This window comes from Cottoperca gobio, chromosome 17 (assembly GCF_900634415.1).
Source record: "Cottoperca gobio chromosome 17, fCotGob3.1, whole genome shotgun sequence".
Taxonomy (NCBI): Eukaryota; Metazoa; Chordata; class Actinopteri; order Perciformes; family Bovichtidae; genus Cottoperca; species Cottoperca gobio.
Genome location: NC_041371.1, coordinates 18,763,624 through 18,869,070, shown reverse-complemented (window position 1 = coordinate 18,869,070; position 105,447 = coordinate 18,763,624). Strand labels below are relative to the sequence as shown.

General features: G+C 40.1%; 6 protein-coding genes across 9 annotated transcripts in view; 3 read left to right on the top strand and 3 right to left on the bottom strand.

Moving 5' to 3' along the window:
• Positions 1-10,841: 10,841 nt before the first annotated feature.
• LOC115022123 (sodium channel protein type 4 subunit alpha-like) lies at positions 10,842-43,175 on the bottom strand. The gene is given in 26 exon segments (XM_029453001.1): positions 10,842-12,191; positions 13,194-13,464; positions 13,626-13,726; positions 14,002-14,143; positions 14,227-14,280; positions 14,980-15,252; positions 16,105-16,227; positions 18,137-18,310; positions 19,111-19,265; positions 19,381-19,498; positions 22,011-22,409; positions 26,768-27,124; positions 27,235-27,408; positions 28,404-28,642; positions 29,354-29,483; positions 29,598-30,020; positions 30,061-30,235; positions 30,310-30,542; positions 31,200-31,341; positions 36,954-37,017; positions 37,149-37,391; positions 37,479-37,570; positions 39,155-39,283; positions 40,062-40,151; positions 41,206-41,324; positions 42,909-43,175. Coding segments are annotated over 26 exon segments (5,919 nt in total). The 3' UTR covers positions 10,842-10,959.
• A 9,697-nt stretch (positions 43,176-52,872) lies between these two features.
• Positions 52,873-61,516, top strand: LOC115022297 (WD repeat-containing protein 48). Of its 2 annotated transcripts, none has more exons than XM_029453267.1 (18): positions 52,873-52,950; positions 53,628-53,768; positions 53,898-53,973; positions 54,096-54,308; positions 54,418-54,506; positions 54,884-54,985; positions 55,066-55,290; positions 56,125-56,199; positions 56,481-56,583; positions 56,666-56,763; positions 57,433-57,540; positions 57,663-57,759; positions 57,867-57,962; positions 58,173-58,278; positions 58,426-58,513; positions 60,220-60,296; positions 60,426-60,618; positions 60,716-61,516. In XM_029453267.1, exons 1-18 carry the CDS (start codon positions 52,903-52,905, stop codon positions 60,809-60,811), a joined length of 2,031 nt encoding a protein of 676 aa, XP_029309127.1. In that variant the 5' UTR covers positions 52,873-52,902; the 3' UTR covers positions 60,812-61,516. The 2 variants fall into 2 exon arrangements, with proteins under 2 accessions (XP_029309127.1, XP_029309126.1); XM_029453266.1 differs by having other exon boundaries at positions 53,895-53,973.
• An 871-nt stretch (positions 61,517-62,387) lies between these two features.
• On the bottom strand, positions 62,388-66,689 carry gorasp1a (golgi reassembly stacking protein 1a). The gene is made up of 9 exons (XM_029453268.1): positions 66,540-66,689; positions 65,619-65,699; positions 65,325-65,528; positions 65,133-65,219; positions 64,879-65,009; positions 64,534-64,666; positions 64,170-64,278; positions 63,947-64,090; positions 62,388-63,841 (listed from the first exon to the last, which is right to left on the bottom strand). Exons 1-9 carry the CDS (start codon positions 66,600-66,602, stop codon positions 63,408-63,410), a joined length of 1,386 nt encoding a protein of 461 aa, XP_029309128.1. The 5' UTR covers positions 66,603-66,689; the 3' UTR covers positions 62,388-63,407.
• Positions 66,690-70,825: 4,136 nt separating this feature from the next.
• On the bottom strand, positions 70,826-82,290 carry LOC115023016 (cysteine/serine-rich nuclear protein 1-like). Of its 2 annotated transcripts, none has more exons than XM_029454156.1 (5): positions 82,152-82,290; positions 76,981-77,213; positions 73,602-73,867; positions 73,220-73,522; positions 70,826-72,271 (listed from the first exon to the last, which is right to left on the bottom strand). In XM_029454156.1, the coding sequence occupies exons 2-5, from the start codon at positions 77,210-77,212 to the stop codon at positions 71,408-71,410; spliced, it is 1,665 nt and encodes a 554-aa protein (XP_029310016.1). In that variant the 5' UTR covers position 77,213; positions 82,152-82,290; the 3' UTR covers positions 70,826-71,407. The 2 variants fall into 2 exon arrangements, with proteins under 2 accessions (XP_029310016.1, XP_029310017.1); XM_029454157.1 differs by having other exon boundaries at positions 73,602-73,864.
• Positions 82,291-94,097: 11,807 nt separating this feature from the next.
• Positions 94,098-104,959, top strand: xirp1 (xin actin binding repeat containing 1). 2 transcript variants are annotated; one of them, XM_029453510.1, is made up of 4 exons: positions 94,098-94,219; positions 96,255-96,406; positions 96,588-96,629; positions 97,778-104,959. In XM_029453510.1, the coding sequence occupies exon 4, from the start codon at positions 97,778-97,780 to the stop codon at positions 104,678-104,680; it is 6,903 nt and encodes a 2,300-aa protein (XP_029309370.1). In that variant the 5' UTR covers positions 94,098-94,219; positions 96,255-96,406; positions 96,588-96,629; the 3' UTR covers positions 104,681-104,959. The 2 variants fall into 2 exon arrangements, with proteins under 2 accessions (XP_029309370.1, XP_029309371.1); XM_029453511.1 differs by lacking the exon at positions 94,098-94,219 and having other exon boundaries at positions 94,245-96,406; positions 97,778-102,232; positions 102,663-102,799.
• Positions 104,960-105,083: 124 nt separating this feature from the next.
• Positions 105,084-105,447, top strand: part of LOC115022512 (uncharacterized) — a 3,936-nt gene continuing 3,572 nt past the window's right edge. The window contains exon 1 of the mRNA XM_029453512.1: positions 105,084-105,432. Coding sequence (XP_029309372.1) covers positions 105,356-105,432 — 77 coding nt within the window. The 5' untranslated portion in view covers positions 105,084-105,355. The remainder of the gene's footprint in view (positions 105,433-105,447) is intronic.

Below are 105,447 nucleotides of genomic sequence, written 5' to 3'. Positions count from 1 at the left end.
TAGACATAGAAGAAGAAGTATCATAACTGTTAAGAAGAAAAGATATTACGAAATTTGTTTGTTGTGTCACATGCAGAGAACTCGAAGAGAGGAGAGTCCAGTGAAACCGGGAGATTGGTCCCCTAAAAGGTGATCAAAAGGAAGATCTGGTATTATCCAAGATGGGATGGACTGTTTTCAAGTCCAATTGACCCACAGCAGTCTGAGGTAAAGAGAGAGCATCCTGAAGACACCCGACACACTGTAAACAGTTAAATATATCACCCACTCCTGTGGGAGACACTGATCCTCCATAAAAGCAGAAACTGGACCTCTTCATGGTGAAGTCTGACTACACAGGGAGGTGGTACCCATAGGGACACTTGTCTCAACATCAGTGAAGAATCAACCGACCCAAAGTGTTAAAAGGGGACTGTGGAAGGAGGTCAGAGTCTCAACAGGAGGGGTGAGTATGACCCTGTACCAGAGACTAAGAAAGAACCTGCATCATCCAATATAATCAGATCATGTTGTGGCACGCGGGGTATGATTAGTTTCCTTGTGATACTTACCATGATGATAGTGTTCCCACTTATCTGGTGAGAGACTTTAAAGAGGACTCTCAGAACATAACAACAACAGACTACTAGACAACTGATATAAGACATAGATCCAAAAGAGCAAGAGAAAGGTTAGGGTTAGGGGATTTCGAATATGCACATACATGACGGAATAGAGGCAAAGAATATCACATTCAGCAGAGACTGCACAATCACATCAAATTTGATTTCTGTGACGTAATAACCTGTCCCTCTTCTCTAACAATATGCAAAACTGATCAGAGGAGAGGAGGACACTCAGTCACCCAGGAGTGGAAGCTGGATATAAATGTAATGTAGCAATGTAAAAGGGACAGAGAGGAGGAAGAACAAGAGGCAGAAAGGGCACTAAAGGAAAACCTGGAGATGGCGAGGAGGCAGGAGTTTGAGCAGAGCCAACTGAAAATAGAACGACTTCAGTGACAACAAACCCCAAGTGTAAAGGTGTGTATCATAATCCTTCCATTCCTCTGCACTGACCTTGTATTTAACAAGTTAGTTTGTATTTAATTGTAAACTTGTATCTTATTTTGTCTCAAGAAAAAAAAAAAGTCAACAAGTCCCTGCAGTGGATTCAGGACCGACTGAAGGTTGGACACTGGGTCGACAAGTACCAGCACTATGCGGACAAGGAGAGGGAAAAGCGCACGAGCAAAGCAGAGCAGCAGTATGAAAACTGGATTGCTTTCCACAGAAACAACAGCCTGAAGGGCACTTTCTTTTACTAATTCACTTCCTTTTTTGTTTGTTTTATTATTTACTGTGGTACTGTGCTTATGGTGTCGCCTGGCGCTATGGCCACAGTCCACCGCCACACTGCGTTTCTTTGTTAGTGTGATGTATAAACCATAATAAAACTGTGTTGAAGTGAAAACCTCAATTTGTACTGATTACTGTCTTACATAAATAGTGCTTAAGATGTGTTGAAATATATTGATACTCATATTACAAATGTTGACATTGTGTGGTGAAGGAAAGGTCATCAAGGACATAACGGGCGTAATAGCTTTAAAAGTGACCTATTTGGAAAATAAACTGATAGATATTTAAAGAAACTTTAAAGTGTTACATTTAAAAAGGGAATATGGTGTCAGTGCCCCTAACACAGAGCCTAGACCCACCTGTGCCCCCCCCCCCCCCTACGAACGAAGATTGTACAATAATAAAAAGTTCTTTTGTTGTGACGATATGGCGCAGACGCGAAAGGCGGAACAGATGTCCCCCAACATTCTAGTCGGACCCTTTAGACTCAAACCTTTAGATCAGGGGTAATCAACTAAAATTCTGAGAGGTCCAGTTAGAGAAAATGTCCACAAGCAAAGGTCCGGAGCATCATAATGTGTAACGTGCGTTATGAATTAGTGTGAGATATATTGAAGCAGCCTAGTAGCTGTATCAACGTCTGCACGTAATGAACAACTGACTGTCAAATCTAATAAAGAAAGTACAATTTAAAAACATTTAGAACAATATTTATTGTCACTTAACATTGAACTATACAGATATATATATTACTGTAGATAGGTATAATGTTCTTCTCGGGCTGCGATTAAAAATACAATTGAGAAAGTAAATAAAATAGCTTTTGAAAAATTGTGCATCTTAAAATAAAGTGCTTAACCTTAGAAAATGTAAATAAAGTGTAGCAGCAGCTTGAGTTTCCCTTTTTCTTTAACTGTTTCACATCTTGATTTAACTCTCAACCAGTGTTAGAATAAATCAGTCTCAACACATCTTAACAATTGAACAGTTTAACCCAGGCTAGCACATCCTGGGTTAAACTGTTCTGATGATGCTGACAGGTGGCCTATTTGCTTATTTGTCACGAATCAAAATCACATTGGGCTCTGAGTGCTTATTTTCTGTGCCCTCAGTTCAGACTTGAGTGGGTTTGTTTGGTCAAAAACGTTGTGCTTTGTCCTCATAGTGGCGTTTCACATCACCACTGTTAATGAGCACCACGGTCTCTGAGCATATGAGACGCTGGTGTTGTGCTCCAGTGGGAAGGATGAACATGAATGAGTCCATTCTGGGTTGAAAGCTATGTTGACTTTTCTCTTCTTGGAGAGCGCCATGAGTAGTTATTGTTCTCTCCCTGTCTGCCGCTCACTCGTCTCTTCGTCAGTGTTTCTCCCCTTTCTCCGTCTTCTCTCCCTGTATCGCTAACTCGTCTTTCCGTCTGTCACGTGCCTCTCGCCTCTCATCTGTCTGTATTCAGAGTCGCAATGTTTGGAATGCACAGATTTGATTGGCTGAGTAGCATCACGTGGGATGGCTTAACTAGCATGTAATTGGTCTGTGAGTTTCCTGAACCGCTAAACCAGTGTCGTAAAAACGAAAAAAGCTGCGCCGGTTAAAATAGAAGCGCCCTGTCAAAATTGAAAATCCCTTAATAATTTATTGATTATAGGTCCGGGTCCGGATCGGTCGGCGTCGGCGTCTGGGCCGGACCTGGACCGCGGTCCGCCTGTTAGTGACCGCTGCTTTAGAGTGTTACACCGCCTATGGCTTGCTGGCTGACACATGGCTGAAGCGCGAACGATTCCAACTTACCAATTACCTGACTAGAGGAAGAAGCAAGAACCACGAAGAATTAAAGGTGAGCAAAACTATTTGATTTGTGTGATTGTTACAAGGTAAGACTTCAGGTCAAGAAATGTTGTTGTTGACTGTTAGTTCACTTAATAGCAGCCAGCCAGACGTTAACGTTAGCCTGAGTTGATGGCTTGCTAGCTAGCTAGCTATATATTATTAGTAAGGATGAGTGTTAGTAATTTATTCCTCGAGTAGTATGAGTATTTTTTTTTTATGTAGGCTACGTTTTTATTTATATATGTATTTTTTAATTTTTTTACCGTTACCTCTAGGCTACATGTCAAGTACATTGTGACCCGCCTTACTTTTTTGGTGAAAAAGTGTTTTGAAGTAGTGAAAAATAAATGGTTAATATCATATGGTAACTGTGACTGTGTTTTGATTGAGAATAAGCATTAAGCGTTTGGTAGGCAATATTGCTGTGCATCCTTATTCATGCAGACAGATTTGTTGCGTTCTAAAAATAGATTTAGAAGGAATTAATGCAGCCCTCGACCTTGGAATGAACTACTTGTGCCCATCCCTAATAACTAGTTTCCATCGGTTTTGCTAGATGTAGTTGTAACGTTTTAGTTTTTAAATAAGTGCAAAGTCTACACCAATACAAATCCACTATCCTCTAGAGCACCAACATGAAGCAATGTTTCATGTTCTGGCAAACTAGACGCATCAGTGGAGTTGACTGTGGTGTAAATGGAAACACTGCCACTGCTTGCATTTGCAGAAATGGTGCTGTTTCCAACAAAAATGACATCTGAAGTATTTATCTCCACATCGTCTGTTGCAGATGTGTCTGCCAGAGAAGATATACATGTCTGGTCCGTCATGTGTCTTTTCACCTTCTTGAGCAGTTGCATCACTATTGTCTTCCACCAGATTTATGTCACAGGCAATGTCTCTCTTCTTGGTTGTAATTTTATCTTTTCATACAGTTCCCTGACTGATATTATCCTCTAATGAATGCTGCTGAAAGTCAGTTAAATCAATGTCAAAATCAGTAAGGTTCCCCTCTGCATTTCTTTCATCTGGAAAAAACAACTGCACAGCCTTTTCAATTGGGTTCTTTTTTTTTACTGTGCATCATTGCACTCTCTTTTCTGGTTCCCCCACCCTTTTTGGTGCGTACCTGGACAAATTCCCCTTCTCTGAAATGCATCCATCCAAGTTAAATTTTTCTTTGATTCTTCTTAGCATTCTTTGGAGGAGTTTGATGCTCTCTTTCAGATACATGATCATGTTTGTTTCTTGAGAGCCTTCCTCTAAGTCGCTCAAAAAACTTTGTCTTGCTGGGTTCTCTTTCCTTCCGTCTGCAGTATCCAAAAACAGCCAATCGATTACCATAGGATGGCAGATACTCTCTCAGCTGGTCATCTGTCATGAGATGTATGACACTGGAATCAATCTAAAATTAAAAAATATTTCAAGAATTTTTAGGTCAAGTGAAAAAATTACAACAATGAAAAACCTGCATATACAGCACCGGATATTATTTACAAAGCTCTTCCAAAGTGTAGGGCTTTTTAATCTGTTTATCTGTAAAATGTGAAAATTAAGCATTTCCTATATAAACTACCTTCTCCTGCTCCATTCGCTGTATGTCTTCCTCAGGCACATGTCGTGACTTTAAATAGTCACATAGCTCATCCATCTTGTGACTGTTCAAAAATCCTCTGTACCTCTGTTGAACAAAATGAAAGCTTAAATATAAACTTAAATAATTCTAATCTAAACAGTTGATTTTTAGAAAATGGTTTATTTATTTGTTTTTATTATTGATCTTCTGATCTATAGCCCTCTGATATGACAAATCCAGTGCTTTAAAGTGGTTGAGGAGAAATGTTCACTTCTTTTGATTTTAGTGTGACACAGTTTATGACAGGAGTATCAAACTCATTTTAGTTCAGGGGCCACATGCAGCAAAATTTGATCTCAAGTGGGCCAGACCAGTAAAATCACAGCATAATAACCTATAAATAACAACAACTCCAAATTTTTCCCTTCGTTTTAGTGCAAAAAAGTACAAGTACATTCTGAAAATGTTCAAATTTAATGAACTATCTTTATACAAAACATTATGAACAACCTGACATTTCTTAAGAAAAGAAGGTGCAATTTCAACAACATTATGCCTCAGTTTATCATTTACCCATATTACAACTTATAGATCTCAGTGTATCTACAAAGGCACAAACCATTTCGTCACAGGTATCTGGAACAGTATTTTACTTTATGATCAAAACAACACATTTTTACACTTTGCAAAGTCATTCCGTGGCCTGGATTGGACCCTCTGGCGGGCCGGTTTTGGCCCCCGGGCCGCATGTTTGACACCCCTGGTCTAGAGATTATTGAAGCAAAAGCTGTTTCTTTTACATTCTTAATAAAAATATCTTACCGTCATGAGAACACCTAATGCAGGCCTATTGTAATGTAACCGTAATATTATGCACATATAAAATCAACCTGTTTCCGAGCCTCTCTGAGCATCATTGAACTAATGCTCATGTAAACAAAGCAAATCAAGTACATTTGACCTGTTGATCTGTGGGACTGATGCAAAGCCTGTGATCAAACAAATCAGTACACAGAGAATAGAGCAGGAAAATCATAAAAACCATAGTAAATCCACAAAGATACATAAATGTTTGTGTGATTCGTTTTTAAATCAATTATGCAGTGGATCTATATCTGTTCTAAAAGTAAACGTACCTAAAGTCTAAATGTCAAAAGCTTATTTTGGCCTCAAAAATCTCCACACATGCTCTCCAGTTAAACATAAGTATGTCATGTTGTTGGCTTCTGTGTTGTCCCTCCCTCCAGATTTACTCATCAGCTCGAGTATCTGGAGCTACAGTAGTTGCATGAATCGCCTGGTGGTGGCAGTGAAGGCTTTCTAACATTAAGTATTCATCAGAAAAAGAGGAACCATGGGAAAAGTAATTAGATAGTGCCTCATCAGACCATCTGGGCAGCGTTAGCTCCCATGACACCTAGTAAATCCCTGCATTGCCTGTTGAGCGACAGAAGGGCCCTCTTGTACTTAAAAAGGCTATTTCCTCTACTCTTCTTTTTTTGGATTCTCAGCCCTTTTTGTGAGGCCAACCTCGATTTTTACTTTGTCACCACCAACAGCCAACCAGCATTACAGCGCTAATACTTTGCAACTATGTTGCTAACAGCTGATACATAGGGCAGGCTAAGTGTAACGTTGAATTTAAATTTGAGTAAAGGTAGCTAATAAACCTTATATATAGTGTCTTAATCACTAGCCATTTTGAATGTATTGCACTTCCATCACAAGAAGATACAAAGCAAGCAAACCATCATGAACTTTAGGCACAGTGGTGAGCAGAGCTTTAGCTACCACTGAGGACAACAAGGTCATTTCCTTTTTATTATTTCGGTATTAATACGACTTACGTAGTCTTGAAACTTGAAACTAGTGGTCTAGTTGTACGGCTTCCAAATAAAACACCAGATGGTTGTGAGTTCAATACCAGGGCTGCCACATTGTGCCGCTGAGCAAGGTACTTAACCCTGAGTTGCTCCAGGGAGACTGTCCCTGTAGTTAGTTCACTGTAAGTCGCTCTGGATAAGAGCGTCTGCTGAATGACCTGTAATGGTCAAAAGCATGACTCCAAATTAACGTCAATGTTGCTCTGCAGGAATGTGCATGGGCTGTTTGCTAACCAGTATCTTAACTTAAAAGATGATAACATCAGTTTTAAGTAACAAATATGAGGAGGTGAGACAAATATTTGACTCACCACAACTTTTACAAAAAAGAAAAATCATATCTAACTTTTTATATCTTTTCGTTCTTTTGGCATAAATAGGCTTCCATGAAAAACACTATAAACCATAAATGGAAGAAAATAAAGTCAGAGATTCATAAAAAACATGGCGATTCCTGCTTCCCCTTAAAACCTCAGAAACTACTTTATTGTTTACTGGAAACGTTTCTTATTAATAAAGTCCTTAAATAATAACAATAATAACAACCAAATCTATTAGGACTTTGAGTAGTTTATACATATTTCACTTGTTAAAATTCACTTCAGTGGTGGACAGATTTAAAGACGATGACATCATCATGTCGAGAAATACATAAAAAAAAAAATTACATTATCATTGACCTTTTTGACTGATGACTCGACACTCATGATCCTCAATTTAAATAAATGTTATTTGAATACATAGAACATGCAATTCATCAAATGTCTTTCGTATTAGAGTTTAGCATGTCTACATTATATGTAGACTATTTGTAATGCATTACATTGACATTGCTGTGTTTTACTGTGCGCTGGTGCATTTTGTAATTAGACATAGTGCCTTTTTAATCTTTTTTTAAATGTTTGCTCTCTCTGATGAAGCTTTAATCTCCGCCACATGTCCAAACGCTTAAAAATCAGATCAATTACCAAGTCACATTTAGTCAAGTCACATTTTTCTGGCACTTCATGCACAAACCCAAATTAAATTCAAAGTAAGCATCTGTCTATTATGAGGATGGATGGCAGAAGTATAGTGTGTGTGTTTGGTAGTTGTGTTAATGCAAGTATGTCCACATGTGTACTGTATTTGTGTGTGTGTGTGTGTGTGTGTGTGTGTGTGTGTGTGTGAAAGAGAGAGAGAGAGAGTGTGCGTGCATTTGTGGTTCTATGAGTGTGTAATTAAAACAAGTGATTTTTTTTACACACAGATTATCCCTCTATCCCAGCTGGTCAGAGTTGGATTTGACCACCCCGACAACCAGAGAGAGGAAATCTCTTTGGGGCTAAATCCAAATTGGCACCCTTGATGATTTTTTTCTAAACTGAAAATGTGGGAGTGTTCAACTTGAATTCGGCACTGAAATCAAAACATGAAAAAACATTTCTTAATTCTACTGACTTTTTTTATGGCTATGCATTATTTATTTTTGTTTTTTGCACAAATGCACTAGATATTATGCTGGTTAACCATGCAGCAGCATTACTGCATCGTATTTCTTTGCGTGTGAGCCTCTACTCGTTAACATATCAATCCGCACAGATCGTCCCGGCTATGTCGTTGTACTGCATTTATGGAGGTATTATAAACAAATTCAAGCTTTAAAGGGCAATACACTCACAGAGACTGACAGCTATTGAGATGCAGAGGTTTGTGCACATCTGTCCTGTTTTTTATACACATGGACTCAGAGAGAGATTTAACAGCGCCTGCCTTGTAATGAGGTCAAATCAGCTAACTGGTTCCTCATGTGAAAATGGAGAGACACCTTTTGAATTTTGCTTTTGTTTTTTTGTCACAGCTAAGTATATTCACAAGCATATATACACATGTTAAATGTTAAAATAAATTAATGGCTAAGTGTTTTGTTTTTTTCAGAATAATCCAAAACACGTGTCATCCAACTATGTGAACTGTAACGAGAGTTGGAAAACCCACAAATATGGAAAAGAGTTTTATTACAATTGTAACAATCCATGAAACGATCAACCTAAATGCAATACAGACAATCAGGTTCTCAAGGAAAGTCTTTTATATAAAAATGAACACAGTAAAATGTATAATTTTATCATATCTTGTTATGGCCGTCATGAGAGTCACTGAAATGGTCTTTCAATATAAATAAATTACAAAAAATAGGTAAAAATCAGCTTTACATACATTACACAGCCTCAAAGTACTTTACATAGTTAATTACAAAATGAGCTTTCAGTGCATTCATGCTCTTCCAATCCACATCCATCAAATCAAATTAAATGGCCAAAAGAGATTCAGAGAAGTGTGCGGGCGACAATCAAAATCAGGCACATAATTCAGGGATTATTAGTACACAGCTCTTCTTTGTAATCGATACAAGTTCAACTTGTAATGTGCTATATTTGAAAAATTAATTAGAAATTGTAGTTTTTCCACATAAAAACAATTTCAGTATGTTTCTTCATATTAATAGTAGTACATACACTGTATAATAATATTATTATTATTAATAATAATAGGAAATTGTGCTTTTCCTAATGAATTTGTAACATGACCTGAATACACTTGATGCTATTTTAACCAGGAGCCATATCTCTATCATCACATACAGTACAAAGCACCTTCATTCATGAAAGTGCATATCAAGGGATTAATTGCATTGACTCATAAATAAATAAATACTGAAATTACTGTAAATTCATAATTCTGACTTACAATTAGTTATAGCCTATGTTTCACGTTAAATAAAAAAATTAAAATTGGAAAATGTTATGGGCCAATGTTAGCTTTGGTTAAAATCATATTAGTAACACCTGAATAAGAGCTTCATAGCAGCTGAATTAATGCAAATTCACTCCTCATGTCAACATTAGTTAACAATATAGCCCACTAGCTACAGTGTATTAACTTACTAGGAAATGTTTGGTAGGAATTGAGTGCTGTTCAATATTGTCAATTTGCTTTTAGCTAGCCGGTTGTAGGTTTAGGAACTGCATGGCTGCAGTAGGCTATGTTGTCTTTCAAAAACTCAGAGCCTCTGCAGTGGAATTTGTATCAATATTAAAACATGTTGAACATGCGTAGGCCTACAAAATATATTGCATTTGTAGAAAATGTGAAAATACATAATTGTCTGTCAACTGCTCAAATCTGTTCTTACAAACTTTCAAATGTTGTTTTCTGTAAGAACTGCTGTTAATGTTATCTGAATTGTGTTGTTTGTTAGCTACTTTAGTTTGTTAGCTACTTTAGATCGTTAGCTACTTTAGATTGTTAGCTACTTTAGATCGTTAGCTACTTTAGATCGTAAGCTACTTTAGATCATTAGCTACTTTAGTTTGTTAGCTATTTTAGATCATTAGCTACTTTAGGTTGTTAGCTACTTTAGGTTGTTAGCTACTTTAGATTGTTAGCTACTTTAGTGTGTTAGCTACTTTAGTTTATTAGCTACTTTAGATAGTCGGCTACTTTAACTTGTTAGCTACTTTTGCCTATGAAAATAATTTCTTTAGAGGCCTCTTTATAACTTTGTTTGTTTGTTTATCTTGTTTTGCAGGGTAGCCTACTGTGTATGTCCGTGTCTCCTTCTGTCTTGGTAAATTAGCTGAACTGCATTTTATTTGTCCCTTTAGTGTCTTGCCCTTCCTTGGCCTTGAGGTGATATTTTATTTCAGATACAAATTTCAAAGGACAACAATTTCAAGGGTTGGCAAAAATGATGAACTTGGACAAATAACACAGGTCCAAAAAAGACGACATGAGCCATTTGGCCTATGAAACATTTAGCAAGTGCTTGTTGCGCATAAAGCATGTATAATGTGTGAAGAAATCTAACATTTTGCTGCAAGTTGTGCTTAATGAAAATGATAAATAAGAATTTAATATTGACAAAGGTTCCTCTGTTGAAGTTGATGTTCTGTGTTTACTGATATGTAAAAAATGAACTGCAGACCATATGGTGTTTTGAGTGAATGTAGCGAACACATGTAAGCCCATGTGTTATTCATATTGAAAGTGGATGATTTCTATCTTTATGTTTTAAACTTAATTTAATCTGCCAAATGTATATTTTTTAGATGGTGTGAGGACAAGTATAACTTCCTCTTATGGAGGTTGTGAATGTGTCACAAAATTGACTTCTGGGTTGTTCAATTTAAACAGAGACTGAGTTACTTAAAAATATTGCATATATCCTCGGCATCTACTAATATATAAAAAAGTTTCATCTCTTTGACCATGAGTTATTTTTAGCTATACTCTCTGCTGTAAACAAAACAGACAAAATCCACACGAACACTCTCCACACAATCGAGTCTCAAAGGAAAGTTTCCTCATAGTTTTCATCAGGCTCCCCGAGTTCAGAGTCTCTGGATATAGATCTGACAACTTCAGAGAGCTCGCTGGCTGCCCGGGTCACACTTTCATAAGATGGTGGTGAGGACATTAGAGTGTCCTCTGTTGTCTGTTCAATCTCCACCCCGATAAGCCCATAGTGCTGCATCATGGAGGCTATCAGCCCCTCCGTTGCTGGAGCATTCTCTACATCCACTACAGTCTCGTAGTTCATTTGTCTGTAGAGGTAGGATGCCTGCTTCATCTGCCGGCGCACCAGATGCCTCCTGTAACACCTCTGGATGATGATCGCGGACACCTCTTCCAGTTTGCGGCGCAGTGTGGAAGTGATGGGCTCGTGGGAAATCTTGGAGGGGTTGGTCATCATAAACTTCTCTTCCATTTGCTGCTTGAGAGCGTCCATCTCACCCGACTCTCCCAGGACACGCTTTGTGAAGGCAAAGAGGATGTCCAGGCAATGGATCCGATCCCCGCTGACCATGGGAAGGTCCATGGATATCAGCTTGATCCTGTTGGGCTTGGCTATGCGCAGTGGCTCCGACAAAGTGTCAGCGAAGATTGACAGCATGGAAAACTCAATGAACTGCGTGGCCTCAGAATCAAACTTCTCCCAAACCTCATAAAACATTTCAAAGTCATCCTCGCTCAGTGGCTCTGTACTCTCCTCTGTGGCAACGCTGAAGTTCTCCAGAATGATAGCTATATACATATTTACCACAATGAGGAAAGAAATGATTATGTAACTGACAAAGAAAGCAATGCCCATGGAGGGGCTGCCACAGTTACCCCGGGTGTTAGTGCCAGTATTCACAAAGTAAAGGTCGCACTCCTCTGGGGAGTTGGCCATTATAGGACTCAGGAGATTGTCCCAGCCTGCCGAGGTGCTGATCTGAAAAAGGCAGATCATACTATTCCCAAAGGTCTCAAAGTTAAACATGTCGTCAATCCCATCTTGTTTTTTCACGTAGGCAAAGTTTGCCATACCGAAGATGGCATAGATGAACATGACGAGGAAAAGCAGGAGGCCAATGTTGAACAGTGCTGGCATGGACATCATTAAGGCAAACAGTAGAGTCCTTATTCCTTTGGCTGCGCGTATAAGTCGAAGTACACGTCCTATCCTTGCCAGTCTGATGACTCGAAACAGGGTCGGAGACACAAAGTACTTCTCAATGATGTCTGCAAGAACAATCCCTGAAACGAGAGAAAGACAAGGCAAGAGCAGGTTGATCTTATTGCACAATGATGCACTTAAATATACTTAAAGCTTCACTTATCAAAATGTTTATATTTACAATGGATCAAATTACTATGTGTTATGTGAAAGGGGTCGGTCATAGTGACAAACCCACAAAAAAACACCCCAAAAAAAAATCTCTGCAGCTCCCCTCAGCTCAAAACGTTACTGTTTCGGGCCACTCTCACCGCTCTCAACAACCTCGTTTCGTAGCCTCAGCAGGAAGCAAACTTCTACTAAACCCACTGTATTCTACCTGTCCAGCACCAAATGTCAGACCAAGCTAGCTTCTACTTGGTTAACATAGTGGAGCACAAAGAGCCATATATTTTCCTCAGAAGTTGATGGAAACCAAAACAGAGCTAAAAGAAGAGTGAATACTGGATTTATATTCACCAGGTGGTCAGAGCACAACAATAAGTAAGTGCTAATGTCTACTGGATGCGTAAATAGAAAACTGTTTGTTAAAATGTTAGCCATAAGAACTCTATAAGGTGATAATACCTCTGTTATATTTATAGCTTGTTCCACTGCCTCCCAATGGTTAAAAAAATAAAATGATTTAGTTTGCTTTAAGACTTTCCTACATATTGTAATTTGTTGAACAGTAGCCAGAAGTCTATCTTTTATGCCAAAAAGTCACATCCCAGAATTAACATTAAAGGAACGACGGACGGAAATAAAGAATAAACTACAAAGCCTTTGTCAAGGCTGCATTTGAATAATAGAAATGTTTAGAGATTTTATTCTGCACCTGGATGTGGATACATCTGCCAGAATTCTGTCATTGAAGGATGTACAGAAGTCCAAGAGAAAATAGCAAAAAATAAAAAATAAAATTTGACAGTGTTAAGATATTCTGCTACCAAACAACAGTTAAACCAATGGTACTGAAAGATATAACGCCCTTGGCGGAGGCAATAGATCAAAGTGTATCTCTTTTTAGTGTCTATACTTACCCACAATGGAGAGAATTATCACCACAAAGTCAAAGATGTTCCATGCAACTGTGAAGAAATAACAACGGAGGGCAAAGATCTTGATCAGGCATTCGGTGGTGAAGATCACAATGAAGACCAGGTTGATCTTGTTGAGGATGGACTCCATGCGCTCTGACTGCTCGTCGGTTTCCACCATCATGGTCACCATGTTGATGATGATGAGCATCATGATCATGATGTCAAAGGCTTGCTTGGACACAAGATCGAAGAAGAAGGCTTGGAGAATGTTCTAGGATTGGGAATTACAAATGGCAATTATTAGTACAATATTACCAAGAATGTTACGGGCAGGCTGATATCAAATCAAAAAATCTGATATGCATATGTTTGGAAGTTATTAATACAACATAAAATGTCAATGTCTGAAAAGTGTGAATTATTTGATTTTACCGTAGGCCTTGGTATTGGCTTTTGAGGCTTTTTAGATCCTAACTTCTTCATAGCGTTGTAGTACTTCTTCTGTTCTTCAGTCATGAAGATATCCTGTCCACCTAAGTATAAGCAAAAACATCTAACATTATTTTTACAGACACATGTTAAAATAATTGTTTAGTGATCAACAGAAGATGGCGAAACAAGATATTTCCTTCTAAACTGGGTCAGTTAGTGTTTGCACACAATTCTTCATATTGGGTTTTGCCTTGATAATGAAATATGTAAGATATTTAAATCTGTATAATTCTTTGTGACTGAGTGGCTAAATTGCATCTATCTTGTACAGAATAATTTGCAAATACCAAGCGATCTGGGCAAGTGTTGCCAATACTCATCTTTCTTTTCTGCTGATTGAAATTGTCAATAATGACACCGATGAAGAGATTGAGGGTGAAGAAGGAGCCGAATATGATGAAGACGACAAAGTAAAGGTACATGTAGAGGTTGATTTCTCTGATGGGTTGTTCCTCCACCTGAAAGCAAACAGTTTTAAATGTCAGCAGGCTATTGTAACATGTTTATGATGAAGGCCCTGGAAGTAGATAGAAATACTTACTCCTCTGGAATCAACAGCTGCATGCATGATTTCCATCCATCCTTTAAATGTAGCCTATAATACAATACAATATTACACAGCATTACTGTCTGGGCCCTGCAATACATTGTGAATCATTGACTTTGTCAATAGAAAAACATTACAAAAATTGCCTCAACTGTTATAATGATCACATTAACTTTTCATGACACAAAAACAACATGATTCTAAGGTTGACCCTAAATGTCGATGAGTCGAATCATCCGTCAGTCAAATTGAAATTCTTCAAGTCGAGCCTTAGTTTTTTTGTTTTATTTATTTTGTCATTGTGCATTACATTATATTTTACTATTCTAGAAGGGCGAGCAGCCTTGCAAAATTCATGTGAACAGTGTTTCCCACAGGTGGTTGTAGGCTATAGACATGAATGGCGATGGCACGGCAAAAGGTCACGCACAAAGAATGGTAAACGAGACGGGGTCTGTGTTTTAAGACAGGTCAGGTGGGTTGCTGACATTGCTGCCAGATTGCGAACAACCTTCACGCCTCTACACATCGGCCTACAGCCAGTTGCGGCGCACCGCTTGGGAGGAAATGCGTCGTTCCTGACCCACCGAGTTGAAAAAAACTAATCTTTCGAATCTTTGTATTGAACAGACAAATCCGAATAAAAAAAAAATAAATCTGATTTGGGTACAGCCCTACATGATTCCTCAAATGAAAGCGTGTTTGAATTTGATAAACTTCCATACATTGCAGCACAAAAAAACATACCACTTGCAGAAGGGAAAGGTAGCCAAGTCCCACGTTGTCGAAGTTAACCTTCACTTTTGTCCAGTAGAACTGGGTGTCATTCAAAGAGAGGCACTCTGACTTGTTGTTGACTACAGAGACACTGTGGATGAAGCCTGTTCTGTTCACGCACTTCCCGAATTTGCCAGCGAACAGGTTGACCCCCATGATGCTGAAGATGAGCCAGAAGATGAGACACACGAGCAGCACATTCATAATTGAAGGGATGGCTCCAATAAGAGCATTCACGACCACCTGATGAGCAACAGGTAAAATACAGGTTAGTCTCACAGTCCTGAGGATCTCTATTAGTTTCTTAATCCCTGCCCACATCTTTAAACCATTCAGCAATATAATCTAGTTATGAAGCTTGTTTCTAATTTATCTCAGTCTGTTACTATTTGCTAATTGGCAGTAAACACAAAGTACAGCTGAGGCTGATGGGAATGTCATTAGTTTTGCAATACTTCTTTTGTAAACCAAGGTATTTAGTTGAGAAATTTCACTCAAAACAACAAATGTGCATCTGTGCGATCGGAAAAGTCAGGGGATCACCAAAGTCATTAGCATTTTTCTTCTAGGCACCATGAAGGTCTGTACAAGATTTCATGGCAATCCGTTGAATAGTTGAAATCAGGTTTAAAATGAACTTTCTTGTCCATCTATTTGTTTTTACCAACCACTCAATAGATTACCATTGTTTTTTTTGGCAGGTTGGTGATTCAAATTTACCAGCATTTGGCTGGTAAATGTAGCTACCCTGGTTTAAATATTTCAGTCTGGACCAAAGTGTTGGACTGACCGATTAACTGACTAACCTTGCCATCACTAGAGCCACCCTGCAAGCATGGCTAACAACTATCTTCATCAAACAGTCCAACACATCCTTAGTCTGAACTTTATGTCACTTGGGAATGCAATGGGAATCTTTTTATAATTTGGAGATGATCCAGTTGTCAGACAGAACAATGGACAAACTAGAGTGAAAACATACCCTCCATGGTGGAGGTAATAATCCAGACATTTATTCATAAAGTACTAAAACAGAAACTCTGTTTTATATATGGATATGTTACATCAGTGTAGTTCAGAAAACACATTTCTCACCCGCATGCCCTCAAATCTGGACAGAGCTCTGAGAGGTCTCAAAGCCCGCAGAGTCCTCAGGGACTTGATCGCAGCAAAGTCGGAATATCCCAGTGAATTAGCTACCAGGCTTATCAAGGACACCTATGTGGAGTACAGAAAGACGTGTATACTGTGAGAATCATAAAATGGATTTAAATATGTATGTCAATACTTGTTCATGTTTAAACCTTTAAACCTGGTGGTAATGTAGTAATATGGTTTTTTATAAGAGGAAAAACAAAAACATTGTAAATAGCACTGAATAAAGCACACACAGTTTTATCAGCACATTAGTCGAAGAACTGCATATATTTGTCGAAACAATTATATAACTTTTGAAATTATATAATAAAAGACCATAAAAGACAAGTAGAAAACATTTCAAGAGCCGTTTAAAAAAAATATTATTATTATTTTGAGTTTTTGTGTATTTTGGGACATTCCACAGTTAGGAACACAATGACTTAATTTTTGAGATTTAGATTTGGTTTGGTTGTTGTGTAATATTTTAGCAAATTTAGACTTCCACTCTATTCTACATCCAAAACGGACAAAACAAAATGGTATTCCGCTGTTGAATGGCCCGTGGATGACGGCTATGAATGAAAATGGCATGATATAAATGAAATAAATTTAATGTCATGATTGATGATGACAAAACACAGACAAGTATGCACATAGGGACAAATGGTGTCCATGAATGCATACTCAGCTATATATGCATATAGAATATGAATATATATCAAATAGAGTGAGTTTTATAAAGAATTTATATCTATCTTTGCCAATTTGTTTTCTCCCAATTTGCATCCAATTCATCCAAAAAGTTAATTAAAAAATAATTTAGGACTAATAAGGTCCCATTGGTCTGAATTTCTTTATAAAAGTCTATTTACACATGTGTTTGTCCAATATATCTAAAGAAGATACTCAAAATTTATTCTCGGGACAAGAGAAGTCTTTGGCTCCAAGAAAGTATGGACGGAAAAATATTATAAACATTGTAAGAGAAAGTAAGGTTGTAGTTTTCATAGAGAGAAAACGAAAGTTAGGTAGTTACTAGGATCAACAGGATTTGTCTTTTCTTCTAAACAGACATAACAAATAACACTCAGCACATAAATTAGAAACAACAGTTTAGACGAGCTCAACCGGTGCATTTCTAAATTGACAAAAATGTCTGTTAAGAAACGTTTTTATAGGTTTAATATGCTGTTTAAAGTACATCTTCTGTAGATAAACCTTAGAGTAAATGGTACTGCGTTTGTTTCTGATATAAAAGCCAAAGTCCTGAAGTAACTGATTCAAAGAATGACTGTTCAGATGTTTTTTTTTACATTTTTAGCGCATTTCATAAGAAGTGCCTCTGGAAACACGACAGTGGCTTTTGATATCACAACAGAAAGCACTTACGAGTGAAGAAACACAGAAGCAATTTGTGAGGCAGATGCAAGTTTCCAATCCCAGAGCCCATACTCACCTGGGACCTGCTAACTACAACTTACCCTAACAATAGAGCGGTCTGTGGCAATCTGTATAACAGCAGGTGAAATCAGAGGAAGTCAAGGGACTGCTCGACTCGGGCACTTTGGATGACCACTACAGAGCCACCTCCATTTTACTTAATAGCATTATTTTAATTTGTCTGGTAAAATCCTGGCGTAAAATCAAATCTAAAATTATACAATGTAGCAACTACTTAGTGTGTGATTTATATGTATGCCTGTAGCTGATTGATCCAGGTCGTAGAACAATTGTATGGAGATTGTTTTATATAGGAGTAGCTGAGGGTGGAGGAAGCACGATTTTAGTCATGAAGGTGGCCAGTTGTTTTAATGCTTATAGGGATTGTCAAGTGCTTTCCTGTAGATCCCACAAAACATGAAAAGCAACATTCAGCGGCAATGAGAGGGGTTAGACTTCAACCTCAATCTCAAAATGTGATTTTTATTTTATATTACCAGCCTCCTTTCATGTAGTGCAATGAAAACACAGCAAAATGTTTGCTTACATCCACGATAAGAAAGTCGAGCCAGCACCAGTAGTTGGTGAAATATTTCTTGAAGCCGTATGCAATCCACTTGAGGAACATCTCCAGCACAAAGATGTAGGAGAAAACCTTGTCGGCGTACTCCAACACCACCTTTACGACTTTTCTCTTCTCAATGTAGATATCTTCAAATGCCTGTTTGAGAAAACACAAGGACATCACACCACCACACCACTACTGTCGGTTGAACATACAAAACAATTTACTTTTTGTATAATAATTGTACCTTCAGTTGAACTTTAAGAAGTTATGGAAACCAGTGGTTTTAGATACGAGAATTATGCATTATAGTTTTTCAACCACATTGAGAAAACATGCTGCTGGAAACCACTGTGGAAAGGTTTTCATTAAACTTCAGCCGTTAAGCTTCAGAACTATGGGGGCAATCTCTAAACCCATCAGCTATTGGTCTGACATATCTTGGCCAAGACATCCGTCATTGACAAGTCAATTGTTTACAGTCTGATTAGCATCTTGAGACGCGAGAATGGAGTTGGGGTTGAGAGGCGATGTTTTCGGCTAGTCTTTATACAAATATATGCATATAAATGAAGGTCGTTTTTAAAAAAGCTAAGAAAAAGTTAAATCGTCGTCAGACAATAGCCGATGTGTTCCTAGATTGTATTTTCGGCCAATGTGTTCCACCTCTTTTGTTCTCCTACTGTTTACCTGCATGCAACCAAAGCCTCAAACATGATTGGTCAATACTACTCGGACTACAAACACACTACAAACAGAAACCACAACACTTCGGATTGTAAGTTGTATATAGTCAGTTGGAAAAAGGAGGATTTATGACTGATCTCATTATTAAAGTTATTTAATATTAAACAATAACAATGACAACAAATCAAACAGGATTGAAAACGTTGGGTTTTTTAATTAATTTCAAAATAAATAGTGTTATAATAAATAATAAATGGAGTTTTCCATACCAGAGCCCCACTGCTGAGCAGGATCATGAAGATGATGAAAGTCTCAAACCAGCTGTGTTCCACAATCTGGTAGCAGGTCTTCCTCAGCCTCCACCAGGCCTGGCCCAGGCCGCGGCTGGTATCGATTTCACAGCAATGACAGTGCCTTAAGCAGACTGGGCGGGAGGGCAAAAACAAACCAGCACAGGTTACACCACATGAAGATAATATGCTATACAAAAAAGCTTTAATTGTATTTTATATTAATCATTTTACACTCTAAATCCTCACAATCTGGGAAGCACTCCTCAGGCTCCATATTCTCTTCAGCCAGCTCTGATAAATTGTCCAATTCTTCTCCAGGCTTCCTCAGATCTACCGTGCTGCCTTCTGATAGGCTGATCATCTCCTGAGTAGTGAGAAGTCTCAGTGTTAATAATACATTTCTAACTTATATTTTCATTAAACAGTGTGTGAACCAATGCTGTTGTTATGCATAGCAGAATATAGACGGATGGATTTTGCAAGTGTTTTCCATCAGCTTTCAAAGGCTAAACACCTACTGTGACATCAAGGGTTGAGGTGTGGCCATATGTGAAACATGCTTACACATTTTAAACCAAACAGGGCAGCGTAGCAGCATTTTCCTGCACGGTATTCAGTGTGGGTTCATCCCATCAAAAAGCTAGCTCACCTAGATGCACTTCCATGCCTTTCAATCTCTTCTGCGCCATAATACAATTTTGATGAGATTTCTGTGTGCAACATATTTAACACGATTTATAGGGCAGAGGTGGGGCTTCAATCCTATAAACTGCTGCAAAATCTGATCCAGCATTAAAGAGCATCCGCAAGACCTGGAGAGACCAGATTACCAGCATAACCAGTGTTCGTGCTCGAAAACAGAGCAGAGAAAATGCGCATATGATGATATTTTAAGACAATTGTTGCCACATGCAGTTGTGATACATGCACATGTAGGCTGATTGCTTTTTGTTCTTTAAAATGAACTATTAAAAAAAGAATGTGTAGAGTGACATTGTATTCATTACCAACTTCTTAATAGCCACAATCTTGCCATTTTTAGTATGTATTCAAAGCTCTACACATGTAAAATGTATTCTTTTTATGGCTAAGCAGCTGCTGATGACCAGTTAAGCTGATAGAGTGTTATTTTTTTTCTCCATTTTCTCTGATGCCTAATTCTAGTGTGGTGTGGAGCGGAGCACGGCAGGGAAATAGGAAGAGAGAGCGCCAGACTGCACCCCGCTCAGCTCAGCCTGGCCCTGCCTGGCTCTGTTCAGCTGTGTCACTTTAATCTGCTCTGCAGGGCCTGGCTCCACATCTGGCCTGCTGCTGTCTGCCTGCCAGAGAGGACAGGAGAGACACACCCTCCGCCTCAACAAGCCCCTGACCCACAGGACACTGACAGATAGACGAATCCAGGAGAAACAGGAAGGGCGATTGAGAGTAAGGCAAGAGGAAGAAACAGGGAGCTTGATAAGGAGAGGCTGAGAGAGAGAGGTTTGCTTGAGAAAACCCATGACATTTAGAGAGAGTTGTGTAGGTCCGCAAATCAGCCAATGATTGATAGATAGATAGATAGATAGATAGATAGATAGATAGATAGATAGATAGATAGATAGATAGATAGATACTTTATTAATCCCGAGGGATTAATCTGTTGGATCTAAACAAAATCCAAACAAAAATGATAATACACATTCTTCCAGTCACATTGCCTCTCAGATTTAAATAGTTGTGCTAATCACAGTAGTGCATGTAACATTTTAAAGTTATACTTGGATATTTTGGGAAATAGGCTCATTCACTTTCTTGCTGTTAGTTCGAAGTTCTAAATGTTAGACTGTAAGTATGAAGCTAACACCACGAGACGGTTAGCTGAGCTTAGCACAAAGACTGGAAACAGGGGGAAACTGTTAGCTTGGCTGTGGCTATCGTTTTCCAACCAATTTAAGATGAAACCACGGCCACTTCGGTATGACAAAATCCTGATACTGCATCGACCGCCGTGTGCTTGTTAAGCAGTAGGCTACCCCATAAGACCATAATGTGTTGATTTTACTCTTCCGTTTTTGAATGGAATCAAGAAACAACATATTACGTGTTAATTAGTGAGCTGCAGCGGTGCTGGTAGGCAGATTGTGTTTCATGTCGACTGAGTCAGGTTAGCGGTTGCCCTCGGTTTCCAGTTTTTGTGCTAAGCAAAGCTAACCCCATGTTTAGTGTACTGACATGAAGGTGGTAGCCTATATATCTTGACAGCAAATAACTGTATTTCCCAAAATAAAAAGCCTTTTAATATTCGTACAGTCCCTAAGATTATAGGCCTTTTTCACAGCAGACATTTCGACTTGTAGTAAGAACACAGGGGTCACGATTGACACTAACGATGGCTCTGCTCTATGTCTAGAACTAGTATCACAGTATTTATTATTTTTTACACCTCTGCTTTTCTGCATGCTTGTTGTCTTACTATCTGATCGAGATTAGGGTTCACAGCGCCTTATTGTGGCAGACAGAAAGGTGGCCAATAACAACATTTGTTAAACATTATACTATGATAATAAGGTCACAATTGCTGAGGTACTGGAATCCACACAACCTGGATATGGTTAATTTAGTTTAAATTAAAGTTTGAAATCCACAGGAACTCAGGTAAAACACAAGGAGGATATACAACACAGAAGTGAATTAACTTGGATTCTTGCTTTACCAATGTTGCTGTGAAATGTCTGACTATGTTGCTTGTGGATTCACCCAAAGCAGTGATGTAACAGCGGTAGCAATGGTGTGGATCATTTCTTTCACAAAAACTATTTTGGTAGAAAATATCATCTACAGTAAACCATGAGGGTTCAGTTCCAGTGTAAACACATATCTGGAGGTGAAAAACTCACCGGTTTGTTGTCTTCATCCTCTGAAGACTCAGAAATCTCCTCCTCCTCCAGAAACTCCACATCGGACTCTCCAGGTGCGATAGGAACAATGACAGTCAAGTTCGGGTTTGTCATGTAGCTGTCCCCATCTGGCAAGATGTACTTCTCTCCATAGCGTCCAAAAATCCCACCGTTGCTTTCGACGTGATTTCCAACCAGCTTGGTGACCTGATCGGCTTCTTTGGCCTTCTGCTTATGCTTTGAGCTGCGGTTGAGGATGCACGAGGTGAGCCACGAGAAACCTGAATGGATGCGGGCGATGGCAATCTGGATGTTGTTCAAATCGCCGTCTTCGTCTGGAGCAGAGAGGTTGTCGGAGCTGAAGGAGCTGAGCAGCAGGGCCAGGAAAAGATTCAACACCTGTTAACAGACAAATGTAACATTACATTACATTCAATTTGGAAAAATATCGGAACATTGTCATCATTTTATAGCCATTTAGCCTGAATATGGCAGAAAATGCTGTATTTACATTGTGCTTATTTCAACGTGTAACTTTCTCTACTAATCAGAGCATAGTTAGCCTGTAAGCTAAAGAATAAGCCATAGAGTGCATGACATGAGCTCCTATATAATTTGTCAACACTGGCAAACCCTGCATTGTATTTTTAGGAGGATCTTCTGATATATGGCTTTGACTGACACTGAACTCAATTTCCCAAGCATCCAACTCCCACATAATCTTTCTACTAGTTTAGAGAGCAGCAGCATCAAGCATAACTCTGCTGTAGAACGAGTGTGTGTGTGTGTGTGTAAGAGAGAGAGAGAGAGAGTGTGTGTGTGTGTGTGCGTGTGTGCGTGTGTGTGTGTGTGTACACAGTTGGTAAGGATCATCTTTAGCCACTGAGCCAGTCAGAGATGGGGAGCATGAGCAGATGATTAGTGATGAATGCCCTCCAGCCTTCTCGCCCCTAAGCATCCTGGATAATCCCTTGGATAAAAAGCTTTCCCACGATTCATGTGCAGGGGAGGTTTCTGTCCATTAAACTCTATAAGACCAGTACTGTTGTGATCTGATCTGGTCTTTGCCCTAACAAGACAACAGGGTCAGTGGAGGTCTCTGTATCATAACAAGAAAAGCTCCTATGTGCTCTTTAAGTCGTCATCTTTTGTCAGTTCTACTGAAAGGGCAGAATAGATTATTCAAAGATATATTGAGTATTAAAGGGGACATACAGTATCATGCTCTTTATCAGGTTCATACTTGTATTTTGGGTTTCTACTAGAACATGCTTTAATGTTATTATTATAATTTTTCTCATACTGTCTGTCTGAATATAACTGTATTCACCCTTAAATGCTCAGTTTTTAGCACCTGTCTGTTTAAGACCCCCTCCTGAAAAAGTCAATACTGACTCTGATTCGCTTGCAATAAAATATGGAGCACCTCTGCAAACGTAGTTCTTAAGTCGTGGGTGGAAATACTCAGATGGGGACGGTATATTTTAATGAGCCTGAGTGTGACATAGGAAGAGGAGCCACATCTGAATGACTTGTTGAAGAGTTTTTTGACCGAGGCATCCCATTAGAAACTGACTGGGGTGTAATTTGTTGGTAGGCCCTCCAGAAACACAAATAAATGTGTGCAAGTGAACTTTTCATAAAATAGCCCATTAAACAGTCAGAAGGTGTAACCTGGTGTGAAACCACCAAGGTAAAGAGGATTTGATGGTACTGGAGGTAGAGAAGTCAGGATATTTTGCAATTGACCATTTGCTAAGCCCTGTCTTAGTTACTGAAGACAGGCTGAAGCTACATGTCCCAGACAAAACAAAGTCAGGAGCTGATGATCCACGTAGAAGACGTGGAAATGAAGGAGCAGTATTGTTAGTGTATTCCAGGGTCGGGCTAGTTAGCCATAGTATTATAGTATAGCATTAAGTCTAAAAATGTAATTAAATAAGCAGCTAAATTAACCCTTGGACAGATGTTAGAGCAGAAAGGAAATTAAACTGTTAAATCCATTCCTGTCACTGTCACTCTTGCATCTTTGGTCTTGGAAAGGTGATAAAAGAACTTCCCTCCAAACTGAGGTGTGTTATATAATAACATAGCAAGTTCAGTTGCTCTTGTTTAACAACTTTTCTATAGTATGATTATGACTTAGTTTGAATAATTGTTTTTGACATTTTGTCGCTGTATATGTTGTCAGGAAATACATAACTATGCTATTTAGTATTCATAGATACTTTAGTTTAAATAGCACTATCTATATTCATCTATATATCTATCATTTATCAGCCATCATCCAGTCAAAATGTAACACATATTTTAGATTTTTAAACGTTTCTGACTGACAGATACATTTCAGAGAATAGGATTAAATGAGAATCAAACTAGCATTTAATGGCAGAGGGAACAGAGGGCATGCTGGGAACAGGTGTTTGAACCATATCCAACAGGCCCTCTGCACTTTAAGCCTGGCTCCAGTTTTAAAAAAGCCTGACAGGGTTTTAAAAGTGTTATGGGACAGAACTGAATTGATTGTAGTGCAGATGATGCTCATATTTCAGTGTATAATACTATTCTAAAATGTGCTTAACATAAGATGAAAAATCCACTAGCTGGTTGTTGTTGTTGTTGTTGTTGTTTGGGCTTGCATTACATCAGGTATTGCTTGCTAATGTTTAATAAGGTGAGGCCAGTAGTCTAAACGTACCCTTAAAAAAATGGAATGAAAAGAAATCCTTAAAATATTACAGTGCAAAACTTCATGATAATAATAATAACATTTAGGGATACACCGATTCATTGTCCAAACATTGGTATCGGCCCATATTTGCTGTGTTGACTGCCATCAGCCTTTTGGCAAAAAAGATGACATTCAGCAATGATAGTGCCAGATGTTTATCTGTTTTGTCACATATATTTTGAGCGGGCTAAATGTTGTGTTGGCTATTTGCGGTCGGACTCGGACAACAGTAGCTAGCATATGCTGCTACTGCAGCTGCTGATTCGGAAAAAGGAGCCACTGGTTGGACACAAATCTTGCATGACCTCTTGCACACGTGTGCACAAAGAAAAGTTAAAGAATATTTCGACTGTGTGGGAGTATTACACCGTCTCGGAGAAAAGTTATCAAAAAGAATGTATGATAAACACAAGAGATTAAAGATACATAAACCAAAAACCTACATTTTACTCTCTCAAGCTTATATTGTTGTAGAGAAACAGACTTCAACACCAGAATGTATGCTTTTTTATATCTCAAATCCTCACATTCCAAGTAAAATTACACTGACCATAAATAAATGCTGCAACTGCTGGCCCTCTGCGCTTCCGGGATTGTTTTCATTAATGTTAGCTTACAGCACACAGTTGGACAAATAAATCACCGTATGGATGGACCAACAACTATACGTATCCTTGCTATGGCTCCATTGGACAGCAGTTGTGTACAAACAGAGCTATCATACAGATGAACTACTTTTGATGTACACACCGCGTTTCATCCTGCATATAACTCAGTACCTGCTGCAAAGGCTGGAACGACAACGAGAACACTCTGTGGCCTTGGCTGATCCTTTGTACAGTACTTAGGTCACAATTTCACCCAAAAGGCTTAGTTCATTAGCAGTGGATAAAATATTCAGCCCTGTTGGACATGAGGCTGCGATAAAGCCGCTCCTAGTGTAGGTTACGTTGTAGGTCTGTTGTGGTTACGGTTCGCACGACAGCATGTGCAGATAAAACATATCTTACTCAGGAGGGCAAACAGATGGTTTATGTGTCGTCCAGACATGATCTGTTTTGCAGCCTGTTAATGCTAATCTGCAAGACAGTTAGCATGAAAATGTGTCACTTTCTCAGTGACTAGTTCACAAGCACTGAAGGGAAAAAAAATTACACAAACCATTGTGGCTACACAGATATCTGAGTTTGGATCATTTATCACGATGAGGCACCAACAACTGTTCAAGGATGTTCTATCCTCATAATATGGAACCACCAACCCTCATCGGTGCAACGTAATCCCTGATTATACTCATGCCATCATCATTTGGATTACAGTTGGTTGTATTAACATTAAATTGAATTTCTATCGAAGCAGTCTTCCTGTTAATACATATACATATACTGTGAAAGTGTGGTGATGTCTGTATTTTTGATATTTTTAACAAATTCAAGAAAAAGACCAAAACCAACAATGTGTTTGTCTGTCTTTCAATACTTCCCAACACCCCCAGTCTGTCTTTGGCTTTCACCCCCAAGCCCCACTGGCTCCTCTTAAAGATGCTATTGGTCACAAACTTACACTTAAAAAACAACAACAGGCTAAATAATCTCCTTAAGGCGAGACACTAATCAACAAAAGTTAGCCTTAGATAATGCCTCAATTGCATATTGAAACATAAAATGTTTGCAGGAGTAAATGGTGCATTTGTTTGGGGTCGATTTACATCCGCAGAATCTGTGAGTTATTGAGTTTTATGTTGTTGTTGCATTGACTCAAGATAAACTACAGTGCCCATGTTCATCATAATGAAGGACCATATCACCCAGTGCAAAGGTGTAGCTCACTGATGTGTATTTAATCGTTTTTTCACAATAATGGAGGTCTAGGACACAGAGGAATGAGACATATCAGGTTTTGGCTGCACAGTCAACACTTGAGAATTTACATAATAATAATAAACTTCACAATTCAATGTTGGTTTTCGTCATGGGATTTGTTGAAAGAGATTTTAATACATAAAAATGGTCAATTTAATACTCACCACCAAGTTCCCTATGACCATGACCAACATGAACACCAGGATACAGAGCGGCTGCCCGGCCACTTCCATACAATCCCACATGGTCTCGATCCATTCGCCGCATAGCACCCGGAACACGATCAGGAAGGAGTGGAAGAAGTCCTTCATGTGCCAACGAGGCAGCTGACAGTCGATGGCGATCTTACACACACAGTCCTGGTAGTTCTTGCCAAACAGTTGCATGCCCACCACAGCGAAGATGAAGACGATGATGGCCAACACCAGCGTCAGGTTTCCCAGGGCGCCCACCGAGTTGCCGATGATCTTGATGAGAGTGTTGAGAGTTGGCCAGGATTTTGCCAGCTTGAAGACTCGTAACTGATGAAAAGATCAAAGTGAAGAAAACAAACGAGGCTGCATCTTTACAAGAAACGGTGTGTTCTAGTAATACTAAATGCACATGAGTGAGAGTAAAAGCTTTCTGTTACCAGTCTGAAAGATCGCAGGACAGACAGCCCCTCTACATTGGAAAGACCCAACTCCATCAGACTGAGGCAAACGATGATGCCGTCAAAGATATTCCAGCCGTGTTGGAAGTAATAGTAGGGGTCCATGGCAATCAGCTTCAGCACCATCTCAGCTGTAAAGATCCCTGTGAAAACCTAGAACAGATACAGAGGGACATAAAAACAGTAAGAGGTGGGAAAAGTAACAAAATATCCTGTTCAAGTGGAGTATTACTGACTGTATTTCTTTACTTAAAGCTGCACTTATTCATAATTGTATATTTACAATGGAGCAAATGGATTAAGTGTAACGTGAAAGGTGTTGCATGTAGTTCCCCTCAGTGTGTGTTTATTTTTAGTTTATTTTGGTCGTTTTCAACTTATACAACTCAAAAATACATATAAAAAATAATAAATACACCATTATAATCATTACTTTTGAAATATTGACAAACCATGGCAAAGTAATACTGACCGAAAAGCTGTAGGCTGAAGCCTGAACTATAACTACCCTTCTTACATTAATACTTTTGTACAATTCTCATTAAATGTATATACTGGAAATGAAAGAGAGAAAAAATGTAATATATGTATATTATATATTCAAGAGTCCAAGAGAAAATATCAAGAATATTTCAAAATGCCCCTTACTTTCTGTTCCTTAGCCCATGGTGTACCAAATGTATATTTAATAGATATTCCACTAACTAAAAACAGAAACAACTTGGTGAAGGTAATAAATAATCAAGTATTACTTCCATTTTTGCATCCTTCTTTTAAGAAGGTTTTCAAACTTGAAGACACGAGCAGAGTCTATAATTTACCAGTAGAGGGAGATGGCAAAATACAAATGAGGGACTCAGTCCCACCTCCTTCTAAAAATACTCCCTCTTACCAAGGATAATCGCAGATAGTCTAAAGCAGAACCCTTGACAAAGGATCAACTCTGTTTGACCTAAAGTCCAGCACAGCACTGGCTATAAAAAACCCAACTCTCTGATACAGAAATACATTATCTGAATGAATGCTTTCCTCTTTACTTTCTTCTCGTTGAAGCTTTCAGTCCTATCCACTGCTGACCCAACAGCACTTAGGAAAAAGTGTGTCAAATGTTGGAAACCTGCCCACCCTTATCATTAAAAGCCCCTTACCAGATTGCCAATTGAAAGCATCGTGTTGAACTCATCAGTCATGGGGTAGTGCTCCAGGGCCATGAAGAGGGTGTTCAGCACAATGCATATGGTGATACCCAGGTCCAAGAAAGGATCCATCACCATGTACTTCACCCACTCCTTCAACGTCAGCCACCAGGGGCAGCAGTCCCATATCAGGTACTTCTTGGCAAATGTGTACCAGCAGGGATGGCACTTTTGCCTCGACACCTCCAGCTCTGCAAAGAGATGTCAAGGTCAACTATTCATATGCTGGCTTTTCCTTTCCTATCCGACACCAGTGGACATAACTTGAAACCGGAGTGAGTACAATTTAGAGTTTTATGATCTGTAATAGTTCTCTGAGGCTCAATGTAGTGTGAGCTATAAGAAAGAAAACGAATAATTTGAATTTATTGGCTATGAGTTAGATGAGAAGATTGATACCACTCTCATGTTTGTGTTGTAAATATGACGATACAGCAAACAGGCACTTAGCTGAGCTTATAATAAGACAGAGAATGGAGGCAAACAGCTAGCATGGCTCCATCCAAAGGTAATTAAATACACCGACCACCTTAAATTCACTAATTTACACGTTAAATCTTGTTTGTTTATTCTGGTCAAAAACATTGTAAAAAAAACGGAGTGCAAACATTTGTTGTATTTTATGGGGTTATGGTGAGGACAAGACTACAGGAAGTTAATGCACCCAGCCAAGTTGTAGTCTGGCACATGACCCCTTGTAAAGAAACAACGTGTCGATTTTTCACCTCGGTTTTTGTGTTTGGATAAACAAACAGGTAAACTAAACTGACCAGCTGCTGCTTAGTTTTATATGAATCGTACAGACATGGCGGTATCGTCCTTCTCATATAACTCTCAGCAACATATGAAGGGAGCATCTCCCCAAATCTCAAACTATTCTTTTAATATGCAAAAGGCCTCACCACCCATGGCATCGCTGAAGAAGCTGACAGAGCTAAGCCCTCTTTTCCTTTGCACTGCAGGAGGCTCAGTCACAGTCGGGGAAGGCTGGAGGAGAAATCTGGGAATTGTGTCCTCCACACTGGTGGGCTTCTGGGAGACAGAAAACACCCAAACATGAAATACAAGGATTTCTTCCCCTTTCAGCTATTAAGATCTTTTTCACTCTTGCAGATTTTCTAATTACACACAGGCTCCTTTACTCACTGTGTCCTCCCTGACCCTCTCCATGCTGTAAGCAGGCATGGAGGTGGGAGTATGTAGGCCCAGAGTGGTGACTCCATTCTGATCTAGGGAGATGTTGAGCCTGCCGTTGATGTTGAGGCTGGGGGTGAAGATTTGGGAGCAGTGGCTCCGCACACTGCCCGTCCGTCTCTTCCAGGGCGTTGCTGTTGAACTGGTGCGACTCCTGAAGGCGTCCCCATGAGTGCTGTACTCGTCGTCCCCGAAGTCAGCCTCCGAGTTGTTGCGCGGTCGGAAAGCGCTGAAGACGCTGATTTGGCTTCCTCTCCTTGTGCTGAGGGGGTGAGAGGAGAGCGTGGCGAGCAGAGAGTGGACCGGAAGGGGAGACAGAGGAGGCTGCAGGAACACAGAGGATACATTAGCTTTATTTCATAAGAACATCAAAGACTGGGTGAAAGACTCAGAGTGTGATTGTTTGGTGATGTACCATTGACTCATCCAGTGGATCAAACTTTTCTTCAGCAGCTTCCTCCTCTGTTTCCTCTGACAATGCCCTGTGCGATCTTCTTCTTCTGCTGCTGCTTCGACGTATGCTGCCCATCTTCAGACAGAATGGAGACAGCTCTGGGGACAACACTGAGTCTGTATCCTGTGCTTGTTGTCTTTTTGCCAACTTCACACAGAAAGGAATCATGTTACAGGAGGTAATTTTTTGTTTGTCCTAAATTGAAAGCACACATGAAAGAAATTGCCTGTTGGCGTTGCACCTACTCTTTGCTCTCTGCGAAGGTGCTCCATCGCCAGCTGAAACTCCCTCTCCTTTTGCCAGGCCTCAGCGATGGTTGCCTGGTTCTGCTCCTCATAGGCCATGGCCACAACAGCCAGAATGAGGTTGACCAGGTAGAAGGAGCCCAGGAAGATTACCAGCACAAAGAAAACCATGTAGGTCTTTCCAGCTGAGCGCAGCGTCTGAGGAAGCACATACATGAGAAAGTTGGCACCAGCCGGTGGGCTATGCTGGGTTTTGACTCGACTGTTTTCAACATGGCAGCCATGCCACAAAATTAATAATTTTACAGATGAACAATACATCAAAATATGTTTCTGAAAACTTTTGAGGTGAGAAATAGGCAGTATCAGAATCTTGATTAATTTTTTATCAGCACCGCCTGGTTTGACAGTTTGAACGGACGGTGATCGACACCACGCCAGAGACTCCTCGCCTCTGATTAACTGTTTTTTTCCTTCGGGCGCGGTGGAATCTTACAAATGTCATTCCAACTAAACCTTTAAAGGAAAACGTTGGTCTTTTTAAAACCTGTGTCATGTTTTGTAGTTTTGCCGTAACGTAGGTTTATGGACAATTTATTATTTAATAATTTCATGGTTTAGGATAGTTTTATCCTTTTTTATCTTAATCCCTTATTTGGTCTAAAAATGAAAGTGACCAAAATAATTTAAACTTTAAACAACAGTATGAGGTTTACTAAAAAAAACTAAGGACAAAACACAAAGGACGCAGGCTGACAAAATAATTACTTATTTGAAAAGAGGGATTATTATTGAAGGGCACAGCAAACCATCACAGAATACTGGTAGATTCTCAATGAGATTAAAAAATTGCACCTGGTGAAACAGTTTTTCCCAGTAGTCTTGCGTCATGAGTCGGAAGAGGGCCAGAAAAGCCCAGCCGAAGGTATCAAAACTGGTGTAGCCATAGTTTGGATTTCTTCCTACTTTTAGGCAGTCAAATCCATCTGGACACTTCCTGTATCGCACAAAAAGTAAAAAGGCAGAAGACGGGAGATTATGGGGCAACACTGATATACAAAGGCTGTGCACAGTTAAATCGAAGGCAGCTGGGGCAGGAGTAGCTGTGGTAGCGTGCAGGCTGCTTCATCAGAGTTAAAAACATCTCCCGTATCTACATGTAGCCCTGTGGCCTTTGAGTCAACAGGCAACAGAAGCGGATGATCCAGTAAGTACATACACTGCTATCAACACCATCATTTCAACTGAAGAGGGCCCTTGAAATTCGTTCACGGCAGGAGCACTAAAATGCACCACAGCACAAGGGATTACGTTGAGCCAGATGGATATCAAATTGCAATTCAAAATGTTTCCATGCCTCCATCTCTGATCTTGATTGTCAGCATAGTGGCATTACAGCAAATATTTAAGTCCAGCAGCTGAGAACAAGCTGGACTGCCATGTCAATCTGAGTGCTGAATAATTTCGTAATGGCCGGGAAACAGCTGGGCAGGCAAAGCGCTGCAGTGAGAACAGCTGTAGATGTCACCAACCAGCCAGCTGAGCAGGAATGCTCACTAATATCCAGCAGTAAGGACAGAGGAGGCTGCGTGAGGCCAGCGACGTCTTCCTGTCAGGCTGTTCCTTCTCTCTGCCGCACTGATCAAACTTTTTAATGTAAAAAGAACGACTACATTTACATGGTTTTTGCACATAGCTTGTGAGTTTAATCCAAATTGTGCACACTGTATTGGATCACCCATTTTAGCGACATTAAGACTGCACATTATATTTTTTAGAACATTCCAGTAATTATTCAAGAAAACAGGTCAAACCTTTTGATACTTTTCTTTACTGTGAATAAAAAATTCTAAAATTTAGGACATTGGGTCAGACATTTTAGAGAGACATTATAAACTATTAACAGATTAATCCATAATGAGAACTCTAATATAATGTGATTAATGGAAATAATAATGGTTGCCTGGAAAGTATGAAATCTGTCTGAATTTAATTTAAAAAACAACAACATTTATTTTCAAAATAAAAGTCAAAGCATTCAAAACCTCTTTTAAACGAATACTTTACGCACAAATTGACCATTTGTATATCAATTACTTGTGACCTTGAATTCGCCTGCCTTCTCTCGGTTTTAGTGGAAAACTCATGTGTTTGAGAAGTAGTGAGCGTACGACTGGATACATGAGACTTGGATTATACTGCAAGAGTTTTGTGAGAGTTTGTAAACGGATGCTTTGATATAGCTTTGTTGTTGTTCGGCCACATTTACTTAAACTTATCAAAACTTTTCTTTGTGAGAAAAAAACAAAGTTTTCATCAAAAACACAAGGTAACACGGGTGAGTAATTAATATACAACTGATCATTTTGTGGGTGAAGTATTCCTTTAAGTAACTTCCTTAACTACTACAACAAGTCATGGCCTTTTGTATGGGACAGTTATTCCTATTCTAATCATTATTCTACCATTTTGTACAGAATGTCATGTTAGATAAAGTTTTCTGAATGTCTAACAACAAAGGTACTCTCAGTGCTTAAGTTTGGTTGCGTAACATGTAATGCACACAAATGTTGTGGTTGCTAATGCCACAGGGTTAGCCAATGCTGTCACTTTAACAGCCATGTTAATGTGAGACTTCTCTTGTGTTTAGATGCTGCTGTAAAAACAAGTCACCTGTCAGGCTAACGTCGCTGAGGTTCCTGTTGTAACTGCTGGAGACTCTCGCATGGTTTCATCCAGAGTTAGTGATCCTCAAGCAGAGCTGCTGTGCCACATGCACTGCGGGATTTTATTTTCCATCTTTGCATAATATATGCATTCAATGCATTCTATTTCATCTAATTAATTTCATTTTATTTTATCAGGTGTGTTTTATTTTCCATTCTAGCCCCTTTTTATGTTTCTTCTATGTCTAATTTTCTTATTGTGAAGCACTTTGTGCTGCATTTCTTGTATGAAAGGTGCTATACAAATAAGTTTTTATATTATTATTATTATTATTATTAATATTATTACCTCATAATTATAATGTAACCCTGAAAATGCAGATTCAGTCTTAACTCTACACTTTACACAACACCAGTAAGTTTCAAGAGTCTGTTAATTGATTTCATACTGTACAGAAATAAATAGAAATCAATGTCTTCCCAGATTGCCAGGGAAACTCTAAGACTGATAGCACATATTTGAAAATGATCAGCATACAATTTAAAGTAAAAATGATTCGTACTTAAAGGGGACATATTGTGCAAATGTGCAGGTTCATACTTGCATTTTGTGTTTCTACTAGAACATGTTTATGTGCTTTAATGTTCAAAAAACATTTTTCTCATGCTGTCAGTCTGAATATACCGGTATTCCCCCTCTGTCTGAAATGCTCGGTTCTAGCGCCTGTCTCTTTAAGACCCCCTCATGAAAAAGCCCAGTCTGCTCTTATTGGCTCATAAGAAAAATATGGTGCAGCATTGTGGGAGGAGATACTCAGTTGTGGGGGTTTTATTCTGATGAGCCGGCATGTGACATAGGAAGGGGAGTCAATTCAGAATGGCTTGTTTAATCCCATGTAAGGCAGCCTATAAAAAACTGACTGGGTTGTTGTATTTCACAGTTTGTGGGTTTGTAGGAACTCTAGATACCCGAGCACTGACAAAAGGAGTTTTTTATGATATGTACCCTTAAAATGCAAAAATGATCAATTACGTATACGGCATGGTCCTTTAAACTTTCATAAACAATTCATCTGATGTCACTAAATCAACATGATTTATAAGAGCTCTATGAAAGCTCTTTGCTTACATGTTTACATTATTTACAGTATTATACGTGTGAGAGTGGACCATCAATGTCCTGCTGTTTGTGTAACAGAACATCTGTCAATCGCAGCAAAGTACATGTTGTATGGTGGGCGGGGCTGAGGCGGTGGGTTTCCATGCCCACGTCCGTTCCGGTCAAGGGCAAAAGTCGAAAGTCATAATCCTTGATGCACAGTGGCTTTAAGATGTGAGAGGATAAGCGTTTGCCTGAACTCTACAGTAGGCGCGATGAGAAACAGCTTGGACCTGTGAGCAAATCATTCAGCACAAACTTGTTAACCATCCAGGCTGAAAATATTATTTGAATATTAGTGTGTGTGTGTGTGTGTGTGTGTGTATGTGTGTGTGTGTGTGTGTGTGTGTGTGTGTTGTCATCATAAAGTATCCAAAGCTTTAATTTGGAAATCTACTCAGGGATTACTTGTTGGAATACACTCAAAAGATTAAGCATCCTCTATGTTTTACGTCCTCCATCCTGACCTGCTTAATATCTTGCCCATCTCCACAGCAAAACCTCAGAAATGTCCATCTAAAATGTCACAGAAGGCAGCAGACATATATGGTTACTTTAACCTTTAACCTGGCAAATGTGTCATGGGCCTGCTGTGTCATTTAACCGCAATCTGACAGCAAACAAAAGAATATCATATTCTTGCTGATGACAGAGCAAAATTCAAATCAAAACAGACAAAACGACTGATCCTCCTGTTTGTCTTATTGTCTGAAGAGACTTTAACACAACTATTAGACACAGAAAAAGATTAAAACTGAAATAGTGTCAATAGTGTGCTATTAGAGCTCCACAAATAGCACAAACACAAACAATGGGCAACAAATAAAAAAAAAAGAAGTCCAATTGCAGTGACCTCAGGTAAACTCTGGGACAGCTGGATAGGTAATATTGGTGCTACTCTGATATTACTAACCTACTATTTATGGAGGTTTAATGACGTCATTTTCCCTGAATGCCCTCAAATGTTTCCTTTTTTTGCTCTGACTTGAACACAAATGAGATCTTACTTTTTGGAAGATTAAACTCCTGTGTTTTTGGAGGAGAGGTTACAGATTAAGATTAAAGCTAAAGGGTTTGCTGGACTCTGATGCCAATAAAACAATGTGTAACTACCTCCACTGTGTCATTAAAATACTGTATAAATATCAATATTAGCTTAATCCAATGCAAAATAAAGTCACCCTCCCATAAAAAGGATCCCTGGGGTCACCTTAATCAAAGAACCTTTTGCCACGAAAATGCTCAGTGATAGATTTATACAGAAGAAAAATAACCTTTTTATTTTGTCTTTGACATGCCCGTTAGTGAAGAGAAGCTACCGGCTGGTTGCAGTCTTTTATATCCAGACTGGTGTCTCTGTTTCTTTTGTATGAGCATTTTGCATGAATCAAATGATGCGCCAACGTGAAACATTTTTGCTTGAAAAATGACTTCAAAGATAAATAAATTTTTATGAATTGCTCTGACAAGTTTTATTCTGTTTTAGATTTGTACACAATACGTATTATTTATATATATATATATATAATATACTATATTATAATATATACTATTACTATACTATATATAGTAATCTATTGTTTTCTTTGTTGCTTTTGTTGATATTTTACTCGCTGTTCACTCCGGTTACCTTTAAACATTCTATATAATAAACTTTCCTTGAAATCAATTATTTATCTATTTTTGTTTGCTCTTTTAATTGTTTGATGTGACTTGGATTACTTACATATCTTTCTTGTTTTATTATTATTTGATTGAATGGGGAAAAGATGTCTGTGCTTTGAACCCTTTAAATGGATGTATACTGAATTGTTTAGGGGTGCCATATGCACCAAGACATAACCTAAAAAGGTCCAATATAGAACTACTTGGTGCAGAATTTAAAAATGTTCTTCTTCTAAGAAACAAAACTTCTTAATGCTCAACATCATGTCCAGTTCTTGTTATTTTCTATCATCCATTATCATGCATCATTAACATGAGCACCTCACGGAAGCCATTTGTTGAAGCTGCAGGATTTCAGATTCCCACAGATGGGTATTTAGTTCATTATAACGCTTGAACTGGGCCTGGCATGGGCAGAGTCATCCTGGTGTGCTTGTTTCAAAAGCATTTGGATTTATAGGATTATTCAGTGCGTAGGCTGAGTAGCAATATTTGGAAGGTTTCACGCTGTGCCTTTGATTGGGAACAAAGTCCACGGATAAAATGTAATCTATTCACATCTAAAATTATACTGATGTTAGAAATAAAAGGTGTCTCTGGTCCGTCACACAAAGACACAAACGTAGGTGCTGCTTAAAGACTTCGGCATCTCCTCTCAACAATAACAGAGTATCACACCGAAGGGATCCGGTCCGCTCCGGTCTCATAGAGCTTTTGAGATGATGAAATCTGCAAAGACCCCCCCTCTCTCCAGCTGGCAACTCCATGTTTCTGAGTAAAGGGTTCCAGTGGAGCCGGGGTGATTATCCACACCACATGTCGTCTTGTGCACAGCCTCTCTCACGCTACATCCCTCCGATGGGATCATTCCTCTATACATTATGTCAATAAATCACAGATTTAAATATGAAGCCTAAAGCCCAACATCTATTGTCACATCTCTCTTTTCTTGTTCTGCGAAAAACTATTTGCACCAAGCTCGATGTAGCTCAAGCTACTGTATCCAATTACACACATGACGTGCATGGGATCAAAAGCCATTAGATGGGAAATATTTGGATATTATGTAATAGCCTGCAGCTGATTAACAAGCAGTAAGCAGGACAAGCATTTACTTACCCTGCATCACTTCCATATCCACATATTAAGGCATCCTTTGCTCCTTCAACTTTGTAAAAATTATCTAAGGAAAGGGGGGGAAAAACATATTTTTACAAACTTCTCTTAATGTTAATGATACTGAACAGTATTCAGAGTATTGTACATGTATGAAATAGCTTCTCAACACCAGTGGCTTTGGTTTTTTTGGCTGACCTTCGCTGCCGAGGAAGTCCGCCCTGGAGCTCCAGGTTCTGTTGTTGCAGATGAAGGTTGCGTTGGGGCTGTAGGAGGAGTTGACGCAGTGTGCGAGACTGCGGATGCACTTTTGACGTAGCAGCCCCATGAAGAGCTGCAAGCCGATGAGGGCGAACACGCTGAGACAGAAGACGGTCAGGATCATCACATCTGCCAGCTTCCTAACAGACTGGATCAGAGCGCCGACGATGGTCTTCAGACCTTGACGGAGGAGAGGAGACATTTATCGATTGTTTGGTGACACACAGCAAATTATGTTTTTGGTGATGAGTGTCGTGGTCATTTTACCTGGGATAACTGAGATGGTTTTCAGTGCTCGCAGTACTCTGAAGGTTCTTAATGCTGAGACGTTTCCGAGGTCTATAAATTCTGTCACATATCTGGAATTTGATATAAAGTGTAAGAAAATTTCTGAAGGAAGATTTAACAAGAGCTGTACCGAATGTATTTTTTTTTTTTTTACATTAGAAGCTTCTACTTAGGTTATTAAATGAAATGTGAATGTTTGTCACCCTAAAAAAATACTTTTTCATGTGATAATATAAATATAATGTATGGTGCTGTTAATAGGCTACAGTTGTGTGCTGAAAGCAGGGTTTTTAACGTAGTGAAAATGTTTTTGAAAGGCTAAACGCCAACAATGGATGAAGCAGAATAGGGTTAGGGAGAGACAGAGAGAAGGTGGAAAATGGATTTATTGCACACGATGTTTCAGTAAGTGATTAATAATAATAATAATTTAAATGTCAACGTTATGAATGAAGCTTCAAACTATTCGGTACAGCCCTAAATTTAACAAAGTATTGATTCTGGTGATCTGCATGATCACCGGGGTTAACAAATGTTTAGATAACACTTTGCACATTATGTTACGTTTATAGATACATTTCAAAACATTAACATTTAGGTTTGTGATCTTCATCTTGGTTTAATTCATTCATTCTTTAAATTCATGTAGACTTGCAGTGAACAAACGTATAAACAAAACATATTCTCCTAGAAAGGGTCAGTGGCTTTACTTGGGGGCAACAGAAAAAGCCAACACTGACATATAAATTGATGTGGCAAAGGTGTCGCTTACTTACACATCCAGCAAGATTAGCATTCATTTGGAGTTTCTGTCTAACTGATGAATCTAATTTGATGGTCATTTTGCTCACGCCAACTCCTGAGGGAAAGATCCACTATGTTCACCTGCTAGTTGCTGACTTTGTCTTTCTGCTGTATGGTGCAGGGGATGTAGCGTACAGGGATTAAAAAAAACAAAAAACAGCCCAAAACTATTCTATAACAACTGTGAGAGTGTACTAAAAGAGTAAAGTTACCTGGAAAACCAAAACAACAAACTGAAAGACTCTATAATGCTACTTAGAGCTGAGTGGAATCCCTTCAAGCAACTCCTTTCACATATAAGTAGTCATGTGATCTATTAACAATATAAAAACACGGATTATAGCCACCTTAAGAGTTAAAACAACAACTACAGCATGTGTTGAGCACTTGTGAGAGGAAATGACAGATGAGTTGGCTAACTGAAGCATAATTAATCAAAAACAAATTAATCCCTGAAGGTGATGACAGCTTTCAGTGCGTCTACACGCAGTAAAAGGGATTTTGTCTCGCTGTTTCCAAACAAAGCAAATGTCCTATCAGGATGATTGGTCTCGGACAATGCTGCACCAACGCATTGACACGTCACCTGCCTAATCTGCCCCCTGCATCATGAGATCTATGACCTAAACAACAGGCTTATCATTCATGATGTTTCAAGTCACCACTCAGGGTAACTGACTGACTACAGTCCCTTTGACAGAAAAACTAAAACTGCCCCACAAGACAGAATGTGAACAATAAATTAAGGTGGACCTTTGTAATAAGTTGTTTCTGCACAATGTAGCCACTGCTCATGTAAAGTGAGGTCAGGTGAGATTGATTAATGAAACACGACTGACATTGTTACTTACGCCATGAGAATGACGCTGAAGTCCAGCCAGTTCCACGGATCTCTCAAGAAGGTGAACGGCATTATACAGAATCCTCTCGCTAATATCTTTATCGCCGACTCGAAAGTGTAAATGCCAGTGAAAGTGTACCTGAAAAATATTCATAGGGAGGGTTGAACAACATTTACAGTTCAGTAACAATAAGGACTGACGGGATGAAAAACAAAAGTAAATGAATTTTGTGTTTACAGTCTCAGACAAAATTGTGTACAAGATATGAAATAACTTCCCAAACTTTACTATTACAAACGTATGAAAAGTAAAGTAAGCATATGTAGTACACACAAGCGGAAAAAAAGGTACGGTCAGCCGCTGGTTTGCTTAGCTTAGCATAAAGACTGGAAACAGCTAGTCTGGCTCCTGTCCGAACAAAACCTGTTCAGCTGTTTCCGCTTGTTTTCTGTCTTTAAATTAAGATAAGCTAATTGGCTACAGGTAATGTAACTTCATATTTAACATATCTGTATTTAAGAGCAATATTGATATTCTCACCTAACTCTGTGTTCATATTTTAAAAAATAAAAACTTTAAAAGTCTAAGTCAATGCAGAAATCATGCTGCATGCTAAAAATGCCTGTGATCCACTGATGATGACAATAACTAGGCCACATCATGCACATCACAATATTTCTGAAGACTTTTGAATGACAGGTGTAATTTTACATCACATGCTTTCTTTTAACATGCCCATGGGCCGTTCTGACTGCAGTAAATATTACATGCATCATGTACTTACATGTAGACTGATTCTTCAATCATCACTGACAAAACAACAAACCCCAGCAAAGCTCCACATTAGAACTCATGTCGCACAGCTCAAATGATGTCCTAGACACAATATTTAATCCTAAATACTGTGTGTACTTACTCCAGGTGCTTGGTCCATGGTGCCGGATCAGACATGGCCATGAAGCAACAGTTGGTCAGTATAGTGAACATTATGAACAAGCTGAACAACGTGGGAAAGAGGTTAAGGAAAGTGTACTGTGAAATAGTACCTTACAGTAAAAAAAGATTTTTGTGAAAAGCCAACAATGTTTCTTGTAATCCTGTGAAATATACCCATTAAGATAAACTACGACATTAAAACTATAGTAGATGTAGAATATGGAAAATGTAAGTCAATTCCATTAAACATTAACTGTGGGGAGCCGTAATATTTTCTCTTTCATGGACTGTAAACAATAACAAAGGATTTGTCAGCTGCTCACTTTGAAATCTTTTTGTCTTTTTTAATTCGGGAAAAAGATCATTAGAAATTATAATCATAATCATCTGAAAAGTAACTTCAGTTTCTTTCAATAATCGAAATAATTTATTGTAAAAAATAAGTCAAAATAACGTGTGTTTTTTTCTCAATAGGGCTTTTTAAATGTAATTCAGAGCATAATGATGTCAGTTACACTTATTCAAGTGATTTATCAGTCTCACAGAATCAATAACAGTTGGTAGATGTTACATAATTTGATCGATAGATGTTTTGTCATCTGTAACATAGAGGAGATCCAGAGGAAACATTCCCTCCTGCATGTAAAGTACGAATCGGCTGTCTGAGAACTAATAGGCAGCCGTCACATGATGTCAAATCTCCTTGCTCTTATTTCATGTCAGAGATTAAAAGAGGGATATGAGCGGATTTGTTTTGCAATGCCAGAGAGGACCATTACAAAGCTGTTTCAAAAATGGGACTATGGGAAAATCCAATCGAAACATTAGGGGGGAAATCAGTAAATATTAGAAATTGGCTTATCTGCCCATATGAGAGAGTGGAATCTAGACTTTTTACAGCATAAAATTATTATTTCACTTTTCACAGATATCACTTCTATTATCTCTATCTTTTTTAAGCCAATAAGGGCGTTCACCCAGTAGTACTTTATCAAAAATTGCAATAATATCAACCTTAAACAAACTAATTAAAGAACTTGGCTCACTTCATCAAACAGTTACATAATTATTTCACATATCGGTGGCAGGAAGAAACACAGGCTCTGCATAAGGAAAAAGGATATGAATGGACTAAAACTTTTATGGCGATTGATCTGATGAAGTGAAATGGACTAAATATGTAAATTGCAGACGTGGCACTGAATCTGAAGATGGCCTTCCCTTTGTTAAGTACTATAAAAGTCTGCAAGAAAACAGAAACAAAAAAGAGATAAATCATTAGTGAGAAAAGAAATCCTATGTTACAAATGTTATTGCTTAAATTCTGTATCATTAAGTCATCAGGCTGTAAATACATTTCACAATGTTTTTGCCATCATGTGCCGGAACAAGTTTCTTCAGTTCTGCATAGAAACAGCAGTTTTCTTCACAGATGATACTGTAGCCGCTGTGTTGAGTCTACCGCTCAGTCTACCAGCTGTGTTAACTTCCACCAGAAGCACTTCTGCCTCAAAGAAAGCAGTGAGTTGCACGTACACGCAGCCACTGAGGCCAGTTGAGATAATGGCGGCAACTCCAAAGCAGGCTGAACATTTCCCCAACAGATGTGGCATTTATTTAAATATTTTTTCGTCTTTGGATAATCCTCCCAGCCAGCCGCGCATTGCATGCCAAAACAAAGAGACCCTGAGAATGACTGCCACGTCCTTTTTTTCATCTCTCCATAAGCGGCCCATTAATGGGCAGCAGCCTGATCTACTGACTCTGCAACTCAAAACTTGCTAATCCTATTTCTGTGTCCACAAAAGACGCAGTCATCTCTCGTGTTGTCTCGGGTCCAGATGAGAGTTTTGTTGACCATGTAAAATGCAGGAACATGATAGTGATCAGTAGAATCGTTGCATCGTTGACACTAATCATATGCCAATGATTAATCATCAGTTAACATTGTTACCACCATTGACCATTTCTTGAGCTACAATCATGTCAGTGAATATATAAAGATGTAGAAACTTAGAAGTGTTGGATCTGTTCAAAGCAAGCTGTTTGCGGGAATAGTAGTAAAGTTCACAATATTTCATTCAGGTGCTCATATGTACATTAAAACAGTTTTTGCTGAATCTTTCCTCCTGTTCATATGGGCCATTACCAGATCCATCGTAATCCTAGTGCCCAATGACCAAAATCTACAGTCCTCGTTCTGTGCAAAAAATGTATTCCAAAGTTTATCACAAGAAACTTTCAGTCTTCATCTGTCAACTGCCCAGAACAACGCTTCACTTCAGATGGAAGCAAGTTAGGAAGGGATCTTTTAATAGCCAATATGAACAGGAGGAGCAAGCGTCACTGTGCAGTACATCTGGCATGTGAGTATCGTTTAAAATCAGACTTGACACAAGGTGAAACTGTTCTTTAAGTCGACTCCTTAAGTGACAATTCTTCTATCTACTGAATATCTTTAGCCATCTTGTTCGGGTGCCAACCTTCAAAGAGGTGGACTTGAAGCTGTTTTCAGTTCTTTGCGGTGTCTGTTGAAATGGTGTAAAATGTGGCTGATCTCGTTACAAAGTCCTTTAAAGTAAATTGCCTGAATCTGAAATGTAAAATAAACCAAAATTAAGGAATTTGTGCTTTCAGATTAGATGGTTCAAAATTCAGTTTGCAGCTTGTCTCTGTCATGTATATTCACAAATATTGAAACCGAGAATATTTAGGGTAATTCTTCACTGTTTTCTGACAGTCTCTAGTCTCACACACACACACACACACACACACACACACACACACACACACACACACACACACACACACACACAGAAGCTCTTACCCTCTTGTTCTTGTAGTAAAACGGATCAATGTCTTCCAGTGGCACCCCGATAAGTTCTGTAGGGATGTCACCGAAGATGCGTGGCAGCTGCTTGCCTGCCTCCAGGTCGATCCTGGGTTTGGGTGGCTCTGCGTTCCTGTGAGCCTCGTGGCAATCCTTGGCGTTCTTGGCCTGCTCCTCCGCAATCCGCTGCTCCAGCGCAGCCAAGGATTCGCGAGTGAACCGCCGCAAGCCATCAGGACCCGTTGGTAACAGCATGGCTGCCATCTTTTCATCCTGATTCTCCTGTACTAGAATTTACTTACAGCTACAGGCGTGGAAGTGGGAAGTGAAGACACAGGACAAGCAGAGATGGAGGAAGGTGAGAGAGAATAAGTCATGTAATTCAATCATAAAGACTTCTGAAACAACAATTTATAAACAACATGGCTTCATGGATGAACAAGAACAACACATTAGGCGACCAAAATGTTAAAATGAACTTTCATGAACTGAAAACACACAAGGTTAAAGTTCTAAGAGGAAAACACAGAGAACACCCAGACCGGACAACGCGTGGGAGCGACCTGTCAATCACAAGGTAGCCACACCCTAAAGCATACCCTTCTTTATCGTCTATTTTACTCTAAATAGGACCATAATTTACAATATAAACATCATGCTGTTTTAAAGAAAAATCAAACCCAGTGATTGAGACCATGACTCATTAGGAAAATGTTTACTGAGGTAATAAATCAAGTGAGAAGTCGGGTAATTTCCTCATAGACTTCAATACACTCTGACTTCTTGTTGCAACCAGTGAAGTTAGCCCTACTAACTACAATGATCCCGCATTGGATTCACTTTTCAGACCTGGAAGTTGCCCCTTGGTTGAGCCCATTCATGCATTTCCAGTGGTGAACCTTTTCCTCCACTTCATTCTTATAGTGGATTTTGCTTTCTGTTTGAACGCTCTCTCCTACTCACTGACGCTTTGTCACTATGTAAGAATCCCAGTTTTTATTTTTATTAGACAAGTTTTCAGCCAATAGTTTGCTTGTATTGAAGACATACAGTTAGTCAATTCTGCATTTTCACAGCTCTACAGCACGTTTTAGCATCTTTCAGCTCATTGTTCAGGTTTTGCTTTACTTTTAACCATTTGTGGCAAGTCTCACTGCTCTCATCAGCATCATTTACAGCCACAGCAGGCAGCTTATTTTTTTTTTACGAAATAAGTTTTTAAAAAACCCACTATACACTACCTGCTCAGCATTAAACTGCAGACAGACAATGTTAGCAGCTATCTGTTGTACATGGTGGAGCATTTAGCTGCTAAAGAGCCATATATTTCCCTAGTTGGGCTACAAGGAGAGTGAATATTGGACTTCTGGAATTGTTTATTTTTAATAACCTAAAAGGTGTAATTCACAGAAAGAATTCACAGGAGGCTGTTTGTACTTAAACTTACGAAAAGTAATGCACTAGAAATTGTATATAACCCTTGTAACCAATTCATATGTAACCCGAGTAAACGTGAGCCAGGACAGGCAACGTAGTACCAACAGCGTCAAAGTCCCTGTAGGGAGGAGGTCGAGATGGATGGATGGGTCCAAAAACACAGAACTTTCCCCGGGGAGGCCGCTGTCTGTGTCCCTTGTGAAACCAGAAGGCAACGTTGACTTTTTTGTTACGTAACGTCCGTACACCACTTCTATCGTTTTTTTTTTTAAAACCCAAACCACAATCTTTTCATAAACCTAACCAATTATTTTTGTTGCCTGAACAGGTTCTGCACTGCAGGGGCTTGTGAAGGCGCACTGACAGCTTGTGTTTCTGGACATTCGTAGGAAAACGCACAAAAACTGACAAAATAACTTTCCGTAAAATATCACACGATACGTAATAAAGGAATAAAGATACAGGAAATAGGGAATGTTCTTTTTGGGTTGAATGCCTGACAACTCAAAGAAAATGTGCGTTGTTTAAAGGGCACATGCTTGTATGTCTCCATCACTGACGCCCTTCTCTTTCTCAAACATGGTGTAATAAATTAAGAATGAAGTCACTGGTTTGCCTCTGATTACCTGATTGGAGGATGGTACTGAGGGAGGTCCTGAGATATGATATAAATGTTTCAACTATACCACTGAACTCCAGCCCCCTGTTATCCAACTGCCTCTTTCAAACTAGGGCAGCCATAGTTGTGAGTCAGAGGGATTAAGTCCACGGTCTGCAGCTCTGACCAGAGGTTTTCACCAGCAACGATTTAGGATGTCACTTCCAATGGTGGACAGTAGCTTAGCAGGCTTACATTTAGTCAAGTAGTCTACTTCAATACAATTTGGAGGTACTTGTTCTTTACTTGAATATTTCCAAATTCAGATTAATAATACAAAATATAATCAACAAATAAATTAATTAATGTATGTATTATCATAGATTAAGTTAAGCTTTATTGATCGCTTGGTGTAATTCACAAACTACCTGGCACAAAAAAGTAAAAAAAAAAATCTCCTCCTTTACCAAATGCAACATTAAAGTGATGAGCACATTGATGCATTAATAATTATAATCCAATAATATAATATACCTTATTCTTTAATAGGCTGTTAAAAAGTACTTTTACCTTTGGTACTTTGATACTCATTTTTTACTTCTTCCGAAGTACATTTAATGCAGGATTTTTACTTCAGAGTATTTCTACACTGTGGTATTACTACTTTTCTGCAAGACCTGAGTACTTTGGCCACATCTGGTCACTTGTTTGCAAACTAAACTGTGTCCTGGGTTTCGTATAATTAACAGGACATATAATAATAAGTGTACCTCTAAAGTGGTGCTGTCTGTACAAATGATCATTGTTACATTGTATTTATATTTACACATCCAGCAGCCTCAAATCCACATCAGCATTATTTTGGGATTGTGTTAAAGAAGAGCTGTAATCCATATATGCACTTTTACTTTAGTTTGTCTCAATCAACACCTGAGGGAAACATCTCTTTAGTCGCTAAATGCTCCGGTATGTTTGGCAGCTAGTTGCTAAAAGTGTCTGTCTGCTGAGTGGTGCTGGGCAGGTATCATACAGTTGGTCTATCTGAGTTTTTTAGTGATGACAGCTGCTGCTGGAAATTAGGATGAGAGAACCAACATTGTTAAGATGCGGGCCATGAAACCAAAACAAAGAGCTGAAAGATGCCAAAATGCTGCATACAGCTGAGAGGGACCGGGGTTGAATGACAATTTGTGACAGTACATTAAACTCTTCTGTTTCACAACAATTATGATTCCAAAATAAGATCCTGAAATCTGAAAAACAGTGGAAACTTGACTTGCTAATACATGCTATTGCATTTTCTATTTACTACCATGTCAGCAATGTCACATCTTGGCTTTAGATTTTGTGTTTGTTTATATTAATTCAGAAAATGACAGATTATTCGTACAAGAGACGTTACTAAATATAATTTGTATAGTTTGAAATGCTACCTTACAGGTAGACCTCCACCTTTTATAAATAAATGGATTTGAACACCCTGGATGATGTATCCGTATAATAAACATGGCAGATGTATAAAAACCTGCTAGCGCTACCTGTGGATGTCTAAAATGTTAATTTCCTTGGTTCCTCTGGATTTAAGTAAAGTCAATAGACAGTATGCAAGTGATCTTATCAGAGAGCAGAGCCACAGTCTAAATAAAGACAATGTGAAAGGCCTTTCCACTACCAAAAATATTACTCCCTGATTTAAACCAGTGACTGATATTTTAATAACTGAAAAAGCTTTCCAAAAAGAGGATTATATTTCTCTGTTCCCCTTTTGACAGAGAAATACCATTGTATCCTTTTCATATTGACTAAGCTGTGCGAGTTCTCCATCTCCTCCTCTCCTGAAATGCATTGATCCCTTCACACGTCCAGCCAGACGCTAGTTATCTGCTTTCACTTGATCTGCTTATTTGGCCCAGGTTGATCTCAGATCAGCTCGTCTCATACACTGAATCCAGCGCTTTCCCATTTGCTATGACAATAAATAAATAGGTCCATTTGCAACGTCAGAAAGCAGATAAACAGGTTCAAAGGATATTTCTGTCAGGAAGTGACGAATCCTTCACAGAAGCACAGTCACAGCATGTCCTCTGTACAAAGTCAGAAACGCTACAGAACAGTAAGAAGAAATGACAATGACTTCTACTCTGTAGCGTACATAACCATACAATATATTAATACTATTTTAATTCAGTAAAAGAGAGAGCATATTTGCACGGTTTAGATTTGCACGCCAGAAGAATAAAGGTAAAGAATAAGACAATGCGGACAGAAAACAAGTATTTTAGTTGAATGAATTTAATTCCCATAACAGCCAGATGTGATATGGTAATTATCACTGCAAATAATTATGATAATTAGATTGAAAGTAGAAAGCAGCCACGGACAGGCACGCACAAGCAAACACACACACACGCACACACACTCAACCTGACACGTGTTCTGCAATACTACTGTTTTAAATTCTCATAACTGAGAGCTGAACAATAAATCAATGATGTGTAAAAAGTTGGGCAGCAGACCTGCAGCCGAAGTGTTGAACTACAGCCCGACCTATTCTGCATATTTTTCTAATATAAATAAACAATCTAAATACGGCTCTCTTCAATTTTTTGTGTGATCAAGATACATACTAAGCGGGACATTTAACAGTGTAAAAATCAACTTCTCTCAGCTATCTGGTGGACAAACTATGTACCGCTGCTTCTAGATGACCTTAAACTTAGTTCAGCATTTCCGTACCATAATTTTGTCATTTATCATTATTTATCAGCCTGGCTGATTTATTTCTCTAGCTCTAGTTTGTCTGGCTCTACTTTTCTGACTAATACTTTCCTCTCTCTGGTTGACAACCACCCATGAGCAAGGCATTGATTGATAATATTTTTTCATTAGTGTTTATCTCTAGCTTCGAGGTGGACGTCATTATGATATGGACGTCACTGTGTTTGAGTTCTATGGTTACATGAAGATGCTTAAGATTTATTAGTATCAGTATTATATGGACTTACTTTGTATCTTTATAATCTTTTTAATGTTATTTTGTGACTGATGACGTAGGCTACAGGATATGAATAAGTTCAAGGTGATCGTCAGTCAAACCCATTTCTAGTCCTCTCGTTGGAGGATTTGGTGGTGTGTGTGTGTGTGTGTGTGTGTGTGTGTGTGTGTGTGTGTATATTGAATAGTCATGTTGCTACTTATATACCTTGAACCTATGAACAGACTAAAACGCTGTTTGAGTTTTTCTCATTGTTTTCACTTCTTCCACATTTAAAACAGTCGAGCTGCCTGTAACATATTTTGAGAGGATTAAAAGGGATGACTAACCGGTTATGTAATGATGATAGGATTCTGTTGTTGCCGATAAAAAACAAACTAATATAACTAAAATAAGACTCCAATTTGCTGTAGACTTGTAGAAATGTACAGCAGGGATGTTTTGGGTGTGTTGCTGAGGTTTGGTGCATGCCTACTGTATCTGATTTAGCTGTAAAAAATACTTGATGATGGAAAAGGTAACGCAACGTTAACTTATTTCTAATAAAGTTCAGTATCAGATCCTAACCCTCAAATTATATTGACAATAACAATCAAAAAAATTAAATTTTGAGGCAACAAGGTAAGATAAATATACTGAGCTGCACAGTCCTCTGCTCTCTGTGCCTCTGCAAGTAGAAATAGCTTTAAATGAAACTTGTGTGTCATGATGTGCTGGAGTAAAAACCTTCATTGTGTCCTTGGGGATAGGAGGTGTTAACAAATGAAATGGTCTGCACTGACCTATTTTCTCTTGCAAAATTATGACATTTTTCAAATACAGGTATCTTAACTTCAGTAAACTATTCGTGTATTTAGTGCACCTCCAACAAGGGATTCAGAAATCATGTGTAGAGCAAGATGTGTTATCAAAATACAATAGTTTACTGTATATAGGCTATAACTGGATTTCTTTAGGTTTGAGCTTTCACTAACATGGCCCCGATATATTTAGACAATCTCTGTTCAAAATGAAAATAAAATGGTCATGAATGATTTTATGGAGGAATCTACTGATACTGTGCATATGAAATTTACTCACTTAAAACACATTTTAAAAGCTGTTAAGTGTGGAAATAGTTATTTCCCACATGACGCTGCAGCACTTCATGTCATGTCACTTCTTTTGTCATTTTGGTTTGAGAGGCTCAATCTCTCTGGCAAGGATCCATCTCAAAACCCTTTTGTCTTGCTGTCATTTCCACATATTGAGTGATTACTAACTCATCAACAGCATCACCTCTGTGCTCCAAATTTTATTTTTCTACATGTGTTTCTTATACTATTGGAATTAACTGGATTTTATCTGTTTCTCTTTCTTTCGTTTCTTCTCTTTTTTTAAATATATGATCGTCTATCCTTTATCCACCTCCAGATCTATTTCTATCAATTTATATTCCAAGACCAGTTTAAGAGGAAACACATATAGTTACTGCAGAGGTGGGTCAAGTTAATATATCAATTCCAAGTTATTAAAGTATAGTTTTATTTATTTATCAAAAAAGGCTTCAAAATGCATTTTAAAGTTTCTGACCAGCTGTCATTGTTTTGTTCTTATCGTCAGTGTGATCACATCCTACATTATGGTCATTATGTAATCTGTACTATTACTAAAACCTTTGCACAAAGAAGGATATAATAATGGATATTTATGCAAACAAACAATTACATGAAGGTTCATGTAATGAAAACTATTTTGACTGTTGCTGTGCTTTTCTGTTACTTTTAGGGGTTTGTGTTCCTCTGGAATTATGTGGTTAACTCTTTCAGAAGCTCATTTCAGGATAGTGAAATATCACAACCATCATTTCTTTATTCATACATGGGGATTTATTATATAATCTCTGATTAGGGTTTCCTTTAGGAGTACTTTGTTTGTGTTGGAAAGGTCTGTCAACTGTAAAATAATAGGATTCCAACTATTTCTATGTTGTTGTTTTTTATGTTTAAGTTTTCTTCAGTACTGGGCCGTGCTGTCTGTGCCCTCTCAGAGCTTCATCCTGTGATCCTCAGTGCGCAGACTGAACTGATGACCTACTTCTTCTGCAAAAACCTTTCAATGTAATTGCATCCGATAGCTTAAATACATAAGTCACAGACGGTATAGACCTATAAAATGAGAGGATGGTGAAGTTATCACCATGACCAAGATGATGAATTGATGACAATTACTTTTGTGAGCTCTGCTGTTTCAGACTTATCCATGTTTATATTAACTGAATCCCATTTACAAAAACAGGGCAATCTAAATCTAAAACTAATTCCAAGTTACATCCGTTACATTAGGCAAGAAGATGAAGGTGTCAGCACCAAAAGAGGAAAATGGATCTCAAATGTGAAACCTCTGCCTCACATATCATTATGTAATGTGTCACAGAAGCCATAGGACAATTTTCTGAAAATGTATTTATGTCATGTATGGTATTAACAACACATTTTGCCACAGTGAGAGATCACGAAAATGACTTACTGAAGTAAGTAAGCCTTTAATGCTCAACACTGCACATTAAAACGTTCAATTGATATTTTGCATAACGCACTTTGTGGTGTATCGTTTTTATGATAGACTTTATAACATTCGTATTGTTTTCCAAATATTAACCCTAAAACCAGACTTAAAAGAATATATATATGTATATATAAATATAAATATATATATATATATATAAATATAAATATAAATATACATATATATATATATAAATATAAATATACATATATATATATATATATATATATATATGTATATATATGTATGTATGTATGTATGTATGTATGTATGTATGTATGTATATATATATATACATATATATATATACTATATATATATATATATATATATATATATATATATATATATATATATATATATATATACTATATGTATATATGTATATATATATAGTTTTCCATTAACCCAACATATCTCGAAGAAAACAAAGAAAAGCAGAGGACCAAATTGTATTCACTCTTCAAAAAGTTATTTAACTTTCTGTCTGTGTGATGACCACAATATTAAATATTTATTTCATAAATCTAAATAAAAGAACTTATAGGGATACTTACATATGAAACTCAGATATTTACAGCATAATTTCCAGAGTTGAGTTCTTCGGGTTTTAGAAGAAGGGACAGGCAAACTCTCCGCGCGAAATCCATGTCTCCTTCTCAAGGTTTATTCTTCATGATGGACTTAAAACTCCACTCCGACAGGACAGGAAAGTGCGTCTTATCACCACAGTCCAAAGTTTAGCGAACAAAAACGGGCTTCAAGACAAACGCCAGATCACCTTATGTTGGACATTTTGAAACTTGCCACAGGTGCGACGTGCAAGCTGTCCTCTTTCCTTCCGCCCGAGTGGCTCCTCAGTATTCATCCCACAGAGGAAACGTCCCCGAGCCGCCGAGCGTGGAGAGGATGCTGCGCGGTCTTCAGCAGCTGCGCAGCGGCGGGAGAGGCGCACCTCGATTTGCCCTTGACAAGAGCATTAGGGAGGGAGGATGCTGCTGCTGGACCACAGGGGATTACCGCTCCTACATGTCACACTCAAATGTGACAAAGACATACTGTAGTAAGAGAGCTGGCAGTTTTAGCACATCAACAAAATGCAAAAAAACTTACAGTAGCCTTTGAGGGACACAATGAAGGGGAAACTTGAACTTTGATTACCCAGTGCATGAAAGACTTTCAGTTACGGAGTTAAATACAATAGGCTGCTTTAATTCATCTGTGTGGTACATTTATGGTAAACATTTGTCGTTTTTTTTTTTTTTTTTAGGATTATCAGCATATTGTTTTCTAAAAGCAAGCTATATGAACTTTATTTGACTTAACATTGTCGTTCAGGTCATAGACAGGCGCCCATGTGCAAAGTAAGGTAATTGATTTCACTGTCAACCACAGAGAGGAATTAATAAATACAATCCGCTGCACAAACTACACCATCAACCCGTTTTGGAATCAAACCCTGTTTCACTTGAATGAACCATAAAAGGACATGGTTTAAGCAAACTGTCAGCATTTTTATTGTGTGTTTCCAATGGGCTGAGGTGTGGTGTTTTTTTATTTTTTGGATGACCTAGCAGTGTAGCCCACACATACAGAGTTGGTCTCTTATTGCGCCCTCTAGTGGACAGAAATAAACCTGAGGGAGTTTAAAATACTGTACTGTTAAAAATGTAGGCTTAGAGAGATTGTAGAATTTGTAGACCCAGTATTGTTCCAGTCTGTAGGCCTGTTCCTTCAACAGCATTGTATTCCTGGCAGTGTAAAAACGGCCTTAAAACAGTATTTAGACGTTCATGTTGGGAAATAAAATAGTAACACTTGATTTTGACTCATGACTTCAATATTTCCCAACCCAGGTCACACTATGATGTAATATTTATGTACGACAGGGAGGGTGAGGTTAAACACTAGGTCAACATCTGCATTGCACATCCATGGAATAAAAGGAGACCATATGAGAAATTATCCTCTGATATATTCTAAGCTGTTCTATAACGGATTAAAGCCTGCTTGGTGTTTGCCTGCCTGTGAGTGTCTTTGCTTTACATGGTCGGATTTAGCACTTATGGTAATAAATTAAGAACATTGACGGCATTTTGAAAGCTATCTGAAAGTATACATATCTTATAAATGTATGTTAGATTGCAACTTATATGTTTTGAATCTAAACATCATAGTATCATCATAGTATAACTATAGCCATTAGTGGCCGTTTTAGTTAGGGGACCCAGGCAGATGCCTACCTCGCCTTATGCCGTGTAGATACGTCCTAATAAACCTTTCAGGTCTACAAGGCCTTTCGTACAGTGAAACTAGAGGACAGTGTGAAAACCACATTACCCATAAACCTTGGGTACATATGTTTTCTTTTTTCCCGGATGTAGCATCACATGAATTGACTGTCAACATGCAAGATGGCCACGCATCACAGGCAAAATGCTGCTGGGCGGAGAAAAGTACAGGTAAATTATAATAGTTGCATTATTGCTAAGTGTGTGGCAACGGCAACATTATGATTTGCATCTTTAAAAAGTGCTTCATGGCTTTTTAACAGACAGCAAAAACCGTCCGTCAAAGGCAGAGTTACTGTTATGAGTCATGACTCGAGCTGGCTAACCTAGCTAGCTTAGCTTACGTTAGTTGTTAGCGTCCTGTGCTAACGCTGGCGTCTACATGATTACATCTTTCTGCAAACACTTATCATATCAGTACGTGGTAAATACGTTACATCATAACTACGAATCTCGTACGTTAACACAAATGATTCATGCGCTGTGTTAGCTGCAATTTGAATGCTGTCACAACGTTGACAGTAGCTTCGCTACACTGTATCTGGGCTCCGTCTAATTGCTGGGGAAACGTACGTGTCTCGGTGGTTCTGTCGCGCACCCTACCAGTGTACGTTGCTACCAAATCAAATCACCATAAAAGTACTGAATTTATCCACAGTTAATATGAATCTATCGATAATCTGTGTGTCATTTAGCCATGCTACGTGTTTATTTAGCTAACGCATGTCCTTGCAAGGTAAGAGCGCGTTGGAGCCTCGGAAGGTGCAGGTGGGTGTGTTGTGGGAAAAGCCAGAAGTGGTTGAGAAATGAGTCCGACCTCAGTGCTCACGCTCCTCTTTGTGTTTCAGGTGTCTTATGTCATTAGAGATGAGGTGGAGAAGTACAACCGAAATGGGGTGAATGCTCTCCAGCTAGACCCTGCGCTGAACCGGCTCTTCACGGCAGGAAGAGACTCTATCATCCGGATATGGAGTGTCTACCAGCATAAAGTAGGGCTTCCTAGATTCTTAATCTTTAAATAACAATATTACACTCCAGGCAGCTGTGTTGCCACATGCATAATTTATTTTCCTCAATAGTTGAAGTGTCTTAATTTCTCTTCTCTTTCACTGTAGCAGGACCCATACATTGCCTCGATGGAGCATCACACAGACTGGGTTAATGACATAGTTCTCTGTTGCAATGGCAAAACATGTAAGTGTCTTTACTAACTGCTATTTTATTTAGGGTTAAGGCACTGTTTAGCTTCTAATACTTCATTTTTTTCTACTATACTGGCTGAGTTATTTGATACTTTCTCTGTCTTCTATTTTCAGTGATATCTGCCTCGTCAGATACAACAGTCAAAGTATGGAATGCGCATAAAGGCTTCTGTATGTCAACGTTACGAACACACAAGGACTATGTGAAAGCTCTGGCCTACGCTAAGGACAAGGAGCTTGTGGCATCAGCAGGTTTGGACCGGCAGATCTTTCTTTGGGATGTGAACACACTAACAGCACTCACTGCTTCCAACAACACTGTCACCAGTAAGTATTGTTTTTGCTTGTTGTGCGTTTGTACTGTTCTGTAATGATTTATGTGTTTTTCTGAGAGATATTCTGTACCTGTAGATTCACTGTAATCCCTCTCCAACAGCCTCATCACTCAGTGGGAACAAGGACTCTATCTACAGTCTGGCTATGAACCAGATGGGCACAGTCATTGTATCTGGATCCACCGAAAAGGTTTGAATTTCCATCAGTGTGACACACACACAAGTGCACACTATCGGTTCCATGAAACAAAATTAGAACCACACTCTTGATGATTTCACCTGTCATGTTATCATAGTATCTGGGATTGCTATTCAATGCTTCACCAGAAACCAGATTAGAAATGTTCTGCACTTCCCTTTGCTGAGAGGTTCATAAGAGGTTTCCTGTAAACAGTAATTAGTTTACAAACTGGGGTTACAGGAGATGTTCAGTTACTTTGAAACCATGTGAATGCTTAAATTGAACTGCTTCTTTACTTTGTCTAGTCACAGTAATCTGGTTTTAGTGTGCATGTAAATCTAGTGAAGTTTTCCCGTCATCAATCATTCCTTTTTTTCTTTCTTCAGGTTCTGAGAGTGTGGGATCCTCGAACATGTGCAAAACTGATGAAGCTTAAAGGTCACACAGACAACGTCAAGTCGTTGCTGCTGAATCGAGATGGCACTCAAGTGAGTCAAGATGTCTAATCTATACAGTGCTTCTTAAACAGAGGAATTGTGACATTTAAACCATGCTATCCTCTCCTCAGTGTCTGTCGGGCAGCTCAGATGGGACCATCCGCCTGTGGTCACTCGGCCAGCAGAGGTGCATCGCCACCTACCGGGTGCATGATGAAGGGGTCTGGGCCCTGCAGGTCAATGAGGCCTTTACACACGTCTACTCTGGAGGAAGAGACAAAAAGATCTACTGCACTGATCTGCGTAACCCAGACATCCGTGTGCTCATCTGTGAGGAGAAGGCCCCGGTGCTCAAAGTAAGAAGCCAGTACACTTTAACCTGGAACAAATGTTCTGTTGTGCAGTAATGATTGTTTTTGTGGGAAAACAAAATTCTGGGACTTTTTTAGTAATTTTTCATTTCAAATGACAGAAATTTAAACTCGCTGATAATTGTAAAACATACTTCATTCAAACTCATCAGACACAAAATAAAACATGAAATCCCTCTCTAATAGTCCTTCCACTGTTCCAACAATCACCAACTCTGGGTTACGAGTTTGAAGTAACAGATATAAAAAAGAAGTAACAACCGTGAGTGCTTCTACTGTTACTAACCCTGCTCTTCGGCGCGTTTGTGACATTAAACGTGACATCAGAAAAGAAACAGCCACACTCGGCTACTGGCAATGGGAAAGGTCTATTGCCTATTTTTAGCAGGTTTTTCTGTGTTTAAAAAAGTTTGTGTGGAAACCTTTGCTTTCACCTGGTGTCTGCTGCAGTGTGGATGTAAATAAGTTTAGTACTTTGTGTTTCATGGTTCTTTAATTGTACCTGCATTTGTAGTTTCTATTGCATGCATATTACAGTACATGTTACTTTGCTCCCTGTAAACCTAAAATGAAACCTAAGAAGTGTATCACTGTACAGGCATTATTGTCACATGTTTGACTTCTTTTTAGGCTCGCCTTTTTAGTGCAGGGAAAACGCTTATTTTAGGAAACGTTGTACTATATTTTATTCTCAAAAGATTAAAAAAAAGTTTAAAAAACAGTTCTGAATCAGGATCTGTATTCTCCTCAGTCATTCCTGTGCACATTGCCAACCATTTGGAGTCTTTCAACCTTTGGCTGTGTTTCTCTTTTGCTCAGATGGAACTGGACAGATCTGCTGACCCACCTCCGGCAATCTGGGTCTCCACCACCAAGTCATCTGTTAATAAATGGGTAAGCATGCGTGACGCCTCCTGAGATCACTGGTCCGCTGTCAGCATAATGACTGTGGAATACAGTGCAGACAGACTTGTGCATGTGGCACACCTAATGCTATTCAGTAGTAATCCTCCTGTAATTTGTGTAAGAGTTTAAACCAGCTTTGTGATGATGTGGGTGATACACAAAAGATAATTGCATTACATTAATCACCGCTATTGCTGCAAGGGAGAGTGAGGAAACGATTATTCAAATCTGGGACAATCTCTAATGATTATTATTTTCTGTATGTGCAGTCTCTAAAGGGAATGCACAACTTCCGATCATCAGGGGAGTATGACAATGACTGCACTACCCCTCTGACTCCACTGTGTACTCAGCCAGAACAAGTCATCAAGGGTAAACAAGTTGAATAATCTACAGTATTTTCTATATCCTCCTCCCGGACATTCACTCATAAAGTAACATTCTGTGTTTGCAGGAGGTGCCAGTATCATACAGTGCCACATTCTGAATGACAAGAGACACATACTCACCAAAGATACCAACAACAATGTGGCTTTCTGGGATGTCCTGAAGGTAAACTGAAGTTATTTCTAAGTGTTGGAGAATGATTGCATCTGACATTCTTTTGTTGAAGCCATAGTGAACCACTTGGAAGAGGACAGTCAGCCTGCCAGGGCTCTAACTTTACATTTTTCACCACCGCCCCGAAATACACTTTGAACCGTCCTGAAGTAAATGCTGGCCGTCACAATTAAGATGACTGTTTTTCTAGAATAAAATGATCTCCTAAAAAATATAATAATATAAATTAAACACCATGAAAATTATTAAATTATAAATTAGCTCACATTTAAAAAAAAAAACCATTTGTTACATATTCATTGATTCAATCATATCACATACATTCAATTCATGAATCAACATTATTTGTATTGTTATATGTAAACTTTGTTTGTATTTCTTTAAATCAATCCCAATCGTCTTGGGGGGGCGTTAAGCCCAGGATGCAGTGACGGCTCTCTTGCAAAACCATACTTTCTGTCCCGAGACAGTCCCAAAATAAAAAATGTATAGTCTATGATCTGTTTTGGGACACCCTTATATTTGAGCCTGTTGCACCGGCCTTCATGAGCTACTGCCCTTTAAATGAATCACTCCAGATTAAAGCAACGCTCTCCTGATGAGCCGGGTCTGAGCTCACTCCTGTGGTTGGAATTGACTTTGTGTATATTTTACCTTCAGGCTTGCAAGGGTGAAGACTTGGGGAAGGTGGAGTTTGATGAAGAGATTAAAAAGCGCTTCAAGATGGTCTATGTGCCAAACTGGTTCTCTGTCGATCTGAAAACTGGGGTGAGTCACAAACCTGGTAACACGAGAGCTCCACATCCGTCGCAGCAACTGGGACGTTTCAAACACAGAAGTCCCTCCTCAGCCTCGGTGGTCTCATAGTTTGGGCTTCACTTTTTCAACAGATGCTCACTATCACATTGGATGAGAGCGACTGCTTCGCTGCCTGGGTGTCTGCAAAGGATGCTGGGTTTTCAAGCTCTGATGGATCCGACCCAAAGTGTAAGATATCTGACCTACAGAGAAATACATTTTATATTAAAAAGAAACTGTAGCTAACTTTGCCCCTGCTAACTGGCTAATTAGCTTTTGCCCCTTCATCTCCGCAGTGAACCTGGGTGGACTGTTGCTCCAGGCTCTTCTGGAGTTCTGGCCGAGAACTCGCATTAACCCCATGGACGAGGAAGAGAATGAGGTGAACCACGGTAAGGAGGGGGGAGGGGCTATCCATCCATCCACTGCACAATCATCATGAAACCAAAACAACCAAACCTCTGCAGTGATGCTCTAAGAAATCCAATGTGTGTATTGATTGGATTCCACTCGACTGCACACTCAACATCAGTCCCTTGCTGTCGGCGAGCTAAGCCTCGTTGAGTTTGTCTTACAGTAGGATTGTGTTCTCGTGCCCACAGTGAACGGAGAGCAGGAGAACAGGGTCCAGAAAGGAAATGGATATTTCCAAGTGCCACCACACACGCCAGTCATCTTTGGGGAAGCAGGAGGCAGAACTCTTTTTAGGTAATGTTTCACTAACATCCTTCTCAACAAGCTGCAGTGTGCTTTGTTATGTCATCAGTTTATAGCTGTCCTAAACAGAAACCTTTATCATTTACTTGTATATTGCACCTCTGCTTAGCTTCTGATGTGCTGTGTTATGTGTTGCAGGTTGCTATGTAGAGATTCGGGTGGAGAGACTGAGTCCATGCTGCTGAACGAGACAGTTCCACAGTGGGTTATTGATATAACTGTAGATGTGAGTACAATCATTTGTATTAATTACATTAAATCAAAAATGATTAAAGGTTAAATAGACTAAAGTCAAATGTGAGTTTGTATGCACTTATTGTATCTGAAACTCATTCATTCAGAGAAGCCAACAAAATACATTTGTCAATGTGACTCTCGCACGCTTTTGTCGAACCATCAGTCCGGCAGCTTGTAACCTAATGGTGCGTTCACACCGGAGGCGGAGCAAAGTTTTTGGGCTGCGCGATTACAAGTCAAAGACGCGAATAGATGCAAATGTGCGGCGGGTGATGCGAATGACTTTGGCGCAAGTAGAAAATGTTGCGTAAAATTCATGTGGCGATGTGTCGCGAAATCCTATCAGCGTTGACATTCTCCTCTGTCAGCACTGACGTCCTGCCGTTGTTGAATCAGAAACGGAGGAAAACAGTAGGCGTTGGCAGTTAGCACCAGAGCTCTACACTCCCTCATATTTGTACAGAGACTGGACAAAAATGTTCATAAATGCACGTGTATAAAGCCCGGACTGTCCATGGTATAAATAATAATGTTGCTGCCGTATTTATGCCCACATGGCGTTATTCTGAGTGTTGATAGGAGCCGTGATCGAACCGATCTCCAAAAACAAGCATTTTAAAAGTGTTTTGCTTTTCATCTTACGTTCAGACATGATAAAGTATTAATCAGTATCATTATGTATTTTACATTTGATATGGTCATTGAAATTAGTGAATTTGTAGTAAATTTGATAAATTCAGCCGACAAATGACTTGCTAGAGACCTTGAATGCAGCTCGTGAAAGTCACTGAGCTGTGTGCCGCCGGATGATGTCATGAACCCAGACACGACGACGGCTTTGATTTTACAACATGTACAAACCAGCAGCAGTGGTTATTTCGGCTGTGGTTGATGAAACGTTGTTGGTATCTATATGGAGGTAAGCCCCGCCCCCTCCACTGCAAGCCTTGGTGCTCAATTTGGATTTATTGCTCGGATCCTCGGTCAAAATGGAGGCTTCTGAAGTCTGTGTTTACGGTTTCATTCATACGTGGACGTGCAGTGGAAGCCTGCAAATTTGTGTGCAGATGATAACGAGGATGAGGAGAATGAGAGCCACATTTTCAGTTATGACTTTTTGTGACTCAATGGCTGCTACTTCTGTACGGAGGTGTGAGTGTGAATGCTTTTACAGAAGTGGCACCTCAGATCTAACAGCTCACTGTCCCTCCACTGACTGCCTCCTTCACAGCTGGCTTCCATGTTTGTATTCACTGAGTGACTCCCTCCAGCGCAGAATTGTGACAAATGTTAATCTAGGGTGACGTAAGAGTTGTTCTAATTCTGATATGCCTGTTCAGAAATTACAAAAATTCAGACCACATATGAAAGTGGCCCAGATGATAATTGAAAAGATGAGATTCCATGTGATTTGTGATGTTCACACTGTTATCACGTATGCACAAAACTAAATCTTACTTGGGCCGCCTGCAGTCTGAGCGAAGCCTTCAGTGAGTCCACATGCACAATATGGAGCAGCTAAATGGAATGCAGCCATCACTAATGTTATTTACACTCGTGCTTTAGTCTCGACATGTCACCGTGTTTCTCCCAGGACATGTTCAGCATCTCTGATGCAGCGTGTGCACTAACAGTTTGCTCCTGTCATGCTTTGACGTTTGATTTTCATGTCTCACCTTCCTTCTTCTATTCCAGAAAAATATGCCCAAATTCAACAAAATCCCGTTCTACCTCCAGCCCCATTCTTCCTCCGGTGCAAAAACTCTAAAGAAGTAAGTGCCTCGTGTCCTCTGGAAGCGTTTCCTTTTGATTATGTGATGCACTGAGCAGGAAACGAGGACATCTTATCCAGACATGCCGCATTTGACGAGAGCTGATTTCCCCCTCTGCGTGTTCTGCAGGGACCGTCTCTCGGCCAGCGACATGCTCCAGGTGAGGAAGGTCATGGAGCACGTTTACGAGAAGATCATCAACCTGGACAACGAGTCGCAGACCACCAGCTCCTCGGCCAACGATAAGCCGGGGGAGCAGGAGAAGGAGGAGGACATGGCCATGCTCGCCGAGGAGAAGATCGAACTAATGTGTCAAGACCAGGTGGGCACGACGTCTTCGCTCGTATATTCTGACACAAATGCATCTTTTGCATCCTCAGTCATTTTATTAACCTTTTTTATTTGTATCCTTCAACCAGGTTCTAGATCCCAACATGGACCTGCGAACAGTTAAACATTTTATCTGGAAGAGCGGAGGGGACTTGACTCTTCACTATAGGCAGAAGTCCACGTGAAAATGCTCATTTTTAAAACAAGAACTCTTCGTCATTTGCCAATCACCACCCACCTCTGACATGTAGTACCCTAAACCCCATTGTGTGGTCGAGAGTCGCAGTATCAATGAGAATCCGGTAAAAATGTGTGAGGCCGAAGCTCATGGTGTATCATAGGGAAGTGACCAGAACAGGCCGGAGCAGCCAAGAGACTCCTGGGAGATAAGTGGTCCGTAGTTTCTTTTTCTTTTGACAGTTTGAAGAAAGGACTCTGTTCTCTCCACACTCACTCGTTTGTTTTAACTCTGACTGCTTTGTTTCTTTCTGATTGGCGTAAAAATTTGAAGCGACAGAAGTTACAGTACGTGTTTGTGTCTGAGCGTGTGTGTGTGCACATGGATGTAGTAGACTGTTTGTCTGTTCTAGTACATTCCAGAAACTCCTTGTTCTACAAACACTCCACACCCGCCTCAGCAGTATCACCTTTTGATCGGAGTACACTTTATCTCTGGGTAGCGTCACAGTCTCTCAAAGAAATCCTCCTCGGTTCTGCTCTCATCTTAACTTAAACTGAACCTTAACTTAGACATCAAATTACAGCAGAGCTTGAACCTCATTGACAGAAGCACTTGTCATTGTCACTTATTTTTTAGCTGTGCTGTTTTCAATGGACTGAATGTTTTTTGTTTTCTTTTTGTAAATATATGTACGACGTTTTCGATTTAAGTGACTTTGTTTCCTTTTGGTTTTGCAGCCGTTTTGTTTTGTTTTGTTGTACAGTTTACTTAAAACCAACATTTATTTTTCCAAATCCCTAGAGCACATTCATGGTCATGAAGGTAATTTGACGTGGATGTGAAAAATCGCATTTTACTCTTAAGAATGTTCGTAGTCGTCCAAGTCATTTTAGAAATTGGGAAATTATATATAAGGTATATCTTTAACAACTCATGCTTACCCGCTCTGTGCTTGGGTCATGAGCTGTGACTTTGATGACAGTGAGGGCTGTTCCTAATGTATATTTCATTTAGATTTAATAGTTCAATGAAACATGAATATAACTTGAAGGGGAATCTCATCCTAAGAGAATATATAAATATATCACCATCATGGGGAATTCACCAAAGTGGAATAAATGGGAATTCCCATTTCTCTCTTGAAAAATGGATATTCCCGTATAAGTTTCACCAAGCAGAACAACAGATCTTTTCATTGTAAATTTTCTGCAGTTAATTTTGCCATGAAGAGAGAGTGTGTGTGTGTGTGTGTGTGTGTGTGTGTGTGTGTGTGTGTGTGTGTGTGTGTGTGTGTTGTGTGTGTGTGTGTGTGTGTGTGTGTGTGTGTGTGTGTGTGTGTTGTGTAACGCCATCACGGGGACGCATCGAGTGAGCGCTAATTGGCCAAAAACATGATGGGTACCATAATTAGGCCATGCCGCTGCAATATCCCTTGTTGTAATAATTTGTGAAATATGTATATTTTAGGCATTCGAAGAAATAAATTGGAATGGTTTAACAATGACAGATTTATGGGAATTTTAAACGTTTCAGTTGTAATGTGTTCAGCTGGTGAGTGCGAAATAAGAAAAACGGGACAATTTCTTTTCTTTTTTTTAAAGTGATATGATTGTTTAACCATCAAAGATTCACCCATTTCACATTCATCAAAAGATTCTGCACTCATTCCTAATAAAACATACAATTAATTGATAAAATATCTGCAAAAATACTTTTCCTTATTTTACACACTAGCACCTACTATGAAAGTGTAAATCTTTTAAGAAGCTCCCTATAAAGACAGAAAATAATTAATCAACAGCAGCATCACTGTGACCAGACGTCTTACATAGTGTATATGAAAGTTCATCTACTGGAATTACACATTATCAGTACTTGTCCACTGTTGCATAGATCACAAAAATTATAAAGTAAGAATAGAGTAGAATGACATGTGGATACATGATTCCAGCGAAGACTTAACATACTGACCTCATCAAATCTGGAGTAAATGTACTTTTGACTTTTGTGCACAAATATTTCCGTCATACAAACACTTAAATATCCAATACATGGGCCAAAGTACTGTAGAGTTTCCCTCTTATAATCTTATACCTTTTTTTAATTATTTTTTTTACTTGGGAATCATTTGCTTCTTTAAAACACAACAGATGTAGCACAACTTGTCTGGTAGCTTTAAAACGTTGGATAGTGTTTTGGATATTAAGGTGCGGCTGTGCTTTGCTGTAGTAAATGTTTGCGTTTGCCTTTGGAAGTGTTCAAGTATTCATTCACTAGAAGCAAAGTCTTGTCACCCGTATAATCTGATTTTGCACCGAAGCATGGAAACATGTTGATGGCATTATGACCTTCTTGGTGTACAAATTAGCAGTAACTTTAAATTCCCACACATATAAAACAAATAGGATATAGTATTTTTTTTCTACTAATATGCTAAAGCTTTAGCTGGTTTCTGTATTGTAACTAACTTGATGAAGGATTGAAAGACTATGGTATAAAATCAGACAGTGTTTCTCTCTGTCTGTCCTGTATTTTAACTATACAGTGTTTCTTTAAAAAGCCCCAGTGATTGTCAACATCACTTTGCATTTGACGCAAGCTTACTCGAGAGGCGGCTCTTCCTCTGGATCCTCCTCATGACTCTCATGACTCTCATGGCTGCAGTGGTGAGCAGGAGCCACGTCCAGAGGCTCTGCAGGCTCCTCCGCTGGCTCTGTTGCAGGAGAATCGTCCTGGAGGTGGTCGACAGGAGACGGGGGAGGCTCTTCAGCTGGGACAGAGGGCTCAGCAGGAGGATCTGGGGACTCTACAGGGAGAGACGACTCACACATAGGGGGACTTTGGCTATCGCTAGCTTCACACAGAGAGCCAGGTGTGGACTCTGTGACCAGGTGAGAAGGTTCAGCTGAATCAGACAAAGTGTCAGTGGAAGCGAGAGCAGCGGAGAGGTCCATGGCGGCCTGGGAGCTCAGCTCTTGTCCGTCAGTCTGGCTGTCTGCTGACGATGAAAGCAGCACACTGTCCTCCAGATCCTCTGTACAACAAGAAAGACAAACATTCAGTCGATTTTCCTTTTGTCAAATCCATACGTGAAGGTTTCCGGCACATTTTCAATGAATTGCTGCCGTCTTAAACTTACCAACACCAGAGATTTCACCGTCCTTCTCCTCGTGCATTGCCAGCAAATTGTTTGTCATGTCGATAGACGACACGGACAGATCCAGTCTGTCTGCCAAATCTGCAGGGTTAGGGTTAACCACTGCCACTTCAGAGTCTGAGAAACCTGGAAAAACAAACAAGACGCTGATTAGATGCCAAGGAGACAACACATGTCATATCATCATCCTCTAAAAGCAACTGACCAGGGTCCATGACCCTCTGGACGGGTGGAGGCAGAGGAGCCTCCTGGAGGGTGACCTGCTCCAGGTCTAACACATCTTCACTTGGACTTGAAGGTGCCATCAAAGGTGCCTGGAAAACAGATAACGGCGCTATAAGCTCTGCCGCTACTACCAACAGTTAGATCTCATGTACCAGAAAATAGTTGTGGTTTGCCAATATGTAAATGAGCAGTGACACAAACACAAAGTCGAATGACTAATTCGAATGAACTAAAACTCAATATTTAAGCAATCTATCTAGCAAACTTCCTTCGTTGATTTTATAGACTAAACAATAAATCAATTTATTTAAAAAACTAATGACAATGACTAAATTCAGATGTACCTCTGTGAATCCATGGGTAGGCAGTTCTGGAGAGGGCTCCTCCCCAGGAGCAGGGGTGGGAGGCTCTTCCGGCGACACATCAGAATTTATTGGGATTCGGTGCAAGTAGCCGTAACCAATGCCACAACCCAAACTAAGAGAAAACATACAACAATGCTGTATAGTCTGGAAAAAACATTAGAAAATAATTGATCTGCATGAACCTTTCTCTTCATATAGCATTTAACTAAAGTAGTGAATGTTATGTAGAATAGATCCACCAGTCCTAAGGCAAAACCGATGAGCTGATTAAAAGGAGAGATGCAGTGGTATTCTCCAGTAAGTCACCCTGACTAACTCATGTACCTGCCCTCTCCGCCCCACGCTCCATTTGGTGTGACCACCACCTCTCTGCAGGCATCTGTTTGTGTGTTGTACACCAGCAGCTTCAGGGGCTTCCCTTCATGGGCCTCGATCAGCGAGAAGAAGTCTTCTGACTGGAAATCAAGAACTGAGTTAACTACGAGTCATCTTTCAAAGTTTTGTTCAGAGAAACAATCGTTTAATCTCACAAATGATCAAATGTCAGCGACAAAGAATTAGAGGAAAATGTGTCTTACATCCTGCAACACTTGATCTGCTCCCACGATGTAGTCACTGTGTGCCTGAAGCTCTGCCAATGCAGCAGGTGAACTGGCTTCCACATCCTACGGGAACACAGTAATAGTTAACAAACTAAGGATGAATCTATAATAGGGTAATTAGTATTGAAGTCAGTCGGTTTTGGATTTTGGATTTACGAAGAAGCTCACCAGAACGTGCCAGACATTCTCATTGGCTCCTTGGTAGCTGCAGAAGCGAACACTGGCACCCAGCAGGCCCTGTCCCCCCCACATGTTACTGGGCATCACCTCCACCTCACGGATGCTTGTGGTTTTAGTGCTGTACACCACCATCATCACTGCTCTCTCCACGTTGGCTTTCAGAAGCTCCTTCAGCAGGTCATTCTCCTCATTCTGGTGGTGAGGAGTCAAAAGAGTAACTCTAATTGTATGTTCCTGTGTGTCTGTGGATGTGACTTACAATGGGACAATCAATAAACTTACAAGTCTTTTGTTGTCCAGAGACAGAATGAAGTCGAAGAAGGGCTGCAGTCCGGCCATTTCCGCAGGGGAATTTGGCTGCACCTGTCAAAACATTGCATTGTGCTTCACCTTTAAATAAAATGATGCTATTATAATAATACTTGGAAATTAGATTTTTTAAATATTAATAATTAATTAAAAACCGGATAATTGTTTTTTCTTAAGCATCTAAATAATTTCCTATGTTGCAGCTAGGGATATTTTTTTATTATGACTGACTATATATTTTGATCATTCAATTAATCTATAAAATTGATTGTTTTGTCCGACTAACAGTCCAAAACTCAAAAATATTCAACGTGCAATGATATAAAACAGATAAGCGGCAAAGCTTGAACCACTAAATGTTTGGCCTTTTTTCTTCTGATCTCTCGATCGATGTACGAGTTAACCGGCTGATCATGTCAGCACTAATGTGATGTACAGTTGGGCTATTCTATCATTATGCAACGGGATAGAAAGGTTTACGTAAGGCGGGTCATCGATGACCAGTAAAAAGTAATCTTATTTTATTTGCCATCACGCTGAGACTATTAGCTTTATTAGTCAACGCATTAGCTAATATTTAGCTACTATGTTACTACGACTATGATTTTAAAAGATTCATATCAGGCAATGTTATAGTTCAGTGGACTAACGTCAGTCTGTTGGAAGACTGTCTTTGAGACAAGTTACAAGCCTGAATTTAAGCTTTTTTCTTACATATTTACACAAGTCAATAGAAGACGTCAATAGGTAAACAGTGCCAGCTCATCGGGTTTTACCGGTGGCTCTGCAGGAACTGGGTTACTCAGCTAGCTTCCCGTTAGCATACATTAACACTTCATGATAAGCTGTACACGCTGTCCAAATTCAAAGAAAGCTGCATAAATGTCGTCTTACGCCATGCACATGGTATCCATAGGTTCCTCCTTCGGATACTTCTGAACTCTGTGATAACCCCATTTCTGTCAGGAACTTTCAAATATGAGCTAATGACATCAGAAAATAACAAGTGTGAGAGAATGATTACGGTTGAGTGTCCGCGGCCATCTTGTCTGCAGTCGAAAACAATCGAACATCGCTGGTATCGAACGCGCATTCAAGCGCGCGCACACAGCGCACGCAAGCGCACACAGCATACTTTTTAGTATTCTATCACTATATTAAAAGTTATATATAAGGCATTCAGAGCATTTATATAGCAGGAAAAAAAATCTATCTAAAGATAATATAGTGGAGTAATGGCGTCCTGAGCAGATAATGAAGTCATAATCCTTCTGTGTGTGCTTTAACCACGAATGTGTTAAAAAGTTCAACACCAGCAAGACAAAGAGAACAGTGAAAAAACTTATCATTGTGTATCCCATAACGTCTTGGTTTTCCTCACATGTAGGCTACTGGGGATGACTAGACAAAGGACAGATAAATGGCAGCAGAGCTATATATAAGAAACAAAGTCATACAAAAGTCACAGTGGGCCTATAGTATTTCATAAAAAGGTCATAGTGTAATATGGCATATATAATAGTATTGTATTTCACAAGAAAAGTCATTAAAAAAGTCATAGCGTAGTATCAAACTATAACGCAGGGATTCTCTGTGTTTCTGTCTGTGTGTATGTCCTTCATATATCTCAAGAACCGTTGATCCAATCTACTTCATAATTGGTAGGTGTATTGCTGGAGACCCAAAGGTGTGCAGTGTTGAAGTTGGTGCATTGAATAATAACCTTTGAATAAACAAGCGACCAGCAGTCGAGCGTGTCGTCCACAGCGGGCCCTTAAAAGCTGCGGCTCATTGACTGCACTTTCTTTTTGTTGCTAGATGATGGATACAGCCGGCTGAAGTTACAACAAAACTTTTCTTTACTTCCCTGGAGTCAACAAGCACAACCTGGAACATAACTCTGCTAACTAAATCCATGCTCAACTTTATAACCATGATGTTTCTGTCCGTGTGTGGCCACGATCTTCACGTGCTTGGCTGTGGTAGAAGAAGTGCTCAAAACTGTTTTTCTGAAGTAAAACTATGAACTATCAATAGTAAAACCATTATACAGCACAGTAAAAGTCCTGCATTCAAATATTTACAACAAGTGCAGAGTGAAAGAGAGGCAATGTTAGCACAATGTACTTACATATTTGAATTGTTATATTTTGTCAGTAACATTTGTCAGTAACATTTCTCTGTCACGTAAAGGTGATAGTAGGCCTACAACGTTTTCGTCTGAAGTAGAAGTACACATTAAGTACGTAGGACTCCCAAATTAATCATCTTGTTGATAGCACTGCAGCTTCACTGCGAATAACACTCAACTCTGTCGCTCCTCTAAAAAAGAAGATCATAAAACAGAAAAAGAAAGCTCCATGGCTTAGTTTACAAATCCGCAAACTAAAACAAAAGTCGAGAAATCTTGAAAGAAAATGGCGTTCCACTAAATTGGAAGAATCTCGTTTAGTCTGGTTAGATCATCTTAAAACGTATAAGAAGGCTCTCCGTAATGCCAGAGCAGCTTATTACTCTTCCTTAATAGAAGAAAATAAGAACAACCCCAGGTTTCTTTTCAGCACTGTAGCCAGGCTGACAGAGAGCCACAGCTCTACAGAGCCTTCTATTCCTATATCTCTCAGTAGTGACGACTTCATGAGCTTCTTTAACGATAAAATTATAATTATTAGAGACAAAATTAATCTCCTCCTGCCCTCAATTGGTAATGACTTAACTTCAACCTCTGGAATTTCAAAAACATCTGTAACTCCTGAAATATATCTAGACTGTTTTACTCAAATCAACCTTAACCAACTAACTTCAACAATCTCATCGTCTAAACCATCAACCTGTCTTTTAGACCCGATTCCAACTAAACTGTTTAAAGAAGTTTTACCCTTAATTAACACCTCGTTATTAAATATGATCAACCTGTCTCTATTATCTGGCTACGTACCACAATCCTTTAAAGTAGCTGTAATAAAACCACTTCTTAAAAAGCCTAGTCTTGATCCAGAGGTTTTAGCCAACTATAGGCCAATATCTAACCTTCCCTTTCTCCTCGCTAAGATCCTTGAGAAAGCAGTCGCAAAACAGTTGTGTGATTCTTTACATAATAATAGTTTATTTGAGGTTTTTCAATCTGGATTTAGAGTTCATCATAGCACAGAGACGGCACTGGTGAAAGTTACCAATGACCTTCTATTGGCATCAGACAAAGGACTTGTCTCTGTTCTTGTCTTATTAGACCTCAGTGCTGCTTTCGACACTGTTGATCATGACATTCTACTACAGAGACTGAAACATTGTGTTGGCATAAAAGGAACCGCATTAAGCTGGTTCAAGTCCTATTTATCTGAGCGATCTCAATTTGTTACTTGTTAACGATAAATCCTCCATGACAGCCAAAGTCAGTCTTGGAGTTCCGCAGGGTTCTGTACTTGGACCGATTCTATTCACCTTATATATGTTTCCTTTGGGCAATATTATAAGGAACCACTCTATAAACTTTCATTGTTATGTGGATGATACCCAATTATATCCATCAATTAAACCAGACGAAACCAATCAATTGGCTAAACTTGAAGCATGCCTTAAGGACATAAAAACGTGGCTGTCTAGCAACGTTTTGATGTTAAACACAGACAACACTGAAGTTATTATACTTGGCCCTAAACGCCTCCGAAACGCATTTTCTAATGACATAGAAGCTCTGGATGGCATTAATTTGGCCTCCAGCACCACTGTAAGGAATCTTGGCATCATCTTTGATCAAGATCTGTCGTTTAACTCCCACATAAAACAAATCTCAAGGACTGCCTTCTTTCATCTACGTAACATTGTAAACATAAGACACATCCTGTCTCAAAATGATGCAGTAAAACTAGTCCATGCATTTGTTACTTCAAGGCTGGATTACTGCAACTCAATGTTATCAGGTTGTCCCAAAAAGTCGCTTAAGACTCTTCAGTTGATCCAAAATGCAGCGGCACGTGTATTGACTAGAACAAGGAAACGGGATCATATTACTCCTGTATTAGCTGCTCTACACTGGCTCCCGGTAAAATACAGAATAGAATTCAAAATCCTTCTCCTGACTTACAAAGCAATTAATGGTCAGGCTCCAGCATATTTTAAAGATCTCATAGTACCTTATAATCCAACTAGAGCATTGCGCTCCCAGACTGCAGGGTTACTTGTAGTTCCTAGAGTCTCTAAGAGTACAATGGGAGCCAGAGCCTTCAGCTATCAAGCTCCTCTCCAGTGGAACCAGCTTCCAGTTTGTGTTCGGGAGGCAGACACTCTCTCCACATTTAAGAGTAGGCTAAAGACTTTCCTTTTTGATAAAGCTTATAGTTAGGGCTGGCTCAGGTTTGCCTTGGATCAGCCCCTAGTTATGCTGCTATAGACTTAGACTGCCGGGGGACACCTCCCTGCTCTCCTTCTCTTCCTCTCTCCTCCCCTCCCTCTCTTCTTCTCCCTCTCTATCTGTATGTATTTATGTAAATGCATGTTACTAACTCATCATCCGGGGCATCATCCCTGGAGTTTCTGTGTTTCTCATGTGGCAGATTTCCACTGATAAAGTTTACGTCAGGATCAGGAATCGTGGCCGCGCCTGCTGTCCTGGTCCTGCTGGACACCGGGAAGCCTTTTTGACATTTTTCTGGATTCATCCAAACTTTCTCTTTTTCAACACAACATCATTCTCTGTCAAATGTTGTATTTGTACTATGTTGTTTATCCTGTACATACGACATCTATTGCACGTCTGTCCGTCCTGGGAGAGGGATCCCTCCTCAGTCTCTCCTTGAGGTTTCTTCCATTTTTCCCCCTTTAATTATGGGGTTTCTTTTAGGGAGTTTTTCCTTGTGCGATGCGAGGGTCTAAGGACAGAGGGTGTCGTAACCTGTACAGTCTGTAAAGCTCACTGAGACAAATGTGTCATTTGTGATATTGGGCTATATAAATAAATTTGATTTGATTTGAGGATACAGTTGAGTTGCATGTTTGTTAAGTGCTCTGGGAGCCTTTTGTAAGTTATTTCAGGGTACAATGAGTTAAATTAGTAACATAATTCAACATTTTTTACTCGATAAAGCTACAGGCGCAATATTATGTACAAACATTCAACCCATTCCGAACAGGCATGTTTTGAACAGGCACTGCTCTAGTTAAATAAATATGAAATCAGTGAATAAATAAAACTTTTTTTTATTATATTACTCCAAGACAGACATATCATAAACATATTGTTAAGCATATACATGATAATCCACAATAGGCTAGACAGTAGAAAATCATTCACAACAAGTTAATTCTTCATCACTGCGTGCTTCAAAGTGGATTATCTTGCTTATACCATGGCCAGCTACCTCGGGCAATACCTTTTTTAAACAGGAACTCTTTATTGCCTCAACCTTTGTGACCTTTGTAATAAATATTAAACAACTTAACTTGCATTGATGAGGATGCAGCATCAGCAGAGTTCTCTGTGGCCATGGTAATGTTAATTTAAATAACATGACAGAGATCATTATATACTGTAGGTTCAGGTAATAAAAAAACAAGACATATATTAATTACTAAGTGTGGTTCCTCTAAAATAAAAGACAAACAAAAATTATTATTAGGCAATAGAAAAAATATCCCGCTAGGAAAACATATTTTATCAATGAATTCTTTGTACATTGCAATATTGTTACAAATACATAAAAGCAGTGCTTTATACATTTAATTATCTTACACGGTTTCTTGCTATGTCACTAGAATGCCTTCAATCAGCTGTCGCTGCCTGCATAACTCTGCTCCGGGCTCGGCTCCGTCAGGCCGATCAGAGACTCCAGGAGGAAGGTGCTCGACTCGTACTGCGGCAGATTAACAGAGCTAAACAGCTGGAGGTGGCAAAAGCTGTCTGGGTGCCTGTGTAGTTTAAAAGAGCTGTGCAGAGGTCCAGAGGTGTAGTCACTGTCAAAGAACTCGATGTCGGAGTCGGAGAACAGGCTCAGGTCCATGTACCGGCCTGAGAAATAGTCCACGGTGGGAGAGGGAGTGCTGGGGAAGCCCTCCAGAGAGTCACTGTCAAAGAAGTCTCTGGCTTGATTTGCTGTCTGACGTCTGTGCTGCGTCAGTGCTTCACCTATGTGCCTCAGTTGGCTGCATGTATAGCTTTTATTTTCGCTGATGCTGAGGGTACGTGACAACCCTCCGTCATCATCAGGGAGATTCTGACTCCCATTTAGGCATCCTGCTGTGTCAGAGTCAGAGGAGGAGCAGGAGGATTCAGTCATGTCGCTGCTGCAGCTGCTCTCCTCCACTGCCAACCGCTCTGGGGGGAAATGAAAGGAATTTGTGGCAGGCATGGTGAGAGGAAGACCCTCTTCCTCCATGGTGAAGCCGAAGGGGCACTCTGCACTCTGCGCCGGATGGGTCTCTTCTCGCTCCACAAACTCCTGAAGGTCCTCAGGCAGTCCAGTCTGCTCCTCTTGGCTCAGCGTTTCATCTTGCAGTCGCCTCTCCAGTTCCAGCTTCATGACAGTGTGGAGGTAATGAGTCTGCACTCGTCTGGAGTTGAACTCGATGCGCCCCCGAGTGTTTCCACAGCCGTCCTTAGTGCAGCCGCATGGGAAGTTTAAGCGGTCCACCTGTGTGTAAAAGACAGAAGAATGAGAAATGAGTACTGTGGGTACTCAAATACAACACAGAGTATTAACACCACCATCTGAAGTTAACAATCACTGAGGGGGGTCAAATGTTTTTGGCTGATGAATCAAAAAGTGATCAACAAGGTTCCAATGAAATTATAATGATAATAATAATAATAATTGTTTACAATTTAATTTTGATTCTTAAAAAAACTGGCTCAATTGGCTACTTATTACACTAGTGATGATACACTAGAAATGAGTCTTTGATATGAGAGTCAATATGATTTGAGATTTGGACCAATTTGAAAGAATCATTGTATTTCAGCTGAAGGGATGAATATAAAACATGTTGCACACTTGGTAAGTTTAAAAAAAGAGTTTAAAAATATCTGATTGAGCAAATATATAAATACATGATCAGAAAGCCACATCGTATGCATGCATGTATGTATGCATTGTATTGCATTGTATTGTCGGCATAATAAGCTGTTGCTTCAGCCTACACCCTGTTATCATTATGCTGTATTGTTAATTGGGTTATTTGAATAATTGCCTTTCATTAATTGTTTCTTTACTGAATATAGTTTATTGCCCTATTCTCTCCATTTTTGATTTCAGACCAAAATAAGTGATAAAACACATTTTCTGAAAAGATCAATTAAGAAATTATAGAATAGAGAGGAATGTCTGTTTTTGGCTAATTGACAGTTAGCTAAAGGTAATGATAGATGGTTAACTAAAATATATTCATATGAGATGTTTAACCAGCTCAAACTACAATTTCACAATCAAATGTATCCACTATTCAGATATAAAAAATAAAGCATGAAACCCATTCGTATGGCAAGATACAATGTGCCAGTGCTAACTCGTCATGACCAAATGGATTTTATAATCCGCCTTTATGCTGTTGGAGGATGAAGTAGTGTTTTTGTGGTGTCGTACCTGGCACTTGATTCCCGCCAGACTGCATGCGCAGGTCTCTGGCTCACAGAAGCCTTGGCAGTCACACCCACAGGCCTGCCTGGAGATACGCAGGGCGTGAAGCTGCCTCTTCTCCTCCCTGTCGATGCGCTTCACCCCCGCCGCCTGCAGGAGAGCCTGTCGCTGTTTGGAGGAGTACGGTTGAAGGAAACCTCCATCCTCCAGTTCAGCATCACTGATGTGCCCGTAAGTGTCTTTATCTGGGATCTGCTCCACCGTGAGCCTGTCGGCCTCTCTCTGGTCAATCGCCCCGCTGGTGATCAACTGCATTCAGCACAACAAGTAAGGAGACTGCATTGCGGGCGAGCAATGCCAACTAATGTAGAAAAGATTTGCAACTCACTTTGTGTTTCAATGCTTCAAGCCTTTCTTTCCTCCGTCTTTCCCTGAGCCTCTCTCTGCGGCCGTGCCGTCGCTCCAGTGCATGCTCTGCCATTGTGTATCTCTGAAGGGTGCTGTGCCTCTGCATCATGCCCAGGGTGGCCCCTCCATGACTGGGCACGCTGGTGAAGCCCTGGCAGCACGGGAAACTGAACACCGTCACCTGGTCAAAGCGCACGTTGCTCTGTGTACCTGCGAGTTTAGGCCTCTTCAGGATGGACTGAACTGCTTGTGTTAGAAAAAGACAAAAATATCAGAAGAAGTGAGGCACTGTCCGTTTGAAAGTGAGCGTCAAGTGCTTTAACAAGTAGAGCCAAAACGGTATACGATGAAACACCAGCACGTCTTTCAGGAGGAGTTCTTGGCCCATAATTATCAAAAGTAGAAAATCAGTCCTACATGGTAAAAGATTATAAGAGTGGTGCATTTATGGTGTTACTTTTAGGAGTTAGAGCAGGGGTGAGGAACCTTTTTCCTATAAAGGGCCATTTTATTTTTTACAACAACCTTCGAGGGTCATACTAATTATTAAACTCATAACCTCTGCACATTTTTTAAAGACGCAGCCCATTCATTTCACCTTTCTTTCATGCTGTGCAAAAAAGCAACTTCTTTATTCATGAATCTTTCTGTTTTATCAGAAATCATAAATCCTTTATTAGTCCCACAACGGGGAAATGTATCTTGTCACAGGAAAAGAACATATGAAGTAAAAAGGCAGTACACAATAATTAAATAGAATAAAAAATAATATAAGTACCAACTGATTGATGGAAAATAAAGTGAATATTGTAAATGGCAGTGATAATTGCACAGCAGTTGTGGAACAGTCTGTTCTTGGTGTGGTGGTCTACCTCTCTACCTCTCCATGTTTGTATGTTACGCTCTGCAGAGAGCTGCTTGTTGGGCCAAACTCCGCCGAAGAGCGTTAACTTTATCCAAACGCACTCGTCCTTTCAGCTCGTGCAGTTTGTCATGTTTCGTGCTGTAATGACGCTTGAGATTATTTTTCATCACAGCAAGTACGTCTGCAAAGACTAGACACACTGGCCTTTTACTTCCACAGAGAAACAATCGTTCGTCCATTTCTCCTGGAAAGTGACATTCCGCATCCACCTTTCTCTGTTTTACACTCGCCATGCTGCGTTCACTGATGTCAACGACTCTCATATATAATATATTGAAGTTTTTTGACATGACGTGACCACGTGATGACATGTTCCACTCTTGTTGTGTTCAAGGACCCTGACCTTGGCCAGGAAAAACAGTCAGTCGCCCATTTTATACTATTGCTGTCTAGATTTTTATTGTTTTGAGTGGATTTCTTTGGGTGTGTTTATGAATTACCTCGAGGTCCGGATCAAATGGTCTCGCGGGCTGTATACGGCCCGGATACCGGAGGTTCCCCACCCTTGAGTTAGAGTAACAAGCATTTTAACCAATCGCCAGGAGATGGCAGTAATAATCCATAGGAGGAAAGAGCTTAATGACAATGAGTTTATTGAAAGAGGCTGCTTCGACAAAACCAAATATTCTTTATTTATTTAAAGGGTTCTTGTGTGTTGTTTATTTTAATACGATCACGTCCCCTGGATATCAGCTGCTTAATGACCCATAAAGCATATCTGCAAAGTGATGGTCCCTTTTCTCAAGGCCAAATGCCAAAAGGATTACACCAGGTGAAATCTCATATTAGGTTCTGGTAATATATTGATTTATTATACTTTAATATTATTGAGATATATTTTCATATTGTTGTTGTTTATTTCGAAAGACCCAGGAACGTCACAGAAGTGATTTTGACACAAGGCCTACAATGATATTTCACCACTGTCTCCAAACTATCAGAGAAACTACAAGAGGTCATCGTAATTTCAAACAAAACAGCGATGTCACACTCTCTCTGACAAGTACTCCTTCTCCTTGCTGAAGGTCAGTGTAGAAAGCGTTATTAACAACTCTCAAGTCCTACTCTGAGGCTGTGTTTTTAGTCCTACATCACCACAAAATGATCATTTGTGTATGAATTGCTCACCCTGTGTTGTATTACATCTTGAAGAAAACCTTGTTTTTCTATTATATCTCCACAGTGAACAAAGAATCCAAAAATGGAGAAAAGTCTTGATGAATTGTAGTAAACAGAACAAAACTATATCAAATAATCCATTTACAAACTCTCACACAACTCATAGGCTCATTACTTCCCAGAAGGCAGAAGTTTTTAGCAAAAATGCATATGTCTGGGTGACATAAGTGAGCATAAATGGCTAAATGAGACTTGGATTATACTGCAGGAGTTGTGTCAGTTTGTAAACGGATGTTGTTGATATAGTTGTTCCGTTGTTAAACAGGGCCACAATTCACTTCAATTAATCAAGACTTTTCTCAGCTTTTGGATTCTTCTTTTTCCTTACATATTCAAGGTAACACAGGGCGAAGTATTTCTTTAACTTTCAGCACGATTCCTAGAAATGATTCCTTGAGACTTCATAAATACAGGCTCTGAACTTTGACACATGCTTTGTCTTCTGTCGGTCTCTGAGTGGCCACTAGGGGACACACTACAGGTGCTTCACTGCAGTGTCTTGGCTCAACAGTATAACAAACATGCAGAGAGGAAATACCAAGCAAAGGGCCTAGTGCAGCAGTGGACAGAATAATAGAGACAAGAAGTAACACTGCTCACTGCAAGTCTCACTGCTGCTCTTCAGAGGTTTACCAGAACATAGTCTGACAGATTAGTTTTCAATTTCCATCAGATTACTGTTTGGTTTAACAGTTTGTTTTCAACAAATTGTCTAACCTTTACACATAACTGAGGCTGAACTCCAGCTCCAGAAGTCAGTAAACAACAGAGACCAGCTGACTAAGCTCGTCTCAGCTGCTCTGTCTGTCTAAAAAGCTCCACACAGGGGAACTGTTTGCACCACGACTCCATTGTGAACAACAAAACAAAACTGGAACTGTTATACATAAGATGTCAGACTGCAGAGTATCTTGTGATGGCAGGCCTCCTGAGCAGCTTTGTGATATCTTAATGAGGCTATTTGATTTGACTTGTTTAAAGGGACATTGCTATTCAAATTGATTCCACAACATCCTATTGCTCAGGCAAATGATCTTCTACCCAACCGGACAGACGGTCCAGAGGCAAGTCATTCACTGTGCGTTATCTAGAGCGGCCCTAAGGTTAACGTTTTCATATCGGTGCTGCTGCAGGCTGATAACAGACACTCCTATAAAACACTGATGGGAAAAAAAAGCCAGATATGGAGGAGGTTTGCATTATTTGAAAGTGGGGAGGGAATAAAAACACAGCGGTTGTTGGTTTGGAGACTTACTGGGTAAACTGGTGGGTGAAGAAGGACTGTGAGGTGTGAAATCCTGGCTGTCAGAGGGGCCGCTCTCCCCATCGGACTCCCACTCTGAGGAGGCAGGGGAGGAGAGGGAGGATGGAGAGGAGGAGGAGGAGGAGGAGGAGGAGGAGGAGGAGTAGCAGGGGTTGTCATCTACCTCTGCAAACTTTCTCTTATGGATGCCTAGCATTGTTTGGCCGTGGTGGTTGATATACATTCTGCGTGAACACAAAGACACAAGGCACATTGGTTTGAGTATTTATCGCACTGTGGTAATACATGCATGGATTAGTACTCTAACCCAGGAACATAAGACCACATGTTATGTAAATCAATGAATTATGTACTAATGGAATAACATTTCACTAACACAGCAACAACGACGTGTTTCCTCTTCTGTTTGAGGGAACAAATGTGCAGTCAAATGATACTTCTTTTGCAAGTGAACACCGGAGGCATGAAAGGTCTTTCCTGTTGAGAGCTGCTGGTCGAGCTGGTTTCACGGCACAAGTTTGTTTAGGCTAATTACATCTTTATAGTGATTATCTTACAAACCGATGTTTCATTAGTATACAAACATGAACTGCAGTCCTAACCTTCGCTTGCAAACCAGCTGAGCACTTGAGAGAGTAAAAAGAAGAATAAAAAGAAGGTCTTTTACTTTCCCCCGCAGAGTAATTAACATTCCAATGATTCCTCAAGTTTTTTGGGAAGAATACGTGGAAACGGAGCGTCCAATGGCTGCATGCTGAGGACTGGGGGGTGTAATGGTTCAAGTGGCTGCTATTTTTGGATGTGAACATGGAAAATATGTCCAAACACAAGTAATTTCAGGGTTACAAACCTAAGCAGGGCTGCTCATAACTGTAAAAAGAATGGTGGTAAAGTAAACTAAAGAAAAGCTGTTATTAGTGTCGTCCAGCAAAGTCTGTGAGATAAGATAAGTTAGCAGTCTATTTGTAGAAGCTGGCATTGAAGTCCTTTTTGGACATAATGAGAGTCTATGACCTATTAGATACCAGGCCAACTGCTATTGTTTGGTTTATGGATGCAACTAACCATCCATCCATCGTCTACCGCTTATCTGGGGTCGGGTCGAGGGGGCAGCAGCTCCAGTAAGGAAAACCGCCATGCAGATGTTTTTCAGCAGAGCTAAATCCCTTTGCACCTAACTGCTAATGCAGCACAGGGCTCTACTGTGTAAACAGTGAAATGACACAAGAAGTTGTCTCTTGTTTCACCTCCTATTTGCTGATGGATCCAGGAAGTTGCTCACTTGGAGTGCACATGTGCACATGTGCACATGTGCACACACACACACACACACACATGTTTTTAGACTTCCATGTATTATGATTTAACAGAATACTTTGGTGTTTTGAATGGACAAAACAAGACATTTGATAATGGCTTTAGTGAAATTGTGACATGTGTTTTCAGGGGTTTTTCAGGCATTTTATGGACCAAGCCAATAAATTGAGAAAATATGAATATATATAAAAAATAACCGTTAGTTGCATCCTCTCTGGGAACCATCACCTTATAAAGGAAAGGAGAGACCCTGCCCGGAGGAAGCCCGGGGCCCCCGTCTGGAGCCAGGCCCAAAGGGAGGGCCCGAAGAAGCTACGTGGTGACTCCCATCCATCCATCCTGTGGGCCCACCACTCCTGAGAAAAACCGCTGGGGTCTGGTGGGCTGTCACACAGGTGGCAGTGATGGTCAGGGACCTCGACAGACCAGACCCGGGCAGCAGAGGCTGGCTCTGGGGACGTGGAACGTCACCTCTCTGTGGGGGAAGGAGCCGGAACTATTGTGGGAGGTGGAGCGCTACCAGTTGGATCTGGTGGGGCTTACATCTACGCACAGTCTTGGCTCTGGAACCGTACTCTTGGTTAGGGGTTCGACTCTATTCTTCTCCGGAGTTGCACAAGGTGTGAGGCGTTGGGCGGGTGTGGGGATACTCACAAGTCCCTGTCTGAGTGCCGCTACGTTGGAGTTCACCCCAGTGGACGAGAGGGTCGCCTCACTACGCCTTCGGGTTATGGGGGGGGAAACTCTGGCTGTTGTTTGTGCCTATGCCCCAAACCGCAGTTCGGAGTATTCGGCCTTCTTGGTTACCCTGAACGGAGCAGGATTGCAGGGGGCTCCATTAGGGGACTCCGTAGTCTTGCTGGGAGACTTCAATGCACACGCGGGAAACGATGGAGACACCTGGAGAGGCGTGATTGGGAGGAACGGCCTCCCTGATCTAAACCCGAACGGTCGTTTGTTGTTGGACTTCTGTGCTAGTCATGGAATGGTCATAACAAACACCATGTTCGAACATAAGGATGCTCATAAGTGTACGTGGTACCAGAGCACCCTAGGCCAAAGGTCAATGATCGATTTTGTAATCGTATCATCTGATCTGAGGCCGCATGTTTTGGACACTCGGGTGAAGAGAGGGGCGGAGCTGTCAACTGATCACCATCTGGTGGTGAGTTGGATCAAGGGGTGGGGGGAGACTCTGGACAGACCTGGTAAGCCCAAACGGGTAGTGCAGGTGAACTGGGAACGTCTGGAGGAAGCCCCTGTCCTGGAGATCTTCAACTCACACCTCTGGCGGAGCTTTTCAGACATCCCTGTGGAGGTTGGGGGCATTGAACCTGAGTGGGCGATGTTCAAAACCTCTATTGCTTAAGCTGCGGTGATGAGCTGTTGTCTCAAGGTCTTAGGTGCCTCAAGGGGCGGTAACCCTTGAACACCGTGGTGGACCTCGGTGGTCAGGGAAGCCGTCCGTCTGAAGAAGGAGTCCTTCCGGGTTATGTTATTCGGGAAGACTCCGGAAACAGTTGCAGGGTACCGAAGGACTAGAAGGACGGCAGCCTCTGCCGTGTCAGAGGCAAAGCAGCGGTTGGGGGAGAATTTCGGAGAAGCTATGGAGAAGGACTTTCGGTCGGCACCAAGGTGCTTCTGGAAAACCATCCGGCACCTCAGGAGGGGAAAGCGGGGAAGCATCCAATCTGTGTACAGCAAGGATGGGACCCTGCTGACTTTGACTGAGAAGGATAACGGGCGGTGGATGGAGCACTTTGAGGAACTCCTGAATCTGACTAACACGTCCTCTATGGTAGAGGCAGAGCTGGAAGCTGATGGGGGATCATCGTCAATTTCCCTGACGGAAGTCACTGAGGTTTTGGGTGTTGAGGGGCTGTCTTGGTTGACACGCCTCGTCAACATTGCGTGGAAGCCCTTACCCCAAGTGAAGGAGTTCAAGTACCTCGGGGTCTTGTTTGCAAGTGAGGGGACGATGGAGGGAGAGATTGGCCGGAGAATCGGAGCAGCGGGGGCGGTACTGCAGTCGCTTTACCGCACCGTTGTGACGAAAAGAGAGCTGAGCCAGAAGGCAAAGCTCTCAATCTACCGGTCGATCTTCGTTCTTACCCTCACCTATGGTCATGAAGGCTGGGTCATGACCGAAAGAACGAGATCACGGGAAATGGGTTTTCTCAGACAGGTGGCTGGAATCTCCCTTAGAGATAGGGTGAGAAGCTCAGCCATCCGTGAGAGACTCGGAGTAGAGCCGCTGCTTCTTTACATTGAAAGGAGCCAGTTGAGGTGGTTCGGGCATCTAGTAAGGATGCCACCTGGGCGCCTCCCTAGGGAGGTGTTCCAGGCACGTCCAGCTGGGAGGAGACCCCGGGGAAGACCCAGGACTCGGTGGAGAGATTATATCTCCTCACTGGCCTGGGAACGCCTCAGGATCCCCCAGTCGGAGCTAGAGGATGTGGCCTGGAGAAGGGAAGATTGGGGCAGGGTCTCTCCTTTCCTTTATAAGGTGATGGTTCCCAGAGAGGATGCAACTAACGGTTATTTTTTATATATATTCATATTTTCTCAATTTATTGGCTTGGTCCATAAAATGCCTGAAAAACCCCTGAAAACACATGTCACAATTTCACTAAAGCCATTATCAAATGTCTTGTTTTGTCCATTCAAAACACCAAAGTATTCTGTTAAATCATAATACATGGAAGTCTAAAAACATGTGTGTGTGTGTGTGTGTGTGTGTGTGTGTGTGTGTGTGTGTGTGTGTGTGTGTGTGCACATGTGCACATGTGCACTTCAAGTGAGCAACTTCCTGGATCCATCAGCAAATAGGAGGTGAAACAAGAGACAACTTCTTGTGTCATTTCACTGTTTACACAGTAGAGCCCTGTGCTGCATTAGCAGTTAGGTGCAAAGGGATTTAGCTCTGCTGAAAAACATCTGCATGGCGGTTTAATACTCCTAAAAAATATATATGAAAAGACAGTATTCAAATTGATGCTGCATACTTGCAATTATACCTGCCTCTTGTTCCAATTATATCACATCTATTACATTTAAAATCTGACAGAGTGGAGAGGCTTTACTGTATTCACTGAGACCCCATCAATAATTTAAAGGTTCAAAGCAGCAGAAGCACATAGTGCACGTGCGCGTCTGTGTGACACAGGCGGGGGGACAATACTGTACGTACTGAAGTAGTTAAGAATGGGCTGCAGTGCATTTTTATAGTACACTATGTCGGGAGAAAAACTACCATGGCGCAGAATAAGTTGACAATAAAGTCATTATTGTTTTCGGACACACTGTAAATCCCTATAGGAATGTTGCGCGGATGTCAGTCCGAGTTTTCATTGGAGGAGTGCAAGAGTCGTTTCCTGTTCGGCATAATAACAGTCATTAGACAGCTGACCCCTTCACCCCTAGCGGAGACACACGGCGAACATGTCAGCTACAATGACAACACTGTCCCCCTGTCTTTACAGCAGAAACACCAGCAGGCACAGTCCCATTCAAAACCAGGGCAGACTTCCCCTGCTGTCCCAGTGCACCGCAGACACAGTGGAGTCCGTGTCATTGTGAACTTTGTTTAAACTGTAGTGTACAACTTTTAGGCTGTTTGGGTCTTCATGTACAGTAGTACTATTATAGTAGTAATAGTAGTAATAGTAACAGTAACGGTGTAGAGGTTGCTCACATTTCACAGACATGTAGGCTACTCTATTCTAGATAAACACAATACAAAGTGATACACATAAAATACGATATAGACACCTCAGCCAGAAACACAGCAATTACTGACAGACACTCTTTGGGAGCGAGACAGTGATATTTCGTCAGTTACTCACCACGAAGTAAAGAGCAGCATAGGGCCTATTAACACAAAAAAAAGGCTGAAATTCACACGAAGTTATGGGTCTTGTCCAGACAGCTGAGCATTGTGTGTCGCTCTGTTTATGTGAAGCTACACTGTAGTACCAGTGAGAACATGGGAGGACTGGCAGGGAGCAGCCAAAGAGACGACGTTTAGCAGCAAGATAGGACCCCTCCCTCCCTCCCTTGGAGTCGCCTCAGACTTCGCATATGGGCACAACGGTCAGGATAGCTAGCAACTTCATTTAGGTAGGACAAGTCAGACAACTATTAGTATAATAGGCACACGAGAGCCCACTTCACGAAACAGTCACTTTGTTTTTTTACTGTTTAAAACACAACACAACGCGCTCGTTAAACCTAAACACTGTGACAGTTGCAAGTCATTTGGTGACAACAAATCAGTTCAATCTTGTTCAGAACTAAACAACCAAACGTAATGCAAACTAGCTTAAAAATACATCATCAATCACATTCAACTGTATACCTCAATATATAACTTGGTAATATTTGCAAACATGAAAATCACATAGTTAGCCGACTAACAGCTCTTCTGCCCAACAAAACCGAAAGTGGTTGGGAGCGGGAATCATCTCGCTCCACATAAATCCTCTCTCCCGGCTGCCCTGACTGACGCAGACGGTGACACACTCAGAGGCAGGAGACGCTCTTCGCCGTCACTGCTGCCCACCGACTCTGACTGGAGTGTTACACTGTACTGTGTTAAAACCAGTGGTAAATGAATAACTTATAAACCTCCAGCTGGTGATTATCAGAAGGCAATCAAGTGGTTGATTCAACTTCTTTTTGGAGGCTGTCACCCTTTAGATTTCCTTTTTCTTTTTTTCTTACCTTTCATTTCTCCTCTCTATATTTGATTATATGTGCATTGTTTGTATCCAAAACAACAGCAATTCAGGAAAACAGCAACAGCCTGCAATAATAAGCACATGAATACCAAATTGTGCGTTTTAATCAGTACTAAATGTGGACATTTAAATACAACAGATTTTATAAAATTTGAAATATTTTTACTTTGACTTAAATGTGTGTTTTGCGTTCCTTACTTTAAAAATTAACAAGACAATTTAAAAACACTAGATTCTTTACATTTCAACATTATTGTATTTATGTAGTGGTTACATTAAAAAAAATACGCATTGAGTTTCTGATACGATTCAAATCATCATGGCCTTTCGTTGCCTCGATGTCTGGTCTCTTGTGTCTGTGTAAATTGCCCTTAAGACCTCTAATAAAAATAAAAATGGTGATCAGACCTCTATGAAAGGTGACACATGCTTCCAGGTATTCATCTTACATTATTGTACCATGACTCACTGGCATTCCTCTAAAATGGTGATTTAAGTCAGGCACACCTAAACTCCAGGAAACTCCCTGCAGTGTAGAGAAGCTGTAGATGGGCAGGATTGGAACAGTTGTTTGAAAACATTGAAGTTGCCTTTGCACAAACATGCTCATTATGAACTATTCAAACTGTGAAGTCAGTTTTGTTTAGGAAAATAAGTAAGAGAGAAAAAATGAAGGGACTGGATTAACATTCCTGTGTCTCTGCTTTAAAAATAGTCACAGGCTATTCTGTGGAAAATGATGCTCAGCCTCAGAGAGACACACAAACAGAGCCACAGATTAGCAGATGGACAGATGGATGAACAGAAAGACAGACAAGTCCAAAACATGTTTGAGCTTTGACCTCAAGTTGATACACATCAGTGCATCAGTTTGATAAAAAAAAACTGCACTTACACCTAAATACCTGTTGGTCCAAATCCCTTGGCCAGAGAAAGGGCTGCTCGTCCCGTCCTCAGCACTCAGTGGAAGTGTGTTATTATGAGACTGTGACCCACTTTGGCTGGGATCACTCTAGTGCATCTGTGTGTTCTCCACTGACCTGCGTGGGGAGTAAACACCGCGCTGTACGAGTGGAGGGAATTACTAATACAACAACACATAAATAATAATTTCCTTTTATTTATTGCACAAACTTATACTGTGAATAAGTGTACATACATGTATATTTAAAGTACGGTAGATTTTGCAACTTGAAGGTACATCCAGATCTTGGTGTGACATACTCATAGTGCTATGCCAGGCTACGAGGCTATTTACTAGTACAATCACACTGCCTGTCCAAAAATACATTTATGCAACACAGTTGGAGTTTCCTGTTCCTTATGTGACTTTGTTGTATGCTCCAATGTGTCGGGAGAATTTCTCAGACCACACAAGTGCAGCATGCACAGAGAAGGAGATGAGTCATGGAAGGAAACTGATATTTCACTTAAGGAGCACTGTAATGGTCATTTCTAGTTTAGCATTATCTACTTTACTGTATTTATTCACTTTAACAATGCAGCCTTAAAAGTTTAGGGATGTCCTCGAATAAAGAAATTCTTAGTCGACCAACACTGGTACGATTTTGTCGACTAATCGATTAGTTGATTTACAGAAATCGACAGATCTGTAAAACTGAGTTTCGACTTAGACCAAAACTGCCAATTAATCGAATAAGAGGGTGCAAAGCCAGATTCCTAACCTTATTTATTTACATCCTTTGTGACCACTCATATTCTGTATCTGCTCGTACAGAGGACAGCGAGAGTAAACCCTGACTGTGCTCTCCGTCCAGAGTCCACGTTACATAACTTATAGCTAGCCTACATTATGGCAGCCTCTCAGGATGGTGCCACTGGCTCTTGTGGCCCCGTTTTCTCGGTCAAGCTGTGCCAGCGATGGCCCACATAGAGCAATAATACTGACAGAGTTTGACAAAGCTTCAGGCATGTGAAACTACTGTGCCCCAGTTACTCCTCCCTTCCTGTGGATACTATCTCAGGGACTTATCCCTCTTTTTAAGATCACCCTCCTGCATAACAGGAAGTATCAGGTAGCGTTGGACTGTTATCGCGTTCCAGTCAGATAGCAATGTAAGCTGCCAAATGATCAGCCACATGCTGCCCGGATGGTTTTCCTGAAAAAGACTTCCCTGACAACAGAACCAGCCCTCTTAATATCAAGACATGGAGAATATACTCCTAAAGTTTCTGTCTCTCTGACTCGTTACTCCAGCTCCTGTCATGGAACTGTCACAAGTACATGAGTTGGCTCCTTTATACATAGCCTCTGATGTCATGTCTTGTCAGTCGTCACCATGGTCGCAAGGGCAAATATAGCCGAGCTGTTTCTATTTTAGAGGAAGGTAAAGCGGTGAGTCATTATGCTTTTCTTCATCATCAGCAGCAGCAGCAGCAGCACGACTGCTATCAACATTGTCAACATCTTTGTAGTCATTTTTGACGTCAGTGGTGTTGTTGGCTTTATACATGCTCCTTGCTCAACTTTTTAAGATCTTTCTAGGTTCAACTGTAGATTCTCAATGAGAGTTTAGAGTTTAACAGCTGCTCAACACGTGATTCAGAGCAGAGTAATTGCCTCCACACGGCTCTCAGCTAGCAGCTAACAGTGCCAACAGCGCTAAAAGTACAAACAACAAGCTGAAAGTGTTACAACATAGTATTTTAGTGTTTTACGTGGCAATCTTGTTGTGTGACATGGACGGCAAGTATCGATATGTTATTATACAAGTTATTAATATTGCAGATACAAATTAAACATTTTGATAACAATTGCTTTTTCAGTCCTCTAAATTGTGCTGATTCTTTCTCTGGTGACGTCATGGGCAGTGGAATTAGCAGGAAGTTGGTCGCAACAAAGAATTTTCTGCAAAATTTGCATTTGAAAAAGGTAATAAATCGCAATATATTTTATCGTAATACTCAGCATATCACACTATTTTAATATATTTGAAAACGGTTTTCAAAAATTATCTTATTTCATTTTCTTGATAATAATTTCTAATGCATATTCTGAATCTTAAAAAAATAAATACAAAAAGGGAAGGAATGGTTTCACATTTGGGGAAATTATTCACATTCTGTTTTGAAAATGTTGCTGAAATTCTGATCACCTTGTTCAACTTCAGACAAGCGAGAAGAGCACAGATAGCACAGTACAAGCTGTTCCAACTTTGGCAGAATATTTGAGTTCATGTTGGACCTCATCAGAGTCAGTGAGAACATGTTTTTACTTTCATCAAAGACACTCTAACCTCACTTTCTCTACTCTGGAAAAATGCCATCAGATAAAGACTTTGGGTAAAAACAGTGACACCTCAAGAGAAGCGTCAACTGCCAACCCTTTTGTCTGTGCAGTGGTATCAGAGAACATCCTGTTGGCAGGCGCTGGCCTTGTGCCAAGTGTATGTCTGCCTAACCCTGGGGCCGGTCCAGGGGAGATATCGTATCTCTGTACCAAAAACATCCCGGAGGATGCTCTCTGTGCAACACGTAGGTTGAAACATTTATATGAAAGAGATCTATGCTATAATGGTGCAGCGCATGGACTGAAATGAACGGCAATGCATATTTCAAATGCCTTCACTTAACAGTCTTGTCATTGCTAAGAACAGTAAGGCTCAAAGCTGCTAAGATAAACATTGTTAAGGTAATGTACAGCAGATAAGTAATTTTATGATTATCATGATATAATTTCTTGTTATTGACAGTTTTGCTCATTCTGTACCCACATAACACCATCCACGCATTATCACCTTTACAGTACTGTTGCAAAAGCAAGTCAAGCTGCAGCCCAGAGTGCAAAGTAGGTTACACAACTACAACTTTCAACAGCAGCGATCTTATCTCGCTGCATGTGAGCAGCGCAAGCTGCAAGAGCCAAGCAGCTGTGTGATTGGGTTTGACGTTCCGCCTTCAACAATGAGCCTCTTGTCAACATTAGCCAGAGATCTGTGGTGACCTTTCTTACAAACGTACAAACTGGCCTGTGTGATGCAATGTTGGACCCAAAAGGCATTTTCCCTGAAGGAATGTGGTAAAGATGCATTTCTCTTTGCGTCTCTGTTGTTTCAGTATAGGTAATTATGGACAAACAAAGTTGTGTGCATGTGTGGAGGAAGTGTTCCTGTTCTCATCTTGTCACTGATTATGTCTGGCTGTCAGTGGGCGCTCCTGTGCTCAACGAGTGCCAGCGAAGTGTACTCTGCTGTTGGTGTTGGCTGTCACATGTGGCTCCATGTGAGGCTTTTGCAGGAGCACACAGCAGCAGCAGGAGGAGGAGGAGGAGGAAGAGGAGGAGGGGGAAGGAGACCTGCTCTGTTCTCAGCTGTTCGGGCCAGTACTGAGCTGTGTGAGTGAGACTGTCTGACTCCCCCTCCCTCCCCTACATGCTCAATCACTCACTGATTTCCTCTCTTTTCTTCCATTGCAGCTGGCAAAACACATGCATTAAAGGCTAACAACACACAGGGTGGGCTGCTCACTTTTCTCGGTGACTCCACTATTACTTGTCATGTATTTGTACAAAGCTTTTTCTTTTAGCACTAAATTGTAACTTTACCTACATATACTTTTACTTACTGTTTTACAATCTGTTTACATTTCATTTATTACTTTCAATACACATATATTCAGTTTGCAATTACTGTACACCTGTCTACCACGAATACAGATTATTTTATAGTTTATGTGTTATAGTTTATCCCTATAATTTCCCTAAACTTCTGCACAATTTAGTCTTAGATTAAGACATGTTTGACTTGAATAATTTTCTTTTCGTACATATTTAATGAGCATTGTAAGAGGAGCCAGAGATCCAAGAACAACTGCTTCTCTGTAAGTGTGCATATGACAATAAATAAGCATTGTGATACTTCATTGGTGCATTAGATGTTTGTGAACAAAGGAAACCCGCCTTTAGTATTGCAAATAGCTGCCATGTATACATGTGCACTCGCCTGGTTAACTGTTAAGTATATCAACAATGTTCTGTTCGTCAGTGATGCTGATCCTTAAACCACATTTGTTATAGATGGAGGCCGGCATGTTACTCTGGCTCCATCTCCTGGCTGTTAAATGATATTAAGGTCAAAAACCATCAGTGGTTTGTTTTTCTCCTTAAAAGTGAACCATTTTATCCACTGGAGGTCGACATGGTAAGTGCTCATGAGAGGTCATGTGGTCAGATAAAAGAAATATAAAATGTATGATGTTGAATGATAACAGCTTCCACTTTAATGAGAAATGCAACCACAGCAAAGAACAGTCTTAGATTACATGACTGCAGGCCTTGTATAAATGACACACATGAATCTGACAGCCAAGCACTAACAACATAGGGTACACTGTATGTTAGGGATGGGCGATACTGCAAAATTTGGCATTGATCCGATGCCAAGTAAATACAGGGCCAGTATTGCCGATACCGATTCCGATACCTTTTTTGAAAGGCCTCTGCCAGTGACTTCTGTCTCGGTGCTGGTTGCCAATTTCTCACTTTATTTATTACCTCAGTAAACAAGCTCCTCCCTCTTGAGTCCACCTGGTTCTAAAAAAATAAGATAAGATAATAGTAGCTTTAACGTTACTACAAAGAAACACCAAACTACAAGTGACAAAGCTAGCACGGTAAACTCGCTCAGGAAAGCAGCTATGGAAGTTAACAAAATGTAGCTCCCCAATAAAAAATCTGCTAAATGTGTAAACATGGTGCAACACCACACATTAACAGCTGCTGCTAGGTGAGAGCAGGTGAGTTTTTCAGTTCCTCATCTGGTGTCAAACCATTATTTAAATCCCTTTCTAACATATAATCAGAGTGTAACATCTGGATTGTAAATTGTTCTTAAATACAGTTAATGATTACTTCATGTTGCCTGTTTTGAAGAAAAGCAATTTATAAAGTTCTCCCTGACTTATTGGTCTATGTAATTCATTTGCCAAGAGTTTGGTAGAATTGTAACTCCACCTTTGAGCACCAGGGGACTGTAGTCATCATGCAAAGTCAGCTTTTCCTGTGCTTTGGATATGCCCTGTATTGGCAGAATAGCAGTAACAACATAACACATTATCATCTGTTTAAGCACATTGAGGAATAGCAGTGTGTGAGGCGAATGAGTGTGACTCTGCTGCAGTAACAAAGTGGCTATGATACATTAAGCATGTGAGGTGTAGATAAAATGCTGCTGCTCTGAGTTTTGGCATGAGATACAGTAACAGATCGGCTATGCCAGGCATTTCAACACTGACATCTGACTGGAGCAGCTGTAGGAACACACAGGTCTGCTCTCTGGTTTCTCAAGGCATCACACTGTCATTACAGTCAAATATATATATATTTTTTATGATCTGCTTTGCATGATAAAACTTTAGTTTAGTTTTATTGATCTGTCAGAGAAGTGCATCAGGTGATGTTATGGCAGCAGATCCGGAAGCCTTGAATCACAAGGTGTTTAAGGACTTTGGCCACTAGAAATTGCTGTGTCTTGTGAGAGATTCTCCTAAACCACAAGTGACAGAGATGCACAGGTGACTTCAGCTCCTTCTCTTCAGGTACGGTGTTGAATATTATTTAGATTTGTTTTGCACACAGAGCAGCATAACCTTATTCCCAATGCCAATATTGTAACTGTATTCTTCTTTGTTATTTATTTTTTTACCGTGATGTATGATGTTTATAGAATATACATTTGAAAATAGATTTCTCTCTTTTGTTTTTGAGAGTATGGCATGTCTTTTAGTTACATTATAATCATATAATGATTGTATAAAAGCACACAGTCATACTGAGGAGACATTTTGGGTTTGCTGCAGCGTGCAGGAGTCCATAAACATTAACAGAGTCATATGACTGCCAATGTGATAATCTGTTATATAATAACGCACATGAAGTTAAACCTCAGCTGTTTCAGTTCTAGTCAAAATGTTCAAAGAGTGAATTTAGGGATTTCATCTTTCGTGCTCTAAATGTGACAATAAGCTCCTCCAACGAAGTGATCACGCAATTTAGCATTTACAAGTCTAATACAGCGGAAACCTTTTTATAGTGATCACGGCTGTCTGGGTCTAATTCATCACTAATCAATCTTTTTATTTATTTCTCATGCAGATTACCATCTTATTGACATATATTACATGAATATAAAGTAATGAAACGAAAAGCTTCGCTATTTAATGTTAATAACTGTTTAAAAATACAATACAGCTGTTCTAAATGCTCAAATTACTGTCCAAATTAAATTACTGTGAATAATACAAATACACTGTTGTACAGTACAGTACATATCAAATATAGTTTACAGTAGCTTAAGTAAAAAAGTAAGCTGTAGCCTACATCAGTATTGTGCGGTTTACAAATACAGTAATATGAGTCGTGCAAAAAGGCTAAAAAGCTACAGCTGGGCGCTGTTTTCAGTGCGTTTCTTCATTCTATACAGGCCTGAAAAGAAAGGTTATCAATGCCTAATATAAAAATAAATATATATAGGTTTTTTTCCATTTGTTGTAAAGTCCCAAAATGAAAACTGTGAGCGGAGTAATTATTCAAACAGTATCTGTATGATTCTGTCACAGGCTTTTTGATCATAAGCACTTTCTGTAATAAATCTTTTGTAAATACACAAAATGCTAAATGCTATTTAGGGTTGTTTTCACACATTATTACTGTAACATATTCCTTTATTTATTTTATTTAGCTGCTGTTAGAGGGATCGCTATGGAGGCCTTTGGCCTGAGGAGGACCCAGTCTCTGAGGAGTCTCTCTGGGACTCAGGAGAGGTCATGGGTCATGCCAGCTCTCACCCACTGGGGCAGGAAGTCTGTGTCTCAGTTGGTGCAACAGTAAGTTCTGCACAATATACTGTATGTGCACATTCACATACACAAACAGCATTAAATACTGCTTCACGCTTACACATATTGGGAGCTTCCCAGTTCAGTTCTCTTTTGGTAGCCAATGAGGAATTAAATTAGAGTGTCAGTGATTTGCTCAAGGACAGGCAGACAGTTTAATTCACTTTTATTGCTCACAACTTCCTGGCTGATTGTTGGATTCAAATCAAATGGATATTGTAATGAATTTGTCAATAAATGTGTTTAAACAGTTACCAAAGCTGTGCTGACCTGAGCAGTTTAGAAAAAGAGGAGCATAAACTCCAGGTAGTACATCTTTTTATTTCCTCATCTTTATCATGTGTAATAAATGTGACAACCAGTAAAATGCTTCCCAAAAACACTATAACATCATTTGCTGCTTGCAGGTGCCAGGAAACTGTGTGGATGGTGGATGGAGGAGGCTGGAGAGCGGAGGGGAGACTGTGGCATTTAGGGGGTCTGGAAGAAGCTCTAATCTGTCCAGGAGCCTCTCCATGGACTTCCTCCCTCAGAGAGAGTCTTCAGGCACCAGAGCTCTGTGTGCCCTGTTTGAGTCCAAGGCCACCCTGAAGCAAAGCTTCAACAGCAGCCCTCGGCTCAACTCAGCCTCTTCTACTGGCAGTAACCCTGGGAGAGACTGCACTCTGCAGGACTGGAGAAGTCACAAGACCCCTTTAAAGGATACAACCATTCAGGTGTGTGAGTTTAGTACATGTGTTTTTTTAATACCAGATTTTACTGAATTGACTGATTAGTGACACAATCCTTTATATTCTAGTGTCAAAGATATATTAAGAATCACAACGCCTTCACCTCCTGACAGAAACACATGCTCTTATGGAAGCTGTAGCCACTCTGGCATCGCACATGTTTTAAAGGATGACAGCAGCTTAGCTAGCTTGACTCTGTCCAAAGGTAACAAAATTCACCTACCAGCACCTTTAAAGTTCACCGATTATTATGTTATATCTCATTGCAAAAATAAATAAATAACAACTATCTGTGTTTTTGTGAGGCAGTAACCTGTCAATCACAAGGTACGCTGCTTTATTGTCTATTTTACCCAAAGTTGGACCTAATTTACAAAATGAACATCATGCTGTATTGAAGAAGACTTGAAACTAGCGAGTGCGACCATAAATGTATTAGTACAATGTTTACTTAGGTAATAAATCAAGTGAGCTGTAGAGTCATTTTCTCATAGACTTCTAGACAATTGGACTTGCAACAAGTGCAGTCGCCCCCTGCTGGCCATAAGCAAGAATGAAGTTTAAGGCACTTCAGCATTGGCTTCACTTTTCAGGCACGCTTGGTGCCGACAGGCAGAATTCAAATAACTTTTGACATTTAACGGACAGAGACAGTGGTATTGAACTTCTCATCTAACTCTCAGAAAGAAAGCAAATAAAAGTTATTTCCCATTTCCCAAGCTCCCATTGGTTCAAATTGTATCAGGCCACATTACCAAACCTTACTATATGTTATTTATCCACAGAGAGCTGCCCAGGTGGAAGGAGGAAAAGCCATGAATGGACTCCCAGAATCTTCTGCCAGAGCTTCCAGATACTCACACGGTGAGCAGTGCTGCTGTATTTCATGTTTCTAGTCATTGATATCTAATAGGGCAGATGGGGTCGGTTCTAGGGTCCCCTCAAAGGCATAAGATCACTGTTGTATTCTGGTGCCACAGTTTGTCCTCACTTTATAGGACAACTAACCTTTAGAAAATTAAGACTACCGTCACTCATCTTTTAGCAAGTCAACGCTGGTGTTCCTGCTGATTCTTTGAAATATGTGGGCTGAGACATTTATCAAAAACAGCGTATGAGCGTCCCCACACATCAAGAATATTAAATGAATCTAGATAAAGTTACCAGAGTAAAAAAGTCAGGTTCAATGCCTTGTGTATTTAAAGTGTCCCCATGTACATCCTAACAGAGTTAGGTAAACACTGACCTCTATTTTTCTTTGGCCCTGGGAGTAGCAGGAAAACAGCTAAATAAAGACAAGGATGTAGCGGTGTAAATACATAACTATGCGTTTGGCTTACATGCTTAAGATAGAGTGAGGCTGTTGCAGATGGCTCTGACCATGACGCAGACCCTGGCCCTCTGAGCAATGCCTCTCTGTGTCCTGGAACTGATATCGGCCGGCGTATGGTAGTTGACGCTTTGACGATGAGCTGTGTCTGCCGTGAATAAGACACAGAGAGGAATGTGACAGGAGATCTACGGTGTTTCTTGTAGAATTTCTGAGGATTACTGAAATCATGTACTTTCCTAAACACAGTTGAAAATATTTTAACTCTTGTGCCTCACTTTTAAGGACAAAACTGTCTGTGTCGAACAACTGCCATAAAACATTTTTTTATTCTAATATTGGTGTTTTTAAGGAAATTATAACAATAGAATGTATTTGCCCCCATAGGACAAACATGACAAAATGACTCAATCTGGTAAAGAAATTGTAAAAAAGTACATAATAAAAGTAATATAAGGCTTGATGTAATGTTCGTGGGGTCAAATTTGGGGGTTTTAATGGGTTTCAATATGGAACATTATTATCCTTAAAAAGGGTCTGACGTCTGTATTTTGGCAACACAGTTGCCTATAGACTTATTATAGGAGCTGAGGTTCAACTTCCAAAATTAAAACAAAAAACACACCCTTGCCAAAATGTATGCCAGAATCATTAACACGTCCAAAGTGATCGAAATATAAAATATTTAAAAACTAAAAATCTCCCTAGTGAGGGACAAGAGTTAAAACTTCAGGTACAAGTTACATTTCAACCACGATACAATTCTGCTATAGTCTGCCAGCATAATCTAGTAATATATATGTGACAATATTAATATGCAGAAGTGTCCTCAGCTGTCTTATCAGTGTAGCACTTCACCAAAATAGGACTTTCAGTGTGGTTTTTTTACCCAAACACCCCCTGACACACATTCTGCAGGTCCCACCCAGTGCCTGTTATAGTGGATGACAATGTAGCTATGGGAATGGGAGGTGGAGGGGTGCCCCAGTCCCTCAGTGACTAAGAGAGGTGATTGACTCAGCTGAGTAGCAGCAGCCGCCAGCACTCCCTCCCAAAATAGCCAAAGTCTTCCACTGGGGCAGCGGTCTCTGATAAAAATCAGCTGTCACCGAGGCCACAGGACTAGAAAGTGTTCAGTCACAGTGAAGCGAGAAGTAGAGAGGAGAGTGGCTGTATCACACATCACAGTGGCCTTAAGAGACAGTTATCCAGCACAGCGGAGATACACAGGGAAGTGAACAACGCTGGATGGTATTTTAGTGAGTATTAACTTGATTGAAATTGAGGAAACTGAGGTGAATTTAAAACATATACTGTATAATAATGACTGAGAAAGCTACTTAAATCTATTTTGTTTCGTGATTCTCTTTGATGTTATTGATCTGTAAGATAAGTAAATGAACGTGGAGTGTAGTGGATGCTCTTTGCGTTTATTTCAGTATAACAATGTTAAAAATATTAAGCTAAAGTTTAATATTGTGCCGGTGTGTTGACGATAAGTCACTGATAAAACAAAATACTTTTTCAACATTAATTAAAAAGGGTTAAAGCTTAGAATTAATTATGAAATTACCGAATTTGATTTAAAAAAACAACAACAAAAAAAAATTTGATAATCTGAATGTTTTCCATTTTGCTCTTTCTTTATCAGTTATATCAGAGCTAAACAAGGTCACAAATTGAAGTGTTGTCTACATTGCTGGCATCTTCATTCAGTCTTAAGTGGATATATATTTCCAGCCCTTCATCCTTAGAAATATCTGGAATGGGACAGACAACAGGATAAATCATTAGCTTCCTTTTTTATATCATCAAAAGAGTCATGATGAACTATGAAATGAGAAGCAGCATATCTGCCATAAAAGCAATACATCAATATAACTTGTATTGACTGGTGTAACACACATGGGTGTGATGTGCTGCTTGGGGCCCTCCTGTATCATTACAGTCTGTGAATGTGGCTACAATCGCCAACAGCTGACGGTGGTGAAGGTAGTGGTAGTGAAGAACAAATAGCAACTGCATTTCACCACCATTTGTACAGCTGCCAGCGGCCCAAAACGCCCCCACATTACTGTGCCGCTAATAGATCCTCTTCATTCCTGGAGAATGAGCCCTGATCAAAGAGATGTCAGTGTGGGAATCACCGAGAAAGGTTTCACACATCAATGAAGCTTTGAGTCACTTTTTAATTAGTAGCAGGTGGATTTTACACATCAATATTTCACCAGATATTGATACCAGTGGGTGTGGGTGATGATAAGAGATGAAGTTGACCTCTCAGTTGAGTGGGTGAGGACTTCAACAGGACACGCATGGCACTCATTCTGTCTGCTCACCCATCTATGAAAATAGTTTAAGTCCAGACTCGTGAGAGGCGCCAGCTTGTTGGTCCATCCTTTTGTCCTGCGAGGGCTTAGTGTGTGAAAAGGGGAGGTGTGTTCAAATCTGGCCATTAGTTACAGCCGGATGACCTATGCAGCACTCTGGGCCGACCTCTGGTCATATTGTTCGCAGTGCTGTTGTTATTGAAATACTTTCTGACATATACCATATTCTTTACATTAACTGAGGACATTTGCAATCTGTATTATTGCAGAGTAAAACAACCAGGTGAACCAACACACCAAGCTGAGTTTAATTTCCATGTTTTTCACAGGGTCAGGCAGGCACATTCCTTTGGTCAGATGTTGATGGTTTGATGGCAGAGAGTTCACTCAAACAATGTGCAAACAATCTGTGTCACTCCAGCTGAGTGAGCAGTTGCTGTTTTTTTTCTTTTTCTTGGGCGTCATGATCAGTCCATGGCATGCAGTGTGTTGATGGTCCCCGGCAGCAGGCAGGCTGTGTGGGCCTATTTGTCATGTCAGCTACTGGGATCAAAGCCTTCGTAAACGCACTTGTTTGTTACAATGTTTTTCTTGAGCACAATGGATCATGAATAAAAAGTCCACCAAGCTACTCAAATTCACTGTTAGGATGCCATATACTGTAGGCCTTTTTGCAGGTGGAATAGTTTCCACAAGTTAACAGGGAGCTGCAACAGTGATAAGAAAGATTCCTACATCACTATAAATATACACACACAGTGTTATCATTAAACTGGTTGCTGGCACTAGACACACTCCACACTTATTCTGGGATACATCTGAGTCCCACGTGTCAACACATCTAAACTAGCAAAAGAGATACCATCCAAAGGTTATTTTACTTCAGTTATTGTTATCTCATTGAGCAAATGATATTACTATTCTAGGTAGATATATTGGATTTATTTTGTTTTTTCTATTGCAGATGATAAATATAGTCCATCACTGAATAAGGGGGGCACGCCAACAAGACAAGGCAGAGACAGGATATCTACTTCCTCCTCAGTGAGAGACAGATCAGCTCTCTATCTGTCAAGAGCAGCAGCTATCGACTCCACAGGAGGCTCAGCACAGCCAGTGAGTTCCTGAAATGCCTCTCATTCCTCCCCACCATGGAGGTCAAGGGCTTCAATAGGGAATGACCACAATGCTCTGCCTCAATGAGAGCACATGTGAAGCACAGAGACAGCTTTTACAGAAAATTATGTTTAGATCCGAACTGATCTAAATCAAACTTTATTTTTCTGCTCTTCAACAGGAACTTGTCGGTACTCCAGGAACGACAGCTAAAAACAGCAAGGTACTATATAGTTCACTTAGCATTCTCTACGACAGTGTGTGGGTGCTGTTAGTACGTGTGCTGTGTAACTGACTCTTATTTTGCTTTTATATGACCAAAATGCAGTTAACCTTTGATTCAATTCATTCAAGAACTCAAGAAGCAACGCATCAGTTCATATAATGACATTTACAGTTAGATAAAATACCTTCAGAACAATTTAACTGTTTCATGTTAAGTAGACTTCTAGTAACATATTTCAGGTTTGACTCGCCTTTGTTAACGGCTAAAGCAGACCACCATTAGTATATATATGTTTTTTAAATTTCTCCTAAAACCAGAATCTCAACGGGCTCCACCAATAAATGTGAACATTAAATCTAAATTAATGACCGTGTAACAATCTTTTTTTGTCAGATTTTTCGTCGTACATTGTAGTCTTTAAGTACCATATTTAGACAGTGATATCTTTTCTATTGTTTTGACACTCCACCACACTGGATTTCAAATAAAACAGCTATTATGTTTAAGTACTGAGGGTGCTTATATCGAATGCCTTTTTAAATTCACAGAATATGAACACTCTTAAAGCTGCTATAATCAATGTTTCATATTAATAATAAAGTTGCTGCTCATGGGGACAAACCCACAAATAGCCATCACCCAACTATAAAGTTCCCCTCAGATCTATGGAGCGTTGCTGCATCATTTGGTTTCATGGACACAACTTTACTATTTTGGTCCAGTCGCATTGCTCTCATCAGTGTTGTTTTTGGCCGCAGGAGGCAGCCGATTCCAGAAAGAAAGCTCTTAAAAACACAAAATTAGCAACCAGCTGGTAAACATAATGGAGGATTTAATTGCTGGTGTAATGCATTGTTATGCTTCCAAAAGCAGACATTTAGTGTTAATGTAACTTAGTGCACTTACATTATAGACTAGGTGTCTGTGTGATGTCTGCTTACTAACAGCTATGAAGTGTTTTGTTAACCCTGGTGTGACAGAGGATGGTTTGCTGTGAAAAACATCAAGCGAGCATAGACAAAAGGTAAAGTATGCCTTCACTTGCTAAAATGCATGTCATTCTAATAATTGCAGGCACTTTAACTAATACTCTTTTTGATTACGGAAACCTGACAATTTTACTCCCATCTGTCTTTCATTTAAAGATGGCTGAAGCAGCCAGGAAAATCACAGTTTCACAATCATCTCATGATGAAGACAACCTGCCTCTCCCCCCACCTCCTCCCATACCACCTAGACTCCTTGACTATGAAGGGCCTTCAGCATTAAGTAACCTCCCTCTGCCTCCACCCAAAGAAACCTTTTCCACGATCTACCAGCAACGGCAAAAGAGTGAGCTAAAGAGGCTCTTTAAACACATCCACCCAGACCTAAGGGCAAGTCTCGATGACGTAGTGGACGATGAGATAATGAAGGCAGTGCAGCCAGAAAACACTCAGGCAGCAGACGCAGCTTATCAGTGTGAAGTGCAGTCCATGAGGTGGATCTTTGAGAACTGGACTCTGGACAATATTGGGGATCCTCATGCAACCAAGAAGCTGCTGGATGATGAGGAGTTTAAAGCTGGAAATGTCAGAGGTACCTCCTCCATGTTTGAGCACATTGACAGTACCCAACAAATGTCTGCAAAAAGACAGACTTCTGTCAGAGGTGACGTGAGAACATCAACATGGCTGTTTGAGTCCCAGCCCTTAGATTCTCTAAATAAATCAAAAAGAGAAGAAGGTGAACTGGTCGAAGCAGTGCTGAAAGAACCCATCCAGCCAGGAGATGTGACAGGGGCGCGGCTGCTTTTTGAATCTAAACCATTGAGTGACTTGGGACGATGCAACTCCATAGAAGACCATAGCTTCCTCAAACTGAGATCTGAGCTTCAGGAGCAGAAAGGAGACGTCCAGAAGACTGTAAAACTCTTCCAGGCAGAACCTTGCTGTGCCATCAAAGACAACAGTGGCAATATCCATGAGATTAAATCTATCTGCAGGGAGGAGATCATCAGCAGCAACATCAGCACTGCCCGTTGGCTTTTTGAAACCAAGCCTTTGGACCTGATTAATAAGGGAACTAATGGGGTGAAAATAATTCGGGGTATATCTCTTGAAGAGGGGAACAGAGGAGGAGTTGACCAAAAGAGGTGGATGTTTGAAACTCAGCCATTCGACACAATTCAAGAAGTCGTGGGAATGAACAAGTTTGAAGGAACGGTGGCTGAAAGCGCAGGAGAGGCCGATGTCGTTAACAAGAGGAAGCTCTTTGAGATGCAACCCTTGGCAGCACTGAAAGGAGACTCTGCAGAAAATCCTTTGGAAAAGGAAGAAATTATTGCGGGAGATGTCAAGACTTCTCTGTGGCTGTTTGAATCTCAACCCATGGAGACCCTTAATGATAGCTATGAAGTTGGGCGTTTGAAGAAAGTTACCCTTTCCGCTGACGAACAAGGTGAAGTAAAAGGCAAAAAACAAATGTTTGAGAGCTGTAGTATTCAAAAGAACACCTCATCTAAGGAACAAGAGATTGAAAAGGGCGATGTTAAGGGATTCAAAAATCTTTTTGAAACAATTCCTTTGAGCAAAATTTCTCATTCTGATGAAGAGATAATTGAGGAGGAAAAAGCTATTGCAGCAGGAAACGTAAAAGGTAACAAAGCAATGTTTGACACAACTCCTTTATATGCAATAAAGGACAGCTCTGGAAACCTCCATACAGTCACAACAGTCAGCCGAGAAGAATTCATCAAAGGGAAGGTCCAAAACTATAAGTGGATGTTTGAGACCAAGCTTTTAGACGAGCTTGCAGAGGGAAAAGGAAATGTTGAGGTAATCAAAGGCATCACCAGAGAGGAGGGTACGAAGGGAGATGTCAATATGGCAAAGTGGCTTTTTGAAACCCAAACAATAGATGGGATCCATTCAAAGTTCAACCAGACAGAGAAGGATGCTTCTGTAGAAGAGGAACATCGTAAAGGTGATGTCAAGAACTGTAAATGGTTATTTGAGACACAACCAATGGACATTTTGTATGACAAATCAGAAAAAGTAAATGATAAAGAAGCTATTGACAACATCAATGTCAAATCCATTACATGGCTTTTTGACTCACAGCCTCTGGACAGCATCAAAGATGGTGAAGAGTACAACTTGAAGTTATGCAACACCATAAAGGATTCTGTCAAATCAGAGGTTGGTGTTCAAACAGTCAAACATGTTTTTGAAACAGAAACCTTGGATAGTATAAGAAAGGATGCAAATACTGAACACAATGTGAGATGTGTCAGCCAAGTCAACTTTCAGTCTGGAGATGTCTCGCGAGTCAAAGAACTGTTCGAATCCCAGTCCATTAATGAAATAGGATCAGAAATGGTGACCACATCTGATGAACAGAACCAAGACGAACAACTTGAAAAAGGTTCTGTACACAAATTTACTTGGATGTTTGAAAACTGTCCAATGAACCAGATGAATAAGGACAATGAGGATGCAAGCATTGAGAGAGTCAGTGAGGGTGGTGATGTACAAAACAAAAAGTTTATATTTGAAACCTCCTCACTGGACAAAATCCACGACCAACCCCTTGAACAGATGTCAGACTCTGTGGAACAGCCTGTGATCAATGTTGACGTAAAGTCGAGCACCCTGATGTTTGAGTCCCTGCCATTGTATGCAATCAGAGACAAAGAGGGCCAGTTTCATGAAGTTACAACTGTCAAAAAAGAGGAGGTAATGACTGGTGATGTAAGAGGAGCAAGGTGGATGTTTGAGACAAAACCCCTTGACACCATCAAGGCAGAGAAGGAAGTTTACGTGATCCGAGCTGTTACCCAAGAAGATGTCAAGAAAGGAGATGTCAAATCAGCCAGATGGAAGTTTGAGACACAACCTTTGGACTCCCTTACCAGCCGAGATGAGCCCTCTGTCAGGGTCATTGAGGACTTGGGAAGCAGTAATGTGCAGCTCAGTAAACAAATATTTGAATCTGGGCAGTCATGCGATAAGTTCATGCGAATGGTCAGTGTCACTGATGTCCAGCATGGTGATGTCAGGACCTCCACCTGGCTCTTTGAGAATCAAACCATTGACAGTCTGAAAGGGGAACCTCAGGAGCAAGGTCCAGTACAAACTGTACACAGAGAAGACAGCCAGAAAGGAGATGTGAAACGCTGCACTTGGCTGTTTGAATCACAGCCACTGGACAAGATCAAGGAGCCTGAGGATACCTCAGTGCATGGTGCTGAGGAGGAGATACCTAAATCTGATGTGAAGTGCACTACCTGGCTCTTCGAGACCACTCCACTGGACAAAATCACTGCCAACAGTGTTGCTGACACCCTGTCCGATCTGTACCAAATGACTTTTGTTCACTCAAGTGGCATCATAATAGAAGCAAATGAAAGTAGAAACGTTATCATGGCAAAATATCTACTTGAAAGCAATGAAGGTGTGCAAATCCAGAAAGAAGAGATTGTTGGAGGTAACATCAGGAACATCATGTCACAACTCCTACTCAAACCAACCCTAAAGCCCCAAGTTAGTCTTCTTAGAGAAGTGGAGAAGGGTAAAGTGAATACCACAATAGTAGAACTTCCAGTCTACCAGTCAGCCACAACTAGCAACCTCGAGAGGGATCAAAGAATACTAAACATTGTCCTGATGATCGATGAAATGCTTGCCCAAGATCAGCATTTGAAAAAAGGAATCATAATGCAAGAGACTGCAGGGGGCCAAGCAGAGATGTCAGTTTATTCACTCATCAGCAATTCTGAAACCAAATCCGAGAGTCACTTTATTGAGAAGGGAGACGTAAAGTCTACAATTGGAAATCTATTAGCTACTGCCAATAGTCAGAGGACTGCAGCATCGTGTAGAGTGGATGAAAATGAAAAGGGAAATGTGAATCTGTACAAAAGTTGCATTGAGAAAGGAGACCTGCACTATCTGAAAAGTCTTCATACTGAGGCAACACAAGATGAAGTTGATCACAGCTTTCTGGCTGAGGAGCACATTGAAATAGTTCAGGGGGATGTGAGGGAAGCAAAGAGAAGTCTCTGTCAGCAAAAAGAGCAGGTAGAGCGAACCATTTCTGATGTTTTGCCAGGCGATGTAAAGAACACAAAAAAAGTTTTTTCGTCTGAGTGCTCTCTCGGTGTTGAAAACTGCCCTCCAAAGGAAGAAATAATCCCTGGGGACATCTTATCAGCAAAGCAACAACTTGCAGTGATGCAACCTGTCATGATGGAAAAAGAGGAAATTGTGGCTGGGGACATCAAGGCAACAATGCAGTCATTAGAACGGGCAAAGCAACAGAGCATGTGTGTGGAGCGGGAGATCATTAAACCTGGAACTATCTATGAGATGAACTTGTCAGGTCCTGACATAGAAGGAAGCCAAGCACAAAAAGAGATTATTTTATCCGGAGATGTGAAAGCAGCTAAAAAGTCCCTTGAAATGGCAAAGCAGCAAAGCATGCATGTGGAGCGTGAAGTCATTGTCCCTGGGAAAATATACAACCTGAATGTCACAGCACAAGAGGAAAGCTCCTCCACAGTGATGCAATCTGCATGTTCGTCTTCCTCCAGATGCCAGCAAATCAAGACTTATCCAAAGGTCAGTGATGCAGAGAAAGATCAGGAAAGCCATGTTTCATTTGAGGCTTGTCAACAAAATGCAGTTATAGTCAGTAATTGTGCACCAGAATCACTGCCACCTTTTGTAAGCTGTGAGTATAATGGTCAGACAACAGAAGATGAGACAGAAGAAGTTAGAGGAGATGTGAGGGCAGCTATTAGGTCTCTGCAGTGTGCAGCAACAGAGCAGAAGCTCCTAGATAAAGAAGATATTGTAAGAGGTAATGTCCAATTGGCTCTCCAATCTCTTGAGAAGTCTAGTGTAAATGTATCTAAAGGAGACTATAAAGCTGCAATGATATACAGAAATTCAGGGAAGGCTTGTTCAGGAAGGAGCAAGACTGTTCACAAGCAGTGTGTTGTGGTGTCTATACCTCCATCTGACACAAAATTGTCTCCTTCAATTTCAGTAACCTGTGAAGGACAACCATCCATTACAAGACAGAATTCAACACCCAACTCTGTAACAAATGGAAACTCTAGATCATCCAGCTCTGTATGTGTAACTCCACCTCCACTCCCTCAAAAGACAAGTGAGAAACCGCATGAGCAGAAGCCAGCTTTACCGCCAAAGCCACAATGGACAAAATCAGTAGTTGTAGAGGAACATAATTTTTTAGCTGCTCCTGTAGTCCCTTGCCCCATTACAGACCACATAAAAGGAGCAGTGAGTCCTCCAACACAAAGCAAAAACGTTCCTAAGCCCTATCCAAATAAACGATTGGAAACCACATCACATGGCAAAATCAATAAAGACACCTTAAATGAAACATCACACCAAAACTGTATTGAAGCACTGCGAGACTCAAATCAAACAACTGAACATCTACCGATGCACTCAAAGGCTCAGGAAAATAATAAGAAAAAGAAAACACTTATAGGGAGCAAATCAGACTGCCAAGTAATGATGTTGAACAGCACTGAAATGGAGCTGGAGAGAAATATTATACAGAAAATTAATGCAGCTGAGGAGATACAAATGTGCATGAAGAATTATGCAGAAGATGGTAAACATGAAATGAACATGAGCTTGCAGGCTGCTCTACAGAACTTTGAAAGAAAGAAAAGTGAGACTCTGGACAAAACCACTGCTCAACAATCACCTCCCAAGAAAGAACACAACACTGAGAACACACAACAAACATCAAACACCAAGAAATGTCATACACAGCAAAATTACGTCAATGAAAAGCAACCCAAACTCGAGGATAAAGTTGTTTTAAGAGAAAAGAAAGTAAAAGAGACATATGATGAAAGACGACAAAGGCTTTCTGTCCACAAGGAGGAGATCATGAAAGGAAATGTGAAAGCGGCCAGTGAAATCTTTGAAAATTTGAGGAAACGAGAGGAACTTAAAGAAATCCTGTCTCAAGTGCAAGAGATAGAGGGAGAGACCAGCAGTGTAGACGTTAGCTCCTTCAAGACGCTATATGAGACTGTCCCTACTTGGATGGTTACACCAAGTGGAAATGCAAAGCAAATTAAAACAGGGGAAAAGAAAGTTGAAGTAGAGACACAGGATGACGATCTAGAAAGCATCTCCTCAGTTGAGACTGCGTTTGAAGATCTAGAAAAGGCAAGCAAGGAAATAATGAATCTGAAGGAACAAACGTTAGCAAAACTTCTTGACATTGAAGAGACCATTAAAAAGGCTTTGTACTCCGTCTCCAATCTGAAATCTGAGGCTGACATCGCAGGGTTGTCAGGACTATTTGATGAATCTTTGAAAACTGAGCAAATCTTTCAACCGGCCCACAACATCAGAAAAATAAGCATTGGCTCAAGCAAGGTCAAATCAAGTCAAATCAAAGAGGCATCGGGCGTGAATATGCAAACAGTTTCGGATTCAAGTCCTTCTAAACAAGAAGTACACAGACAAGTCCACAGCAAGCCACTCATCAGACAGTCCTCTTCCCAGTCTTCCCCATCATTCATTTCAATTCACTCAGCGGCCAGAAAGCCTGCCGAACAACCAAAGTCACCCATGTCAACATTTAAACCAAAAACAAATGGTGATTCTCAAAGTTGCCATGATGCAAATAGTGATCTGGGACAGGAGTCTGCGGAACCCTCAAATAATGGTCACATTGGCCCTGCACAACGCAAGATCAGTGTGCTCGAAGTGAAAACTGTTCCAGAGCAACCTGCAGGAATAGTTGGCAGAAAGACTGTCAGTCAAACATACGAAGAGGCCGATGGCTTTGGCAATGTATTCGTTTCTTCTGTGACTTCAACATTTGTCACCAAACAGTCTGACAGTAAATCATCAGCACTGTTTGAAGTAGTCGGGAGTCCAGCCAGATACGAAGTCATGACATCCCCATTAATTCGAAGATCTGCTCGCCCTTTTGAAGACAAAGTGTTGAGCAACGCCAACGAGGAAGGGACGGTGTTTGTAACATTTAGCCAACCAAAGGAAAAGCACTAATTAAGACAAGCAGTGTGTTTTCTGGTCCTTTAATTTTAGGAAAGCAGTTACTCCATTTGTGTATTTATTACAATATCTTTTCTTGAAAACCTTTTGTTAGTCATTAAATTATCTTATGAAATCATGAAAATGTTGACTTAATTAAAAAATAATTTGTCTTATAGATTTTATACTGTAACCACATGATAAAGTGTTACGTTCTTGTATTAAAGCTAAGCATATAGTTGATACTGTATGGTCTGCTGTGTAAATTGTCAAATAAATAACAATTTTAAAAGATGTGATTGTAAAAAGTGACTTCTATTCTTTATTCTGTTCCCTAATTATTGTTCTTTTGAAACTTAGAGTGAGAATTAAATATTGAAAGTTATCATATCGACATCAACAACCATTGATGTTGTACTTAAGACAGGAATTTAAAGTCTTAAATTTCAACTGACATGCGTAAGCTTACTGTTCATAAAAAACAAAAAGACAATAATTATTAAAACATGTTAAACCATCATAAATCATAAAAAAAAATTACAAAATTTTGGAGAAATAAAAAGAAGACAGAAAGGCCAAATTAAATGAAATGTTTCCTATAAAATACCTTTAACTGAATTTGTTTTATCATCATAGTTCGGCTCACCTGCCAAGGATACGTGTTCCGCCTGTTTGACACCTGTCTATCCAATGGAAAAAATGCTGGCCAATGAACTTATCCTGCACAACAACTGTTTCTGCTGTAAACACTGTAAAAAGAAGCTCAGGTGAGATATTCTTCA

Excerpts from the sequence above, each read along its gene's own strand:
- LOC115022297 (XM_029453266.1), top strand. The coding sequence starts at position 52,903 with ATGGCCACGCATCACAGGCAAAATGCTGCTGGGCGGAGAAAAGTACAG. Across the intron at positions 53,974-54,095 it reads CTGTTGCAATGGCAAAACAT|TGATATCTGCCTCGTCAGAT; the intron begins GTAAGTGTCTTT and ends TTCTATTTTCAG. Across the intron at positions 57,963-58,172 it reads AGAGAATGAGGTGAACCACG|TGAACGGAGAGCAGGAGAAC; the intron begins GTAAGGAGGGGG and ends TCGTGCCCACAG.
- gorasp1a (XM_029453268.1), bottom strand. The coding sequence starts at position 66,602 with ATGGGGTTATCACAGAGTTCAGAAGTATCCGAAGGAGGAACCTATGGA. Across the intron at positions 65,529-65,618 it reads CTCTGGACAACAAAAGACTT|AATGAGGAGAATGACCTGCT; the intron begins GTAAGTTTATTG and ends CCTCACCACCAG. Across the intron at positions 63,842-63,946 it reads CGGTGAAATCTCTGGTGTTG|AGGATCTGGAGGACAGTGTG; the intron begins GTAAGTTTAAGA and ends CTTGTTGTACAG.
- LOC115023016 (XM_029454156.1), bottom strand. The coding sequence starts at position 77,212 with ATGTATATCAACCACCACGGCCAAACAATGCTAGGCATCCATAAGAGA. Across the intron at positions 73,868-76,980 it reads TTCACCCACCAGTTTACCCA|CAGTTCAGTCCATCCTGAAG; the intron begins GTAAGTCTCCAA and ends TTCTAACACAAG. Across the intron at positions 72,272-73,219 it reads TGGCGGGAATCAAGTGCCAG|GTGGACCGCTTAAACTTCCC; the intron begins GTACGACACCAC and ends TTTTACACACAG.
- xirp1 (XM_029453510.1), top strand. The coding sequence starts at position 97,778 with ATGGCTGAAGCAGCCAGGAAAATCACAGTTTCACAATCATCTCATGAT.